Source organism: Podarcis vaucheri (assembly GCF_965113315.1).
Source record: "Podarcis vaucheri genome assembly, chromosome: 14".
Taxonomy (NCBI): domain Eukaryota; kingdom Metazoa; phylum Chordata; class Lepidosauria; order Squamata; family Lacertidae; genus Podarcis; species Podarcis vaucheri.
The window spans coordinates 12764500-12908678 of NC_138752.1; the positions used below are offsets into that span (position 1 = coordinate 12764500).

The 144179-nt window shown below is 44.6% G+C and overlaps 1 long non-coding RNA gene across 1 annotated transcript; it reads left to right on the plus strand.

The window, feature by feature from the left end:
• The first annotated feature begins 11690 nt into the window (after window positions 1-11690).
• LOC309518605 lies at window positions 11691-65415 on the plus strand. The gene is made up of 3 exons (XR_014213548.1): window positions 11691-11826; window positions 49865-49981; window positions 65064-65415. It is a non-coding gene; the product is annotated as an uncharacterized lncRNA (long non-coding RNA).
• Window positions 65416-144179: the final 78764 nt, after the last annotated feature.

The window sequence follows — 144179 nt, forward strand, 5'->3', positions numbered from 1 at the left end:
TCCTGCCTACTTCCCAAAGCTGGCCAAGTGCTTACCAGACTTTGGGGACGAGGGAGGCTGAAAAAGGTTCCCTACCTATGAGCTAAAATCACGAAGCTGTCTTCAGCCTGGCCAGCAAAAAAGCAACCGCCCCGTGGTGAAATGCCACTTCAACTGCTATTTACTACGCAGTCACCTCCATCTCTCTGGTGATGTGCACAATAGGCAGGAGCAATTAAGTGATACTTCGCTGAAATGCTCCACAGACACTGGCTGCAGCTGGTGATAACTCGTATGCAAAAGAATGGCGTTTTGAGCCACTTTCGAGAATGGTATTGCTTTACATCTTGCATTATGTATCATATTTGCGGCGCATAATTCTGTGGCAATAATGCCAGGCGCACAGAGCCTTGAATTGAATGGCACTTTGCTTTTTTGGGCGGGTGGGGAGAGGCATAGTCAAGATGGGAAGAATGCTCCATGCAGAAGATAATGGTCCTGATGATACCCTATCTTTCAACAAGCAGCTGCATCATCATGATGTTATTTAATGTCATATATATATATATATATATATATATATATATATATAATGAGCAGTGTAGCATCTGGGACTCTCCTGACTGTAAAAACATGAGGTTTTTCTCTCTTCTGTGCTTGCTGAATTTCACAACTGTTGGGGGACATGCTCCTCTTTTGTGGCAAAGTCCTTGGGGTTGAATACAGCCCCCCAACCAAGCCTCTCTTCCTGCCCTCCGGGACTCACCCCAGTGCATAGCCCCTCCTCAGCCAGTGTTAGGCTTCGGGGAATTCTATCCCTCCCTCCGGTGGCAGCAAGAAGCAAAAAACAAAAATGAAGAAGAGTTCTTGCTAATGAGTTTATTCAATCATCACAGCGAGAGACAGAGGATGCAGTATGCCTTCTGTTAATGGCGTTGTTCCAGCTGAGCTCCTTGCCCCTCCCTTCCTAGCAACAGCACTTTCCCTCACGGTAGCCGCCAGGGGTTAATTGTCTCTGAGTCCTTTGCTCTTTCTCTCTCAATAGATGTTGAATTCTGGGAGAAGGGGGGTCAGAAATACTCTCCAGTGATAATGTGTCAGCTGGCTGCTCTGTCTCTGTCTCCCCCCTCCCAACACCTCCCAACTCTTCTTCAAGAGCCAGCGTGGTGTAGTGGTTAAGAGCGGTAGACTCGTAATCTGGTGAACCAGGTTCGTTTCCTGCTCCTCCACATGCAGCTGCTGGGGTGACCTTGGGCCAGTCTCACTTCTCTGAAGTCTCTCAGCCCCACTCACCTCACAGAGTGTTTGTTGTGGGGGAGGAAGGGAAAGGAGATTGTTAGCCGCTTTGAGACTCCTTAAGGGGAGTGATAAAGCGGGATATCAAATCCAAACTCTTTGTGCTGGTCCCGGGGGGAAGGTTACCGTTGGCGTAGTCAAAGTCCGGTCCTGGGTCACTAGCCTGGAAACAGTTCACAAGGAGCGGGGTGAGGTCCGAAGCAGGAAGCCGGGCGGGGACAGGAACACTGGAGGGTCAGGTCTGGGTCCGGGCAGGAACAGGTACTCAACAACGACGTTGCTCCTGCAACCTGGGACCGGGCTGACTGGCCTTTATCTTCTCTGAGGCCAGGGGCGGCCCCGGCCCGCAGGAGACCCGCCTCTCCTGGCCTTAAGGCGAGCACTCCTCCTGGGAGAAACCAGTTCCCTTCGCCTCTCTGCCCCGAGCCTCTGCAGTTCAGGAGAGGCTGAAGGGTTACTGGGCCCAGGGGGAGACTCACCTGTAGCCACTGAGTCCTCAACCACCTCTGGAGCCAGAGTAGATTCACCTGGTGCCTGCTCCTGAGGATCCGGCACAGGTGCAGGCGCCTCAGAATCAAGGCCCTGCCCCAGTTCAGCCGGCCCTGGAGGCGGGGACTCCTGTGCAGGCTGGGATTCCTCCGGTTCAGCCTCTGAATCGGATTCCCAGGCCATCACACCCTTCTTTTTCTTCTTCTGTTCGCCTCTCTCTGAGTTGTGACCTTCCTCAGACCACTGCTGTAATTTAATACTGCCTTCCTCTTCTCTGGAAGCAATAGAAGGGCGGCCGATCTCCCTCATTCCTCCTCAATCTCATCGCCTTCAGTCCTGTCCCTGACACCCAGTGATAAAGCCAGGACGGTGTAGCAGTTAGTGCTGGTAGAGGGTTCAGGTCCCCACTCAGCAATGAAGTTCACTGGGTAACCATTGGCCAGTCACTTACTCTCAGCCTTGTGAGGATAAAATGGGCATGAGAACTATGCATGCTCCCTTGAGCTCCTAGGAGGAAAGCTGGGATTTAGATAATAGTGAATAAGCAAACAAATAAGCTACACATCCTCCTGGCTCTGCTTCATGTCCTACTTGAATTCTTTTGCCTGGCTGGAATGCAGCCTTGAATTCTGATCATGCCTCTTGCTTCCTGGGATGGAGGATAGAGAAGGGTGTGTATAATAATAATAATAATAATAATAATAATTTATTTGTACCCTGCCCATCTGGCTGGGTTTCTCCAGCCACTCTGGGCGGCTTCCAACAAAGATTAAAAACACATTAAAATGTCACAGATTACAAACTTCCCTGAACAGGGCTGCCTTCAGATGTCTTCTAAATGTCAGGTAGTGGTTTATCTCTTTGACATCTGATGGAAGGGTGTTCCACAGGGTGGGTGCCACTACTGAGAAGGCCCTCTGCCTGGTTCCCTGTAGCTATGCTTCTCGCAATGAGGGAACCGCCAGAAGGCCCTCGATGCTGGACCTCACTGTCTGGGCAGAACGATGGGGGTGAAGACACTCCTTCAGGTATACTGGGCCGAGGCCATTTAGTGTGTGTGTGTGTAGAAACCAGCCTATAGTATCAATGTAACATTTGCATGAATTGCTCCACCCACTATTGTCTCTAGCCCCACCCACCACTCTCTTGTGCAAGGCCACCCAGAGGAGTGCACAACCTTCAGCCTGAAAAAAAAGAAGAAAAAGTTTCCTATGGAGACCCAGTACCTACAATTCACAAGAAAGGGGATGCTGTAATTCAGGAAAGTCTGAGTCTGAAATCCTCCACCGTGATAGGCTCACTGCACACAATGGGCATGTCGGTAGCTAAGCAGTAGTCAGATCATGGGTGTGGCTCTTGCTGGATGACACCACTTTGCACCATGAAGAAAGAATAATCTGAGATATTATCCTATGTATTACTGTTATTATTATTACATTTATATGCCCCCTAATATTTATCACATTTATATCCCACTTCACTTTTAGAGTTGCTGCAATGGAATCCCTGATGTGAACATTGTGCAGAGTAGAAATGAATTTGCTCTTCACCACAATAATGAGTTTCAAAGCTTTGCTGGAAACAGTCTTTAAATAGTAACAAAATAAATGTTGGCAAAAATAAGAAGTGACACATTGCTCTTAAACAAACAAGCAATGTGTTCTTGTCATATTTAAGTCCATAAAACAGTTGAATGAATTTCCTCTCTCTGGTCCCAGAGAGAGATCTTAAGCAACTTGCTTCTTTATCATCTCAGAGTTTAGCTTCTGCTTCTGGCTTCATTGCTGACAAAGACTTAGGTCTCAGGTTTCATCTTCTTGCTGTGAGAGATCTGTAGCTCAGGTTATGGGCAATGAGTCATCATTTAGGCTAAAGATTGAAAGAGAAACATCCAACTTTTTCTGCCGCATTTGCCAGAATGATACCTCCTGTGCCTAATGCAAACTTTTTCAAACACAATGTGTACAAACATTACATGTTTTGTATATTAAATTTTTATCTTTAACACTTTCAAGGGGGTGTACACTTTCCCCTCCTCATTTTATCCTTACAAAAAACTTGTAGGGTACGTTAGGCAGAAAGACTTCACCTTTTCCAAGATCAACCTGTGAGCTTCATGGCTGAATGGGGATTCAGACTCCTGATCTCCCACATCCTAGTTCAACATGCTGCCAAAGCAGGCTTCTAAGAAGTTTAGAAGCATAAAAGCCCATTGCATAAACATTAAAATACCCATAATTAAAATACACAGTAGAACAATCCCATCAAAACAAGAGTTAGGGAACTTGATCTGTCAATCGCATTGATGCCATAGTCATAGTTGTTTTGCCAGCATGCTCTCCTGTATAACTTATTCTTTGGGGCACAATATGAAGTAGCCTGCAGATTTTGAGTCATTATCCTTCAGATGTTTTGCTTCTTCACATAAGGGGAAGGAGGTCTAGATTTTTGTAAACATGCCACAGTATTTAACTAGTGGTTGGTAGAGGTAAGGACACCTGCAAAATTTGATTTCTGAGAATTCCAATGGGAACTTACCTCAGCTACACTTGCTGGACCAAATTGCAGATTGGAATGCAATTTTCCTTTGGTTTTTACATGTCTCCAAATATTACGATACAGTTATTAGCACTGTCTAAAATGATAAAATCTGTTTAGAAATGCATTGAGATTAAAGATTATTTAAACACATAATTGTGATGAAATATAGATTTAAAAATAAATTCTGCTGCTGACTTTTTTTAACAAAAAAAATGCAGAATAATATAGAACCATCGCAGGAATGAAAAAGTGTAAAACAAACATAAGCTGGAAACAAACTGCTCTGTGTATCCCTAAAGCAGGAGTATTTTGAGGTGGTGTAATTTCTCAACACATTTTTTGTTTCAAATATTTCGCTTTCTCTTCCTTTGAATTGCACTCCTATTATTTTCCAACTTGTTTTCTTCCTCACAATTGATTTCGAACGTAGATCCAGGCGGCCGTCTGTTCTCGGCGCTGTCTGTGTTTTCCATCCAAATGTCATGACATTTTCAGGCGCTCTGCTACCTGCCCTACTCCTTGAGGGCATCAGATCTTGAGAAATTTCAGATCAATAGAAGAAAGGGCCCTAGTTTTGGAGGTCCTGTTTTATACATGTCAATTTCACTGCACACACACACACTCCCCTGCCTTTCTGTGACCTGTACAGGCTGTTCCAGAACTGCTTCAAATTTTCATTCCTATAAAAAAAAAGAAAAAGAAATTGAGAAGCAGTGTGGTGCCATGACTAGGGTATTAGACCAGGACTGGGAAGAACCTTCTTCAAATCCATAATGGAACTCACTGGGTGACTTTGGAGCATCATTGTTATTTCAGCCTAGTCTACCTACCTCAGAAGGTTGTTGTGTGGACAAAAGGTGGAGGCTATGTGTGGAAAATTCTGTAGCCCACCTTGAGCTTCTTGGAGGAAAGATGGCCTACAAATGTAATCAATCAGTCAGTTAATCAATCAATCAATCAATCAATCAATCAAAATGTGTTGGCATTCCCCAAAAGTGACACTGCATTTTCAGGACATGGGTCCACAATGGCCTTTGTGGTTTTTGAAACTGTGGGATTTTCCAAATGGTCAGCTTGCAGACCAGCACAGAGGTGGGCAACCTTCAGCCCTAGGAAGACAGGTGACCCTTGGCTTGAATCCACAGATCATGAGATAAAAGATAAGAGAATTGAAAGATGCTCCTCAGCAAAACTCCAGAAGCTGCCTTAAACTGAATCAGACCATTGGTTATCTAGCTTGGTATCATCTACACCAGGGTTTCCCAATGTTGGGTCGCCAGCTGTTTTTGGACTACAGTTCCCATAATCTCTGACCACTTGTCCTGCTAGCGAGGGATGATGGGAGTTGCAGTCCAACAACAGCTAGAAACCCAACTTTAGGAAACCCTCATCTACACTGATTGGCAGTGGCTCCCCAGGATTTAAGAGAGGAGACTATCACAGCCCTACCTGGAGATCTGGAGAACCTGGGACCTTCTACATGCAAATGAGATGCTCCATGCCCGGACATCTGCTTTGCCCAACCTCTTGCCCAACCAGCTGTTGGCTGAGTGATGATGCTGGACTGTTGCTCATATAATAATGGCATTTCTTTTTCTCTCTCCAGTCGGTGCAGTTCATATAATTCTGAAGACATCCTGCACACAACAAGTTGCCCCTCCTTTTCTTTCATTCCCTTCCCCACTCAGATCTGCGATCGCTGTTCAAAACAACCCTTGTTCCTTTATGTGGGACACTTATCTGTAGCTCCAAATATGTGATTTTTTAAACTTCAGAAACAGGAAACCACAGATATTCATTTCATCTCTCCGTCTCGGGGCCTTTAGAGACTTGCACAACCGGGAGCTGCATATCCAAATACATGTTAGTATTCTGCTCATGCCAGCATCTTCCCCAAGGATAAAACCACAAAAAATGAAATGTTGCAAATGGCCCATATTCTTGCTGAAGGAGCAGTGGTATAGATCCTGCGTTTGTTGATTAGATCTCTCTCTCTCTCTGTCACACACACACACACACACACACACACACACACACACACACACAGTTTTTGAGACACAACCCAGTGGCCTTTTATTTAACTGGTTGATTCTACCTCTCGTAAGAAGAGTTATTTGTCAAATGCATGCAGCTTCTTTCCAAAGACCTTTCACTTAAAGCACATGAGAAAGCTTGACAGTATTCTTCTTCTTCTTCTTTAAATTCCATCTGCTCCTTCTTCATTTAAATATGGCGGCTGTTAATGTGATTTGCCATGTATATTGTAATTGGAACGTCCAAAGTGCATCATTAAAACCATAATTTTTATAACTTTTTAATGTAGCACTTAAAGACGTAAGAAGCTTTTCACAAAATGATAAAATGAGCAAGTTCACTTCCCCGTATTACCGATGGGTTACTGAGATCCAATTTAAGCACTGCCCTTGCAGACTCCCTTTTCTCCTGTGACAGCACAGGGGTGGGGTTGTAGCTGACCTCACTTTAGAAGGAGGCAGGATAATGCACAATATCTGCAGGCACCCATCATGTCTATACCCAGGCCAGCAGTGGGCAAAGTCATGAGTGTATAAAGACAGAGTCTCAAACCTGCTTAGTTTGCACTCCCTGAAACAATACATGAAGAAGAAGAAGAAGAAGAAGAAGAAGAAGGAGGAGGAGGAGGAGGAGGAGGAGGAGGAGGAGGAGAGTAGTAGTTTGGATTTGATATCCTGCTTTATCACTACCCGAAGGAGTCTCAAAGCGGCTAACATTCTCCTTTCCCTTCCTCCCCCACAACAAACACTCTGTGAGGTGAGTGGGGCTGAGAGACTTCAGAGAAGTGTGACTGGCCCAAGGTCACCCAGCAGCTGCATGTGGAGGAGCGGAGACGCGAACCCGGTTCCCCAGATTATGAGTCCACCGCTCTTAACCACTACATCACAAGGCTCAGTTTCACCTCAAAGTTCACACTACTCCAAATGTTACAACGCAGTCTTCCAACCCTGCTGAGATATATTATGGGAAAGTGTGCATAAAAATGAAGAAATTAGTGAAAATGAAATACGAAAATGCATCATACCAGTGGAAACTTCTTGCATGGTCACCCTGGACTTGCCATGACCAAAGGGTACACCAGCTATCAGAAGGCTGGATGATACTAGCTCAGAGGCATTCAGAACACCAAACGGCCATGGAAATTCTGGAAACTGGTCAGCCGTATATGCTTTGCTGCTGGACGCCAAATGGGGGATTAGATGCGGGCAGGGAGTGAATAGCTGAGGAAATTCTATCCGCTGGGCTGTAAATAAGAAGAAATGGCTGTGGAGTATTCCAGCAGCCACCTCCTGAGCTCTTTCCTCCATTCAGACTGCTGAGAGGCTTTTAAAAGCCCACCACCATCCCGAGAAGGCATTTGGTATTTCCCTTTTTGTCTGGCATGGGGAGCAGGCGGGGAAAAGCTTTTGAAACTTCTCAGCAGCCGGAAAGATTTAAGTGGGCATCCTGGTGGCGAGAGTAATTTTAGCTCCCCTGATTATAATTGGCAGAAGGATGAAAAATGCTCTTTAAAAGACGAGGTTCAATGGCCCAAGCCTATTTGACTGATATTTAATGAGATGTCCACTGGATCTTACAATAAGTGACTAATTGTTAATTATAGACTTGCCAAAGGTGATCTTTTACTGCAGCTCTGCAAAACTGAGCTTGGAGAGTCCGGTTTAGCAGCCTTTCTAATGCCGCTGGGAAAAGAAAAGGCTGCGAGGAAGAAAGAAGCACAGAGGTTCTTATTTATTCTCAAAAATCCTCATGCCTCGGCACAAATTCAAAGGACCTTCCCTCCTCCTGGACTAGCTGGGTCCATTGAGTGACTCTGCAGTTCTGAAGCCACAAAGTGTTCAATTCCTAAAGCTGGTGGAAGGATGGGTGAAGAGTCGTGGGAAACAGGGTGTCACTTAGCTGTCACTTAGGTTAAGGACCTCGTGGTCTCTTATATCTCTGCCTAGCAGAGGGGGATGTGGGTAGTGCTGTGGTCTAAATCACAGAGCCTAGGGTTTGCCAATCGGAAGGTCAGCAGTTCGAATCCCCGTGATTGGGTGAGCTCCTGTTGTTCGGTCCCAGCTCCTGCCAGCCTAGCAGTTCGAAAGCACATCAAAGTGCAAGTAAATAAATAGGTACTGCTCCGGCAGGAAGGTAAACGGTGTTTCTGTGTGCTGCTCTGGTTCGCCAGAAGAGGCTTAGTCATGCTGGCCACATGACCTGGAAGCTGTCTGTGGACAAACGCCATCTCCCTTGGCCTATAGAGCTAGATGAGCGCGCAACCCCAGAGTCGTCCGCGACTGGACCTAATGGTCAGGGGTACCTTTACCTTTTAGCAGGAATTTTAATGCTTTTATGATGGCTTTTTATTGTTTTCATTCTCTGTATGGTATATTTTTCTGCACACCGCTTAGAAATCATTGTTATTGATTAGATTTATTAGATTTATATACCGCCCTTCATCAAGAGATCTCAGGGCAGTTCACAAAATCAATCCAGACTAAATAATCTGGAGTCCCAGATCAGATTCCCAAGCACTCTTGTAAAACTGCGCCGCACTGCTGTACGAAAAGGCAACCCACCAAGGCTCCCATTTTACAGATGACAGGCACTCTGAGGGGGGAGTTCTGAGGAGGGGGAGGAGGTCTGCCCCAGGTACCATTCCAAAGGGGTGTGTGTGACAAAATGCCAACCCCCGATCAGCTGCACCCCCTGGGACATGCGCCATGCCCCGTTATGTACACTGTGCACCACACCCCCTGGGATGCATGCCATGTCCCCTGGGACGAACGCTGCTCCGGGTACCAGAGCAGGTTGCTTCGCCTCTGCTGAGATCAATAGACCTAAGTAGTAAGGGACAACAAAACTGTTGCCTGAGCGATCACCTCAATTTATTGAGAGAGCACAGCAGCCGTATCAGAGCCCAGGAGGTCTCTGGCTGGAAGAGACAAGCCATTGCCCTGACTCAAGGCAATGCAGACAGACAGATATATTGTGCTTGTCCATATAATCCTATTTTGTAACAGTTGCTGCTTACAACAGGTACTACTATGCCATAAGATCCATTGTCTTGTAATATCACATATGGTATGTACAGTTCTTTATTGTTTGATATTATTTTTGCTGTAAAATGTGTGAGATCATGATATTGTATTTATTTGCATTACTTAGTGCTTTAACTACCAATGAAGCCCAGGACGGCGAAACAAGGCCAATATTCCGGAAATCATTGTCTAGACTCTGTGAAAGGATTTTGTGGAACTGTAACAACCTTTCATGTGGATTGTTTGGACTTTATGAACAGACAGGTGGAATAGACACCATTACACGGATGGACCTTATGCATGAAATTGACTAGAGAATGATCTGATCCACTGGGTCATCTGCTTTGTTTGTTTGTTGAACTTTATGAGTTACAGTGGTACCTCGGGTTAAGTACTTAATTCGTTCTGGAGGTCGGTACTTAACCTGAAACTGTTCTTAACCTGAAGCACCACTTTAGCTAATGGGGCCTCCAGCTGCTGCCGTGCCACCAGAGCACGATTTCTGTTCTCATCCTGAAGCAAAGTGCTTAACCTGAAGCACTATTTCTGGGTTAGCAGAGTCTGTAACCTAAAGCGTATGTAACTTGAAGCGTATGCAACCCGAGGTACCACTGTACTTCTGTTGAAATTTACAGTTTGATACAATGAATAGTATACCTTATTTATTTAAGAACACAGCCGGTTACGTCTCGTGTGTTTATTGATGATGCTTTATGTGACCATAGGTTGGTTTGTTGTTGTTCTCTTTTCCCGCAAGCACAGAGTGAAATGGCACCAGCCTACACCCATCCCAGGCACACAGTGGCGTAGCGTGGGTTGTCAGCACCCGGGGCAAGGCAAGTAATTTGTGCCCCCTAACCCGTGGATTTGCGCCCCCTAACCCTAACCCCCAGATGTTGCGCCCGGTGCGGCCGGCCCCCCCTGCACCCCCCACGCTACACCACTGCAGGCACACTCACTGTGAGAGCCAGAGAGCGTGAGAGGTTCAGCTGCATAGTCCAGTCCAGGGCCCCACATTGCATGAAACCAGCGAGCTGTGGGCATGTGCGCAATTTCAGTGAAAGAAACACATTGGCAACCTGGCACTGCTGTTTCCTCCTTGTGTATCATCAGGCGTTGGCCGTTCATCATTCATGCTAACGATTAAGCAGTATATAAATGCCTGAAATAAAGAAAATAAATAGCAATAAATTTGCAGAGGAGGCCAGCTGGCAAGGAAAGTACTCAGCACCACTGCAGCTGCCCCCCTGCCCCTTGGTATCCCAGACAAAAGCACCCCAGGGGCAGAAATCCCACTAGTGTTGTTGTATCGGTGCATGCTAGGAATGGGAACCTGTTGTGCCAGGGTCAGCTGGTGAGCTGCACATATATATTGAATTTTGCAATGTAGGAAGGCGGGTGGCGCTGTGGGTTAAACCACAGTGCCTAGGATTTGCCAATCAGAAGGTTGGCGGTTCGAATCCCCTTGACGGAGGTGAGCTCCCATTGCTTGGTCCCTGCTCCTGCTAACCTAGCAGTTCAAAAGCACGTCAAAGTGCAAGTAGATAAATAGGTGCTGCTCCGGCGGGAAGGTAAACGGCGTTTCTGTGCGCTGCTCTGGTTCGCCAGAAGCGGCTTAGTCATGCTGGCCACATGACCTGGAAGCTGTACGCCGGCTCCCTCGGCCAATAAAGCGAGATGAGCACCGCAACCCCAGAGTCAGCCACGCCTGGACCTAATGGTCAGGGGTCCCTTTACCTTTACCTTATGCAATTAGTTTGTGTAGGGTCCCACTTTTTTTAATTATACAACTCTTTGGCTGGCAAGGGCCATTGGGTAAGCAATAAAGATTTTTTTATTCAGCCTTCAGGGGATTTCAAACTGTTGCATTCTGCTAACACAGCCCTCCCCCGAGAGAATCCTCCACTCTGCAATCCCTGGGGACAGAGCTATAATCTCCAGGGTTTAACATTCAATCCCTCTTTCCCAGGGAACTCTGGGAACTGTAGTCCTATCAGGGGAATAGGGTGTCTCCTAACTGTCAGCACCCTTAATGAACTAAAATCCCCAGTATTTTGGGGGGAAGACACGCTGATTATAGTGACAGGATTCTGCTTCAAAAGTATAGTGCAGAAGGAGATCACAACTCTTCTCAGTATCTGATACAGAAAGAGGAAATCTTTGTAGAGGACTCAAGTGTTCTTCAGTCTCTTTGGTTTAACCTTCCCTCTAATACTCAGCTCTCCTTTGTCTCCTGTAGCTTTATTTAATTCTCTTTCTCCCTCTTCCCAATTCCTCGCTTCCTTTATCACTGTTCCTGTTCCCTTCCTCTAGGCCTTCGCCCCTTCAGCTCCAAAGAAAACGATGAAAGAACGAACGAGACACCAGCAAGGCAGGCGTCAAACATTGGCGTGCGGTTTTCCCATCCAGAAGAGGACACAAAGAAGATGAACTTGACTTCTTGGGCTCCCCTCACTGTGGGCTTGTATGTATTTAGAATTTAATTTCTCATTACAGAAGCAAATGCTCAGTTAATTATTCATAGGGCCACCTGCCTCCCTCCCCTCTACATTTTGCATTTGAATGTCCTTTCCAAGGATTAAAGATGCATAGCTTCCTTTAGCATCTTAATCCAGTTAAATACAATAGTCAGCAATAATTCTTTTCCAGGATATTGTTCTTGGTTTGTTCATTGGCTGGTGGTGCAGGCTTTCATGGAGGCTATATATATATTTTTCCCCTGAAGTTTGAGAGGTTCTATTTAGGAATATAGGAAGCTCCAACTGGAGCGCTCTCAGGCCAGTGTTTCCCAGTTGTCAGTGTTTATACCACATATTTTTAGATTTGCCTTGAGAGAGTCTTTATATGCTTTCCATTTCTAAGTTCGGATTAGAGTAGTTGCTTTGGAAGATGATAATCAGGCATCCACACAACATGACCAGTCCAACTAACTTGAAGGTGCCATTGGCTTTGCAGACGCTCAAACTCAGGACGAAAGTGAGAAATGAGCTAAGAGGAAGGCATTCTTGGCAAACCCTCACCATGATCAACTCCCGTCTGGAAACCTATGTCCCCACTGTGGAAGGACGTGTGGATCCAGAACTGGCCTCCAGAGTCACTTACAGACTCACTGTAAAAACCGTGTTTATGGAAGACAATCTTACTTCGCTAGTAGTGATTGCCAAAGAAGAAGAATAGGAAGCTGCCTTATACTGAGAGTCAAACCACTGACCCATCTAACTCAGTACTGTCTACACAAGACTGGCAGTGGCTTTCCAGGGTTTAAGACCGAAGTCTCTCCCAGCCCTACCTAGAGATTGAACCTGAGACCTTCGGCATCCATCTCCATTCCTACCTAATCTGATATACCATTGGACTTACTCCTAGAGGGATGCTTCAGTTAATTAAGGCTGCAACCTTATAGGGGGTGTGTGGGATGTTAGAGGAGGGGTAGTACCTCTGGTGAGGTACATGTCATTCTCTTTCTGGGATTGTTTGTCCACCCTGCCCTCATCTCCTACCTGTGGCTCCTAGAAGCTGTCAGCGTGTAACAACGGCCACCCCCCGCCCCCGCAAGAATTGGCTAAACCAGGTGAGGGTAACTGACAGGTTTGGTAAGTTTAAAATGGGTTTACTCACAAACTCTCCAAAGGTCAGATTTATGTGCTTTTCCATACAGCATTCAGAAGAAGTTGCACAGGCAGTAAAACTTTACAGTGGTGAAAGTTACTGAATTATTGGTATAGGAGCCCTAGAGGGCTTGTAAGAGTCATGTGGTCCTTCCCAAAGTGAGCTAAGCTTAGCAGGACAGCTTACTCTATGGTGTTAACCCCTTTAGACTTAAGTATGTTACTTGTATGTGGCTGGTTATCCCACAATAACTACTCCATTATTACACAACATCTCTGTCCAACCTGGAGATACTAGGGGTTGGAACTGGGACCTTCTGCACACTTATGGTATGGATGCTTGTCTGAAAACAATGCACCTTGCATAGTTGTAGATGCGATGCACAGTTGCTCAAACAGCTGCACCTCTTACAGGAGGTCATTCCAGAGACACAAGGCAACTATATAAAAAAAGCAGCTCTGCCTGTGACTTCACTACCTTCACTGAAACAGTAAGAAGCAAGACTCTTGAAGATGATCCTGAGAGGAAGACTTGTAAGCATTTCACACACCAAGGAACCCCAGCAAATGAGCCATGTGTCTCTTCTGAAACAAAGAACATTCCCTTAAAAAAATAAGGGACATCTGGCAATTTCTACTTGGCAGTAAAAGTTACCACATTGTGACAGAAGAGCATCAATCAGCGGCGACTGACTAATGATGTGATTATTCACATTCAGTTATTGATAGGCGTGCTTAGTGCACAGAAGGAAGGAGGCTTGAGGAGAATGATAAGCAGTGGCAGAGGGACATAGCACAGGAAAAGGTGCGCAGGATGAAAACTATGGAAGCTGTGGAAGATAAGGGGTGTGGAACATCAGACCACAAAGAGCAGGAGGAAGAACAAGAGTATGCCTTCCATCAGGAGTTGTGAACAGATGGCTAGGTCTAACCTGCCCTCTCCACCTCAAGCATTTTGAGGTGCTCTGCTAAGGGTTACAAGGGAAGTGGAGAAAGCAAATAAGCCACACCAGGTGAGGCAAGCAGGTGAAGTCCAGGCGAAGTCAACGCAGGCCGATTAAGCCGAGGAGGGTGGAATCTTTTCCACCCCAACAGCTGCATTCATTCATTTTAAAGCAATCTTCCAGGGACTACATGCCAGTGGTGAGGAGGGAGGGGGGCAGAGGGAAAAGTAGACAGAGCAATGAAAGCAAATCTTATCTTTGTCTCTACATATAACCCTCGCCCAGACAACCGAAAGTTCAAGGACACATTCCATCCAGACAAAAGCACTTGGATTATGAAGCAAGGCTGGTGAGGGGAGGATAAGGAAGCCTGGAGGGCCACATTTAGGTGCTGGGCCTGAGATTTCCCATCGATAATCCAGGCAGATCAGGTATGGGCCCTACAGGCTAGGGCTTGGAAAATGCAGTCTCAGTCAGGGGCTAGGCATGTCTGAGGCCTTATGTAGGCAGACAGTTCCCTTCTGCAGTATGCCCATCTCCCTGAGGAGCTGGCTGTGTTCCTTTCACAGAGTTACAATTCCCAGAGTTCCCTGAGAAGAGGGATTTGTTGTTGAAGCACTCTGGAAAATTTAGCTCTGTGAGGGGAACAGGGGTTTCCTAAGAACTCTTGGTACTAGGGGTAGTGCATTCTGGTTTGAGGCCTGAGTGTTAGGATCGTCCTGCTCACGTGTAGGACCCTGGCAGAGACACATGCCCGGCTGGCATGTTCTCTCCCTCCTGGTCGATCGTCCGGGAGCTTCAAAAGCTTTCTTCAGCCCAAACATCTCAGCGACTGATACCAAGAAGCATTAGCACGCTTAGGATCCTGCAGAGTATTAGCAGTTTGCGTAACAGAACTCAGTAGCACAGCATTTTGGCTAATCTACTTTATTTACATATAATACACTCGGAGCATTCTGACTTAGCTCCATCCTCTTTCTCATCAGACAGCAAAGAGAAAGAAACAAAGGACAAAAGTTCTACATTCCGGAACACAGTAACATAAACATCCTGTCTCCGTCACAAAATTTGAATATGCTCATTTATGTCTCAATGCAAATTGACTTCAGCTGCATCAAAGGTGCTAATTCCAATAGATAATTACAACTTGCCATCAGCCTCACAGGCCCAACTGGCTTGGGAGGCACTTGCTGCCAGATGGGAATACCGTGAACATCATCAGCTACCCATGGCATCATCACTTGCAAGGCTCTCTGTCTTCCTGTGAGACTGGTGTTCTTGGAGGTGCATTCTTCTCCAAATTGGGGTGTAGGACTTCTCCCAATGATGGAGGTGGCACCCAGTGTCAGTTTACATTTCTTAGTACAGAAAATTTTGATCTGATGTGTAGAGATCTTTCCTGTTCTGCTTAGTTCAAGAGGGTTCTGGAAGGTTTCTTTCTATGTGAAAGAAACAGGCAGAAGGTTTCTGATGCTTGGGTTATTCCTTCTGGGAAGCTGGTTTAAACTGGTTCTGTTATCTTCCTGTCAAGGTCATGCTGACTGTAATAGTCAGTCCAGGAGGAGTCTGGGTTTCACTTACTTTCTCTTTTTATCTCTTTCTTCTGGTGTGGTCTGTTCTGTATGCTTAATGTTAAGGTTTAGTCCTATTATAAATATTGTAAATTAAGCTAAGTCTGCTGCAACTGGATCTTTTATGGACTGTGCCAATCCTGAATGTATTCGATTTGTGGCCATTATGCTTATTTGCCTTCAGTAGCAGTAAAGCTCTGCTGGATGAAGAACAATTGCCTCTGGTCTATTTTTGGGAACTCTGCAACATATTTAAGTTTTTTCAGGGATAAGTCAGAGGACCCCTCCTCCTGCATTCCAGCCTCCCCTCCTGGTGTGGTGTTGACCCCTGTTGTTAAGGAATCTGTCTTCTGTGTGGATGGGGAATGCCAAAGACCTGGAAGGACCACCTCGCACTTCCTGGCCTCTTTGCGCTATGGGGCAAGGTCCTTATCCTGCCTCTCAGGTCACCCCACCAGCTGCATTCTCTGCATCCTCCTCCTTTTCCTCATCTGCCAGCAACTGCAATCTTAGCCCCGAGCCTGTGAGGCAGATTAGTGAGAATCCGGAAGCAGCTGCCAGAAAGCGTGCTTTGCTTTGACAGACCTAATTTATTTGTTGAAAATCTGAAAGTGGGAACCTGCTTTGCCAGGAAATTCCTCCAGGTGATATTTTTTAAATGCAAAACCTGCCTCTAAATGGTGCGATGACTGAATTGGTGTTAGAAACCCGAAGAACATGAACATGGTTCTCCCAGGACAACTGAAGCAAGCAAGCAAGCAAACAAATTAATTGTTTAAGTGCTTTACAAATCTCTCCATGCAAACTGTTGAGACAATGTAAACATCTACCTCCCTCTCCTTGAAGTTTTACAGGCAATTAATTTAATTGGTTATGGCTGGTCTCATAGCTTCTATTATGAACAAGAGCTATTCATTGCAAAGGTCAAGGGTAGTCTTGCAGTATATTAGCTGTAATTCTCTGAGGCATAATTTAGTTATTTATGTTGTAAGTTGATGTGCTTTGAGGTTCCTTCGCTATTGCTCTTTGCTACCCTTATGCAGGATTATAGATATGTTACAACATTGCACACTGCAATGCATTGCTTATCTAAGGTTGCTTATTCTCATATTAACCAGACCTGCTATTGAAATCTTCATTAAGAAGATCTGCTCAGAGCTCACATCACCATCTTATGAACTAAGGTGGGTGGCAATGAGAGACAAGCATCTTCTCAGTTGTGGTTCATTGTTTGTGATACTTCTAATGTCCCTCTGATTGTTTGACTAGCTCACTTTTTGATGGCTTCCAGACACCACCTGAAAATAGGGATGAGTGGATCAGGCACTTTCTGGGCCTGGTAAAATTCACATTTATTTATTTATATATAAATCAGTTAACATCCCATTCTCACTTTAAAGTGCTTTTGGGTAGGGTTTTTCTCCCCAGCTGAGAACACAGCATTGGACTTTCCTTTCACTTCCAGGCATATCTGCAACTGAGCGTCCTTTTGGCTTTGGTCCAGCTGCGTAATCAGCTCTGGAGCTACTTGTACTTGTCCTCCGCTCTTCCCCAGTAGCATGTTGGACGCCTTCTGACCTGAGGGGCTCATCTTCCAGCGTCATAACTTTTATATGCCTGTTGTCTTTGTCCATGGAGTTTTCTTAGCAGGGATACTGGAGTGGCTTGCCGGTTCCTCCTCCAGGTGGATCACGTTTGGTCAAAAGTCTCCACTATGACCTGTTCATCTTGGGTGCCCTGCTCGGCATAGTTCATAGCTTCTCTGAGTTATTCAAGCCCCTTATTGTCACAACTTTCTTAATATTGGCGGTTAGGCATTGATATTGTTTTGTAGATGGAAGAGGGAAGGAAGCACCATCACCTGCCCCATATATTGAAGGGTAGTTTGATAAAGGATTCCGGGGGGCGTGGCCCTGTCCAAAGCCTAGGGAGGTGAGGGCCTAAGGCACGCCCCCAAGCGGTGACCCTGGGGGAGTTCCTAGTTGATGTGCATCAGCAGGACTCCCCCTACTGGTGGTTAACCAGTGAACAGGCTGAAGCCGGATAGTCGGTTAGAACCAGTGCCTAAGCCAATACCGCTCATCACCTGTAACCAATGAAGTTGTGGCCATATTTAGCCCATTAACCTTAAATAATTGTGTCATGTGTCTTTATTTCCACGGGGGGGGGGGGCAGGGGACAGGAACTTGCCACGCAATCACCTTTGACTGGACTTAACCATCTAGGGGTCCTTTACCTTTTTACCTTTTGTGGTATAGATGAAGCCTTAGTCCTCTAGCACCCCTAAAACAGTAAGCCCCATTGAACAAAGTGGGACTTATTTTTGAGTAGACATGAATAGGATTGCACTGAAAGGCTGGAATGCTAAACACAGTGGAGTGTAAGCCCTATTGGATATAGTGGGGCTGCTGAGCAAATAAGCATAATATTGTAACAGTTATATCCGGCCTTGAAGAATGCTGTTGATGGCTACTAGCTATCCTGGCTATCTTCTACCACCACTGTCTGAGGCAATATGTTTTTTTTAAAAAGATATTTATTGAAAAATTTTAAGATATAACAAAAAAGGAAAAAAAAACATGCAAAATGAAAAACAGTTAAAAACACACATTAATTTTCAATAACATAACTTCCATACACTTATTTCCTCAGACCTCCTCATACCTCCCTTCTTTGTATTCCAGTTCGATTTGTTAGTTCAGCAAATCCTTACCATTAAACTTTTATCCATTTGTAAAACCTTTTCCCCCCCTTCCTTATCTCTTAAAGCATTACAGCTGGAAACCGCTTAGTTTCTATCCAACATCCTTCTAACATTCATTAATTTTACAATGTTTCTGTAAATAGTCTTTGAATTTCTTCCAGTCTTCTTTCACCGACTCTTCTCCCTGGTCTCGGATTCTGCCAGTCATTTCTGCCAATTCCATGCAGTCAATCACCTTCATCTGCCATTCTTCCAGAGTGGGTAAATCTTGTGTCTCACTGTCTGAGGCAATATGACTCTGGATACCACTTGGGTAGAGTTCTGTTGCATTAAGGACCTGCTTTGGGGCTTCTCATAGGTCTCACCGCTGTGAGAAGAGGATGTTAGATTGCATGGGCCATTGTTTTGCCCAAGCAAGCTCTTCTTATGATCAGTCTGCCCTAATGAATGCTCTCTGCAATGCACTTCCATTGAAACACTGGGTATAGGCCGCTATTAGCTGTTCAATGTCAGGTGCAGTTCTTTAATACTGCTTGACACTCCATTGAGTAATATTAACAGCGTACAACTATGAGGTTTTCAGAGTCTGCCAATATACTTCTCTTGTGCTACAACCAGCTGTTGAGGCAGGATCTGAACAATTTAGATTTTTCCTTGTTGTTCACAGACTAAGGAAGTGCATAAACCATTTTAGCAGGAGTTCTGCTAACAAGCAACAGCTGCCAAGGTAATGAGTGTGTTTAAATAACCAGATTGATGTAGGAGGGGCTCTCTGTCGACAGAGAAAGGAAATGGGGAGGGGGAAGGTAAAAAACAACAACGCCATGGAGCTTGACAGAGTTGCCGGTATGTGGTATAATGCATAGGAAAGACCACCTTATCAGCATGAAGGCTAATTTAAGAAATGTTCAGTTTGGTGGAAAACAACTTGCTTCGTTTGCCTGTTTTTGGTGAGTGCTTTTAATTGAAATGGATATAATTCGAGGTTGTGTACCAGGAGTTTTTGTGTGAAAGAAATGGATACTTATGAAAAGCTTAGGTTCTGCGTACCTAGGTTGAAGTTAAGAGTGGGGAAAATCTGTCAGTTTCAGTTACTTGTTTTTCCAAACCACAGAGCCTGGGACTTGCCGATCAGAAGGTCGGCGGTTCGAATCCCCGCGACGGGGTGAGCTCCCATTGCTCGGTCCCTGCTCCTGCCAACCTAGCAGTTCGAAAGCACATCAAAGTGCAAGTAGATAACTAGGTACCGCTCCTGCGGGAAGGTAAACGGCGTTTCTATGCGCTGCTCTGGTTCGCCAGAAGCGGCTTAGTCATGCTGGCCACATGACCTGGAAGCTGTACTCTGGCTCCCTCAGCCAATAAAGCGAGATGAGTGCCGCAACCCCAGAGGCGGCCACGACTAGACCTATTGGTCAGGTGACCTTTTACCTTTACCTTTACAACAACACTGAGAGCCAGTGTGGTGTAGTGGTTAAGAGCGGTAGTCTCGTAATCTGGGGAACCGGGTTCGCGTCTCCGCTCCTCCACATGCAGCTGCTGGGTGACCTTGAGCCAGTCACACTTCTCTGAAGTCTCTCAGCCCCACTCACCTCACAGAGTGTTTGTTGTGGGGGAGGAAGGGAAAGGAGATTGTGAGCCGCTTTGAGACTCCTTAAAAGGGAGTGAAAGGCGGGATATCAACTCCAAACTCTTCTTCTTCTTCTTCTTCTTCTTCTTCTTCTTCTTCTTCTTCTTCAGAGTGAGGCAGCTGCCTCAGCCGGCAGCTGCTGAAATATGGACAGAGTGCCCCCCCGTACCCCATGTTTGTTGGGTTCTGATAATGGTGATGATGATGAATTTCATTTCTATACCACTTTATATCTCCAAGAAAAAATCTCAACCATGTCCACAGTCCTTGTGGATCTTCACATGTAGTGGAAGATCTCTATCTATGTAGTGGAAGATCTCTATCTTCCACATGTAGTGGAAGATCTCACATGTAGTGGAAGATCTCTATTTGCCTCTTTCCATCAGAGAAATGTTGGACAACATGGAGTTATGTGACCCCCGAACCAAGGAGATAAGTAACTATACAGCTTTTAAAAGATTTTCTTTTGGTAATTATAGGGACAGAACTACCCAAACTGTACAGACATTTATTCATGTATGCCACTACAGCAGCAGGAATGTTATTTGCCCCAAAATGGAAAGAAGACGAAGTCCCAGCAAAAGATGAATGAATGCAAAAACTTGCGGAATATGCAGAAATGGCTTACCCGAAAAATAAGAAACCAACATAACAAACTTCTGATAAAAGAATGGAAATGGTTCATTGAATATTTGCAAATAAGCTGTAAACAGAAAAGAAAATTGGCAGGATTATTGTAATGACCTGCAGTTTTATAAGAGTATATATTTAAAGTAGATGAATAAATGAGCAAATTAAGTTAATTTGGATATGCAGAAAATATTACAATAAATTTAAGGAACCATAGAAAGAGGGGGAAGGAAGTCAAGTTTTGAAATGCTAAAGTGATTGTAAAATTATTGAAATGTATAAAATTGAAAATCATAAATAAAAAATAAAATAAATAAAAATAAAAGATTCTGAAGGCAGAATCTTTTTTAATGTTTTTTAATGTTTAATGTTTCATTATGTTTTTATATACCGTATTTTTTGCTCTATAAGACTCACTTTTTCCCTCCTAAAAAGTTTTTTAATGTTTAATGTTTAATGTTTCATTATGTTTTTATATACCGTATTTTTTGCTCTATAAGACTCACTTTTTCCCTCCTAAAAAGTAAGGGGAAATGTGTGTGCGTCTTATGGAGCGAATGCAGGCTGCGCAGCTATCCCAGAAGCCAGAACAGCAAGAGGGATTGCTGCTTTCACTGCGCAGCGATCCCTCTTGCTGTTCTGGCTTCTGAGATTCAGAATACTTTTTCTTGTTTTCCTCCTCCAAAAACTTGTGGTCTCGTGTGCCTTATAGAGCGAAAAATACGGTATGTTGGAAGCTGCCCAGAGTGGCTGGGGCAACCCACTGAAATGAGCAGGGTATAAATACCATTATTATTATTGAATCGGGCATCAGAGAAATGTTGGAGGTTATGGAAAAGCTTCCCCCTGCTTTAACAGGGGGTTATAACTAACAATTGGGAGTAGAATCATAGAATCATAGAATCATAGAGTTGGAAGAGACCACAAGGGCCATCGAGTCCAACCCCCTGCCAAGCAGGAAACAAGTAGTGGGGAGTAGTGGGGGGTAGTACCCCAAAGCTGCCACAGTGAGCTTTTATAGATAAAAGAAAGGAGAAAGTTTTTTTTGTTGCTGTTATTATTTTATTAGATTTATTACCTGCCCTTCATCAGCAAGTCCCAGGATGGGTTGCAACAATTTAAAATTCACATTTAAGAGCAGCTCAAACAAATGCATAAAATGCAATATAATTTTATTATACAATTTGAAAATGAGTGACTATTTGAAAATGAGCGTCTCCTACGCGTCTTTGAAAGTGAAAGAGTGAGAGAATTGTTTCAAGAAAACCTGAAATTTTGAAACGTCCCTAACACAGTGTTTGAAACTCCCATTGTTTTAGGCGCATTTCGCGACAGGGAATTTCATTATACCAGTCCAGCATACCTGAAGGAGCGTCTCCACCTCCATCGTTCTGCCCGGACACTGAGGTCCAGCGCCGAGGGCCTTCTGGAGGTTCCCTCCCTGCAAGAAGCCAAGTTACAGGGAACCAGGCAGAGGGCCTTCTTGGTAGTGGTGCCCTCCCTGTGGAACGCCCTCCCACCAGATGTCAAAAAGAAAAATAACTACCAAACTTTTAGAAGACATCTGAAGGCAGCCCTGTTTAGGGAAGCTTTTAATGTTTGATGCGTTACGGTATTTTAATATTTTGTTGGAAGCTGCCCAGAGTGGCTGGGGAAACCCAGCCAGATGGACAAGGTATTAATTAATTAATTAATTAATTTAATTAATAATAATTAGTGTGAGCCATTTCTGAGCTCTGGGCAGAACTGCGCCTAAGACGTCAGATTAAAACTGCAGAGTGGAAGGAAAGCAGGACCTTTTTTTGCCTCCCCACTTCCAGCTACTCTCTGAAGACTGGAGAAGAGACCCTCTTAAGAATATTAGAGGGGTGGGCAGGGGAAGAACTAGACCATACAAAAAATGAATACAAATTTTGCTGCAGTTCATTCATTTTCAGCTTTGTATTCTTGTTATAAAGAAGCGCACCTAGACATTCTGTTGTTGTGCCCATAATCTAGGTTTAAGGTGCTATTTAGCTCCTAGCTTTCATATCTCAGTTTCTAGCACTGCCCTAATGGGAGTAGATCCTTGCTCTGAGTCCCTGTGACTCAGGTCGTACAGCCATACCTCAGGATAAATACGCTTCAGGATAAGTATTTACGGGTTGCGCTCCGCAGCGATCCGGAAGCGACGGAGCAAGTGACTTCTGGGTTTGCCGCTCGCGCATGTGCAGACGGTCAAAATGATGTCATACGCATGCGTGGAAGCGGTGAAACGTGACCCGTGCATGCGCAGACACACAGTCGCATCTTATGTTCTGTTCAGGATGGGATCGGGGCTCCAGAATGGATCCCGTTCACATCCCGAGGTACCACTGGATTCCAAAGATGGGAAGCCTGAGGCTCTCCAAGATGTTGGTGCACTACAACTATAGCTGTCAACTTACAGATTTGAAAATAAGGGACCAGCAGCCTTGAAAATAAGGGACCAGCAGCCTTGAAAATAAGGGACCAGCAGCCAAAATAAGGGACCTGCAGCCTCACCTGTTCCAGGCACTCCAGTCTTCCTGTCCTTTCACAGTCTGGTCAAACTCATGCTGGTAGCTTCGAGAACACTGTCCAACCAACTTTGTAACCAGAGGTTCAACTGAATAGAATCTGAATCACATGCACCACAAGGCCTATGCAGCCTCAACTTAAGATGGCTCCCCGGCCTGGCTTTGCACTGCAAAGTTTGCAGCAGCACGTGCAACAAAATGGCGCCCAGCATTCAAAAAACCCCTCAGCTTGCATTAACTAGCCACACACAAGGCATGCAAGCTCCACCCCCCAGTCATTCTTAGACTTCTTATTGGGTGAGCAACACAGCCAAGCAACACAGTTGGAGCCTCCCTCCTCCCTGGCCGGCAGGGAGGGAGGGAGAGGAGCTGCTTCCTTTGAAATTTAAGGGACATAGTTTAAGGGACATTTAAGGGACATCCATCAATAAGGGACAGCAGCGGGACATGGTGCAGGAATAAGGGACTGTCCCTTCAAATAAGGGACACTTGACAGCTATGGCTACAACTCCCATCAGCCCCAACCAGCAGAGCAAATGCTCAGGAATGGTGGGAGTTGTATTCTAACAACTTTTGGAGGCCTGCAGGTTCTCAATACCTCCCTGATTCCAATCTGATTTCAAATGCATGATGACTTGGGAAGGGAGCCGAAGATGATTGTGAAGAAAAACTCAGATATGGGATAGATTACTTTTCTTCTGCTAAGGCTACTGCTACATAACTAGATTTTTTTAATATATATAAAAAAGGAGGGAGAGTTTCAGAATAATGTCTCTGTAAACTGTAATTTAGATAGTTGCAAGCTGTGTCCTGCAATCAGCAAAATTATAGGCACACAATTACTGTTTTCTTTATTAAAGTTTCAATTTTAATGTACTGTGGAAAAACTAATCATTTCCTGTGAATAGCATCACCCACTTTACCCAAAAACTATTTGTGTTGAGTCAAAATTAAAATGTGCGCTGTTCTTCAGGCTTCTGGTTTGACAGTGTTGAGGGGGGTGGGGGAAAGGGCTGATTTGTTTTATTTTTATCCTGCCTTTCCTCCAAGAGGTTGAGAGCACCATGTGTGGTCCCCTCCCTCATTTTATTCTCGCAGCAACTGTGTGAGGTAGAATAGAAATGTGAACCTTGGTCTCCAGAGTAATAGTATATCCACTACAACACGCCGACTCTCAGAATGGCAGGATCTTTTAAGGGGATCAGTATTTTGGGATCTCAGGGAGATGTAGAAGGAATGGAACAAATTAGCCAGTGTAATATTGTCCCCTGACTTTACTTGGCCTGGCACAGGTCATTTTCTTCCACTTTGTGATGGCCTGGGACTCGGGCTGGGACCCGAGGAGTCTCAGTCCGCACCGGATCCTTTGCCTCAGGCGGCATCTGAACCAAGTCTGGGGCCTGATTCTGAAGAGCCCAAGTCTGCACAGGTTCCCCTGCAACAAGCACCAGCTGGGCCGAGTCAGGGGCCTGAGCCGCCCTGGCTCCAGATGTGGGGATTACCTCATTGCCTTCAGCTGGGCAATCAATTACAGCTGCTCCGCTACCAGTTGGGTCAGGAAAGGCTGAAGCGGCCCCTGGATCTAGTATCCCACCGCCATCTCCCGAGCTGCAGAGTCTAAGGTCTGAGAGACGGAGAGACGTGAGTACTCATAGGAGGAGTGCTCACCTTTGGGCGAGACAGGGAGGTGAGTCACCGGGGGATCAGGACCGGCCGTTACCCCAACAAAGATAAAAGGCTGTCGGACCCCACCCCAGGTTGCGGGAGCAACATTGCTGTTTGCTAGAACCTGCCTGCGACCCTGTGCCTGACCTAGCTTGGTTTCCTGCCTTGGCCCTGTCAGACTGACTCCTCGTGGAATCCTTGGATTTGGGACCGGAGCGGGACCGCATTGCTTGGGTTAACCCCTGGGCCCAGCACACACTTCTTCTTTCCATTGGTTTGGGTCCTACCCTCTGGAGCCGCAGAAAACAAGCTTGCTCCATCTCCCATGTGATAGTCCTTTAAATATTTGAGGAGGCAGCCATCTTCAGATATTGGAATCTAAAAGCGTAAGAGCCTGTTGGATTAGGCTAGTGGCCCAACTATTCTGTATTCTGTTCTTCCAGGATTCGAGCACAAAAGCACTCTGGTTTCTAGTAGAGGCAGTTTTAAGGTGGCGCAGCCAATAAGGTCGCACTGGGTGCCACACTGCAGGGGCCCCCCAGAACAATGCTGTAGAATGAAGTGTGAGAGGTGAGTTTTAGCCTCACACAGGGCACCACTATTTGAAAGCCCAAAGTGCACTGCTGTTTCCAGTGACTGGTATTCAAAAGCATTACTGCTTCTGACTGTGGAGGCAGAACAGACATCATGGCTAATAGTTACAGGTAGGTAGCTGTGTTGGTCTGCCATAGTTGAAACAAAATAAAAAATTCTTTCCAGTAGCACCTTAGAGACAAACTTAGAGACCAAACTTAGTTGGTCTCTAAGGTGCTACTGGAAGGATTTTTTTCATTTTGTTTTGATCATGGCTAATAGGCACTACTAGCGCTTTCCTCCATGAATTTGTCTAGTTGTCTTTTGAGATTAACCCCACCCAATGGACCAGAATGTGGTCTAAACCTCCCTTTAAATCCATATCAGTGAAAAGAAAAGAACTCACTCTGAAACTCACTTACAGATGGTACCTAACACCACGGAAACTGACGCTAATACGTCCAGGAACCTCACCCAAATACTGGAGAGGATGCACCTCCACAGGAACATACCTCCACATGTGGTGGGAATGTCCCAAAATCCAACAATTCTGGACAGCAATCATACAAGAAATATGCAAAATAACTAAGCAAGTATTAGAAGTCGCCCCAGAACTGGCCCTACTAAACATCTTCCAAGATGATAATGCCCACTCGCATCATAAAGAGCTCACAACCCACCTGCTCTCAGCAGCCAGAAGCATCATAGCCAGACACTGGAGAGACCTGTCAGGAGAAAGCATGGACCAATAGTATCAAATAGTATGGGAAATAGCCTTATTAGAAAAACTAACCAATAAATTGAAACTGGCACGGGAACAAATAGAAGAAGACGTCTTCACCCCAATATAGTTCCCCTTTATCAGCCCAACATGATAACAACAAGAATCCGATGGCAGCATACGAATCAATATGGCTAACTTGATCCAAACACACACACACACCCCACTCTCACACAAAAACAAACCTCACTATCGCCAGCCAAATACAGTGGTACTTCGAGTTACAGACACTTCAGGTTACAGACTCTGCTAATCCTGAAATAGCACCTCGGGTTAAGAACTTTGCTTCAGGATGAGAACAGAAATTGTGGGGTGGTGGCATGGCGGCAGCAGGAGGCCCCATTAGCTAAAGTGGTACCTCAGGTTAAGAACAGTTTCAGGTTAAGAACGGACCTCCAGAATGAATTAAGTTCGTAACCAGAGGTACCACTTTACAACCAACCACACTCTAGGCTACCCCAACCTCTTTCACTACCAAGGAAATACAACAAGCAAATAGTAAGAGAACCCACACAAGTGACGCTGACACAAAACCCCACACATACACTAAGTAGAAGTATTGCCACCCCACCCCACCCCACCCTACCCCACTCACCATTCCCCCTCCCCCTCTTTACCCCTCTTTTCTTCCTAACCTAACACTGTATGCAACGCTAATGTCTCACGACAAATGAGACTGATCTGTAGAAAACGCAACTTGAACAAAGAGACAATGCACGTATTTTTGTAAACTAAGGAACCTTTAATAATAATTATTTTTAAAAATCCATCTAGATTGGTGGCCCTTACTGCCTTCTGCGAGAGCGAGTTCTGCAGTTTAACTATGCCCCCCTTGGTGAAGCACTTCCTTTTATCTGGCCTGAATCTTTCAAAGTTCACCTTCATTGGTTGAAATGCAACCCCCTTGCTGGGTTTAAAGGTAAAGGGACCCCTGACCATTAGGTCCAGTCATGACCGACTCTGGGGTTGCGGTGCTCATCTCGCTTTATTGGCCGAGGGAGCCGGCGTACAGCTTCCGGGTCATGTGGCTAGCATGACTAAGCCACTTCTGGCGAACCAGAGCAGCGCACGGAAATGCCGTTTACCTTCCCGCCGGAGTGGTACCTATTTATCTACTTGCACTGACGTGCTTTCGAACTGCTAGGTTGGCAGGAGCAGGGACCGAGCAACGGGAGCTCACCCCGTCGTGGGGATTCGAACCGCCAACCTTCTGATTGGCAAGTCCTAGGCTCTGTGGTTTAACCCACAGCGCCACCCGCATCCCTCTTGCTGGGTTTGGTCACTATTAAAATCAACGGCTTCCTTGTTCATCTACTGCAACACCTCCTTCCAAAAAAACGGATTCATGTCTTAATGCATTTCATTTTCCAAGTGGATAGAGGGGCTTTCCACTCACTTGTTTGCTTTAAAGAGAATCAACACAGTTGACAACATAATTGGTGGTAATTGTAGTACTGTGTCAGTTTTAATAAACTGCCCAACTGGAAAAAAAAATATGTTTTACAGATACAGCCATTTCCTGCATGTCGTAAATGAAGCCTTCTATATCCTTCAATACCAGCCTCTTAAGACCACTGCTTAAAAAAAGAAAACCCTACTGTGCTGCATATATGTATGTGTGTGTTCCCTGCCCCCACCTTGTTAATAATAGAGCTGTCATATCTAATAAAATATGAAACAACCATCCAGGGAAATAACACAAGTGATAGATAGCACAGGGCTGATTTGCTGGGCCAAGCGAGCACAGAAGCTCAGTGGCTCAGAATGGGATCAAAGAATTGTAAAACTGGAAGGGACCCCAAAGGCCATCTAGTCCAACCCCCTGCAATGCAGGAATCTCAGCTAAAGCATCCATGGCAGATGGCCACCCAACCTCTGCTTGAAAACCTCTAAGGAAGGAGAGACCACATTCTCCCAAATGAACAGCGGAAGAAGGTTCTTCCTGATTGGAATCTCCTTTCTTGTAACTTCAAGCCATTGGTTCAAGTCCTACCCTCCAGAGCAGGAGAAAACAAACTTGTTCCATCCTCCATGTGACACCCCTTGAGATATTTGAAGATGGCTATCATATCTCCTTTCAGTCTCTTTTCCAGGCTCAACATGCCCAGCTCCTTCAACCGTTCCTCATAAGGCTTGGCTTCTAGACCCTTGATTGTCTTAGCTGCCCTCCTTTGCACGTGTTCTAGCTTATCATTTAACTTTGGGAAGGCCTCGGTCCAGTATACCTGAAGGAGCGTCTCCACTTCCATCGTTCCGCCCGGGCACTGAGGTCCAGCGCCGAGGGCCTTTGCTGCGAGAAGTGAGGTTACAGGGAACCAGGCAGAGGGCCTTCTCGGTAGTGGCGCCCGCCCTGTGGAACGCCCTCCCACCAGATGTCAAAGAGAAAAATAACTACCAAACTTTTAGAAGACATCTAAAAGCAGCCCTGTTTAGGGAAGCTTTTAATGTTTAATAAGTTATTGTATTTTAGTGTTTTGTTGGAAGCCGCCCAGAGTGGCTGGGGAAACCCAGACAGATGGGCGGGGTATAAATAATAAATAATAAATTATTATTATTATTATTATTATTATTATTATTATTATTATCATCATCATCATCATCATCATCATCACAGGATGGAGATGCAGTGGATGAGAACAGAGAGAAAAGGCCTGCTTGGTAGTGGCACCCAGACTGTGGAAAGATTTCCCAAGAGAGACTAGCCTGGCACCTAGCATGATGCTATTTGGGTGTCAGTAAAATACCTTATTTATTTCCCCCCTTTTTGATTTTTTAAAAAAATGCTCTCATGCTGCTCTCTGCATTTTACGTGTGCATTTTATTTCTGCCGACTGCTTTCATGATGCTTTTTTATAGTGTGGTGTTTTGCTGTTTTCCTTATCTTGTTTTATTGCAATTTTAACTTTCTGTAAGCAACCCTGGGCACCAGTTAAAAGGAGAGGCATAAATCCTTAAGTAAATCAAGAGCCAAGAATTGGCTTTTTTTTTTTTTTTGCTGTGCTGCTGCTTGAGGTTCATGTTTATGGTCGGTGGCAGAAGGGGAAGGGCTGTAGCTCAGTTGTATAGCATCAGCCCTGTATGCGGGAGATTGCGAGTTCAATCCCCGGCATCTCCAGGTAAGCCTGGGAAAAGAATCCTGTCTGAAATTCTGGAGAGCTGCTGCTAATCAGGGTAGATGGCTCAATTGTCTGACCTCTATAAGGCAGCTTTCTATGTTCTTTGAAAGGAAAAGGAGGACTCAGTGTTGCTAAGGACATAAATGCCGTCAGAGCCTCTGGTGCAATGGAGGACCATCTCTACAGTATTTGTGCCATAATTGTCCATCCTATTTCTTCTTCCTTCCCAGCTCCTAGCTTTATAATTAGACTCTTGAGGAAGGATCATTACTCAGTGGCACGAGGTGTTTCTGAATGACTTCCTTTTGACTAGAGATGACAGGGACTGAACAGGGGAGGTGGATCTTCTGCATGCTATGCATTAACTCTGCCACTGAGCTTTGGTCCTGCTCAACCAGAATCAGAACATGCTTCTGAACCTACTGCCAGTCAATTTAACTGAGTGACTGAATTGCAGCATGATAAAATAAGGCATAGTGATGTATGGAAGTGAAAGCTGGACCATAAAGAAGGCTGATCGCCGAAGAGTTGATGCTTTTGAATTGTGGTGCTGAAGGAGACTCTTGAGAGTCCCATGGACTGCAAGAAGATCCAGCCTCTCCATTCTGAAGGAAATCAGCCCTGAGTGCTCACTGGAAGGACAGATCGTGAAGTTGAGGCTCCAATACTTTGGCCACCTCATGAGAAGAGAAGACTCCCTGGAAAAGACCCTGATGCTGGGAAAGATGGAGGGCACAAGGAGAAGGGGACAGCAGAGGATGAGATGGTTGGACACTGTTCTCGAAGCTACCAGCATGAGTTTGACTAAACTGCGGGAGGCAGTGGAAGACAGGAGTGCCTGGTGTGCTCTGGTCCATGGGGTCACGAAGAGTTGGACACAACTAAATGACTAAACAACAACAGCAAGCAGTCTCTCCCCACCCTAAGGTTAACAATTCCACAAACCACCATGTCCTCACTAGGGATGGAAGACCAATTTTGACGACCCAAGCTTCCCATTCCAATCTTAAATCCAGTTCTTCACATTACTGGAGCAGTTCGCATCATGAAAAAAAATCCTGCATTTCAGTGTGATTTTCTTCCAATAAACACATTTCTTTTCGTTTTGATGAATGTGTGCATTTCTGAAAGCAATTTCTCCTAATGCAGCCTTTCTGAACCTTGGGTCCCCAGATGTTTTTGGACCAGAACTCCCATTATCCCTGACCACTGGTCCTGCTAGCCAGAGATGGTGGGAGTTGTAGTCCATCTGGGGACCCAAGGTTGAGAATGGCTGTTCTAATGTGATGCATTTTTGTTGTTTATTTCCACTAATGCCTTCATTTTTATGCACACTTATTACCTAATATGTACATGTATGTGAACATTGTCTGGTTGACGAACTGTACCCCAAAATTCAGATAAGTGAGAAATTTGAAGGATTGGCTGTGTTTCAGCTAGGGTTGCCATATTTCAAAAAGTAAAAACCAGGACACCCTGAAAGTTGTGGAGCTTTTTAAATGAATAAATATTAGGACAAAGCACCACATTTTGCAAATTCCTCCCGGACGTCACTTCTGCCTTTGAAATTCCAGTAATCTCCAGGAAAATTCAGACATATGGCAGTCCTAGTTCCAGTTCTTGTATTGTTTTGGAAATGGAGAATTTGATAGATCTCCCTCATCCCTATTCCTCATTTCCTTTGCAATCCCAACAGTGCTTACTCAGAAGTAGTAAAGGTAAAGGACCCCTGGACAGCTAAGTCCAGTCAAAGGCAACTATGAGGTTGCAGTGCTCATCTCACTTTCAGGCAAGGGAGCCGGCGTTTGTCCACAGACAGCTCTCCGGGTCATGTGGCCAGCAGGACTAAACCGCTTCAAAACCCTAACCGTGATGGAAGCCAGAGCACACAGAAATGCCGTTTACCTTCCCACCGCAGCGGTATACCTATTTATCTACTTGCACTGGTGTGCTTTCGAATTGCTAGGTTGGCAGAAGCTGGGACAGAGAAATGGGAGCTCACTCCACCACGACCTTCCAATCAGCAAGCCGAAGAGGCTCAGTGGTTTAGACCACAGTGCCACCCACTCCCATACACAGAAGTAAGCCTCATTAACTAATTCCTAGGAAAGTGAGTTCATCTTGCAGAGCTCTTGTTAGGTTAAACCATTTGCAAACTGGCATTGTTTCAGTACAGAACCCCTCACACAGCTTCTACTCCGCCTGGTTCTGGGTTTACTTCAGAAATTCTTCATCTTGTGCTGGAAAGATATGAACTGCTGCATTGCAGGCTGGGCTGACTGAGGGTACTGGTAAGTGATGTCAGACCTTGTGGCTTCAGAGCTTCCACATCCAAACCCACCAGACATGGCATGCCCGTGAGTGTGCCCCACAGTGGAGCCCACAGCCATGTAGTAATGGCCATCTGCCTAGGGGCAGGAGAAACCACGGCAGAGGCAGGGGCAGGAAAGGGGGCATGAGCAGCCGACAGTGGAGCAGACCTCATAGGAGGTGCACCGCTGGCAGGGGGCACCATCTGAGACGTCCTGCTCCTGCTTCCCCTCAGCATGGAAGGTGAGTTAGGATTGCGGCTGTAGGTTACCTTGAAATGATTATATTATTGTGCAACCAATTGTCAGGCTTCAGGGAATTGGCTTCCTCCCTCCATGGCAGTAGATAAGAAGATCAAAGAAATGAACATTTTACCAGTTAGAAACTTTAAAAATCCCAGTGAGAGAACAAAGAACACTTCTCCTAGAAATGGCGATGCTCCCAATTAAGGATTACACCCCCTCCATCCCTATTAATCTACATCACTCCTATGTCTTGAAATCTTAGTTTGTACCCTCTGCGCTTATTGGGACTTTGCCTATATGCAGCCTCCCACAGAAGCAATTAAGGAGTTGGCCGAAGGCCAGGAAGACTGAGCAGAGGGAGTTATTCTGCCTAGAGATATGGAACCTTGGATACAACTCTGTTATTGGATGAGGTCACCCATATAGGCATGATGACTCACGACTTTCCTGCTTGTGTGTTGGTTGGTTGGCCAGTGGTTGTTTGAGAGTTCTTTGGATTTTGTTCAAAGAGTTACGATCCAAGTCTGTATCCTGTACAGTGGTACTTCGGGTTACATATGCTTCACGTTACAGACTCTTCAGGTTACAGACTCCGCTAACCCAGAAATAGTACTTCGGGTTAAGAACTTTGCTTCAGGATAAGAACAGAAATTGTGCAGCGGCATTGCGGCAGCAGTAGAAGGCCCCATTAGCTAAAGTGGTGCTTCAGGTTAAGAACAGTTTCAGGTTAAGAACAGACCTCTGGAACGAATTAAGTACTTAACCCAAGGTACCACTGTAGCAGCATCTTGTTCCTGCTTCATCCTGCCAGCTTGCAACCGACTGCTTCTGGACAGTCTGTGTATGCTCTGCAATATTCAACAGCATTTTCTGTTCTGAGACTTTCTGAGCTCTTCGTGACTTTAGGGAGATTGGAGGAATGCTGTCCAATGACTGCAAATCTGTTAACCCTCTCTCTTTCAGTGTTTCTTCTCCCAGCTGTTCCCCATCCAGTATTTCCCAGCTTCTGCCTTCTGAACTAGGCCCCTCTGCAAAGCACTGTTCCAAATCTATAGTGTCCTCCTGCTCCTGGGAAGATTCAGGAGCAGGGGGAGGGGTGGCCCCCACCATTCCTCCTTGGTGCAGCCCTCCTCAGCACGGTCCCTGACACCAATACAATAAAGAGTCTATCCTGGGAAGAGCTTTAAAATACATATTTTGTACCAAATTCTGCACCAACAAAACAGAAGTAATCCTTTATAAATAATGCCAGATTGCCCCGCAAGTGCATCAGTCTATTGAACAAATAAGTTCCACTTGCATTAACTTTCACCTAATAGCTGATCTATCCTCTCCACCCAAAAGTCTGGTTGGCCAGCAGATTATGACTTTTTTACTACTGACAATCTAGCAAAACTTGCCAGCTAAGAGTACATATGGTACAAGATCACAGGCTCCAAGTGCAGTTTTATCACAAATGCTAATGATCCAATTATCCAGCATATGAAAACGCCAAGATCCCATAAGCATAAAGTAAAAGGGTCCTATTGATTTGCAACTTTCCCCAAGATAATGGTCGACAGCATTTATTTACCTGCTGTGCATGGAAGTGTGAGAGGGAGAAATTAACAGGTTAACAGCCTGTTGGGTACAGTACGGCACACAATTATACAGAACATAATTGTTGCCATATATCATACAATATGCATTCAGTTCCTCTGGAGGGCATGTTTCTAAATCAGTGCTGGAATGATGCTTTCAAATCAAACTTTCAAGAGCATTGGATGAGCAGATGGCCTGTCAGATGTACGTTGGATGCAGAGCTGGGACAAATAATCTTTATTAAAACTGAGTACCTATAATAGACCGTCGGGCACTTTTTCATGTTGGGTTTTTCCTCTCTCATCCTGAAATGGTTTTTATGATTGTTAATGCACAGAACTTGCAGCGCTTGCCTGCTTGATAGCAGGAGCTAAGAGACTTGTGGGGACTGCTGGGGTTGGATGTGGGAGTGCTCAACTGTGTAGGACATGGCGGGCTCTGCTGCGGTTTGGATTTGATATCCCGCTTTATCACTACCCTAGGGAGTCTCAAAGCGGCTAACATTCTCCTTTCCCTTCCTCCCCCACAACAAACACTCTGTGAGGTGAGTGAGACTGAGAGACTTCAAAGAAGTGTGACTAGCCCAAGGTCACCCAGCAGCTGCATGTGGAGGAGCGGAGACGTGAACCCGGTTCCCCAGATTACGAGTCTATTGCTCTTAACCACTACACCACACTGGCTCAGAGGCATCCAAGCAGAGGATGGATGGCTAGCAATCAGGGATGCTGTAGCTCAGGGATGGGGAGCCTGTTACCCTGCAGATGCCTCTGTGACTCTTCTCGTCCTTGATCATTGTCCATGTTGGCTGGTGCTGATGGCATAACCTCCAACATCTTGCATCCCAAAACTAGGATGCCCGTCTTTCTGTCCATGCTCCTGTGCGAGATCACAGAGCCCCAAAGATGTGTTTTTTCAGAGCTGTGTTCACACGGTGCCCCAAAATGCATGCATTGGGGCACCATGAGAGATTGCAGCCCTGAAAAAAGCTCTTTTTTGCAGGGGGGGGGAAAGAAATGTGCTTTTATCTGGGTGAGAACTTGGCATGAAATCATGTGAGATCACAGCACCCAGAATGGCTGCCGTGCTCTCATGTGAGAAAGCAGGATGTCCTATATTTTCCAGAATACTTGCGGGGCATGTGATGGGAGATGGAGCCCAACAGCATCTAAAGGACCACAGCTTCCCCTTCTTGGCTGTAGGTGTCAGGGAACTGACATCAGAGGGAGAGGCGAAGGGGAGGCTCCCAGATAATGCTGGCGAAGGACCCAGCAGCAGGGGGAGAAACAGCTCAGTAGAGGGGGAAGCCAATCAGTGCAACACCAGGGATAAAGGGGGGCAGACGGGGGAATTGGAGAGAGGGCTCCAGGACTCTTCACTGGACATCAGTGAGGAGAGCCCAGGTCCACCGCTACCCACGCCTTCCCTGCGCAGAAGACTCCCGCGCAGTGAGAGGAGGAGGAGACTGGGTGTCAAACAACTTTTATGTTGGAAGAGGTTCAAGAAACGCCCACTGACGGATTCTGCCAGTGACTGAGGCAGCCACGATGAGAAGGGGCTGTGCAGTCAGAAAGTTTTAACAAGGCAAATTAACCGAGAAAGGCACCAGCTTACGCACGAGTAACTCATACCTATTACAGTAGGTTTCTGCTCCTTCTCCTCGATCAAACCAGTTGTCGCCACCCAAAATAGTGGAGCAAACGTCAGTTCCCACTGGGACTGATGCCAGCATCCATTTGATTTAGATCTGTCACTTGGCCATGTGTCTTGAGTATTCACCGCCATTTTAATTTACTAGTAATGCCTCTGGGAGTGGCTGCTGGTGCAGCTGTTTCATTCAGTGCTTTTCTTATGCCATGTGCCATCCTGCAGCTATTCAGGAAGCACAATCAGATCCATTGTAAAATTGCAAATTATATTGAACATGCTTCAGTTTTTTCTTTCCTTCTTAAGGTAACTGCTATGATCCACTTACCATCATAACTTTCTTTAGAAGCCAGTGCAAGGCACGTCATTCCAAAGGACAGGAATATAGTGTCCAACTGGAGGTAAAGAATGGGAGGCACCAGTGGCGATGCTCAGTGGAAGAGTAAGCATCACAGATTTGCAGGAATTTCATCTGTTTTTATTGGTGAATTGCTGGGATATGGGACCTGTAGTATGAAGTGCTGTTCCTGGTGCTGGGCCGAAGAATGGGGTTCCAGGGAGGCATGAGAGGGTAAAGAGAATTCAATTCCATTTGCATTTAAAGGTGGACATACCAAATTAAAATAAATAATAATCTTTTTTTATTTATATGCCACCCTTCCCAGTCCAGAAAACTGGGCTCAGGGCAGCTAACAACAAATTTAAAACACTTAGTTCATGCAACAAAAAACAGCATAAAATACAGTATAAAACATAAATAACAATAAATTCAGAATTCAAAAATCAATTCAGAGGGAAAATCCATCCAATAAACTTTAGATGATCACCAGGGCTAGCTGGCTAAATTAGTCCTATTTGGGCCGGTGAGGAGACCAGGGGGGAATTAGCTGTGGGATCCCAGAGCGGGTAATCTTCATAAAAAGAGGAGGGGGAGGGAAGGAAGGGGAATAAAAGATCAGGCTAAGTTCAAACTGAAAGCCAGGTGGAATAGCTCTGTCTTACAGGCCCTGTGGAAGGAAGTTAAATCCTGAAGGGCCCTAGTCTCATGGGACAGCATGAGCATGAGCATGAGTCAGAGCCATCACTGAGAAGGCCATGACCCTGGTGGAGGATAATCTGACTTCCTTAGGGCCTGGGACCTCTAAACTGTGATTATTCATTGACCCTAAGGTCCTCTGTGGGGCATACCAGGAGTGGCGGTCCTGTAAATACAAGGGCCCTAAGCTTTCTGAAACAATACGTGAACTAGGACACAGCCACCCCTGCAAATTCTCCAAATTTCACAGTGCAATTCTCCAGCCAAGTACAAAAATGCATATAATAGGATAAACTATATATTAGTGAAAATAACATTGAAATGCATTCTGCTGGGGGAAATCACTTTGCAAAAATCTGTATATTATGCAAAATTTGCTACAAACTTCTGTGTACAAGGGTACCTTGGTTCTTGAACTTAATCCTGTCTGTTTGGCTCCTGAAACCGTTCAAAAACCAAGGTGTGGCTTCTGATTGGCTGCAGGAGCTTCCTGCACCCAAGCGGAAGCTGCATCCGACGTTTGGCTCCTGAAAAAACGTTTGCAAACTGGAACACTTACTTCTGGGTTTGCGGCATTCGGGAGCCGATTTGTTCAACAGCTAAGCCTTTTGAGAACCAAGGTGCCACTGTATTAGGATGGATCCGCTGATGAAATTGCAGGAGAACTTTAATGTGTGTGTGGTGTGGGGAGCTAAGCAATGGGGAAATGTGGAGATGAGAGGGAAGAGAGAGAAAATTGACAGTTTCGCCCTCTCTTCTCTTGAACAATAGGGAGCAAGCTTCCCAAGTTGCTGGATATCCTGGACTATGGCAGAAGATTCATCCTGTCCGGTAGGCGCCTGTATTGATCCTTCTCCTCCTTCTCCTCCTCCTTCTTTGGAGGGTGAAAGGTGGTCTACCAGTGAGGGGAAGCCTCTCCCCCGGAACTGTCATGCCAACACTGCCTTGAGTTCATATCTCAGTGGAGCCCTGGCTCCACCGAGTGGACTCTTTCAACCCCTGCTGCCCAAATTGAGCTGTCAAGAAAGCGAATGAGATGAAAAGGATTATGGATGGCGAAGGTTTTGTGCATTTTCACACATAGCACTGAAAGCACCCTGAAGTGCCTCTCCCACTGTTTTCATAAATGCTGTTAATGTAGTGTGGAAAGGGGAAGGGGGAGCCATTTTGAAATTAGAAGCGCATTCTAGCCAACATAGCTTTTTAACATTCATATTACAGAGTCAGGAAAAGCAAAGAAAGCACTCTGAGTTTTATGAGTGGAGCTTTATGAGCCCAAAGGGAATGGATTTTCACTGTGAAATGAGCTTTTACTGGGATCGATCAAGAAACCCCCCATCTTGACTTACATAATCCATGTAACAAGCTTGTGTGAATAGACGGAGTCATAATCAGCGACCGTTTCCTCCAGTGCCATCATTTTAATTCTAGCAAGCAGGTGGAGGTTAAGTTCGTTCTATTGTTCTATGATACGATTAATTCCTTTCAGATTATCTTTCTGGGGCAATGCATGGAACATGCAGTTCAGCTCTATACATGACAATGAACGAAAAGCTCTTTCTAACCCATCCATAATTTCCAGAACAGAAGTCAGGGCTTAGCTCAGGAGTCACCCATCTTTGGGGGCACATTTTGGATTTTATTTATTTCATTTCATTTCATTTCATAAAATTTATATACCACTTGATCACACACACACACACACACACACACACACACTCAAAGTGGTTTACAAAAGGAATAAAACTCTAACATCATCAGTGAATTTACACTGATGTAAAATATTTAAAATATTAAAAGCTATTTAAAATATTAAAATGCTCACTGAAATAAATGATAAGCTAAAAATTGACAAAAGGCAAAGGTAAAACCAGGAGGCAAGATCGAGAAGCCAGCAAAGAGTTAGGGGCAAGGACAAAGTTTTTGAACAAGTTGGGAGGCAGGACTGAAGAAGAAGCTCAACCAAATGGCATAGCGTGGGGGAAGGCACAGGGGTGGTTGTCCCAGGTGCAAAATTCTTAAGGGTGCAAAATTCCCACCCTTGGTGCTGCCTCAGTACAGCTGTGTGGTGTAGTGGTTAAGAGCGGTGGACTCGTAATCTGGTGAACTGGGTTCGCGTCTCCGCTCCTCCACATGCAGCTGCTGGGTGACCTTGGGCCAGTCACACTTCTCTGAAGTCTCTCAGCCCCACTCACCTCACAGAGTGTTTGTTGTGGGGGAGGAAGGGAAAGGAGAATGTTAGCCACTTTGAGACTCCTTTGGGTAGTGATAAAGCGGGATATCAAATCCAAACTCCTCCTCCTCCTCCTCCTCCTCCTCCTCCTCCTCCTCCTCCTCTTCTCTTCTGTTGCTGGGCTCCACTGAAAAGGGCTTCTCCATATGAACCAGAAAGTGACCTCTCCAGACCATGGAGCAGCTCTTCTTCTCTTATCTCTGTGGTTGTGATCTCCTGAGTGGTGTGGACACTGTTAGGCAATTGAATGTGAATGTGTACTCTGTCCGTTTCCCTCCCTCTGTGCGATCCTCATATAAACAAAGCCACAGCAAAGGCGAAAGATGCAGGTTAACATGCAGGGAGGCCCTGAGTGAGGAAAAATGTATGGGGGGTCACACACATGCACTACTGTGCCTGAGAACAGCCATGAGGCCTGTTAGACAGAGCAGCCCTGCCTTGGAGCCCACTTCTTGGGTGGTGGAGAGGCACCCCTCTGGCCGCTCCTCTTTTTTTAAAATATTTTTTATTACATTTTCTATGAAAACTTCCATCATTCCATTTTCCACATCACATATTTTAGTTTGTTGAACCTCCCTCAACTCCTCTGACAGTCATCCAAAATGATTCTCCTATTTACACATTTCTTAATAGTAATATCACCTTTAAATAAAAATTTTGTATCCTTATTTACATTCTTGCGATATTCCTTAATTTTCACAAAGCTTCTTTAAAACACACTAGTGTTGTATTTTCCTCACATATAGTTTCCAAATACACTCTAAATTTTCCCCAGTCCTCCAAAAACTTATGATCTCTTTGAAGCCTAATTTTCCCCGTTAGTTTGTCCAATTCCGCATAATCGATTAATTTACTTCTCCATTCGTCTGGCCGCTCCTCTTAACACCTTCCAAGCACAGCACACAGTCCACAATCCAATTCTTGCCTTGCCCTGGCCACTGGCAACCCATGATATGCCACTGGCTCAACTTCACAGGAAGTCCTGTGTGTCCTTTTGGGCACACTGAGTCATGCTCAAGGTGTGTGGGCAGATGTGCTAGCAGTTTTACTGCAGCACCATTGCCCTGGTTACTTTTTCTCTTCTGATAAGGTCGTTGCCTAGTTACCTAATTGTAGCCTCTGCTTGTTACACGGCTTAATTTCTATGCATGTGTAAAGCTAAGACCTGTGGACTCTTATTGTTGTGGGTCCCCCGGTGCCTGCTGTTGCTGTGACCAAGTACAAGCTGCCTAAAACATCATGAGTGCTATGGCTAATTGAAGAAAATCCAGTAACAACCCCTGCCCCACATTCTTCCCTCACTGAGTGAAAAAAAAAACACGGACTTCTGCAAAAGGCTACAGTTGTAAATCTCAGCTGGGGTTTGTAACCTAAAATCTCTCCCACCCTCATTGCACCAGTCAACTCCCGAAGTTGACAAGCATTCTGAATAAAAACTTAACAGGCAAAAATGTTCATGCTGGCTAGCAACATCGACTTCTCCTGCAGCTGCAGTGTATGGTTTTCGGCTGCTGACAATTTTCTACGCTCCTTTTGTCAACAAACCCGGAAGAGATGAGTCATAAAGGAAAGGAAGCATTACACAGATAGTAACAAATGTCACATTTTCATATAGGGTTGTTCTGCACCTGCCTACCTTCAAGTCTCCGTAGTGTTTTGCAGTTTAAAATCCATATTGTAATGTAAGATTTTTATTAAGGCTCTCAAGGAAGGAGAGAAGGGAAGCAAGAACAAAATCCCGCACTGCGCCTTTAGAAAATGAATTGCCCCCTCCCCCAGGAAGTGTACAGAGACATGCAGAACTTACTTATATAATTCCTAGCTCTCCCCATCCTGCATGCACAAAATACTTATATTAATGATGACAAATCTGTCACTTTTTGCTCCTCTCTGGCCCCATCTGCCCTATATGTTAACTTTAAGGCATGTCCAACTTTCAAGAGACTAGATTCAGGTAGGTAGCCATGTTGGTCTGACGCAGTCGAAATAAAAAAAATAAAAAATAGGCCAGTAGCACCTTAGAGACCAACTAAGTTTGTTCTAGGTACAGTGGTGCCCCGCAAGACGAATGCCTCGCAAGACGGAAAACACGCTAGACGAAAGAGTTTTCCGTTTTGGAGGTGCTTCGCAAAACGAATCTCCTATGGGCTTGCTTCGCAAGACGAAAAGGTCTTGCGAGTTCCTGCGGGTTTTTTCCCCTTCCCCCCATTTTTCTAAGCCGCTAAGCCGCTTATCAGCTGATCTGATAAGCCGCTAAAAGCCGCTAATAGCGCTAATCCTCTAATTCATCAATGGGCTTGCTTCGCAAGACAAAAAAACCGCTAGACGAAGAGAATCACAGAACGGATTCTTTTCGTCTTGCGAGGCACCACTGTATAAGCTTTTGTGCGCATGCACACTTCTTCAGATACTTTAACAGACTGAGATCTGCTCCCACTATAAAACTGGCAGTGATTATGTTTCATTAGGGGTATTGGGAGCCTTCTTCAAGTTCTCTTCTGTGCAACCTTCTGAGGGCCACATGCCGGTGGTGGGAATGGCCAGAGACAAAAGTGGGTGAAGCAATAAATGTTACCTTTGTAGAGTTTGGTAATTTCTACCCAAGCAAGCAGGAGGCATGATTAGACTTCAGTGCTCCAGCATGGAAGGATATTATGATGTAGGGCTGGGGAGGGCTGTGGCCTGGTGATAGGTTGTGTGGCCTGGGAAGACCTGGAAAAAGTCAGACAGAGAAGTCTAGAGGCCCACATTTGGTGCCCACACAAGGTTCTCGACCCATTGATACAGATTCTGAAATGGGCAACAGTGATGGTCATTATTGATGCATCTTTGCATCCGTGAGCCCCACTCCACGAAGGCGTCGGCTGCATTATGGTATATTTCATCTGAATTCATCTTGTTGTCTTTGCCTAGTTCCCTGGGCAAAATGGGAACTTAAATTCTCTGGAGTCCTCTGGGCAAGCGTTGACATAAATATGCAATGGTTTCCAATTGTTTAGCACTAATTAGCTTGATTAATTTTGGAGAGGTTCTGTTTCCCATTAAAGGGTGTCTCTCTTGGTTAATTACAGCAAGAATGGACCAAAGAGGGTAAATTAATGTGATCGGCATGGAAAATAAATAAGAAATGGTGCACAGTGCATCCCTCAGCAAGGCCAGAGTTTTCTTAAGAGACCAGGAAGTTCAAGGGAGAATGGTCCACTTTGATTTGTTTATATGCAAATCTGTTTTCTTAATTGGCTCTGATTTTCAAAACACACTTTTTGCAGATTTTCACTCTTTTTTATCACACCAGGACAAGATGCTTAAACAAATCTGGATTATGCTGTGTAACATTGGGGCCAATAGGGCACTGCCCCACCAACCTCAGCCGGCCCCCATTTGCTTGCCTTCTTACAACTATCCTGGCTGCTAGTTTCCTCCTCTTCAACCTCTGTGTTGCCATTGCAGAACTCAGCTGGGAGAGAGATGGGGACAAGAGCAGAATAAGTTGCCTCTGCCTGTCATTGGCTCTGGTACTGCCTGTCATTGGTTATAGCTCCCCCTGCTGTTAACCTCCCTGCCTTCTACCCTACTGATCCCAATGAATGCCCACAATTACTGTTTGAGTTCCTCCTCCCACTTAATTTGTTGCTTCTGTTTTAAATCAGGAAAAGTCTGCTCAATATTGCGGCCAGTGATAACGCCGCAGTAAACATCAGAAATGCCTTTATAAATATGATCTAAGAATTTAATTGCCTCCTTTGTACTTTAATCTTATCTTCACACATTGAAGCCATGTGCATTGTATATTTCTGAACCCCAAAGGACAGCTTTTCATATGGCATTGTGGAGTAGGGCATTATCACTCAGAACCTGACAGGCCTGGAATGCTTTTCTGTCAGCCGATGGGCTAGGAAGTTTGTTATTAATTATGGAAAAGGCATACATACATAAAAAAGGAGGTGGTTTGCACAAGGCAGTTCTGAATCCTGAATTATAATTAAATTGGGGCTGTGTGGCAGGGGCGGGGAGAAAAAGCCTTATTTGCCATGAATCAAAAACAAAGTGTAGCTACCCTGTAAGGTAGTAATACACAATCTGCACCACACACATTTTTAAAGCTCTAAGTTCCCCCAAAAGCAAAGCCGCAAATTAGTAAAGAGGGACCATTTCTGGATTGAAGTAGATGCAATTTTAAATGTGTACATGCATTTAACGTCTCCAGGTGTCCCCTCCCCAACCAGTGATGATGGGAATCAGGGCTGCAAAAATGACACATGGGAAGGTGTGTGTGTTGAAATAAATTTTTATTTGATTTTCAAAAAACATAAACATGCAACAAAACCAATTCCAAATCTAATTATTAAGATTACTCTGAATCTCCTGACTTCCCCCTATCCCTTCCATGGATCCTATTAATCCTATTTTCAACTGCATATCAATACTTCTCCATATTTTTTTTTTATCTTCCTAGGTATCCTATACATTCTGTTACATTACAAGTGTGTTGAAATCCTGCTAATGTTTTAACCTACTTACAATAATTTTGTATATACAGTGGTACCTCGGGTTAAGAACTTAATTAATTCCGGAGGTCCGTTCTTAACCTGAAACTGTTCTTAACCTGAGGTACCACTTTAGCTAATGGGGCCTCCCACTGCTGCCACGCCGCCGCTGCGTGATTTCTGTTCTTATTAAGCAAAGTTCTTAACCCGAGGTACTATTTCTGGGTTAGCAGAGTCTGTAACCTGAAGCATCTGTAACCTGAGATACCGCTGTACATTGTAAACGTTTCCCATTCTTTTAAAAATTATTGTCTTCTTGGTTCCTGAGCTTCCCAGTTAGTTTTGCCATTTCAGCATAGTCCATCAATTTGGTTTGCCATTCTTCTTCGGCTGGGATTGTCTCTTCTTTCCATCTCTGGGCTAGTAGGGTGTGTGTGTGTGTGTGTGTGTGTGTGTGTGTGAACCCTTCCTTCTTTTGCAGTGGTCCTGATGAATACCACCCTTAAGGAAGGAAAGTTTGGAGCTCCCATGTGTGATCTGGAGCCCTGATAGTGCAGGGCTTCTGATGATTTCTTGTTTGTTGTTGTTTAGTCATTTAGTCGTGTCCGACTCTTCGTGACCCCATGGACCAGAGCACGCCAGGCACTCCTGTCTTCCACTGCCTCCCGTATTTGGTCAAACTCATGCTGGTAGCTTCGAGAACACTGTCCAACCATCTCATCCTCTGTCGTCCCCTTCTCCTTGTGCCCTCCATCTTTCCCAACATCAGGGTCTTTTCCAGGGAGTCTTCTCTTCTCATGAGGTAGCCAAAGTATTGGAGCCTCAGCTTCAGGATCTGTCCTTCCAGTGAGCACTCAGGGCTGATTTCCTTCAGAATGGAGAGGTTTGATCTTCTTGCAGTCCATGGGACTCTCAAGAGTCTCCTCCAGCACCATAATTCAAAAGCATCCATTCTTCAGTGATCAGCCTTCTTTATGGTCCAGCTCTCACTCCCATACATCACTACTGGGAAAACCATAGCTTTAACTATATGGGCCTTCCGATGATAAGAACATACAAAGAGCCTTCTGGATCTGGCCAACAGCCCATCAAACTCAGCATCCTGTTTCCACAGTGGCCAACAAGACCCCTGTGAGAAACCTTCAAGCAGGACCAAAGCATGAGAGTGCTCTGCCCTCCTGTCCTTTCCAGCAACTTGTGTTCAGAAGCATCACTGTCACCAAGAGCATTGTCATATTTGGCTAGTAGCCATTGAAAGCCTTATCCTCCATGAATTTGTCCAATCCACTTTCGAAGCCAGTTTCTAAAGCCTCTTTTAATGATGATGTGAAGAAGCCAATGCATATTCAGATGAGCACATGTAGGGTCCAACTTCAGATTTTCTACCCAATGTGCAGAAGTTGAGACAGCAGAGATAACTGGAACAGCAACACTGCACATTGCATCAAAAAGCAGGAGGGTTTCTGATGAGGCCTGATATCACCTTGGTACAAGAGGAAGAAGGTGCTAGCTGGATCTCAGTGGATTCAGGCATCATCCCTGAAAATGTCAGTATTGCAGCCACCAGAAAAATGAATGGTCAGATGATATCAGAGGCCAAAAGAGTTCTGCCTAGTACTGTGAAACTTCTGAGTATACCTGCATGCTTTCTGTTTCTTGACATTAGCAATGCTAGAAAGCACAAAGGTGGGTATCTTTCTTCCTGTGGAAGAATGACTGTCCTTTCAATCTCCTGGTATCTTTTGAAGAACCTTCTCTTAAGGAACAGGCTCGGTACAGCTCAAGATCAGGCTTGCCACTATCAATGCATGCCAGTGGCCTTTCTCGAAGATTGACAGTTGTTAACAAATCCTCCTGCTCTGAATGTCTGAGTCATGCAAGCTAGAAGGCAAACAAGGCAGATATATTGCTCTTTCCTAGGCAAAGGAGGTCAGCTAAGGTTGATATTGTGAGCTGAATATGGATGGGTTCAGTGAACCCTGAAACAAGCCTTTGAGTTGATCCTTGATCGCTGTCGAAATTTGGACTGATTACACACGAACTTTTTCTGCCTGTATACATAAAAATATAAGGTTGTTGTCACGCCACAGTTTGTGTGGCTACATCTTCCCACTCTGTTAAATGTAGCTGCAGTGAGGTTTAATGGAAGTGGGAGGTGCTTCACAGAGTGGTTTGAAAAACTGCTCTTTGAAGCACCTGTCTCCTCTGTGAAGCACCCCACCCCAGTTAACTGCAGCTGTGGGAATGTGGTGCTTCAGAAAACTGCTCTCTTAAGTGCCACCCCCTCATTTAAAAGGGGGTGGGGATTGTGGCAAGCTGGGAGGAGGTTAGGGTGAGTTGGGAGGTGATAGGTGAAATCTAAAGGGAGGAGCGTTTGGCAAAGCAGTTGGTGTATGGGGTGGGGTGTTGATGAATGGAGTAAGATGGGGCAGAAGACCCCAGTTTCCTATATGGATACAGGGAGTGAAATGTAAGGTGCTTCTAGACTGTCACTATCTTGTAGAAGAAGTTCAAGTGTACACTGGAAGTTTAGCTTTGTGCAATTAAAGTAGATTAAAGTATTCTGTTACCCTAGGGCAACAAATCCAGTTGGGTTTGTTTGTTTGTTTGTTTGTTTGTTTGTTTAAATGACATTTTGCAGTTAGGAAAGTGATGGGGAATAAATGCAGAACCACTTCTGTGCTTTTTAAATTATACACAAAGGAACAAGAGTACAAAGGAAATGCCAAACACAGATCTAGCACATAGTGACAAATTGCAAAGATACTGTATGCTAAAACATGGGGAAAGAACAGAAGACAAAAGAAGCTGAAATTAATTGGGGAAATTGGGGAAACAATTAGAGTACAGAAAGTTAACTGAGATGCTGCTTCCTTATAAGATTGCTAGAGATGAAATAAAGAAATGGATCCCAACTCTCTCTCTCTCTCTCTCTCTCTCTCTCTCTCTCTCTCTCTCTCTCTCACACACACACACACACACACACACACACACACACATTATCATAGAAAGAAGGATAGACAGTTTGCTGCCATAAATTTTATTTTTTATTTAAATTGTTTGGGGTTTAAATATCTATGGGTGGGTGGGTGTTTGCATCTGTATATATAACTCTATAATAATTCTAAACAACTACAGAAATGACATCAATAATAATATTCTTTAAAAATTGGAAAGTGCTAAAAAAAGATGGGTGCAGGTGTGTATGTATATATGAATGTATGCATCCATAACGGGGAAATGCCTTGAAAAGAGTGGGGTGAATGCAAGTTTCACAGCAAGATGTGTACATATTCTGTAAGCAGATCAGAATTAATGCTCAGCAAAGGTTGGATGTACGTAATCTAACCTCCCCTTAAGCCTTGTGCAAGCAAATCAGGAAGTGTGCTCAGTGATAAACTGGTTGCCTGGAGGAGCTCTAAAAATCATGGAAGCACATGCACATGTGCTACTCCTAGTCTGTTTTGACAAATGGGACACTGCCCCACCAACCTCCATCTGCACTCAACCAACCCCTACCTGCCTGCCTTCTTCACTCCATCCGGTCCAGGAGGTGGCATTGACTGTCAACTTCCTCCTCCTTAGTTTCAGTGTTTCCCTTGTAGTCCTTAGCAGGGAGGAGGATGGGGACAAAACTAGAATTAGTTGGTTCTGCCTATCATTGGCTCTAGCGCCACCTACTGTTGGACTCCCCATTTTCCACCCTACCAATCCCCATGGAAACCAGCCACTACCGTACAGCCTCTAAGGAGGAAACAGACACAAGGGTATTTAAAGGATTGGCAAAGAATGAACTCATATCTGCTGACTGCATATTTATTTGGGTGGGATTTTTTTTTTTAAAAAAGGTTGATGGTTAAATTAATTTTGTTGCTGGTAACTATTCTGTTTTAGAATTAGGTTGTAAGCCAAGGGACAGATAATTCTGTGAGTTTCCCCTTCTCTTAGTTTCTTATTTTTCCAAGTTTAGTTCTATACATTTTCACATCAGTTTGCTTTTTTTTTTTAAAAAAAAAAAGCCCCCTGTGAGAATTTGTTAGCCTTTAAGCATGCATTTCTTCTAATGGCCACACTTTTGCATGGGATTTTGCCTAATACACACATTATAGCAAGCAATTCCCCCATACGCAATGCCTTTGTGTGTGTACAATTTTCATTAATGTATGCATTTTTGCCCAAATATATACCTCTTTATTCACACTAGACTGGAGAACTGCAGTCCAATTTTGAAGGCTAGCTAAGTTTTGGTTCGTGTATTCTTTCAGGAAGTGTGAAGTGGTTGGGTTCCTATTGCAATGCTCTTCTGCCAAAAGGGACAGAAGTTCTTTTTGCATTCCAACAAGGCAACAAAGCACACTGGGTCCGTTCTTTACTAAACAGGTTTTATTAATAGGCTGTGTTAGTAACTGTCAAAGCAAAGGAGAGCAAAGGCAGAGGACTTATATCTCTTCCTTTGGCTGCTGGGAACTCCTCTGAATGGACATGGATATGTCTCTGTAGAGTGTGCAGCTCCATGCCAGCTACATTAAAGTTCTGACTGACAGAGGTGTTCTTGAGATTTATAGAGTTACATGTACCACACCAGTGGCCTTGACAACATTTATATTAAGACTAGCAGGTGTGTCCTATCCAATGTGCCATTGTGGGACTCTGTTAAGGCTTATCTGGAGATTAAAATTCCACACATCTCAGTGTTTAATTAACTGTGAGAGAATGATACTGCCTAGAAAAACAGAAACAGAATTAACTACTTAAAGGCTACCCGACCCACAGGAACTTGAAGCATGGTTGTGTACCTCCTAAACCCCTTCAAAAATCATGGTCTTCCACGATTTGCCGATACAAATGAGAACCCAGTCAAATTCCTCCCCCATCTCCTGAAGAGTGAAGTGGTGGGAAAGTGGGACACAAGTATTTCAAATACATAAAAAAATAACAACAGGAGCCTTGACAGAAGGCACATTCTCATGATATGTCTAAAGGAAATACCGTAGTTTTCACCCCCATAAGATGCACCTGACCATAAGACGCACCTAGTTTTTAGAGGGAGAATGCAAGGAAAAAATACAGTGGTGCCCCGCAAGACGAATGCCTCGCAAGGCGGAAAACTCGCTAGACGAAAGAGTTTTCCGTTTTGGAGGTGCTTCGCAAAACGAATCTCCTATGGGCTTGCTTCGCAAGACGACAATGTCTTGTGAGTTCCTGCTGGTTTTTTTTCCTTCCCCCCTTTTCCCCAAGCCGCTAAACCGCTTATCAGCTGATCCGATCAGCAGATAAGCCACTAAAAGCCGCTAATAGCGCTAATAGCGCTAATCCGTCAATGGGCTTGCTTTGCAAGGCGAAAAAACCGCTAGATGAAGAGAATCACAGAACGGATTCTTTTCGTCTTGCGAGCCACCACTGTATTTTTTAAACGGAGCGCTGAGCAGAGCCTGTATGCATCCCAGGCTGTGCTCAGCGCTCCCTTTCACAAGCCATGTGGAGAATGTGTGCGGCGCTTGCAGGCTTTTCCCTGAGGAGGGAGAAGGGCAGCCCGTCGCTGATGGGTTGCCCTTCTTCCTCCTCAGGGAAAAGCCCCCAAGAGCCGCACACATGCTCTGCGCTGCTCTTTAAAGGGAGCGCGGCTCTTGCGGGCTTTTCTGGGAGGTGGGGAAAGGGACAGAGCTGCGCGCTCTGTCCCTTCCCCCACCTCCCGGAAAAGCCCCCAAGAGCTGCACAGCCTCTTCAGGGCAGCGGGATGAAGGCTCCCTGCTGCCCTGAAGAGGTTGCGCCCAGCTAAGCCAGAAGCTAGAACAGCGAGAGGGAGCACTGCACAGTGATCCCTCTTGCTGTTCCGGCTTCTGGGATAGCTGCGCAGCCTGCATTCCCTCCATAAGACGCACACACATTTCCCCTTACTTTTTAGGAGGGAAAAAGTGAGTCTTATAGAGAGAAAAATACGGTAAATGCGCGTTGGGGCTGCCGTGGTTCAGTTGTATGGCAGCAGGGAATGCACCTATGTAGAGAATCATATGCGCATAGTTATAAGCACATGGATTCCACAAAGATATACACCCTATTGTGTGTAGTTCAGCTTTACTTAATCTGTTGCCCTCCATATATTTTGGATCAACTAACATCAGCCTCAGCCAGCATGGCCCAATGGTTAGGGATTATGGGAATTGTAGCCCAAAATATTTTGAGAGCAACAGGTTGGGGAAACCTGGTGCAATTCATCAAAATGCCTGAGTCGAAAGCACTGCATAGGAAACAGGTTATCCATATACAGTCTGAAACTAAGTGGCAAATTCAAAGGGTGCAGGCCTATATTCCTGGGCAAGTAAGTCCCTTCAAACAATGTTACACGGATACTGTTACCTTACTAGAGAGAAGTGTGTATTTTGTTGACTTTACAATAGTGGCTGAGGGCACTTGCTTATTGGGAATCAACACGCTTGTGCCTTCAGGTTCTAAGAATGTCAGGGCACAACCTTGATCTGTTTAAAATTAATGAGAAGCTTATTACAGTGTTGACTTTGGTAGAGTTGAGACGAACTCTATAGGACTGGAAAAGAACGGCCTCATTTCTGCAAGTTTAAGACTAGCTCCCCTGGTGTCTGTTGTGGAATTACTCTTGATTGACATAGGGAACGCTAGGTGACCTGGTAAGAAAACCTTTTATTTTCTTTTGTTAAATTTTCTGACTATGGCAGACCTCTCTCTGTCTCTCTTCCCTAGGACTGTCCACTCAGTAAATTTGCTAGCTAATGCCAAAGGTGAGCAAATGGGGGAGCGGGCAGGTGGGAGTTGGAAATGATTATTTCCCCTTCCAATCTCCAGATAGATTTTCTAATCTTACTGCTCCACTGGGGAAATCTAAGAACTTTTATCAATTACCCCAATAATCAATTCATCAAGACACTCTTGCTTGCCACCCTGTTGTTCTCGGTTTCAACTGAATTATTTTGACATTCTTAAAGCAAACCTAGAAATGTCTCCCCATCAGGGAAAACAAAAGCAAGAAAGAGCAACATAGTAAATAAGACATGGAGAGAGATTTGTGAAACGCCAAGTGGTTCAAGGGAAAGACAGGTGACACGTTTCTCATTTCCTCCTGTCCCATCTCAATATACTTTAGCAAGTGAACCATATTTTTGCCATCAGCAGTTTCCATCTAAAGGCAGCAGCATGCTCTGATCGGTGATCCTCTTTTCTGCTTTTTATTGTGTAGAGCTCAAAGAAGAAAAACAAGAGAGAGAACCAAGGATTTCTTCTAAGGAGGCATCGTCTAGAATACACTCCTCTTGGAACTGGCTTATTGGTTAAAGAAATCAACACCTTTTATCAGGTTGGTATTCTGCGAGGGAGTAGTGATGTATGGAAGTGAGAGCTGGACCATAAAGATGGCTGATCGCCGAAGAATTGATGCTTTTGAATTCTGGTGCTGGAGGTGACTCTTGAGAGTCCCATGGACTGCAAGAAGATCAAACCTATCCATTCTGAAGGAAATCAGCCCGGAGTGCTCACTGGAAGGGCAGATCGTGAAGCTGAGGTTCCAGTACTTTGGTCACCTCATGAGAAGAGAAGACTCCCTGGGAAAGACCCTGATGCTGGGAAAGATTGAGGGCACAAGGAGAAGGGGACGACAAAGGACAAGATGGTTGGATACTGTTCTTGAAGCTACCAGCATGAGTTTGACCAAATTGCTGGAGGCAGTGGAAGACAGGAGTGCCTGGCGTGCTCTGGTCTATGGGGTCACGAAGAGTCGGGCACGACTAAACAACTAAACAACAACAATAATTCTGGGAGGGATTCTATCAATGGATCTATTCACACATACACATGAACCCGTATTTTTATACCCGTGTTCACAAAAGTACAAATTTGGAAATCCTTAAACTGGAGATGGTTGCAGGTCACTGCGGTTATTGCACTGCTTTAGTGCCATTATAGAAACATCAGTGGTGACTTGCTCACTTGCTGATGTCTCTATAATTAAATATATGTTAACACAAAAGGATGGGCTTTGGGAAAATAATGGCTTGAAGCTTGAGTGCAGAAATATAGTAAGATGGTTAGTTCTTACATGTTGCATAGGCCGCTCAACTCCTCACAAGGTGGACCATAAGCTGATTCTTAAACAGCACAGAGATAAAAATAAATGGAGGCAGAAAGATTGCCCAAAGGAACTAGGGAAGATTCAGTGGAAGCCTAAACACACAAGGAGGAAGGGGGGGAAAGCTCAAATGCAAATGAAATCTGTTTGGACTACATGAGGGTTGAAAGACAGCAAGATTAGGGAGATAAGAGAGGCAAATATCAGATAAAGAAGAGAGGTGATAATAATTGCCAATCCCAAGGGAGGACAAAGAAAAGTGATTTCCTGAGTTTCCTCATGAGCTGTGGTGACCTGGTTGCATCTGTGCCTAAGGATTTCTGCTCGTGATTCAGTAGATTTGGGTGGAGATTCTTTACACTCAGTGGAGACAGTTAACTGCCTCAACTTTCTGAAAGAATACCTGATAGGCTCGGGTAAGGTTGAGATGATTGACTCCATTTTGTTTTCAGGAGTTGATTGGTCAGCATGCCAGCTCATCTAAACACATCCCCCACAAGCCTCTTTTTAGACCGAGTTTTAGCATCAGTTGCTTGCACATTACCCTGGCCTTCTGAACAACCTCTCCAAAAACATCTTTAACACTCCACTGCACTGCATATGCAAAGATTGGCCTGAGCTCAACACTTGAAACCCAACTCTTCTATCACCCCCCCCAAATGCACCATTTCAGGGGTGCTTTGGCCAGCAGTAGGAGAGGTAAACTTTGCAACCTTGGTTCGTTTTTTTTAGTTGTCCTTTTCTTATCCTTCTTTTCCTCAATGATGTGCATTCTGAGAAGCAGCCACAAAGACCAGCACACAATATTTGAAAAGGCAAGACACTGTGGGTTTATATAATAGCATGATGCTACTTGCTGTTTCATTATTTTCCTTCCTTATAATTCCTAGCATTGGCTTTGCCTTCTTTATGTTGAAAACACACCGAGTTGACATTTTAGAGGTTCTAGAAACAAAGGATGCAGAAGGCTAAATTTGGCAAGTTATTATTGCCTTACCCCCCCCCCCTTAGTTGAGGGCATGAAGATCTGTCAGTGAGGGTGTCTGTCACAGAATGTGCAAAGGAGGGGGAGCGAGAGTTGTGGCAAGGCACGGGGTGTGGCATGGTGTGGAGAGAGTACCAGGGGCCAGAGAAAGCTAGAGAGAGTGGCATAAAGGGCCACATTCAGCCTTTTAGCCTGAGGTTAAAAAGGACCCCTGACCATTAGGTCCAGTTGTGGACGACTCTGGGGTTGCGGCGCTCATCTCGCTTTATTGGCCGAGGGAGCCGGCATACAGCTTCCGGGTCATGTGGCCAGCATGACTAAGCCGCTTCTGGCAAACCAGAGCAGCGCACGGAAACGCCGTTTACCTTCCCGCCGGAGGGGTACCTATTTATCCACTTGCGCTTGGACGTGCTTTCAAACTGCTAGGCTGGCAGGAGCAGGGACCGAGCAACGGGAGCTCACCCCGTTGCAGGGATTTGAACCGCCAACCTTCTGATCGGCAAGTTCTAGGCTCTGTGGTTTAACCCACAGCGCCACCCACGTCCCCCTCTGAAAATGTGAAAGTATGAAGATGATTTCACATCCTCTTTCACCCCCGACCCCCCCTCACAATGATCAGTTTAAAGTTTGACTTTTTTCTTTAACTTTCCCACTTGTCGCTACTGTGCTATCAGTACACCATATGTGTACTGTTTTGCTCTCATAATGTCGGCCTGGTTAATGCAGGGTGTATTAAAATCAGCCGTCTCTTTCAGCTGGCAGCCTGATTGCAATCACAAAGGAGTCAAGAGTTCTCCATCCCTTCCCTCCCCACCGGCGTCCCTGCTCCCCACATCCCGTATTAGCAGTTTAAGGCAGCAATCCTCTGCTCACTTACCTGGGTGTAAGCCCCAATCAACTTAGTGGAACTTACTTCTGAGTAGACGATTGTGCTGGAAAATTTCTGGTTGAGATCTTGACCTGAAGAGCTTCGATTCACCATACACTTCTCTAAAGAGAGGTGGGTCCTGCCTCTGATCAGGGCTAGCAGTGTTCGAATGGGCACTATTAGCTCCCCCTTTTGAAGCAGTTCAATTTGTATTGTAACACATCCTCATCTCATGTTGAATGCAGGTGTAACATAGCTAAAGCGACTAGCCATGATAGCCGTATTCTGCCTCCAGGTTGCTAGACTAGATGGGCCACTTGCCTGATCCCGAATGCTCTTTTTATGTTTTTCAGGCTTACATTTGTGTGAACTTACCTGGAAGGGTGGTGCTGTGGGTTAAACCACAGAGCCTAGGGCTTGCTGATCAGAAGGTCAGCGGTTCGAATCCCCGCCACGGGGTGAGCTCCCGTTGCTCGGTCCCAGCTCCCGCCAACCTAGCAGTTCAAAAGCACGTCAAAGTGCAAGTAGATAAATAGGTACAGCTCCAGCGGGAAGGTAAACGGTGTTTCCGTGCGCTGCTCTGGCTCGCCAGAAGCAGCTTAGTCCTGCTGGCCACATGACCTAGAAGCTGTATGCCAGCTCCCTTGGCCAGTAAAGCGAGATGAGCGCCGCAACCCCAGAGTTGTCCGCAACTGTACCTTTACCTTTACCTGGAAGTAGGGATGGGGGGGTGGAATGGGGTTTGGTTTGAATTTCAGTGAGAAACTACTTAATTTGCACTTTTTGAATCATTGCATGAACCAAAGCACAGCCACCCTTTGAAACTCGTATTTCACCAAATTTTGTGACGCAGTTCTCTGGCCAAACAATGTGTACAGAAAAGTGAATATTATGGGAAACATGTGTATAAAAAAATGCATTCTTTAGTGAACATAACATACAAACATTCACTATGTTAGGGCAAATTGCTTGCATATATATATATATATATTTGAAAAACACAAATTGCTGCAGAAATGTGGAGAGCTGAACTTAAGATGGAGAAAAATAGGAAACCAACAGAAATAAAAAGTGACAGATCACAGGGAGTTGCAGTAGATGGCTTTCTGGGTCCCTTCCAACTCTACAATTTTATGTTTCTATGATTCATCCTTAAAGGTAAAGGTAAAGGGACCCCTGACCATTAGGTCCAGTCGTGACCGACTCTGGGGTTGCGGCACTCATCTCGCTTTATTGGCCGAGGGACCTGGCGTACAGCTTCCAGGTGCACTTTGATGTGCTCTTGAACTGCTAGGTTGGCAGGAGCAGGGACAGAGCAACGGGAGCTCACCCCGTCATGGGGATTCGAACCGCTGACCTTCTGATCGGCAAGTCCTAGGCTCTGTGGTTTAACCCACAGTGCCACCCACGTCCCTACAATTTTATGTTTCTATGATTCATCCTTACCTCACAGTAAACTCCACTGAATTAAGCAGGATAACCTTTCTCATAAAACATGCATGGGATTGGGCTGCATATGAACATAGGGGTATTTTTGTTTGTTTCGCTTCCCAGTGGGGAATCCTGCCCATCATAAAAACTGCCTGCAATGCTGATGGCAATATCAATTTGGCTTTGTCATCCTCTGTTTGTAAAAACAAAAGGCTAAGATGTGAGCTGCTAAGGGAGTACTATTGGATCTCGTCTTCAGACAGGTTGTCTTGATATCAGCTGGATATCAAAAGACAGCTCAAGGGAGCTTGCATTGGGATTCTGGGTATGCCACAACTGACCTATTGATAAGCAGGAAACTACAGCTATTTCTGTTTGTTTTGCTTGCTTCATAGCATGCAGACAAAAGTACAAATATTGACTCAAAAGTGAAAGGGGGGGAAGCCATCTGTGGCCATGCCTTTTCTCTCTTTTCTTTTGGGAGACTGTGCGCAATCATGAAGAGAAAAATTGAGTAAGTGCCTTTCTCCCCCTGGTAAAAGTTAGAGACATTGGACAGTAACCAGGGGACTATCTGCTTCATTTCTTCATTCATCATTAGGCAGGACTGTGAATCCAAGACCAGTAGGCAATGAGGCATGGAGAAGCCATTTGCAGTAGCCAGTTGATGGAAAGTATTTCATAGTTGGAAGAGTTGGAAGAGTTGGAAGAGACCACAAGGGCCATCGAGTCCAACCCCCTTTTTCAACTCCCTATTTCAAGGACACGGTTCTAGGAGAATACATTGGAGTCGAGTCAGACCAAAATTCTTGCGTAGCTTGCAAAGCTTGTACTATTTTATTGTTGTTAGCTGCCCAGAGCCCGGCTTCGGCTGGGGAGGGTGGGATATAAATATTATTATTATTGTTGTTGTTGTTGTTATTTCTGGATCCATAGAACCGCATTGCAGAAAAGTAAACAGGGAAGCTGAAACAAGGAAAATATTGATAGGAAGACAACTTTATCGGTTTATTTAAACATCATCATCAGCAGTGCTTTTTCTAAAAAAAATGTTTAGGGGCACTTTCATTTTGACTCAAGAAAATCAGAGCATTTTATAGTTTAAATCAGGAAAAATAGACACAGTAAATGGACAAAAGTTCAAAGATTCACAAAATGTTTAGAGGTATGTGTACCCCTGCATCCCCCCAGAAAAAAGCACTGATGATAATAATAATATAATTTATTATTTATACCCTGCCCATCTGGCTGGGTTTCCCCAGCCACTCTGGACAGCTCCCACAGAATATTAAAACCACTATAAAATGCTAAAAACTTCCCTAAACAAGACTGCCTTCAGATGCCTTCTAAAAGTCAGATAGTTGTTCATTTCCTTGACATCTGATGGGAGGGTGTTCCACAGGGCAGGCATCACCACCGAGAAGGCCCTCTGCCTGGTTCCCTGTAACCTCACTTCTCACAGTGAAGGAATGGTCAGAAGGCCCTCAGAGCTAGACCTCAGTGTTTGGGCTGCACGATGGGGGTGAAGACGCTCCTTCAGGTATACTGGGCAAAGGCAATTAAGGGCTTTCAAGGTCAGCACCAACACTTTGAATTGTGCTCGGAAACATACTGTAGGTCTTCCAGGACCAGTGTTATATGGCCTTGGCAGCCACTCTAAGCTGCCACATTCTGGATTAATTGTAATTAAATTTATATACTGCCTGAATATCATAGGGTGTTTTACAGTAGACAGGGGTCAGCAAACTTTTTCAGCTGGGGGCCAGTCCACTGTCCCTCAGGCCATGTGGGCGGCCGGACTATATTTTGAGCAGGGGGGAATGAATGAATCCCTATGCCCCACAAATAATCCAGAAATGCATTTTAAATAAAAGGACACATTCTACTTTAGAAGGCGATTGGGCCGGATCTGGCCCCCGGGCCTTTATTTGCCTAGCCATGCAGTAAAAAGGTAAAGGGGCCCCTGACCATTAGATCTAGTCGTGACCAACTCTGGGGTTGCGGCACTCATCTCGCTTTATTGGCCGAGGGTACAGCTTCCGGGTCATGTGGCCAGCATGACTAAGCCGCTTCTGGTGAACCAGAGCAGCGCATGGAAACACCGTTTACCTTCCCGCTGGAGTGGTACCTATTTATCTAATTGCACTTTGACGTGCTTTTGAACTGCTAGGTTGGCAGGAGCAGGGACCGAGCAACAGGAAGCTCACCCCGTCGCGGGGATTCAAACCGCCGACCTTCTGATCTGCAAGTCCTAGGCTCTGTGGTTTAACCCACAGCACCACCCGCATCCCATTAGCCATGCTAATGCAAAATGCATAACATAATGGTGGCAACAACAACAAGAGCAGCAACACCCCCTCACCACGGATACAATGAAAAGGTAACAGATTGTTTAATCAACCAAAGGTTTGGCTGAAGAGGAATGTCTTCACATGGCGCCTAAATATATGCAGAGGTGTTTTGAGAGTTTGTTGGAAATGTGTGTGAAGGGGCTAGGGGAGGGAAGGTTTCAGCTCAGCTCCTAGTACTGGGAATTTGAGTCTATCAGCTGCAGTTTTGCAGCTGAATCTCACTCTCCTGGTGTCTTGCAGATGACCCTGATAAGGAGCCATTTCTGAGTCTGCATTCCCCATTTATCAAACAATGGAAAGACGGACCCACCTCACTGGTCTGTTGTGAAGATTAATGAGATAACAAAATCTTCCCTTAAGTCTCAGGGATAGGCTTGCCCCATACATCTAAATAACAGACGCACTGTGTGTGGGAAAGTGACTTTCACCGTGCTTTCTCCTCCCCTCCCTCTCTTTTACCCCAAATACCAGAGAGAGAAAGTGAGCTCAAAAATCTGCTGCTTAAATCAAACAGCCCTCACACCTTTGGGTGTTTCTAATATGCATGTCGTGTTTGAAAAATGTCAGCGGTGGGGGGGGGAGGAAGGGGGGAGACGGAATAATTCTTCGCTGCACATTTGTCTGAAGTGCATAATTGCTGCATTTGACATGTATGAATGCACTTTCATTATGGTGTCAAGAGGACACTTTGTACCTGGAAAAGGAGCAAGTGATTTGAGAATGGCAAATAAAATAGTAAGCATTTTGCTTAAATAAAGTTTATTACAGCTTTGGGGAAAGAGATAATTATAAAGCATTCACTGGCTTGTTTTTCCTCTGATTGAGGCTTTAAAATGTCATTTAAGAAGATTAAGGTATTCAAGACTCGCAGTCTTGCTGAGGTGGATAACCTGGAGCAAAGTTGCGCCTGGACAGCCCTACCTCTTCCACTCACTGGCATTCATTCTTCTTCCAGGCATGTCCAAAGTCTGTTTCGGGGGCCTAATCCGACCCGCCGGTCGGTTTAATCCGGCCCCTGCGGCAGTTTATTTCCTTGGATAAAATCCTAAAAAAAAAACCCCTCAAAAAAGCTAAACAACTTCAGTCCTAAGAAAAAGCTCAACAATTTTGGTTGGGCCTTTGGTTGGCCCTCACGGCCCTTCACTTCATCAAATGTAGTCCTCTTTGAAAAAGGTTTGGACACCATCCATGCCAGTTCTGGGGATGTTGGCTTTTTGGGAGGGCAGGGGCTTTGAACAAGATGGTCTAAAAATGCCACCCCCCTCTCTGTGTGTTCCCACCTCTTCCTAACCGCTTCCTCGCTTTTCTTGCTTCTACTGCTGCGCCCAATCCCAGAACTAAAGAGCTCTTGCTACTTCTCACTTCTTTACTGCACCACTTGGTCCATCAGTTGTTGTTGTTGTCGTTAAATGAGTTTATATACCGCCCTATACCTGGAGGTCTCAGGGCAGGTCACAGAAAAGATCACAACATGTATAATCAAAATAAAAAGAACAACCCAATAACACGCCCCCAGAAAAGAGCCATATTTTAAAAGGGTATTGGATGTCAAACAGATCAACCAAAGGCCTGGTTCAAAAGGAACGTTTTTGCCTGGCTCCTAAACGTTAGGATATTTCCGTTCCACCTTAAATGGAATGTGGAAAGCTATTTCCGAGGCTTTTGTTGCTAATTGATTGATACTGCGTTTCTACGAGAGGTTGTTGGATCGCACTGGAGGCGACGTGGGGGCATGATGGCCTTTGGACTCCCTGGCAGTATCTCAACAAAGGTGTGTAATGAAGGTGCCAGGCGAACTTCCCTGGGGAGAGCATTCCACAGATGGGGAGCCACTGCAGAGAAGGCCCCATCCTCGTGTTGACAACCTTCAGACCTCTCGAGGAAGGGCACATGAAGGAGGGCCTCAGAAGATGATCTCAGGGTCTGGGGTAGGTTCATATGGAAAGAGGCGGTCCTTGAGGTATTGCAGTCCTGAGCCATTTAAGGCTTTATAAGTCAAAACCAGCACTCTGAATTGGACCCAGAAACTAATTGGTAGTTAGTGCAGTTGGACCAGGATCGGTGTAACATGCTCAAACTGTCTTGTTCAGGTGAATTCTGCACTAGCTGAAGTTTCTGAACCATCTTCAGAGGCAGCCCTACATATAACGCATTGCAGTAATCTAACCTTGAAGTTACAAGAGCATAGGCAACAGTAGTTATGCTATCCTTCGACCACCAGCCGAAGCTGATGCAATGCACCCTAGGCCACTGAGGCCACCTGAGCCTCAAGTGACAGCAAAGGATCCAGGAGTACACCCAAGCTACGAACCTGCTCCTTCAGGTCAGGAGCTTGTCCTATTCTCGAGTAGGACTGTGGTAGAGACACATGCCTGACAGGCATGTTCTCTCCCTCCTGGTTGATCGTTCGGGAGCTTCAAAAGCTTTCTTCAGCCCAAACATCACAGTGGCCAATGCCAACAAACATCGGCACACTTAGGGATCCGTAGAGTCTTTGCAGCTTGCGTAACAGACCTCAGCAACTCAGCATTTTGGCTAATCTACTTTATTTACATATAAACACACACAGAGCACAGCAACACGGCTCCCTCTCTCTCTAGCATCAGACAGCAAAGAGAAAGTACAAAGGGCAATAGTCCCACTTCACGGAACACAGTAACACATACATCCTGTCTCCGTCACGTCCCACTCTGTAAAGTCAAAACATACACCATCATATGATAGACAAAAATCCCATTACTTCAATCACGGAGCAGGAATTCTAACAGTGTAACCCCATCAAGAGCAGGCGACCTCTCAGCCATCTGGCCTGGGAACCAGAGAACAAAGGAAGAGCCCTGCTGGATCAGGCCAAAGGCCCACCCTGTCCAATATCCTATTCTCACAGTGCCCAGCCAGTTGCCCATGACAAGCCTGAAGTCAGGAGCTGAAAGCGACATCCCTCTTCTTGTCTGTGATTCCCTGCAGCTGATATTCAGAGGCACAACACCTCTGAAAGTGGAGATAGAACATAGTCATGAGGGCTAGTAGCCGATAATAGCCCTTTCCTCCATGAATTTGCCTTAGTTGATAGTTTAACTATGTGCTGTGTTGTGGAGTATTTCCTTTTGTCTGTCCTGCACCTTCCAACATTCAGCTTCATTGAATGCTCATGAGTTCTCCTATTATCAGAGAAGGAGAATAGCACCTCTCTCCCCACTTTATTCACACCTAGTTTTATACACCCCTTTTTACTTGTCTTAAAAGCTCCAAATGTGGTCATCTTTCCTCGGAGGAAAGCTGTTCCATTCCCTTGATCATTTTGGTCGCCCTGCTCCAAACAGAACAGGAGCAGAGATGGCATTGCATTTAGTTATTCCTTGATGCAGAATGCAGATCTTGGCAAGTTGTCACGCTCCCTGTAAGCTCCAAATGAGCCTTTCTTTACCGGCCATTGTATGCGCCTTTCCTTTCCCCTGCGCAGGGGACTTTTGATTCCGTCTTTTTTGCTGTTGTTGCTAGTATGAGGTTTTTCAGCACTTTTCGTCCTGCTGCTCTGCTTGAAAGAACGACTGCTCTCAGCCTACTTTACTGCCAGGACAAAAGGAACCTGGAAGGGACATCCTGCTTAAAAAAGTAGGCTGGCTATTGTCAACAGTAATTCATAATGTAATTCCAGTCATTTTGCCAAAGCTTAAAAAGTAGGGCAAACCAACATTGTCCCAGTAGGGATGCAATTTGGGGTAGGGGGATGGGGTTATCTGTGCAAAAAAAAGAGGGTGGGGGATAAAAGAGTAAAGAAAACAAGAAGCAGAGATGGGAAAGGACCTTCTAGAAACCTGAAAATGAATCCTACTCTCCTCTGGCATGGGAACTTTCCAAAACAAGTCGTGTTGCACCACTTGTTGTTTAGTCATTTAGTCGTGTCCGACTCTTCGTGACCCCATGGACCAGAGCACGCCAGGCACTCCTGTTTTCCACTGCCTCCCGCAGTTTAGTCAAACTCATGCTGGTAGCTTCAAGAACACTGTCCAACCATCTCGTCCTCTGTCGTCCCCTTCTCCTTGTGCCCTCCATTTTCCCAACATCAGGGTCTTTTCCAGGGAGTCTTCTCTTCTCATTAGGCGGCCAAAGTATTGGAGCCTCAGCTTCAGGATCTTTCCTTCCAGTGAGCACTCAGGGCTGATTTCCTTCAGAATGGATAGGTTTGATCTTCTTGCAGTCCATGGGACTCTCAAGAGTCTCCTCCAGCACCATAATTCAAAAGCATCAATTCTTCGGCGATCAGCCTTCTTTATGGTCCAGCTCTCACTTCCATACATCACTACTGGGAAAACCAGAGCTTTAACTATACGGGCCTTTGTTGGCAAGGCGATGTCTCTGCTTTTTAAGATGCTGTCTAGGTTTATCATCACTTTTCTCCCAAGAAGCAGGCGTTTTTTAATTTCATAGCTGCTGTCACCATCTGCAGTGATCATGGAGCCCAAGAAAGTAAAATCTCTCACTGCCTCCATTTCGTCCCCTTCTATTTGCCAGGAGGTGATGGGACCAGTGGCCATGATCTTAGTTTTTTTGATGTCGCACCACTAGGAATGTGAAATTTTGGGCATGCAACAGGATCTTTAATGCACACTTAACAACAACAACAACAACAGCCCCCAGCTGGGTGGGTTTCCCCAGCCACTCTTGGCACAGGTTGACCAGGCAAGCTAAAGTACAATCAAATTTGATTAAGCTAGCACAGCTTAGTGGCTAAAGAGACTGAACTACGAATCATAAGAACAAAGAAATCTGCCTTATATTGAGTCAGTCCAAAGGGTCCACTTGGCTCATTATTGAATGGTGGTTGCTCTCCAGAGATTCAGACAAGAGGACATTCCCAGTTCTACCTGGAGATGCCAGGGATTGCGCCAGGAACTGTCTGCGTGCAAAGCCGATGCTCTGCCAGTTTACCACTGAACTGTGGTCCTTCTTCACAAGACTCGAGTTATACCAAATGGTCTCCCTTATCTTAAAAGCAGAAATGCCATTTAAGTGAGACAGTGACTGGGGAGCAGGTGGAGAGTCACCTATTTCAGATAACAAATGATTGTTTCCCCAAAGCACTTGTCTCTTCAGATAATTCATTTCTTCCATCCAGTGTGACTATTGTTATCCTTCTGACAATTTTGTTTGTTTGTCTGTTTGTTTAATTTATTTTAAGGAGGCTCTCAAGGTGGCTTGCGGAAAAGGGATAAAACAGAATTCCTATACAAGATACAAAGAAAGACAAAACAGCAGGTGTAACATTTTAAAATGCAGCGCCACACTTTTATTTATTTAAACAGCGAACAGGAGCCATTTAATACCAGCAGTGATATAAAAACTGTACAAAGCTCTGCATGCGAATTTAACGCAGCATGGAATATATGAGTTTTCAAAGCCTATTTAAAATCCACTCTGGAGAGACCAAACATGTGAGGAAGTTCCACAGACAGGGGGACAGCTCTGAAAAGGCCTTGTCTCCTGTGCTGTCAATCTTATAAATTTGTATGGTGGACCCACAAGAATAGCTTCTGGGACTGATCTCAAGGACTAGGAAAATTTGTATTGGATCACCTGCCCCCAGACCATTAAGATTTTCAGCTTCAGGGGCACAGTGGTGGAATTTCTCTCCCATGAGTTAAAATGGGAGGTGTGGTTATACTCCCAAAGACATATTTTTAGGTTCTGTAAAGTAAATCATGGCCCATTCTCTGTTTTTGGATCAAATATGGATGCCTCAGCTGATCAGATAACACATATACTTCCTCAACCTTCCCAGCAAACTATAATATTGCATTATTTGAGATTTGTGGCATCACATGCTCTCATTGTGTGGGCTTTTAGTTATATGCTTCTGCCAACTGTCTTCATGGAAATTCTGACATAAGTGATATTCCTATAAGTAAAGGTTGGTAAATGAATTCTTGAACAGTGTAGCTGCCACAGACATCTATTCATCTGAGCTACTTCAGAAGAGATGCCTCCCATTGACTGAGCCACTTGGAGTCAAGGGCTCTCCTCGCCCTCCTTGCTTGCTTGCCAGAGTAGTATTATAACACTTCGCCTCCATACTTTAGTACTGGCGCTTGTTGGTGCCTCCCTCCCCTTCCTCTTGCCTTCCCCAAAGATCACTGTGGGGAATCTTTGCAGATTTGGGGGCTCCAACATAATGCTCATATTTCTCTCTCCCAACTCCCTCATTTAGCATTCAGAGTCCCTTCAGATGTCCTTCTTGTTATGTATTCCTGGTGATTTGTGCTCTTTGTGCTAGCAGGGTGGTTAGATGCAATCTTGCTTTCAATACTCTAAAGCACGGGTGTCAAACACAAGGCCCGCGGGCCGAATCCGTCCCGCCAGACCTCGTCATGTGGCCCGTGTAGCCGCCAGCCCAGCCTGCCCGCTTCCCCCTGCGAGGCGGCGCTCTGTGGGCAGGGACGGGGGGCTGGAAGGTGGGCGGTGGAGAAAGCGAAGGCGCTCTCTTCCCGCGCCGTTACTCGGCCGGCGTGAGAGAAATTTCTGAGGTGGCGGCGGCGGCCTTCATCCAGGCTCAGGGGCAGGACTTTGCCCTCCCGGCGGCCTGGAGCATCTGGAGCTGGGGCGGCTGCGGGACCCGCCAGGCAGCAGCAGCATCGGCGTCGCGCTTCTTCTCCTTCTCCTCCTTCGTCTTGCTCGCCGCCGCCGCTCTCGTCTTGCTCAAGGCAGGCCTGGAGCCAGGTCAACCCGGGCTTCGAGCCCGAGGAGGAGGCAGGCGAAGCGGCCAGGGCGGCTGGTGGGAGCGCGGCGGCGGGGCCCGTGCTGCAGATGGGCGTGGTGGAGTGGGGCCGAGGAGGGGCGCCTTTGCCCTTGGAGCCCGATGCCCGACGCCCGGGAAGGCCCGCCGAGAACGGGAGGCAGCGGGGGCGCAGGCGGCGCGGTGAAAAGGAGGAAGGTGGAGGGGAAGGCGAAGGCCAGCGGCCTTGCTCTGCCGGAGGCGCCTCGACGCCGACGCTGCATTTCCCTCACGAGGAGATGGGCGAGGAGGTCGCCTCGCAGCCGCCGCCTCCTCGCTGCCTCGCCTGGGCCAAAGGGATGGCGCACCGCTTGCGAGGTGAATCGCCTTTAGCACACCTTTGATTCCCTTGTTGTCTGTTTCGGGGGCCTAATCCAGCCCCTTCGGCAGTTTATGGGGTAAAAGCCTCAAAAAAACCCCTCAACAACTTCAACCCTAAAAAAAACCCTCAACAATTTCAATCCTAAAAAAGGCGCAACAACTTTGGTTGGCCCTCACAGCCCTTCACTTCATCAAATCTGGCCCTCCTTGAAAAAAGCTTGGGCACCACTGCTCTAAAGGTAAAGGTAAAGGTACCCCTGCCCGAACGGGCCAGTCTTGACAGACTCTGGGGTTTGTGCGCCCATCTCACTCAAGAGGCCGGGGGCCAGCGCTGTCCGGAGACACTTCCAGGTCACGTGGCCAGCGTGACAAAGCTGCATCTGGCGAGCCAGCGCAGCACACAGAACGCCGTTTACCTTCCCGCTGGTAAGCGGTCCCTATTTATCTACTTGCACCCGGGGGTGCTTTCGAACTGCTAGGTTGGCAGGCGCTGGGACCGAGCAGCGGGAGCGCACCCCGCCGCGGGGATTCGAACCGCCGACCTTTCGATCGGCAAGCCCTAGGCGCTGAGGCTTTTACCCACAGCGCCACCCGCGTCCCTGATTCAATACTCTATGTGCCTGAAAATATTTTGGGGTGGACGTGCTGCTTTGTTTCTGATCAGTGCATTTCCCATAGCTTCCTGATTGTCAGGAGTCCCGGTTCCCATCTTGATAACGCAGCAAGCGTAGTTAATTGAAAAGGAAGATTTATTGCAAAAAACAAACAGAGTTCGCCGGACGGCTCTAACAAGCTGCCAGCCTCATCAGTCATGATGACCCTTCTGAAGACTGCTTCCTGCAAGACCAGAAGCAGCTGAACTTTCGCTTCTGACGTCTCTTGTTTTGCTTCCTGTCTTGGAGCCCTCCCATTCGCCGAGACCTTGGACTGAGAGGGTCCGCTCCCACCTCTTCCCCATTCTCTGAGGGGCTGTCTCTTAGTGCTTTCCTGCCTGATGAACTGCTTCCTTCTCTGTTTGCGGCATTTTGCACTTCTCAAGAGCGTTGGCAGGGTGCTGGCTCTCTCTCAGTCACTCCCTTAGCAATCTGCATTCCAAAGGGCCGGGGAGTTGGCACTTGCCGGTGCTCATCCTGCCTGGCAGTTAAACCGCTCTGTTCCTGGCTGCTTCCTTCAACTGGCTGCAAACCTTCTCTGGGGGCAGGCTCATTCGTGACACTGATGAAATCCTGCAACTTTTTATACTGCATAGGAACATCAGATGAGCCTGCTGGATCAGACCAACCCCCTCCCCCAGACAATTCAGCATCAGGTTCTCACAGTGGCCATGCAACTGCCTGTGGAAAACCAAGCAGGGTCCTGAGCACATGAATATTCTCCTCTCCTGTTTCCAGCTACTGGCATTCAGAAGCAGCTAGTAGCTACTGAGAGCCTTACCCTCCCATGAATTTGTCCCATACACTTTTAAAGCCATCTTTGGTGGTGGCCATCACTGCCTCCTGTTGGATTGAATTATATAGTTTAATTATGCACCACCACAAATGTTCCAGGTTATTTATTTATTTTTGTCCCTTTCTGTTGTGTTGTAGTGCAAAAGTGTCCCTCCATATGGCAACAGTGTGTTACCAGTGGGAAAGCCGAAAGATTTGTGGATGCTCCAGTAACACACAAACTGTGCTGATGATGTGCTGCCGAATACATCTGCCAAAAAAAGGAAAGAGAAAAAGAAGGCATGATGGAGAACAGCAACAACCGGGAAAAGCTAGACATAACATTTTACGACAGAAAGAAACACCACGGACAGAATAATTGCAACACACAGGAAGCACAAGGATATAGTTTGAGTGCCTCACTTGTAGTTCTATAAATCACTTCATGTGTCAACACACGAACGTAAGTTATTAATATTGCAGTTGTTGTATAAGGGATTATTATTTTGATTGGAATGTAATTGAAATTAATAGGATTTTGGAATGCAGAAATAAAGAAAATAATCAAACCAGCAAATCTAGCATGGGGGGGGGCTAAATTATATCATTTGGTATTTGAATGATTGATGACCCGGAAAGCTGTCTGTGGACAAACGCCGGCTCCCTCGGCCTGAAAGCGAGATGAGCGCCGCAACCCCACAGTCACCTTTGACTGGACTTAACCGTCCAGGGATCCTTTACCTTTTACCTTACTGTCCAGCAGAATCCCTTCCCAAGAAAGCAGGTGGAGCAGGTAGCTTTGGGGAGAGAGGAGCCAGAGAGGTAGCGAGTGAAGAATGAAAACAAGGACAGAGGCAGGGATGGAAATGGGGATAGGGACAGAGACAAGAATATAGAGATGGAGACTGTAGGGAAAGGAAGCAGAAGACCAAAGACAGAGACGAAGAGGGAGACTGGGAGGAAGAGAGATTTTTAAAAAGTGCATAGTGTGAGACAGAAAATGGTGGTACAGGGAAGCTTTACTCCAGAACTGGAGGAAAAGAAATAGAAGGAATTGGTAAGGAAGGTCTGGGGTGAGGGAAACTCCCAGTAATGGGCTTAAAGAAGTTGAGGATGGATTCCATAATGCAGGGAACCTAAACTGAATTAGGGCTGCAAGAGTGTAGCAGGGAATACTTAACTGGGGAAATAAAGCACACTGACAGATGGGGTCAATGCTGATCAGAGTACCCAGGCTTGTGAGAGCAAAGGGGATCATCAGATGGTCTCTGAAAGCAAGGGACACTGAGGTTCTGACAATCCTTGGGATTCATAGAGAGGGTAGGACATGACAGAGGCTTATTCCCAAGAAACTGGCTATTGGGTTGCGGCCTAATTGCAGTATTTTAAATTTAGAATTAATTCGTATTTTGAATTCTAAAGCTTTCTGATTGTATTGAAAGGGACTACTTCAGACTTCCATTCTCCTTCTGGAGCTACACATTAGAGAATGATCAGCACCGCAATCATCTTTTTTTGGGTGTGTGTGAGACCATCATTATTAAACATAGAACATTCTGATATGGTAATACATTAAGGGTCTTTCTTGAGGAGGCTGAGCCAAGGTAATGTGAGCACTTGAACATTAACTTCCTTTGTATGCATCCTGTACATCTTACAAGGATCCTTGCGCATTATATTGCAGTATAAATTTCATTCCCGGTATAAAACACTGAAGATGGAGAGCTGGTGTTCGCCCCAACTTTCCCTGGCATTGTGAGGATTAAATTAAGCAAGCGCTGCAATGGCATTGCATTTATTGTCTGTTTACTCAGGAGGTTGCAGAGGGAGGGCAATGAAATAAAATAGCAAATGCAATGGAAGCTCATTGATATTCTAATGCTGCTGGTGGTATTGTAAATGCTAGGAAGGATATGAAAGGATTCCATTGACATCGTAATAGTGCCCATAGTTAAGAATAAAGGCCCATTTCAAGTTTCCATCTATCGACATGATAATGTGCTTTGTGGGGAAACATTTTATTGAGAAGGAACTGTAGGGCACATTACAAATGGGAACCGCAGGCACGCAGAGCTCCTATCCAGTGTTCCAGCCAGCCAGTCATCCATGCCCTTCTTCATGACGCTCCATTCCATTCCTCTTACCCTGAATTTCTGACCTGATCCCCCATCACCATTACCAGGAGATACTTAGCATCAGTGCTTTTTTCTGGGGGGAAAGGTGGGGGAACTCACCATGAAGTTTATTTATTGCAGGCCCAGTCACAGTGCCACTGCACATCCCAGGCAGTGGCTAAATGTAAAATGTGATTAATAAACTCAACTTTTTTGGCCACAACTTTTTTGATTACAGATATAGATGGATTTTTAGCTCAGTCATTGTGTGCATATCTGTTCCAGCCCCCCTAGACATAAAAAAAATCATTATTATTTAATTTTTAGAAGTTCCCTCAAGTTTCTGCTAAAAAATATACCTGCTATTTAGGCCTTCATCTGGGCCCTAGTTGGGTGTTTGGGTAGGCCATCCATCCACCTGGCATATGATAGGACTAGCTGGTCACAGATACAATGTTGCTGTCATTTTCTTTTGATTTCTTGTCTTCTTAATTGGACTAAGGTAGGAATCCATTTTTACCTATTGTGCTCTGTCCTATACAGTGGAACCTCAGTTTTTGAACTTAAACTGTTCGGCTTCTGAAAAATTTGAAAACTGAGGATCAACGGGCTGGCTGCAAAGTCAATGAAAAAAATGAAAGAAAAAACGGCTCGGAAGCTGTCTGGCTTCTGAAAAATTGTTCGAAAACCAGAGCATTTACTTCTGGGTTTCCAGCGTTTGGGAGCCAAAACATTCCAAAACAAAGGCATTCAGGAACTGAGGTTTGACTGTATGAGGAATGCAAGAATAAAGTGTTTGCCACAAGCATTCTTAGGGAGAATAAGATGAAAGGAACACACAGGACACTGGAAACCTAACAACTGTGTTACACCAAGTCAGACCATCCAGCTCAGCATTGTCTACACCGACTGGTAGAGGCTTTCCAGTATTTCAGGCAGGGTACATTCCTCACCTGGGGATTAAAACTTGGACCTTCTGCATGCAAAACAGATACTCTTCCACTTAGCTATGACCCTTCCATAATATCAAGGGAACCAGAGGCTCCCCATAGCAAATGCTTTCAACACAGCAGCTCAAAGGGAGGAAGGCAGGAAGACTACCCTGGGTCCATGAACTTTTGAAAATGGATATAGTCTACCACAGAGGGATGGAGAGCATGTTCAGATGTTCTTGGACTCCAGCTTCCATCAGCCCCAGCCAGATGGGTCAGGGATGATGGGAATTGAAGTCCAGCAACGTCTGGAGGGCTACAGGTTCCTGCCCACTGCTATAGATATTCTTCATCTGGGGACCAGACGGTGCTAAGGCTGCTTTATTAGAGATGAAATAGTCATGATGGAGGGGAAATGACTGTAACACGAGCTATTAGTTTGATGACGGCACGTGTGCCTGTCTGTGGACTGACTTAATTGTCTGTCTCCTTATTAGCCTCTACTCCTTGTTATGAATGTATGAGGAAATTGAATGCGGCAGAGTTCTACCAGTTGTTTTCTAGCTAATGAGAAAAGATGGCATCATTGCCCTTCTCTCTTCCCACCCCCCAGACATCAAGAATAGCTGCATATGAAAGAAAAGAAAAGATGGAATCCTTTGATGGTGAAAAGAGAATAAACTAGCATTATGCTGTTTGGCAACAGGAGAGGCTGGTGGATTTTCCCAGATGACATGACTCTTATTTGTTTGCTTCCTCTCAAAATAAGGAGTCGCTAAGATGCGTAGCAAAATTCAGACCGATGTGACCACAATCTGATCAGGGGTTATGGAGATGGAAGCGTGCTGTTTTGTTTTGTTTTCACTTTTGAAATGTTAATGTTGGTTCCACACACAAAGAAGAAGTCTCTTTCACGATCAAGGAAGTACAGGAATATCAGCCCAGGCTCGATCTGTGCACCTGCGAACACCGTCAGGAGATTGAAACATGAGCACAGTCCATTCCTGTTATTAATTCCTGAAGCGGGGAAGCAATGTGTCAATTAAATGCAGGGAGGCTCAAAGATGATGTGGAGCGGTTAAAGCTTAGATGGTGTACAAACAAGCACCACTCTCTGGAACAATATTAACACTTCAGACAGCAGCCAGAGGGTTTGTGCCATCTCTTTTGTCCAAAGGTTCCAGCAGATTGAAAGCAAGACTGATGAAATTATTCATCTGTGGACAGAGGAGGGGGTAAAGAAGCAAAGCACGTGTATGTTTAGTAATTACAAATATATATTCTACAGAGAGTGGTGACAGTGTGGCGAGCTGTTCTGGTGTGAACAAGCTCACTTTTCCGGGGTGAGCTTGCCCCTCCTCTCCCACTGAGCTCCCCCCATTCAGAGGAGTAGGGAAGTCAAAGCCAGATGAAGCAGAAGGTAAGCCTAGACAAGCAAGGCCAAGCAAAGCAGAGGCCACAGGCCAAAAGAAGAATGGTAAGGTGAGTTAGATTCTGAGAAGAGTCTAAGCTGGAAGACAAGGCAGGCTTGACACTTGGCCCAACAGCCAACAAACCCAGACTGAGCCTTTAGCAGGGTTGGGGTGGAAATTAAATTCAGTTCACATTTAAAAAGTGAACCTACCAAATCCACACTTTCTGAAACAATATGGAAATAGAAACACAGCGAGCCTCCACAACCAGCACTTCACTGAATTTTGCTGTGCAGTTTCCCAGCCAAGTAATGTGTATGAGAAATGCATCTATTAGGATAAAGTTTTTGTGTCCATTCCGTTTTTTTAAGCAGTTTAGTTTACTTCCTTGAATCATTGTTGGCATCTGTCTGTCTAGGGAGACAATGGAGGAGTGTGCCTTCAGGGGTAAAGTTACAGTGCCTGCTGCGGCTGTAGAGATTGATACAGGAGAGACATGTTTTGTTGCAGATGGGACACATGAAGGCATCCAGTTTTACTGCTACAGGTGCACAGTCATTTCTTCCTCCCAGCAGGCATTCCTCCTCTGGTCACTGCTGTGGATACCAGATCTGACTATCTGCATGCAATGTGGTCACCTGCAAGGGATTCCCACATGGTGAGGTTAATGTTGCCAGACATTATGTTTGCAGACATTTTTGTAATGCACAGTTGGTCTGCCAACAGGCATAGTGCCTGACATAAGCTCCCCGGAGAGCACATCCTTGGGGATTCTGCCATCCTCCATTCTCTCTACATGAAGAAGAAGAAGAGGAGTTTGGATTTGATATCCCGCTTTATCACTACCCTAAGGAGTCTCAAAGCAGCTAACAATCTCCTTTTCCCTTCCTCCCCCACAACAAACACTCTGTGAGGTGAGTGAGGCTGAGAGACTTCAAAGAAGTGTGACTGGCCCAAGGTCACCCAGCAGCTGCATGTGGAGGAGTGGGGAAGCGAACCCGGTTCACCAGATTACGAGTCCACCGCTCTTAACCACTACACCACACTGGCTCTCATGACCAAGTCAGCATAGACATTGCTGAGAAAGAAGTGCAAATATGCTGGGCAGCACATATGGAAGGCATCGAGGCCCCTTTCCTGGCGGGTGTAAGTTGCTCATGATTCATTTCCATAAAGCAGCATGTAAGCTTGGTAGACCTTCACCTTGCTATTGGTCATGAGTATCATATTCTCCCATACACTTTTGAAGAGACAAGTCATTGCCTTAGCTGCCTTGCCAACACATTTGTCCAGCTCAGCATTGATGGTTATGGTGGAGCCCAAAATCATTGACCACCTCAAGTGAGTGATCACCAGTGCTGATGTGTGGAGTGCTGATGGTGAGGCTGAGCTCCATACAGGCTTGGGCAAAATGGTTGATGAGTCTCTTTTGAGTTTCCTCAGAGTGCACTGCCAAGGCTGCATCATCTGCAAGCAACGTATCTTGGATAAGAACCCACCACGCTTTTGTCCTGGTGTGAAGAGGTTGCCCAGACCCTCACCACATCTTGAATGGAAGCACACACTGTCTTCAGTCGAGCTGAAGGCAAAGGATCATAGCACTGTAGAGCTGGAAGGGACCATGAAAGTCTTCAACACCCTGCAATGCAGCAATCTCTTGTCCAATGTAGGGCTCAAACTCACGACCCTGAGATTAAGCATCTCATGCTCCACCGACTGAGCTATCAACGTCATTCAAGACCTGCCTGCTGCTGTCTTTGGAATTTCCACCTCCCCTTTCAGAATCTCCAAGCACCGTTGCAAAATAATTGTTATTGAAGAGGATCCGTGTCACAAAAGGGACTGAAATGGCAACCTGTACTTCAAAACCAGAGGAGCTGATGTTGATATATTCTCATTGTGTTGTGGACAGCAAGATGTGTTCATTTGAATATTACTAGCGCTGTAAAGGGATTTGGGGGCTACCTTGAGCTACGATTGTCTCCTGGTTGTCAGCATCGAAAATGAATGACAGTGCTTATCTGGCTCCCTGTTAACTCCCCCCCTCCTCCATGGTTTATGGAAGTAGAATTACACAGAGGTAGCTTAAGCTAATGCTAAGAATTCTTCAATGGGATTTATATCCGCTAATTGGATGTTGAAAGTTGCTTCCATAGCAACCAAATTAAGGAGAGTAAAAGGGAAGATAAGGGAGAAAACAAAGATCCGTGTGTAAAGGCCCCCTTATGAGCAGCAAAGCTTTTGTTGTAAGCAATTGTAGATTGCCACGATAGAACTTCCAAGTTGGTGGAAAGAATTAAGAATCATACTGATATCAAGTGGCCTCTTTTGTGAGAGCATCCTTGCCTAAGTTTAAGAGCACATCTTGTCATGTCAAGCATTAAGTCATTCTGATTTTTTTTTCTATAGAAAAAGGTATTTCAATATTGAATCTATTATAATGTCCTGTTGAATAGTCACAGATATTGAAGTTCATAAATAGGAAGGCACTGAGGGGCTTTCACGTTGGTTGTTAATTAGTGGAATGCCAGTCAGTAAATTATTCTTCCCCACAAAGGATACAAAGCAATTATATTATTTTGAAAAAGAATCTATTAGCTTTGCGTTAAACTGACCACGTTGGAAAACCATTCAGAGTCAATTCTTACTAATATTTACAGTATGTGGAGACTGAGAGCAGCAACTCAGCGTGGGTTACGGCAATGGTCCACATTATGAATGTGCAGCAGTTGCAAAATATGCTCCTATCCTTCATAAATGACTTGAATCAAAGAATCATAGCATTGTAAGGGACCCCGAGGATCTAGTCCATTCTATGCAGCTGTCCCTTACCGGGATTGAACCTGCAACTTTGGCGTTATCAGCATCATGCTCTAATCGACTGTGCTATCCAGTGGACTCAACCTGTTAGTTCCTGTCAGGAGCTCATCCTACTCTCGAGTAGGACCCTGGCAGAGACACATGTCCGACTGGCATGTTCTGTCCCTCCTGGTTGATTGTTCGGGAGCCTCAGAAGCTTTCTTCAGCCTGAACATCACAGCGGCCGATGCCAACAGACATTGGCAAACTTAGGGATCCACAGAGTCTTTGCAGCTTGCGTAACAGACCTCAGCAACTCAGCATTTTGGCTAATCTACTTTATTTACATATAAACGCACATGGAGCACTGCAACATGGCTCCCTCTCTCTCTATCATCAGACAGCAAAGAGAAAGAACAAAGGGCAATAGTCCCACTTCACGGAACACAGTAACACAAACATCCTGTCTCCGTCACTTCCCACTCTGTGGAGTCAAAACATACCATGTCATGTGATAGACAACAATCCCATGACTGCAATCATGGAACAGGAATTCTAACAGTTCCTTCTCACTTTTATTCCCGAAGTGTACGTAAAGCAAGAGTGAGGAGCCTCAGGTCCGGGGGCTAAATGTGGCCCTCCAGGCCTCTCTGACTGGCCCTTGGGATCCTAACCAGGCCACATACCTCAGTGGCCTTGCTCTGCACTCTCCTCTAGTGCTTTTGTCTGGCAGAACTTCTCCTTGAACTGGGATAACACCTCTTCCTTGCTGGAATGGAGGGTGGTGGACATAGCAAGATCGCTGATGGGAATCTAATGTAGCATCATCTTCTCAGTGTTCTCAGGTCAGTGTTGATGCTGACCTTTAAAGCCCTAAATGGCTTCTGCCCAGTATTCCTGAAGGAACATCTCCATCCCCATCGTCCAGCCTGGACACTGAGTTCCAGCTCCGAGGACCTTCTGGTCGTTCCCTCACTGGGAGATGTGAGGTTACAGAGAACCAGGCAGAGGGCCTTCTCGGTAGTGGCGCCCGCCCTGTGGAACGCCCTCCCATCAGATGTCAAGGAAATAAGCAGCTATCCTATTTTTAAAAGACATCTGAAGGCAGCCCTGTTTAGGGAACTTTTTAACGTTTGATGTTTTATCATGTTTTTAATATTCTGTTGGGAGCTTCCCAGAGTGACGGGGGGAACCCAGCCAGATGGGCTGGTATAAATAATAATTGTTGTTGTTGTTTATATTTCCCTGAAGGCTTCTGGCTGCACAGATGTTCTTGTGGCAGGACCTTAACCAAACCCTGCACTATCCTATAAAGAACTGCTGGACAGCTACCTGAAGACACAATGGTAGCAGCAAAGTAAGATGCATTTTGCTGCCTCACCTCACTCTAAGACTTGCACCACCGGCACTCCAGTCATTGTCCAATATGCTTCCTCATCCCAAGCGCCACCGAAAACCAATGGACATTCTATGTTCCACAGTACTGGAGAAGGTACATGGGAGTAATTTGCTTGATGGACCTCTGCGTCTTGCTCTTCCAAAGCAAGCCTTGACAGGACCTCCAGCTATGCCAGCAAGAAAATCTCCCAGAGCATCAAACACCATTTACCAGTAACAAAAAAGCAGATTGGGATTTCTGACCGGCAACATGAACCAACCTTATGATGTACTGAGACAGCCCCAGGGTTAACATGGTGACCATGAAATCCTCATTTAGACCAGACAAGGAATGTTAGTCTGCCAGGACAATCATCCTTGAGTTTTCCAACACAACCACTGAGGCAACCTTTGCCAGCTGAGGCAGAGGAGTTGGGCGGCGGGGTGAGTGGTACATCAATAAGATCCCTTTTCTGTCTCTTGTGATCTAGCACCAGGCATGGATCCTTGCATCTGGCTCCTGGCTGGATTGGCTTCCTGGGGAGATAAATAAAACCAAGACCTAATTCATCTAAATGCAAATCACTCTTTGCAGTATCGGTTCAAATTGCTCCGCCGTCCTTTCCCTGAGAAAATGCCCAATTAATATATATCCCTATCAAAGCATGAAGGAGGAACATCCAGAGTTTTGATTCCTTATCCCACTTAAAATTCTCCAGATAATATCCGCTTATTTAATTTTAAAAGAGCTGTCGATGCAGCTTCACAGATCTCTCCCCACCCTTCAGATCTGTAAGTATCTGTGAAAGAAGACTTACGTTAATCATGCTGTTAGTGAAAAAAAAGGATTTAAATTTTAATCCTTTGCTATTACATAAGTCAAGGAACAGCCTTGAAACTCAAATCTGCTAAGTAGATTACAGAACAGACTAAGTACAGAATGTACACGGGTTGGAAACACCCTATTTGTGTGTGTGTGTGTGTGTGTGTGTGTGTGTGTGTGTCAGTGTGTGTGTGAGAGAGAGAGAGTGAGTGAGAGAGAGAGAGATCCTGTTCTTTCTTTATTATTCATTCATTTTATTAATCTGAGTCTTCACTATTTTAGGAATGAATCTGGTGCACAGTCACCCAAATATACCTCTGCTTCATTTTAATAACACTTTAAGAAGCCTGTATAAGGCTATAAGCTGCTGATTTCATGTTATGTTGTGCTGTGTCATGTTGTGGTGTTGTGCAAGAGTGTAGTAGCAGATTCAGAAGTATGGGGTCCTTTCATGATAGTCACACCTTTGACCTGAACCAGCTGAACTCTTCTTATGTTCTTAGGTCTTTCCCTAAAGCGTAACTTTGGAGACACCCACACCATACATTAAAAGCGCATTCAATGCACATTTAAAGCAAATAGAATCATAGAGAAGGAAGAGACAATAAGGGTCATTTACTTCCCTCAAGGAATCCTGGGAACTGGGGTTCCCCACCTCACCCCACCTCAGAGCTTCAATTCCCAGTACCCCCAAGAGTCTTTGGGGGAGGTCACATGCTATAAATGCACACTAAATGTGCCTTTAATGTGTGGCGTGGACCTGCCTCCAATCATTTTATGGAATATTAACTATACAATCCTAGTAGACAGGATTTGGTTGCTAGGACTCTGAAACTTTTGTATTGTATCTCATTTTAATATTATTGTGCACCACTCAAAGGGGATTAGACAAACACATGGAAGATATCAGTGGCTATATAATAATAATGATAATAATTTATTATTTATACCTCACCCATCTGGCTGGGTTTCCCCAGCCACTCTGGACAGCTTCCAACCGAATATTAAAAATACTACAGCGTCAGACATTAAAAACTTCCCTAAACAGGGCTGCCTTCAGTTGTCTTTTGAAAGTAAAATAGTTGTTTATTGCCACCACCGAGAAGGCCCTCTGCCTTGTTCCCTGAAACTTGGCTTCTCGCAGTGAGGGAACCACCAGAAGGCCCTCAGCGCTGGACCTCAGTGTCCGGGCTGGATGATGGGGGTGGAGATGCTCCTTCAGGTATACAGGACCGAGGCTGTTTAGGGCTTTAAAGGTCAGCACCAACACTTTGAATTGTGCTTGGAAACATACTGGGAGCCAATGAAGATCTTTCAGGACCAGTGTTATATAGTCTCGGCGGCCACTCCCAGTCACCAGTCTAGCTGCCGCATTCTGGATTAATTGCAGTTTCTGAGTCACATTCAAAGGAAGCCCCACGTAGAGCGCATTGCAGTAGTCCAAGCGGGAGATAACCAGAGCATGCACCACTCTGGCGAGACAGTCCGCAGGCAGGTAGGGTCTCAGCCTGCGTACCAGGTGGAACTGATAAACAGCTGCCCTGGACACAGAATTGACCTGCGCCTCCATGGACAGCTGTGAGTCCAAAATGACTCCTGGTTCTTCAGGGGCACAGTTACCCCATTCAGGATCAGTCATGTTGGCCATAACATCCAGTATTATGCCTCTGAATGTCATTTGCCAGGGATCAGGGTGGGAAAGGACGCCTGTCTTGCTTGTCAGCTTCCTTTGGGCTTGCAACTTTGAGGACAGACTGCTGGACTAGATCGGCTTCTGGCCTGAGGCATCAGGCCCCTTCTTATTTTTGGAGAATTCTTGAAAACTGCCATTGAGGGCAGTGCCTCTTGAAGTGTGAGTTACAATTTTTCAAAACAACAGAGAAACTCAAATGTGTTTAACTGAAAGGAAAGAATGAAGGGCTTCTGGTGCAGAATGTTATGGAAAACTTCTGATGTTCTCCTTGACTTGCTTCTTTGACACATGGCGAACTCTGTGACTCCCATCACACAGCCCTGTCATGTAGTCTGAGCCGATGCTTTGGGGAAATGCTTGAAATGTTTGACAGGGCCTGTCTCCCATTAGCTCCTGCACCTCTGGCGATGGAAATATTTTTGCTATTTGCAAAATTTACTTGGAAACTTGGGCTGCATTGCTCTCCAAGCAGCTCCCTAGGAAGCCAGTGCCACAATCAGGATAGGGAAGACCAGCACAGTCATGGAGCTTCTTTTCGGCAAAGCTAAGGATAGAAAATGCCACCTGAATCACCCTAGAAACAATAGATATCCTATGGGTTGTACCCAACAAAGTCACACAATAACTTCCACATATGCAACAGAACTTCCTCTTCCTCTACCCCTCCCTCCCCGCACTCTCCAAATCTGCTGCAAAGGGTCAGAGGAACCCACACAGTGGATTTGAGGCAGGGGCATGCTGCAGGTGGCCCATGGGTGGAGAGGGGGTGGATATATATTCTGTATTTGAGCAGAAGTCCAGTTGATACCAAAAGTGAACATGATTTTTGAAGCTGCTTTGAGTGTCTTTTTGGGTTATGAAGAAGAAGAAGAAGAGGAAGAAGAAGAAGAAGAAGAAGAAGAAGAAGAAGAAGAAGAAGAAGAAGAAGAAGAAGAGTAGTAGTAGTAGTAGTAGTAGTAGTAGTAGTAGTTTGGATTTGATAGCCCACTTTATCCCACACTGTGAGATGTGAGGTTGCAGGGAACCAGGCAGAGGGCCTTCCTGGTAGCAGCGCCTGCCCTGTGGAATGCCATCAGATGTCAAAGAAATAAACAACTATCTGACTTTTAGAAGACATCTGAAGGCAGACCTGTTTAGGGAAGTTTTTAATGTTTGATTCTGTTTTCAATATTCTGTTGGGAGCCGCCCAGAGTGGCTGGGGAGACCCAGCTAAATGGGTGGGGTATAATCAATCAATCAATTATTTAAAATAAATCAATAACAATATATAACCAATTCTTCACACAATTGCAGAGTGAGGAACAGCATTAAAATACAAAACAAACATTTCATTTAAATGCAAGTAAATGCATATCTATTTATATCTATATAATTCGATTCATAAAATTTATATACTGCTTGATTGTAAAAAGAAAAGCCTCAGGGTGGTTTATAAAAAGAATAAAGCAACAGCATCATTAGTAAAAAGCATTAAAGCATTCAGAAAATTGAAACCACTAAATTTTAGCAATGCAAATTTTGCTGTTTCCCTGAACAGAAAGAGAAAGGACACCCTCTGAAAGTTTTTTCTCTGAATGTTCTCCGTCATTTTTGGGTGGGGACCACTATTCCCTTGCATCACTGCTCCTCAGTTTGGGGTGCACTGCAGGAATGCAAGACTGCAGCCAGGCTGCTAACACAGCCGCTGTCACTTTCAGCAGTAGACACCCCCCAAAAAATAAATAAAGGGGTGGGGCAGAAACTGTTGAGACATTGAGTATGTGCAGCTTTTGGAATTAGTTTGCTGGCTACAAGCCAAGTTCACAACATCAAAAGCAACACGATGGCCAGAAACAATACAATTTGAAAAAAACTTCATAGGAATAATTCAAAACATCAAAACTAACAAACTGAAGTCTCTGAAAGTCTCTGAAAGTCCTTAAATAAATCACAGTGCCAGACTTTACCCAGTGGAGAACAAGCTGTGTATAATCAGCAAATGTCCAATTCTGATGTCCAACTCTGGACTCTGCTGAACAGTGTTTCCAGATAACAACTACTGTTTCACTGAATTCTTCATCAGCCAATAAGTTCAACACTCGTAAGTAGAAAGATATGTAATTTCTTCATTAACTGAAAATAAAATATTCAAACGATGACCTGCACATGTGTAACAACTTCAAATAGCGTAGAAATTATAAACTGCAACATAAAAAGTTACATACCCAATCTTTTTTCGGATAGATATAATATACACGAGCAGTGGCGTAGCGTAGGTTGTCAGCACCCGGGGCAAGGCAAGTAATTTGCACCCCCTAATCCTAACCCCAGATGTTGCGCCCGGTGCGGCCGGCCCCCCTGCACCCCCCACACTACACCACTGCACACGAGAATGAAAAATACTCTGGAAAAGTGCTCATGCGATTATGTAGTCATTGTTACTAACAACATTTTTTGAAAAATATATATAGCCAACCCCAGGTGATACTAATAACAAGGAGACCGAGTTTAAAGACACAATACAAAGTAACAGCAAAGATACAGATAATCAAATAAAACAATTGAGGTCTAATTCAGAGTTAAGTCCCCCTGGATGAATAGTTTTAAACATAAAAATAAAACGGGTTTCTTGCTGACGTAACTGTCACTCATAATCTTTTCTGATACCAATTGTCTTCTGATTCGCCCATAAAACTGTACAGTAGTTGTTGCTTTTGATATTGCTGACTCATATTTTGCAACACAGGGGTTTTTTTTGTTTGTTTACTCATTAGAAACCAAGTTAAACAGTGTACGTGAGAAGAAATTCTGCTTGGAGACAGGAAAGTCTAGCAACAGGTGGTGATTGGCTAAGTTCTCCCTTATAAGCAGTATGACACGCCAGTTTGGTTGTTAGAGTGTTGCGTTTGGAATAGGAAATAATAATAATAGTAGTAGTAGTAGTAGTAGTAATAATAATAATAATAATAATAATAATTTATTTATACCCCACGCACCTGGCTAGGCTTCCCCAGCCACCCCCAGTTTGAATCTCGTCTGTGTATATAGTAACTTGTACAAAGCTGTGCTTTATTCTGCTGTAAATAATAAAACTAAACAAAAATCAAGTTACTAGTCAGCAAATTCTGTTCCTGTTTGTCGTCCTGGAATTCACTGATTTGACAGCTGGTAGCAAGAGTTATGGGGACACGGGTGGCGCTGTGGGTTAAACCACAGAGCCTAGGACTTGCTGATCAGAAGGTCGGCAGTTCTAATCCCCGCGACAAGGTAAGCTCCCGTTGCCCGGTCCGTGCAACCTAGCAGTTTGAAAGCACATCAAAGTGCAAGTAGATAAAGAGGTACCGCTCCGGCGGGAAGGTAAACGGCGTTTCCGTGCACTGCTCTGGTTTCGCCAGAAGCGGCTTTGTCATGCTGGCCACATGACCCAGAAGCTATACGCCGGTTCCCTCGGCCAATAAAGCAAAATGAGCGCCGCAACCCCAGAGTCGGTCACGACTGGACCTAATGGTCAGGGGTCCCTTTACCTTTCCCTTTAAGCAAGAGTTATGGTTATGATCCATCAACAGAAACTAGCTTACTGTCACAGTGAATGTTGAACCACATCCCTGAGAAAACGTTGGCGGATTTTGATGAAACAGTTCCCACAATTTCTCTGCCCGCAACTAGGGTGGAGAATTTCTAGAGGACCTTTTGCACACAGCTCCAATTCCCCCTGCCTTTTGATTACCGGAGCTTTCTTTTTTTTTTTTTTTTTTTTTTTAGATTTTTAAAAAACCTTTATTGTAATTCAGCATTTAAAAAACATCCATACCTCAAATATAGAGAAAAAATTAAAATACAAAACCAATTTTGAGTTCCTTACTACTTAAGTACACAAACCTTATACAAATCCATTACATTATTGACTTCCCACCACCACGTCAAGAGCCATAACTCAGCCATATATTCAGCAGTGTCTTCATCTAGTCGTTGTTCAAACCTCGCGGTTTTTATATCATACCAACTGTAATTTTTACATTTCCCGAAGTCAACTCCATATATGAGAGAAATTTATTCCAGTCGTTGGTAAATTTATTATTTCTCTGTTGCCTGATCTTTTGAGTCATCATTGCTATGTCCATGTGTTCAATTAATTTGTTCTGCCAATCGCTGATCGTTGGGATACTAGATACTTTCCAGTTCTGTGCTAACAGTATCCTTGCGGATACTGTTGCATATTGAAAAAAGGTTTGATCGTCTTTTTTAATTTCTTCTCCTATCATTCCTAAAAGGAATGTCTCGGGCTTTTTAGGGAATGTATACCTTAATATCTTTTTTAACTCATCATACACCATCCCCCAAAACCTTTTAACTTCTTCACAGGACCACCACATATGAAAAAAATCTCCCTCTTTCTTCTTACACTTCCAGCACGTCTTGTCCCCGGTTTTATACATTTTGGCTAGTTTTTTTGGTGTGATGTACCACCTGTACATCATCTTTCCCATGTTTTCTCGGAGTCTGACGCAGGCTGAAAATTTCATATCTTTAGTCCATAATTTTGTCCATCTTTCGTATTCAATGGGGTGTCCTAAGTCTATGGCCCATTTAATCATAACATCTTTGATTTCCTCATCCATTGTATCCCAATCTAGTAACTGGTTATACATTTTAGTTAGGAGTTTAGATTTTCCTTCTATTATTTCTAATTGGAATTTAGATTTGTTATTGCTCATTCCGGCTTTTTTATGTTCCCTCCAGATAGCGTTAATTTGGTGGTATTGTAACCATCCCGCTAATTTATCTTTTAGTTCTTCGTATGGTTTAATTTCCCATCCTTTATCTGATTTTCTTAGGAGGTCAACATATGTCCACCTTTTACCTTCCATGTTTAGTTTTTTAGTTACTAGGATGTCAACAGGTGATAGCCACCAGGGGGTATCTTTTTCTACTAATCTTTTGCACCTATTCCACACCTCCAGCAGCGCTCCTCTTATAATGTGGTTGGAAAATCCTTTGTGTATTTTCCCCTTATCCTGCCACAGGTACGCATGCCACCCATGTCTGGCATTGAAACCCTCCAAGTCCAATAGATCAGTGTTGTCCAGTACTATCCATTCCTTAATCCAGCAGAGGCACGAGGCCTCGTAGTATAGTTGCAAGTTTGGGGCTGCAAACCCTCCTCTTTCCCTTTTATCAGTAAGCAGCTTATATTTAATTCTGGCCCTTTTACCCTGCCAGATGAACCTGGAGAGGGTCCTCTGCCAGTCTTTAAACATTGTTGTGCCCCTAACAACTGGTATATTTTGGAATAGGAATATCATTTTTGGAAGGATACTCATTTTGATGGCAGCCATTCTACCCTCCCAGGAAAGTTGTAATCTGCTCCAGCTATCCATGTCTCTTTTGCACTCTCTCCAAGTTCTGTTATAGTTGTCTTCCACCAGGTTTATATTTTTTGAGGTAATCCAGATACCCAGATATTTAACCTTTTTCGAAACCATTATCCCGGATTCCATCTCGATTTTATTTTTTAATTGTTCGTCTACGTTTTTTATCAACATCTTTGTTTTAGTTTTGTTCAGTTTGAAACCGGATAATTTACCGAACGTTTCCATTAACTCAAACATTGTGTTAATCCCTTTTGCGGGGTCTTCTATTGAGGCTACTAAGTCATCGGCGTAGGCCTTAACTTTATATTCTTTTGTGCCTATTCTAATACCTCTTATTTCCGATGTTTCTCTTATCCTGTTTAGTATAACTTCCAGAACCAAGATAAATAACAGGGGTGACAAAGGGCACCCCTGTCTTGTACCTTTAGTGATCTTGAATGAGTTAGTTAGGTTACTATTAATAATTACTTTCGCTCTTTGATCTGAGTAAATTGATTTTATACCTTCTAGAAAAGGCCCTCTTATTCCTACCTTCTCCATGCACTTTATAAGGAAGTGCCAGGACACATTATCGAAAGCCTTCTCGGCATCTATAAAGACTAAGGCAGCGGGGATATCAATTCTAAAATCCAAGTATTCAATTATGTTGATTATATGTCTTACGTTATCCTTAATCTGCCTGCCGGGCAGGAAACCGGCCTGGTCCTTGTGGATCGCTCTGTTCAGATATTTCTTTAATCTGCTAGCCATTATTCCTGCAAAGATCTTGTAATCATCATTGAGCAGTGATATTGGTCTAAAGTTCTTTATATCGAGCGCATCCGAATCTGCTTTCGGGATTACAGTAATGTATGCCTCTCTCCATGAATCAGGTATTTCTCCCCCTTGTAGAATATTATTCATTACATTGCACAAAACCGGGGCCAGATGTTCCTCTAGGGTTTTATAATATTTTTGAGACAGGCCATCCGGGCCTGGGGCTTTCCCCGGTTTCATTTTCTTAATTGTGTTCCTGACTTCTTCCACCGTTATTAGATCATTTAAGAGTGCCTTTTCTTCTTCTAATAATTGTTCCCCTCCACTGCTTTCCAGATACCTACTTATCTCATTTATGTCCTCATCTTCCTTTTTTTTATACAAAGTTTCATAGTATTGCTGGAACTTTCCCTTTATCTCGTTAGGGTCTTCTATTGTTTGAGTTTCAAATTTAATTTTATTAATCACTCTTTGTTTTTTCCTTTTCCTCAGTTGCCACGCTAGTAATTTACCTGTCTTATTTGCCGACTCGAAGTATTTCTGTTTCATCATTTTTATTCCCCACTCTATTTCTTGATTTATCAATGTTGAGTATTGAATTTGTAATAATTTACCGAGTTGTTTGGTCTTCTCATCTTCAGGGTTTTTTATTAATTTCCTCTCTATTTCTTTTAGCTGTTTAATTATTTCCATCTTTTTTGCCTCTCTCAAGTTCTTTTTATATTTATTCTGTTGGATCAGGAAACCTCTAAGTACCGCTTTACTTGCATCCCAGACCACATCGATTTTTGTACCTTTATTCAGGTTTTGATCAAAATATTCTTTCAAAATGTTCTTTGCCTTATCGATTATATCATCCTGTTCCAATAGGTGGTCGTTCATTCTCCATCTATAGGGTCCTGATGACTTACACTTTATTTCCAAGAATATAAGATTGTGGTCCGAGAGTGTTCTGGGATCTATTTCGCATTTCACCGATCTTGTCGAGAGCTCTCTGGAGACCCAGATCTGGTCTATTCTACCCCAACTTTGATGGACTCCCGAGAAATGTGTAAACTGTTTTCCTGTAGGGTTTTTAAACCTCCAGATGTCAATTAAATCTAGATTTTCTTGGAGGTCATCAAAAGTTTTGGGGAGTTTCCCCTGGTTCTTTTTCCTCTTTTTTCTACTTCTATCTATCTCAGGTTCTGGGACTCCATTCATATCGCCAAGTACGATTAAATTATGATTTTCCAATTCTAGTAGTACTAGTTCCAATTTTCTAAAGAATTCTGCTTGGTTTGTGTTGGGAGCGTATACCGAGACTACGTTAATTCTTTCACCTTGGTGAGTAATTTGGACTCCCAGAATCCTCCCTTCTTCATCTTTGTAAATTAATTTGGGTTCCAGTTTCTCTTTAACGTAGGTTACCAAGCCTCTCTTTTTATTCACCTCTGAGTTTATAAATTCCACTCCTAATTTTTTGTTAACCAGTATATGTTTATGTTTTTTAGCTACATGGGTCTCCTGGCAGCAAATCACATCACATTTTTTATTTCTCAGGACTTTCTCTACTTTATTTCTTTTTGATTTTTCATTTAAACCGTTAACATTCCATGTTAGAAAAGTTAAAGACATTGCTAAAATTAAATATCGAGTTTATTCCTAACTTTCAATTTCTGGCTTCTTCCTCTTCTTCTATATACTCCTCTTCTACCTCGCCTTCCTCTTCCTCCCTCCTCCCATCTCCCTCTCCCTCCCCCACTCGCAACCCCGCCCCCCCCTCCTCCTCGGCTCTCCCGTTTCCTACGTCCTTTCTGTCTATTACTCTGTTATCCTTTTTGCCCAACTCCCTTTCATATCTCCTCAAAAACTTCTCTATCTCTAATGGATTGGTCAGTTTAAATCTCTTGTCCTTGAAGAAGAAAGCGATTCCTTCGGGGAATTCCCATCTAAATTGAATATTGTTCCTTCTGAGAACACCTGTTATGTGTCTATATCCCTCCCTTTTGCGTAGCAACCTAACTGGGATCTCTTTAAGTACAATTATTGGTCTACCGCCCATTATTAATTTTTTGTGATAGCTCGTCTTAAGTATCAAATTTCTCATTCCTATTGAATTAAACACTACTAAGCAATCCCCAAGGGGTTTCTTAGTCCTGTTCTGGTATGTTCTTACTTTAATTCTAAAGGCGTTATCTATCGTAAATGCGACCTCCTCCTCCTTCACCTCTAACCACTTTGCTAATTCCGTGGTTATTTTTTCCCTAACATTTTCGTTCGTCTCCTCTTCTATACCTCTAAATTTTAAGTGCATTTGCCTTTGTCGCATTTCTGTCATTGCAATACTGTCCCATATCTGTTCCTGTGATTTGTTCAGTTCACGCATCTCCTCCTTCACCTTTTCTGTCTCCCTTTTCTGTTCTCTCATGTCTTTTTGAATTTTTTTGTTAGTTTCCTCGAATGTCTTGGTTTTGGCCGCTAACTCTTGAACTTTATTAGAGAGCTCCCCTATTGCTCCCTCTATTCTCCTATCTATCCTCTCCTGTAATTCCTCTAGTTTGTTTTCTATATGGTTTTCATTCTGCTTAAGTTCCTCCTTAATTTTTAGCCACAAAAAATCTAAATCTTTAATTTCTTCCTGTCTAGATACTTTCCTTTCGCCTGGAGTTCCCCCTCCCCTTTTCCCATTCTTCCCCTGCATTTTGTTTTTAATTGTCCACTTCAGTCTTTTAGAGTTAGTTCTCTCCCCTTAGGGGCTCACAATCTGTCTCACTGGATGCGCCAATTGTGTAGTCATAAGGTGCCACTCTCCCACAGTTCACTCTCACACGGTCCTTTTCTCCTTCTTGCCTGTCGAAGATGTCATATAAATCCACTTTTACAAATGGGCCACAAGTGCTCTTAGTTAAGGTGGTCTTAAGGGGAGGTAATGGTAGGGTAGTGGTGAGTAATTCCAAAGTCTTGTCTGAATAAGGAAAGCAATTCAAGTCCGTGGCTTAAAATGATTATCCTGAATAATAACTCCCACTACATCGAAAATCTCTTTATAGCTACGTTGGGGTTTCCGATCTATCCCGTTATCTCTGTCCAGCAGGGGGGTCTCTATCATACATTCACAATCCTATCCTTTTCTCTCTCTACAACTGGAAGCTTAGAAATGTCCAATAACAAAATTACAAAATATCAGGGTATCATAATAATTGTTAGGTTGCTTATTGTGCTATTCAGGCGGTCAGTAAGCTCTTACTAATTATTGGAGGGGGGAGGTAGGGGAGCAAGCTCTTATTAATTATTGGAGGGGGGAGGTGGGGGAGCAATGTGTAGGTTTAACAGGTTGAGTAAGGGAGATGGGGCAGAGGGTATAGCTATCTTTAAAGAAGCTGTAAAGGGGGGAAGAAGGGGGGAAGAAACAGAGGATAGGTGATATAAGGGGTGGAGAGAGAAGAAGTATTCAATATGGAATAAAAGGAGAAGAGATATTCAATATGAAATAAAACGGTACACAAACTTCAATATAAAGCCACCTGATCCAATGTGAAAATAAAGTTTCACCGCTTAGGGGGCGGATAAGTCCTTAATATGTCTATTTCCAGAGGTGGGTAACAACGAAAGCAGTCTTAATAGTTCCTTGCCTGGGCCTCCTCTGTGTTCCCTTTTCTCCTTACCCCCACAGGATGTTTCTTCAGCGGCGTTTATTACTACGTAAGTTTAATAAAATATTGCTGGAAGTCCACAAAAATCCACAAAAGTCCACAAAAAATAAATAATTGTCTCAGGTAATAAACCAAATAAGCAGCCAAACTTGTATCCTCCCCGGAGTCCAAACAAGTGAATGAGCAGCTCAGGCAATTCAAACAAACGGTTCTAAATCGATTATCTGTGTGTAATAATATAGTAATTTTTACTCCGGACTAAATATAAAGCGTTCACTTCGTTCGTCCAAGGCTTTCTCTCTTCGTTTTGTGCATGTACAGCTCGGCTGTTAAGCGTTACCTTCCTTTCTAACTACCGACGATTTCAAAGTCTGCGCCATTTTCGCCCTCCTTCGGGTGGAGACGATACAGAGGAAAAAAAAACTATTGCAACCCGGACTCACCCATCTTCTTGTCTTTTTGGCGTTATTTTAGGGTCGTCAACGATGGGGATTCCGTTTTAGGTTTGTAGAGGTTCGTCGCCTTTCTCGGTGGGAGCTAGGGGCATCATAACTCGGAGACGGAATTCTCCCTAGTTGCGCACGCGGCCCCTCCCTGTGCCTCTTCGCCGTGCGGGAAGCCACAGAAATGGAGCGCCGCAACCGCGCTGCCGGGAAAACCTTCCCCCAGGGGTACCCCCCCTGGGCTTCCGCTTTTCTGGGGAGCGCAGTGCCCTTGCGACACCCCCGAATCCCCGAGTTATTCGAAGAGCTTTTTCACGTAGCTCTCCGCGCTCCCTCTCCGTCAGCGACCGGAACCGGAAGTCGATTACCGGAGCTTTCAAATGAATGAAAGCTCAGATCCAGGGTTGGCAGCTATAGTCTAAGTGTATGTGTGCATAAAATATGAATCATGTCTGTGAAAGGGTTGTTTGCAGATGCTTATGTCGCCCAGATGCCATTTCCAAAATGTTTGTCCACAGGGGATGCATCTCCTTCTCCAGAAGGATAATTAATTCCCAGGCAGCCTGAGGGAAGGTGCTCTGAATCAGGGGCTGATTCCTCTTTAAATGTATATTAGGATAGATTTACGAGATGGAATCGGGTGTGGTGAGAATGACCCACACTCTGACTAAATGGAAAGGCTGAAGCGTCTGTCTGCCATGGATATACTAAATCAACAGACTCATCATGAACTCGCATTAGTGGCCTTAATTGCATCTTCAACTTGCATTCCAGAAAACAAAATAGAGAAGACTCCCTGACATATACAAAAAGATATACGATGTGATGCATTCAAAAAAAGCACATTATCTTAATTCTCAGCTTTAGTGCATGAATCAAGTTGCCAGAATGAGTTCTGATTGAGCTACCGCACTGGGGCGAGATTGCATATCCATCCAGCTCCCTCTTCAAACAGGGGGTGTTTAGCTGTTGTCCTTGTTGACTGGCTACACAGAGAGGGGCAATCTAGATCAGGACTGTAGGTTTTGCAGAGAATTGACTGAACCTGTTAGCCCTACCTGGGTCCTGACCATGACTGGCTCTCTTGCCACTGATATTTCCCCTTGGTGCCTTCGGTTCTATAGGCAGATTTTCCTCCCAGCAGCTACACCTGGATTGAGCCTCTGGCATGGGCAAAGAGTTCGCATGCAAAAATCTGATTTTAAAGATCAGGTGTGGGTCCTCTTCACATTAGGGACAGGAACCTGTGGTGCTCAAGATGTTGTAAGGCTACAACTCCTGTCCTCCCCAAATCATTGGGCAGGCTAGCTGGGAGTCCAGCAATATTTGGACCACACTGGTTTCCCAGTCCTGCTTAAGATCTTCCACTGCGAAAAATCCAAGCAAACATTTCATGCTTCATGCTTCAGGCTTCTTTATTATCCTTATCTTCCTTCAGTAACGCTTCAGCATCTCATGGTCCAATGACCATCCCTGGTTGATTTCCTTCTGGCAACGCATTTACATATTTTTTATTGTTAATAAAAAAATCCCCTCTGCCAAAATATTGCTATTTCTTTGGTAGCAATATTCTGAAAGATTATTATTTTTTGCTTACTTGCTTTTCTTCTTGTTAACTTTAAATTTGTTTAGCCAGTGTTTGTGCTCCTTTTTATTTCACTCATTTGAACAAAGCCTTCTTGCCTTTTAGCACTTCCTTGGCGCTGCTCATTAACCATGTTGGCGTCCTCCTGGAATGATTTGTATCTTTCCTAATCTGTGGTGTGCATTTTAAGTCCATTTGCTTTGTCAGGTTGTTTATGCCAGTCTCGGAGATATTTAAAAGCTGACAACCTAGTCTACCCATTAATCTTTTCTCAAAGCCAAGTGATATAGTCTGTAATTTTATGGATAAATGTACAATGAGTGGGAGGCAAACTTGGATGGACATATCCCCCCTCTCTTTCCCACTATATACAATCCTGGCCTATCTCTCCCTCCAGCTACCTGCACTGATTTTCTGCTTCTGGGCAAATGGTTGCCATTAGAAAATATTCTGGCCTGTGGAACTTGACAGAGGGGGCATGATGATTTATCTTTAAATAAAATTACCCGGACCTTAATGCCAGCATCTTATTTATGGGATGGTTTTTTTGGCTCTTGAATGGCTTATTTGAAATGGGTTTTTCAGTCATTTGGTCACCGAAAAGTAATTGTGCGTTACTGTAGACAGCAAGCTGTTTGCCTTAATGAGCAATCAAACCATATCGTTGAATGGGGAATAGCATGACTTTGACATCCATGCAATGCACACTGGCAGCGGGTGTAGTGCAAATGCACAGATTTCACTCTGCTGTGCATTCGTCGGCTGAACTCCCCGTCCATCTCGCCATCTGCGGAAATATCGGGCACCTGTTTGTAACGATAAAATCGGAAGCAGTAGCATGCGGATGGAACAAACAGGTCAGGCAAAGCCACCAGCCACCAAATCCAAACATAAGCTCTGTCATGCCCTTGTCCAGTTCCCTAAGATGGTGATTTACTGGGCAATTCGGCTCTATTCCCATAGTGCATAACTGTGTGACCAGACAGTAGCTTAGGGATGGCTCTCAATGCTATTTTACAGCATCATAGCTGGTTTGGCAGGGAAATCTGTGGCCCTCCAGATGTTATGGGACTCCAATGCCCATCAGGACAATCAGGCAAGCGATGGTGGGAGTTGGAGTTCAACAGCCCTAGCATATATATATATATATAGAATTTTGAATACTCATTTAAACATCTTTAAATTAAGAGGAAGGAACGGGGGAAGAACAGTTTGAACAGTGAGAAACCACAAACAGGAAAGATTAATTGACTAATTGACTAACTCTCTTTACACCTAAAAACCCTGCTTAAGAACTGATTCCTCCTGCTGGACTGAATTAAGCATTGCACTTAAATTTTGGAAAAGATTATTTGGAGACTCAGACTCTTATAGGTTAAGTGGTTGCTAAAGTGGTTGTTAAAGAGCGGGTGGAGGAGTCTGAACTGAGGCAGGAGAAGTGTAATCAGACTCTGGTTGGTGGACTTAATTAACTTCTTTAAAATCTCTGGAGGGGAGGGATAATCTTCCTTTTAGTTTTGGGGGAAACAAACGCTGTTATTTCAAGTGGCTATTCTAAGTGGCTAAATATAAGAAGGTTTATACTATCCCGAGGGACTAAGACCTCTTAGGGGTTAATTGAAAGCTGAATAGTCTAACTATAAGGAATACAGTTATATATCTTTTTTCTCGGCATAAAAGGAACTCCCAAGCTTAAGGACAATGTCACATACGCAGAAGAAAGGAGCAGAGGGAGGTATCCCAACTGATAGGAGAGCTTCAAAACAAGAAACAGAATTTAGGACAGAAATATTGAGGATGTTCGCAGAAATAAAACAAAGTGAAAAAAATCTGGAAACTAAATTGGAACAGGTGGACAATAAAATTGGGAAAATGGATAAGAAAATTGAAGAGACAGTAAGTGAGTTAAAAGGACAGATTAAAGAGGTCTCAAAAAGAGTGGATGAGGGATTAAAAAAGACAAAGCAGGAAATGAAAGAAATGAAGCGAGAGGAAGAAAGAATGAGAAATGAGATAGTAGAGTTAAATAAAATACAGGAAGAAATTAAAGATTCCATCGCAATGAATGATCTAAAACAGAGGGAGATTAACCTAAGATTGAGACAAATCCCAGAAGTACAAAACGAGAATATAAAAGAAAGATTAGTGAAGGAAATAGCACAGTGGATGGAAGTGGAGGAGGAAGATGTGGCAAGGACAATTATAAATGCGTATAGAATGAAAATTAAAACAAATAAAGCCAGGAAATATCCAGGGGATTGTCTAGTTACATTTAAAGATAGAGAGATGAGAAACTTGGTCTTGCAAAGAAATAGGGAAAAAAGATTATACATTGATGGGCATTACATTATCATATTTAAAGACATCCCCATAAGGCTGTTAAAACGGAGGGAATCATATAAACCACTAGTGCAACTACTTAAAAAGAATAGAATTGACTTCCGATGGGAATTCCCGGAAGGGGTCTCTTTCTTTTATAAAGGTGTTAAAAGAAGATTGACTAGTCACGAAGAAATAGGAAAATTCACAAGAAGATATAAAGAGCTCCAAGCGGGAGAGGAAGAGGAGAAGGGCGCAGAAGGTGGACCCAGACTGAGGGAAGATTTAGAATTAGGTGAAGAGGAAGAACAAAGCAGAGGAGAACTAGAAGAAGAAGTAGAGGAGGAAGAAGGAGAGGAAATAGAAAGGTTACAGAGCAACATCTAACTCAGAGTAGCACCTAAAACAATATGTCTTTAAAACTATGGAACTGGAATGTCAATGGAATGAATGATAAGAAAAAACGCAATGGAATTGAACGCATTCTAAAAAAGAAAAATTTAGATATTATATGTCTTCAAGAAACCCACGTGGCCAATAAACATAAGAAAGTCCTTATTAATAAAAGGTTAGGAAACGAGTTTATCTCTTCCGATAAAAAGAAAAAAAGAGGAGTAGTACTATACATTAAAAATAACATTGAAACACACCAACTATTTAAGGATGAGGAAGGGAGAATGATTGCAGTCCGTATTAAATGGCAAGGGGAAACGATGATAATAGTGGGAGTTTATGCACCAAATGGCAATAAAACAGAATTTTTCAGATCATTGGAAGAGAGATTATTTGATTATATAGACCAAAAAATCATAATAATGGGAGATATGAACGGGGTGGTCTCAACAGAAATAGATAGATTAAGGAAAACTAAGACAGAAGGAGGGAAACTACCTAAGACATTTTTTGAAATGGTGAAGAACTATAATTTGGTAGATATATGGAGATTGAGACACCCCCTGGAGAAACAATTTACTTTTTATTCAGGATCGAATCAATCACTGTCAAGATTAGATCAAATTTGGATATCAAACGAACTAACAGTAAGAACTACAAAAATTGAAATACAGGCCAAAATTATCTCAGACCATAACCCTATCATAATGGAGATGAAGGGGGTTGAAAGACGAACTTTCAGATGGAGACTTAATGATAACCTATGGGATGATCAAAAATTTGTGGAAAAGAGTCGGACGAAACTATTGGAGTACTTCTCAGATAACTTAGACAAAGGGGTTAAAATAAACGTGGTATGGGACGCGAGCAAGGCAGTTATGAGGGGCCTGTTCATTCAACAAAATGTATGGAAAAGAAATAATAAAGAAAAAAGAACTAAGGAGATTTTGAGACAGATTATGGATTGTGAACAAAAACTAATTAAAAAACCAAATAATGAAAGGATACTGCAGGAAATAAAATCTCTCCAAACCCAATTTGCAATGTTGATAAATAAGGAGGTTGAGTGGAACATCAAAAGATTAAGACAGAGAAATTTCGAATTTGCTAATAAGCCAGGAAAATGGCTTGCATGGCAAGTCAAAAAAAGAAAGGAACAAAACACAATAAATAAAATACAAATAAACGGAGAAGAGATAACTGAACCAAAAGGGATTAGAAAAGGATTTGTGGAGTTTTACGAGCAACTATACAGAAATAAGGATAGAAACAACAATAGGAAAATAGAGAGATATTTAAAAGAGAAAATGGTAAGGAAGATTTCGACAGAGCAAAGAGAAATGTTAAATGCCCCCATTTCCAGAGACGAAGTAGAGGAAGTGATAAAGGAACTGAAAAGAGGTAAAGCACCGGGCCCAGATGGGTTTACTGCGAGCTACTATAAAGAAATGAAAGATATATTGACGGTTCCGCTAGCTGAGGTGATGAATAAGACCCTAAAGGAAAAAGAGATCCCAAGTACCTGGAAGGAGGCATTTATTACAATAATCCCAAAACAAGATACTGACCTAACCCAAGTAAAAAACTATAGACCCATTTCCTTATTAAATACAGATTATAAGATCTTTGCGGGAATTCTAGCAAAAAGGTTCAAAAAGATACTAGTGAAGATAATGCATGAAGACCAAGCGGGGTTTCTACCGGGAAGGCAAATAAAAAACAACACAAGAGGCATAATCAATATAATAGAATATCTATCGGACAGAATTGATAAGCCAGCTAGTCTGATTTTTATTGACGCGGAGAAAGCCTTCGATAATGTCACCTGGGATTTCATGCTGAAGAATTTAGAAATTATGGAAGTGGGTCAAGAATTTTGGAATGGGATAAAAGCAATATATACCGAACAGAAAGCAAAGCTGATAATAAATAATGCTATAACAGAAGACATAAAAATATCTAAAGGGACAAGACAGGGTTGCCCGCTTTCTCCGCTGCTCTTTATAGTAGTGCTGGAGGTTCTGCTAAACGCAATAAGGCAAAACAAACAAATTAAGGGAATATCATTAGGTTTAAACGAATACAAAGTTAAAGCATACGCTGATGACGTGGTATTAACGGTAGAAGACCCTATAAATAGCATAAAGGGAATTCTGGAGGAGATGGAGGAATTCGGGAAATTAGCTGGATTCAAACTAAATAAGAATAAGACAAAGATGATCGTTAAAAACTTAGACCAAGATAAGATAGAATCATTACAGGAACAAACGGGAATTGAAGCAGTTAAAAAAGTTAAATATTTAGGACTCTGGCTTACTGAAAAAAATATTGACCTATACCAAAATAATTACATCCCGGTGTGGAATGAAATTAAGAAAAATCTGGAGATTTGGGCAAGAATGAAATTATCACTCTGGGGAAGAGTGTCCATGGTCAAGATGATGGTACTCCCCAAAATGCTTTTTCTATTCCAAACGATTCCGATAATAAAGGGCATAAAAAACTTTAAAGAATGGCAAAGGGTGATTTCTAAATTTGTCTGGGAAGGAAAGAAGCCCAGAATTAAGTTTAAGACATTAACAGATATTACTGAAAGAGGGGGCTTCGCCCTACCAGACATGAGACTGTATTACGAAGCGGCATGCCTATGCTGGATTAAAGAATGGATAAAGTTGGAGGATACAGAGCTATTGGATTTAGAAGGGTATAAGAACAAATTCGGATGGCATGCCTACTTGTGGAAAGATAAGATAAAAGTACATAAGGGATTTTGCAGCCATATCTTTAAGGGACCTCTGATAGAAGTTTGGAACAGATATAAGAACATACTAGAACCAAAAACCCCACACTGGTTATCACCAGTGGAGTTAATAAGTGTAAAGAAAGTCAATATGGGGAAAAAATGGGGTAGGTACGAAGAATTGGTATTGAAGGAAGGAGGGAAGTGGAAAATTAAACCATACGACCAGGTAAAAAGATATACATACGATTGGCTGAGTTACTATCAAATAAATGAAATATTTAAAAAAGAAGTGAAGGAGAGGGGCTATGATGAAAAGACATCGAAATTTCAGAAAGAGATAATAAATTGTGATCGGAAAAATCTGTCAAGTATGTATAAAATATTGTTAGAATGGAATATGAAAGATGAGAAAGTTAAAAAAGTGATGACTCAATGGACAAAGGACCTCGGATATGATATTCAATTGGAAAAGTGGGAGAAATTGTGGAGAGTGAATATAAAATTTACAGCATGTGTACTGCTAAGGGAGAATATGTTAAAAATGTTATATAGGTGGTATATAACACCCGTTAAACTAGCCAAGATGTATAAAACAGATAACAAATGTTGGAAATGTAGACAAAAAGAAGGGACGTTCTATCACCAATGGTGGGAATGTGGGAAGATTAAAAGCTTTTGGGACGAAGTCTATAATGAAATCAAAAAGATTTTAAGCTATACATTTGTAAAGAAACCCGAAGCTTTTCTACTAGGTATGGTTGGAAAAGATATCAAAAGAAAGGATTGTAAAATCTTCCAATATGCGGTAACAGCAGCTAGAATGGTGATAGCGCAGAAGTGGAAGCAGGAAGAAAGCCCAACGTTAACAGAGTGGAGATTAAAATTGACGGAATATGCGGAGTTAGATAAATTAACAGGGAAAATTAGATATATGAAGGATCAAAAATTTATAGATGACTGGGGAAAATTTGCGGACTATCTGGAGAACAAATGTTTAGTAAACACAACACTAGCAGGATTTAAAGAGGCACTGTAAAACACTAAGAAGTATTGCTTATGGAAAACAATGTTTGAAAGATGGTACTAATGGCAGTACGAAAGACTGGAATGCGTTATTAAGAGATAAATACGAATGAATGTCAAGGACGTTGAAGGAAGTCCAAAAGAATGAGATGTATGAAACAAGGATTTAATGTATATACATGGAAAGATTAATAAAAAATTTTTAAAATGCAAAAAAAAAAAAAAAAACATCTTTAAATTATCAGTGACTTCCCTTCTTCTCTTTGTTGTTGTTTAGTCATGTCCGACTCTTCGTGACCCCCTGGACCAGAGCACGCCAGGCACTCCTGTCTTCCACTGCCTCCCGCAGTTTAGTCAAACTCATGCTGGTAGCTTCGAGAACACTGTCCAACCATCTCGTCCTCTGTCGTCCCCTGCTCCTTGTGCCCTCCATCTTTCCCAACATCAGGGTCTTTTCCAGGGAGTCTTCTCTTCTCATGAGGTGGCTGAAGTATTGGAGCCTCAGCTTCAGGATCTGTCCTTCCAGTGAGCACTCAGGGCTGATTTCCTTCAGAATGGATAGGTTTGATCATCTTGCAGTCCATGGGACTCTCAAGAGTCTCCTCCAGCACCATAGTTCAAAACCATCAATTCTTTGGCGATCAGCCTTCTTTATGGTCCAGCTTTTACTTCCATACATCACTACTGGTTATTTATTTATTTATTTATTTATTTATTTATTTATCTACATAGCTGAATTTATCTTTATGCTTCCAACATTTTCAAGTGCACAAGTGTTGGGAAAAAGCAGCAAGGCAAAAGCCAGCTCCAGATGGCTGGAATGCAAAACAGGATGTTATGTTTTGCAGATGTACTGTTGGGGAAAAGGTGGAGCCTATTCTCTGTACTCAGCACCGGATGTTAGCTCAGTGTGTCATGTGACCTGTGCTGGAAGTACAGGGGAGGAGCGTGTGTCTCTTCTGATGGAGTCTGAAGGGAACAGTCGCATTTCTATGTATTGCTGAGTGACAGGAATAAAACATGTAAAAAGGTCTCCTGTCTGTCTAATTTCCCCTCCCTGGGAGAATGCAGGGAGGGAGAGAGAAGAAGAGGAAAGCAGAGGGTGTGTTCTTTCTCACGTCTAATGAAAAGAATCGCCGGGTTTGTTTACCTAGCCTGCCGGGGGTCGCAGACGGAAGGTAAACACAGTATCTCGCTCAATTGCCTCGGGGGAGGCCAGGTACCTCTGCCTGTGAGCCAAGATACTAACACAATTCCCCCCAATATATTCAACAAACATTTTCCAGTCATCTTTAAACAAATGTTCTTCTTGTTCTCTTATTCTATATGTTAGGCCCACAAGCTGCACATATTCCATCAGTTGAAGTTGCCATTCTTCTTTGGTTGGGACCTTGCTCATTTTCCATTTTTGGGCTAACAAAACACGGCCTGCCATGGTGTCATACATAAATAACCCTTTTTGATACCATGGGGAATTTCAATCTGAATTATCCCCAACAAAAAAGGACTCTGTTTTTTTTTAAAAAAAGCACTTTTAAACATTTATTTTCCAATTCATTATGGTTTATTTCCCAATATTCTTTTACCCTTTTACAGGTCCTACCAACAGCCCTACTTTAATGGCACAGGAACTGGGGCAGAACATTGGAAGCTGCCTGAAACCAGGCCAGAGTGTGGGTTGCATCCAATGCAATGCTAAGTTATGTAGCAGTATATTTTGCACTAGCAAGTTCTATAACTTAGCAGAGTTTTAACGTTCCCCTTTTTAAACGCAGAGCAGATAGCTGGTTGCAGGCTTGTTTAAGCTTCTCAGATTCCTGGTAAGATCCCTTTATTTTCCTCTTAAAAGAATAAATATGCCACAATCGTATTTAAGATATATAAAAGTAGTTTACTCACATCATCAGTTCACAGTTGGATCCCTGAAGGCAGACTTAGTTACAAATAGAGATACATGTGAGCCTGCCCCATATGGAGATAGTCCCTTTGTCCTCTGTTGGCTGAAAGCGGAAAGCCAGCAGAGCATCTCTAGCTGAAAAGCTGCTCCAACAAAGAGAGGAAGTCAAAGAGAGAGATGGCTGCATGCCTTGTACTTTTGTTACCTGCACAGGTAAGGTCACGCCCACCTCTAGTCACATGCCAGAGGAAGTATGTCCCAGCCCAGGAAGAAACAGGAAGTTTTCCACTAGCTGGTCCAAACATCCCCTTGCATGTCTACTCTAGGAAAACAAGGATTGTTATACTTGACTGCTACTTATGTATCACATCCCACAGTTTGTTGGCTAAGGGGTTTCTGCTAGAGCAACTGTTGTATCAAATTCCGCTGCAGTGCAACATTAAATCCCACCCATTCCCTAGCATCAACAGACAGAGTACAGTGGAACCTCGGGTTAAGTACTTAATTTGTCCTGGAGGTCCGTTCTTAACCTGAAACTGTTCTTAACCTGAAGCACCACTTTAGCTAATGGGGCCTCCTGCTGCCGCCGTGCCGCCAGAGCACGATTTCTGTTCTCATCCTGAAGCAAAGTTCTTAACCTGAGGTACTATTTCTGGGTTAGCGGAGTCTGTAACCTGAAGCGCATGTAACCTGAAGCGTATGTAACCTGAGGTACCACTGTACATTAAATACAGCCCTACGTATGCATCTAGCTCAGGGCTGCTTACTGTGACTGGCAGTGATTCCTCAGTATTTCAGAGGCTGCATCTGCACTATACATTTAAAGCAGTATCATAGCATTTTAAGCAGTCCAGACTTCCCACTAAGAATCCTGGAAACTGCAGCTAAGGGTGTTGAGAACTGTCAGGAGACCCCTATTCCCGCTACAATTTCCAGAGCTCTAACTATTCCAAGAAGTGTAGCTCTGTAAGGGGAATCAGGCTTTCCTAACAACTCTCAGCACCCTTAACAAACTACAGTTCCCAGAATTTGTTGGGCGGGGGGAAGAGGAAGCTTTGTCTGTTAAAGTGGTGTCACTGTGCTTTAAATACACAGCACAGATGGCACCTTTGGCTTCCCTGTGCCTTGCGATTTCAGGATTCGTATACGAGACGTTGCGTGCAGCCTCTGTCCTTGATGCAAATTCTCTAGTCAATTATTGCAAAAAAAAGAGTAAAAAAAAGTGTCAGTTTAGTTTATGAAATTTTAAACCACTCTTTGATTTATGCACTCTCAGTGGTGATCATCCCTGCGGAATTTCAATAGTAAGTTTGTCGACAAATTTCTGTCTTGATGCTCAAAGGGAAGGACTGAAAATGACAACTTGATTTTCACTTCTTGGGCTGGCCTGCTCCGTCGAAGGGACCAAATGAATTGCTTCCACTGCAGCTAAACAAAAGTGACAAGGAGAGGGGTGTGTGTCAATGGGATCATTCCTAGCTGTATTACTAGGCATCCCTTTTATGAAATTAGATGGGGGGGGGATTGAAATCTCCAGAGGACAATGGCAATGTAACATCCATTTATGTTTGAGCAAGGCAGTGGTGCCGTAAGAGAAGGGAAGGTCTTCAGGCAAGTAGGGAGCAACTATCAGAATCAGAGAACTGTAGAGTTAGAAGGGATCCAAAAGATGATCTAGCCCACAACCTGCAATGCAGGAATCACAGATGATGATGATGATGAGGATGATTTTATTATTTATATGCTGCCCATCTGATTGGGTTCCCCAGCCACTCTGGGCAGCTCCCAACAGAATATTAAAAACATAATAAAACACCAAACATTAAAACCTTTCCAATACAGGGCTGTCTTCAAAAAGTCAGATAGTTGTTCATTTCCATGACATCTGATAGGAGGGCATTCCACAAGCTGGGTGCCACTACTGAGAAGGCCCTTTGCCTGGGTCCCTGTAACTTTGCTTCTTGAAGTGAGGGAACTGTCAGAAGGCCCTCGGAGCTGGACCTCAGTATCTGGGCTGAACAATGGGGGCACTCCTTCAGGTATATAGGGCTGAGGTTGTTTACAGCTTTAATGGTCAACACCAACACTTTGAATTGTGCTTGGAAATGTACTCAGAGTCAGTGTAGATTCTTTAGAACCAGTGCTACTATATATGGTTCCAGCAGCTGTTCCCAGTAACCGGTATAACTGCTGCATTCTGGATTAGGTGTAGTTTTCAAATCACCTTCAAAGGTAGCCCCATGTAGAGCGCATTGTGGTGGTCCAAGCAGAATTACTAAGAAGTACATTGGCACCTCAGATTACATATGCTTCAGGTTACAGACTCCGCTAACCCAGAAATATTATCTCAGGTTAAGAACTTTGCTTCAGGATGAGAACAGAAATCGTGCAGCGGCGGGGCAGCGGCAGCGGGAGGCCCCAATAACTAAAGTGGTGCTTCAGGTTAAGAACAGATCTCCAGAACTAATTAAGTTCTTAACCCGAGGTACCACTGTACAAATAGAAAATGAAGGCTCCTTAAGCAAGGGAGCTGTAGAAAGTTACCTTTTGACAAAATCAAAACATTCACCCATCTATTTCAATATTGCCTACACTAGGTGTCTTCATCCTTTCCAGACCCAAGGCAGCTTCAAGGTTCCTACTCTCCCTACTTAGGGTTTTTGAACTTTAGCAACTGTCCTTCAGGTGGGCAGCCCTTCAGGTAGAGCACAACTTGGGTTGTTCTCTGAAAAGTTCACTCACCCTCCTTGGTGGGCACTGTTGCAGGTGAGCTCTCCCTCTGCTCTCCACAATACATTGAGGGAAGACCCTTTGGCTGCTTCCAGGGCAGCAAAAGAGGTCCTTGGGCCAAGCTTGCTGCCTGGAAAGCACATCCTACAACTAATCCAGAAAGCGGCAGCTAGACTGGTGACTGGGTGTGGCTGCCGAGACCATATAACATCAGTCCTGAAAGACCTACATTGCCTCTCAGTACATTTCCGAGCACAGTTCAAAGTGTTGGTGCTGACCTTGAAAGCCCTAAACGGCCTCAGCCCAGTATACCTGAAGAAGTGTCTCCACCCCCATCATTCACACTGAGATCCAGCTCCAAGGGCCTTCTGGTGGTTCCCTCACTGCGAGAAGTGATGTTACAGGGAACCAGGCAGAGGGCCTTCTCGGTGGTGGCGCCTGCCCTGTGGAACGCCCTCCCATCAGATGTCAAGGAAATGAACAACTATCTGACTTTTAGAAGACATCTGAAGTCAGCCCTGTTTAGGGAAGTTTTTAATGTTTGATGTTTTATTGTGTTTTTAATATTCTGTTGGGAACTGCCCAGAGTGGCTGGGGAGACTCAGACAGATGGGTGGGGTATAAATAATAAACTATATTATTATTATATTATTATCCTGCCCACTCACTCAATTGGTCAATCATGAGTGGGCAAGAGGGTGGGCCATTCTTTTAAGGTCTTGGGCTGGTTACAACAATTTTAAAACACACACATTCACTATTACACAATATGAAAAACAGTTTTAAACAACATAAAACCGCAAAGGTAAGATGGGTAATATACACCTCTTCTGCCTTTGACAGAAGCTTCATGCTTTCGAGCGTACCTGCTGCTCCAGAATGGAGGATCATGGGACAAAGCACCCTTAGCTTACCTCATGGGATAGTTGGATGACTAGTGAGAACAGTTTACAGCAAAGCACTACAGAAAGGATTTGACAGTTCGGTGGTTTGTTTATTTGCTTTTTGCTGCGTGTGAGCCAATTCACTAGGCATAGCCTCCACCCCCCTGGAGATTTTGAAGAAGTAGGGGTTCTCCGGCAAGGGGATGCTTCTCAGTTTAAAGCCAAAAGGTAACCACTTAGTTCCCACTATTGATTTTTATTTAAAGGGAAGGCTGGCGGGTAATGCAAGGTTAAGTAGATAAAGACATGGGCAGCTGGCCTTGTATATTTCCTACTGCCCAAGGTTAACTCAGGAGGCAGCAAGGAGGCTCAAAATAGGAACATGAAGAGAATCCCACACACACTGGTGTATTATGGGGATGCCTATGTGTAGGCTGCCCTCTCTCCTGACCGACGTGGGATTTTTTTCACTTGCCCACCCAGTCCATTAGGGGCAGATCCACTGGGGGAGCAGGTGAGTTTGCGTATCGACCTTGCTATGGTTTACTCACTCACTGTAATTGGGGCCAGGGAAGAATTTTCTCCAGCAAGCAAATTGGCTGGCTTGCAGGTTTTCGCCTACCTCATAGCAACAGTCACAACTTTGGCAGATAAGGCATTGGGTTGGATCCTTAGTCACAGCAGTACCCCATTAGAGGCATCTAGGAGGCGTGGCTCTGTCTACATGGGGACCGATGGGCCAATACACTTCTCCCAATGGCAGCCTGTGCAGCAAGGGGTCGGCCCCACTGGGTTTCTATCAAACAGCATGTGGGTTGCCTGATGCTGGATACTTTGTTGTTGCTGTTTTGTCGTTTAGTCGTGTCCGACTCTTCGTGACCCCATGGACCAGAGAACGCCAGGCACTCCTGTTTTCCACTGCCTCCCGCAGTTTGGTCAAACTCATACTGGTAGCTTTGAGGACACTGTCCAACCATCTCATTCTCTGTCGTCCCCTTCTCCTTGTGCACTCCATCCTTCCCAACATCAGGGTCTTTTCCAGGGAGTCTTCTCTTCTCATGAGGTGGCCAAAGTATTGGAGCCTCAGCTTCAGGATCTGTCCTTCCAGTGAGCACTCAGGGCTGATTCCCTTCAGAATGGAGAGGTTTGATCTTATTGCAGTCCATGGGATTCTCAAGAGTCTCCTCCAGCGCCATAATTCAAAAGCATCAATTCTTCGGCGATCAGCCTTCTTTATGGTCCAGCTCTCACTTCCATACATCACTACTGGGAAAACCATAGCTTTAACTATATGGACCTTTGTTGGCAAGGGGATGTCTCTGCTTTTTAGGATGCTGTCTAGGTTTGTCATCGCTTTTCTCCCAAGAAGTAGGCGTCTTTTAATTTCGTGGCTGCTGTCACCATCTGCAGTGATCATGGAGCCCAAGATGGTTAAGTCCAGTCAAAGGCAACTATAGGGTTGGGGCACACATCTCACTTTCAGTCTGAGGGAGCTGGCGTTTGTCCACAGACAGCTTTCCGGGTCATGTGGCCAGCATGACTAAACCGCTTCTGGCACAACGGAACACCGTGACAGAAACCAGAGTGCATGGAAATGTTGTTTATCTTCCCACCGCAGTGGTACCTATTTATCTACTTGAACTGGCATGCTTTTGAATTGCTAGGTCGGCAGGAACTGGGACAGAGCAATGGGAGCTCACTCCTTCACATGGATTCAAACTGCTGACCTTCTGATCTGCAAGCCCAAGAAACTCCTTGGTTTAGACCACAGAGCCACCCACGTCCCTTAAACTGTAGTACACACAGGTGTGTGTCTGTGTCATGAGCAAGCTGTTCTGGTGACCACTGACCTCAGCTGCTGTGAGGAACTACTGTGGCTCAAACTTGGAGCCTTTAGGTTTGGACATGCCTGCCCCATGTGGTGAACCATGGAACTGCACATTGCAGCCTTTGTCTTCAGGCCCTAGAGACTGACCCTTCCCACCCCAGTTGACCATGGAGATCTTTTGGCCTTGCACAGGGATCCATAGTACCCAAGTCCACTACTGTGTCTGGAAGCTCTGGTAGCTACACCCATCTGGTTTGCCATGACCAGAGTGTCCAATCAGAAAGAGGGTTTCCTGTTGCACTTTAGCCTTGATTTGAGTGACAAGACCTTCCAGATCTCTGGAAGGGTGGGGTAGGACTACGATGTCACACAGTGCATCTGCACATGAAATAATCCCACAGTTGCTGTGATGATTTACATGCATCAAGTTGACTACCCAATTTGCAATCTGTTCTCTACTGATGTAATTTGGGTCATTAAAAACACAAACACACACACACCAAGCCGAATTCTAAGATGCTGAGGGGGCAGAGTCTTGTATAATGTAATAATTGTCATTCCGCTCCCGTAAAGAAACACCCGATATTTGGGGAGGATTGCTTAATAAAACCAATGCAATTATAAGTTATTGTCTACTGGAACTAAGACTGTTTTGCATTACATTAATTTATTGTATTTGCTAATGTATTTCTTTCTTTGCTGCCTCTGCAGGCATAGATCACATTCTGGTTATTTTATGCAAGGGGTTCATTATCCTCTGCTTAATAACTCAAGGAGCCTGGGCACATTAGTAGCAAATATTTGTAATTCTCCAGCATAGCAAATGAAAATGTTTTCTTCCTAATAAACACGTTGCATTGTAAAAGTCGAAATGGAGAACATTGACAGGCCCAGGAATTCACAGCCAGAATTTATTAGTGCCTTCTTCCCTAGTCCATTGGAAAATTACTGAGTAGCTTGTGGTTGATCTGATGACTGAAAAGGGGGGAAATTTCACCCTACTTTTTGCCCTGTCTGGCACTGTGTTTCTTTCTTGGTGGGGTCTGGGGAGGGGAAGAAAAGTTTGCCTCGAGGGACAGATGAGACCCCTGGGCCGAGAGCAGTCGCTTCTGTTATAAAGAAGTCACTTGGGTTGATTCCCAATTGATTTTGGTGTTGACCTGATCATTACAAATTTGTACTGGGCAGTAGTGGCTGCTGTCCTTAGGGAATGATAGGTCGTAAGACTGGGAGAGCAATGCCCTATTCTCCTTAATGGACCAGCTGAAGGTGGTCTCGAGGCTTGAGTCATTTAAAGTAAGAGAATCACAGAATCAGAGAATGAGAGTTGGAAGGGGCCCTGAGTATCATCTAGTCCAACCCCTTCCACGCAGGAATATGGAGCTGTCCCATATGGGGCTTGAACCTGCGACCTTGGCATTATCAGCACCATGCCCTAACCAGCTGAGCTGAGAATGGGTGGGTGGATTTCTGACTGACATGGCTAGTGCTCCTGTTGAGATCCTGATCTCCCTATGAAATGGGTAGATAAAAATGGCTGATAAGACAATCGCTTCTAAGTGCCCTTTCTGGCAGGGTGGGGCCTGCTTTCCAGAGGACTGTAGACCATGAAATAGACTGGATGATAGCCAAAGCGTGAGTGGCACAAGTCTCATGAGAAACACAAGGAACAGCACATTATTACATCTGCTTTGTAGCAGTGATAGTGGCACAGAAGACTCACTTTCCCACACGCAAGACAACCTTGAGTCACCATCTAATGTAGTTGTCCAGGATGGTGAATGGGCTTTTAAAAGAGGATGTTGGGAGTGGGTTTAATGGAATGTCTGTTGTGACAAGTTTGCTAGGCACTTTGTGGGTCAATTGTATTTTTGCTAGGCTTGACGCTGCTATTGGCACAGGTATTGATGAGGTGCCCAGAGCACCATCTTGTCAGGTTGTGTGGGATAGTAATGGGTTGTTGGACTTGCCAACCTTGCCCTATAAGTAAACCCCAACCTGCAACTTCAAGTAGCCTTAAGGTATCTTGGACTCAAGTTGTTAAGGGCTTTGTAAATTAATACAAATACTTTGAACTTGACAGCCAGTGTAAGTTTTTAAGCTGCCATTCAGGCAATGGGGAAGATTAGATGTCTAACGTGCCACAGAAAAAAATATTCAGCAAATCATTTCTGGAAGGCATGTGTAAAGAAGTTTTCGCTGAAATCAGTGAGCTACTGGCAAGCCGGCCATATGGTGCAACAGTGTACCAGAATATAAACTTAATTTATATTCATAATGTATGTTCCATTCTATCCACAGATCACCACCATAAGCTTTAAAACCATTCAAATGCAGTGCACTGCTCTTTGAAATCGGATGATGGGTGACAAATTAATATAGATATCAAAAGTCAAATTATTTTACTTACTTTTGAAACTTGCCAGCCGCATTTTGATGGCTCCCCAAAATTTGTGGCTATAGGCACCAGAGCATGAGAGTCATGCACAAAACAAATTAAAATAAATATTGCAAAATGGACTTGGCTGTAATTTTTGCATGCACGTGCAGGGTATGTTATTAGCGGAATATTAAATGTTATTTGAAAACATTTTTCAGAATTGTCACCTTCCTTTCTTTCCTTTTCAGTGAAGGAAATGATGAAAACTATTCATGACACAATGAAGGAAGCTGCAGACCTCGCCAGGAACACGGCAACTGGCAACAGAGTCTAGTCACACACCCACGGCAAAAGATTTATGAATCCGGGGCTCGTCAACTGAGCGATGAAACAGGAAGCATTGTGGCGACATGACAGCTAGGGTCCTGTTGCATTCACAACGATGACTGGAACTTGTTTAAATGCAGCTAGCAAATGAGGTGTGAACGTGAGTGCTTCGGTCTGCTGTTTAGATGATGGAGATACCGGTAGGAGATGGTGTGTCTTTAAGGTTCCAGGGAGCGCCTCCGCCAGCCCTTTCTGATAATACTGTTTAGGAAGGTAGACATGTTTTGAATAGATGTAAGAACCAGTCTTGTACAGTGGTCCAAATGATGGACTAGGGATAGGGCAAGGGTGGAGAAACATTTCCAGCCCAAGTGCTGGGGGCCACATGCCCATTTGGGGGCCCCATCTAGGGGCCACATGTCTGGCAGGGCCAGAGGGGCAAAAGTGGGTGGAGAAAAGAACGTGTTTGTTTGCTTATTAAATTCATATACTGCCCTATACCTTCAGGGCAGTTACAACATAAAATCACAGTATAAAAACATAGGATTGCCATACATCTGGAATTTCCTGGACAAACCCAGGATTTGGCCATCGGGAACAGCATCCAGGTGGAAATCACCAAAATGTTTGGGAAAATCCAGCCATATGGCAAGTCATGTCAGCTTTGGCAAATTCCAGAGAAAATGGCACAAATGAGATTTTGAAACAACAACATCAGCAGCAAGAACAACTTTTGTGTCCAGATTTTCGCTTTCTGAAATGGCATCCCTGAAAAAACATGAAATTAACAACAACAACAACAACAACAACAACAATAATTTATTTTTATATATCCTGCCCTCCCCAGCCAAAGCCGGGCTCAGAGCGGCTAACAACAACAAAAGTAACACAGTTACATAAAATCACAAACAATTAATTAATAGATACAAAAACAAAAAACAACCAGTAATCCCCCTCCCCAACACATTTTAAAAGGGCATGGGATGTCAATCAGCCACAGGCCTGGTTTAAGAGGAACATTTCTGCCTGGCACCTAAAGGTGTATAATGAAGGCGCCAGTTGGACCTCCTTGGGGAGAGCATTCCACAAATGGGGAGCCACTGCAGAGAAGGCCCCGTTCTCATGTTGCCACCCTCCGGACTTCTTGAGGAGGAGGCACACGAAGAAGGGCCTCAGAAGATGATCACAGGGTCTGGGTAGGTTCATATGGAAAGAGGCAGTCCTTGAGGCATGGCGGTCCTGCAATTCTTACCTTTGTACACTAGGTGAGTTTTTTTGCACTCACGGATCCCTCTCTGTTGCCCACCCAGGCAAGCAAGAAACTTGAGCAGAGCTTAAGGACACATTCCGGCCAGTATAAAAAAGAGTCAAGAAAGGTACAAAGCAGGGCTGGTGAAGGTTGCGTCTCATGGCAGGGGGTAGACAAGTTCTGATAGAGATGCCTGAAGGGTACATTTGGTCCCTTGGCCTGAGGCTCCCTATCCCTGGGAATTTTGCTGCAACTGCAAAATTCAGAGAAGTGCGAATTCTACAAGATTCCTGAGTTCACGTATTGATTTGGAAACTGAGAATCAGGTAGATTCACCTTTAAATGCAAACAGAATCAAATTTCTCTTCCATATGTAATGACAACGACCCTTTCTGGGGACCTGTCAGTTAGAAAGTCAAATAAAATTCACTGGTGTAGTCTTGGCAACAGGTTTTGTCATTATTTGCTGGTCTTGTTTGCATTCCTACTACAGTGGTATCACAGGTTAAGAATTTAATTCGTTCCGGAGGTCTGTTCTTAACCTGAAACTGTTCTCAACCTGAGGTACCACTTTAGCTAATGGGGCATCCCACTGCTGCCGTGCTGCTGGAGCACGATTTCTGTTCTTATCCTGAAGCAAAGTTCTTAACCCGAGGTACTATTTCTGGGATAGCGGAGTCTGTAACCTGAAGCATCTGTAACCCGAGGTACCACTGTACCTGGTCAGTTTAATTTCCCCTAAACCTCAATGGTGTTTAGTGTGCTTATTTGATGTGTAGGTTTAAACAAAGATGCACCTGTGAATTGTAGGGTTTTTGGCATAAGAAACGACTGCTGTGTCCAGGAGTAGAAGACAACTGTCGGGGAAAGATGCCCACCCAGCCCTCATTTATTAGCTTTGATGGAGACTTACCTTGGGATAAAGTCGGAAGAGCAGATGATAACAGCAGGGAAGACAGTTAAGTCCATAACAGCAAAAGGTAGCAATTTCAAAGTTTCCCTTTGGCCGTGTAACAGAAACATTTATAACCCTGGCATTGTTTAAATGCGAAAACGGAATCATTAAGCTTTTGTTTATTGTTCACTCTCTTTTAATAGGGTGCACCTGAAGGGCAATGGAGGCATTTAAAAGCATAATGTTGAGACCCACCAAGACAGCTTGTCTCCTCTTTTTGCATTCCCTGTGAATCATTGTTCCACGATGCCCATTCCTGTGTGTTGTTGCACTTAGGGGGCAAAAAAAACAGAGAGGTTAATGTAGGGGCTTTATCCACTTCAATATGTGGGACTGGTGCTGTTATAGGTTGTAAGCAATTTGGTCGTTGGAACTCCCTGCCTATTGACAACTTCCACCCATCCCACGCAGCATGGCCAATGACCAGGAAGGAGGAAGGACACTGACTCCCCAGCCCTGCTCTCGAGGGAGCCTAGGCTGTCTCACCATGAGCGAATAAACTGGTGCGCCGTCATATTATTTCCTGTCTTCCATCAACTTTTGACAACTACCAGTTTGCATACAGGGCAAATAGATCCACAGAAGACGCTATCACCACCACTCTCCATGCTGCTCTGTCCCATCTGGAGCGGCCGGGGAATTATGTGAGGCTGCTGTTTGTGGATTTTAGCTCTGCTTTTAACACTATCCTCCCCCATAGACTGGTGTCCAAGCTAGAGGCGATTGGACTCCCCAACTCCACCTGTCTCTGGGTTTTGGATTTTTTGTCAGAACGTTCTCAGAGGGTGAGAGTAGGGTCACATGTGTCCACAGCCCTTAGCCTTAACACCGGCTCACCACAGGGTTGCGTGTTGAGTCCCCTGCTCTATGCTCTCTATACATATGACTGTACAGCCATCTACTCCAGCAACAAAATCATCAAGTTTGCTGATGATACTACGGTGGTGGGGCTCATTTCAGGAGGGGATGAGTCCGCCTATCGGGACGAGGTGGAGCGGCTCTGTGTTTGGTGTGGAGAGAACAATCTGGCTCTCAATATGGCTAAGACCAAGGAATTGGTGGTGGATTACAGGAAAAAAAGGCGGACATTCAGCCCTTGTATATCAACGGGGAACGGGTGGAGAGGGTGGCGGAATTCAGGTTTTTGGGAGTGACTATGGATCAGGGCATGACTTGGAGCGCAAATACCACTGCTCTGGTGAAGAAGGCCCAGCAGAGAATTTATTTCCTCAGACTTTTAAAAAAGAACAATCTGAGTGAGAGACTGCTGGTGTCCTTCTACCGAGGCTCCATAGAGAGCATACTTACATACTGTATTTGTGCTTGGTTCTCCAGTTGTACAGCTAGGGAGAGGAAGGTGCTCCAGAAGGTCATAACCACAGCCCAAAGGATTATTGGTCACCCTCTCCCACCTTTGGAAGAACTGTACGGTTCCCGTTGCCTTAGGAAAGCAAACAACATCCTGCAGGATCCATCTCACCCGGGATACAGTCTGTTTGCACTACTGCCTTCTGGCAGGAGGTATAGAAACATCAAGTCTAGGACAAATAGACTGAAAAACAGTTTCTATCCAAGAGCTGTGGCCTTTTTGAATGCTGTAACTCGATAGTGAGACCTGGGAGTTTGATGGGTGTGGGGGGTGGGTGTGGTTGGAAGGTGGTTTGTTTGGTTGTTGCTGTTGTTTTGCTTTTGTTGTTTTTAAGGGTTGGCATCCAATTTCGTTGCACTTGTGCAATGTTGCACTAGTGTAATGACAATAAAGAATCTATCTATCTATCTATAAACAAAGCTGGGTTTTTCATTGACTTTCTGGTGCCATTCTTGGTAAGAATTGGAACTCTGGCCTGGCTTGCTTGCAGCAAATTAATTAATTAATTAATTAATAATTGTTTATTATTATTAATTAAGAATAATTTATTCATACCCTGCCCATACCCAGCCACTCTGGGCGGCTCCCAATATTAAAAACACGGTAAAAGATCAAACATTAAAAACTTCCCCCTAAACAGGGCTGCCTTCAGATGTCTTCTAAAAGTCAGATAGTGGTTTATTTCCTTGACATCTGATGGGAGGGCGTTCCACGGGGTGGGCGCCACTACTGAGAAGGCCCTCTGCCTGGTTTTCCTGTAACCTAAGGTTACCAGATTTTTTTTCTCAATGAATCCGGGGACATTTTTCAACTTCCTACTAAATAGATGGATTTTGTCAGGGGACTGATTTGTAAATCCGGGGACTGTCCCCCAGAAATGGGGACGCCTGGTAACCTTACTGTAACCTCACTTTTCGCAGGGAGGGAACCGCCAGAAGGCCCTTGGAGCTGGACCTCAGTGCCTGGGCTGAATAATGGGGGTGGAGGTGCTCCTTCAGGTATACTGGGCCAAGGTCGTTTAGGGCTTTAAAGGTCAGCACCAGCACTTTGAATTGTGCCAGGAAATGTACTGGGAACCAGTGTAGGTCTTTGTCAAACAAGTTCTTAGCTTTCTGGGTCAGCATTGGGTCATGGATCCTGGACAGGTGGATTCTTGGCCAAACTCCAAATGCAATTGGGGTTACTTTAACCCCCACACCCCAGAACTCAGTGGGAGCAATCTTTTAAAAGAAGAAAGAAATCACTCCCCACACTGCTGCCTTTGGGATAAAAATGATATTGCGGAGAGTGTGGTGTTTCCATGAGACATCTAATTGCTTAATTATATTACAACATTTCTGGAAAATATATACTTTCACAGACAGTAATTAACATGGACAGCCAAGTCACTGCAGTCATTGGCAAACTGTGAGCTTCCTATATTCATTTTATCTAATTTTAATGGATCTGCGCTATCTAAAACTCCATGGAGAGGGCTTAAGTATCTTCTGCTTAAATCTTTCCTTTGCAGTATCGCCCCGTGCAACACAATCCTGATTATTTTCTGAAATTCAGACACCACTTGAATCAATCAAATAATTCAGGTGTCAGTTCAGAAAATGAATGCTGTATAAACATCTGGTGCCTGAAGTCAGTGCGCTTATGGAATGAAACAGGTGCAGTCGTGCGGCAGATCACTAATACTGCCTCTGATGTAGATTTCAGTAGATGCTACAGAAAGTGTGTAGATGTGCTGCTAAAGGGTTAGGATACCAGCACGTGAAGACTGCAGTTCCATACATATGGACATCACCCCTATTATTGTTGTTGTTGTTTAGTCGTGTCCGACTCTTCGTGATCCCATGGACCAGAGCACGCCAGGCCCTCCTGTCTTCCACAGCTTGGTCAAACTTATGCTGGTAGCTTCGAGGACACTATCCAACCATCTCATCCTCTGTCGTCCCCTTCTCCTTGTGCCCTCCATCTTTCCCAACATCAGGGTCCTTTCCAGAGAGTCTTCTCTTCTCATGAGGTGGCCAAAGTATTGGAGCCTCAGCTTCACGATCTGTCCTTCCAGTGAGCACTCAGGGCTGATTTCCTTCAGAATGGAGAGGTTTGATCTTCTTGCAGTCCATGGGACTCTCAAGAGTCTCCTCCAGCATCATAATTCAAAAGCATCAATTCTTCGGTGATCAGCCTTCTTTATGGTCCAGCTCTCACTTCCATACATCACTACTGGGAAAACCATGGCTTTTACTATACGGACCTTTGTTGGCAAAGTGATGTCTCTACTTTTTAAGATGCTGTCTAGGTTTGTCATTGCTTTCCTCCCAAGAAGCAGGGGTCTTTTAATTTCGTGTGAGCTTAAGAGGGGTTTTCAGCAGGTGCTGAGGCTCAAGCAGGACCTTGGACAGCTCCAAGTGGAGATCTGGCTGGCGACTTGCAGACAATCAGGAAAGGCTCAAATGTTGCCAAACAGCACCCTGGAACTTACCACTGATGCTTTAAATCCGGGGGGGCTAGCTGCGCCTCTCAAATGAAGGTCTTCTGGATTGAATGAGGCCTTGCTCAATTTAGTATGTATTGGTTCTGGGTGCTGGCGATGACAAGGGGGAGAGAGAAACTGACTCTATTTCAGTTTTCATTCTGCATTCCTTTGGCTCCAAGGATGAGTGTAATACAGGCATAGGCAAACTCAGCCCTCCAGATATTTTGAGACTAAAATTCCCATCATCCCTGACCACTGGTCCTGTTAGCTAAGGATGGTGGGAGTTGTAGTCCCAAAACATCTGGAGGGCCTATGCCTATACCTGGTGTAATAATACCACCTCAGAGGTGATAAGTCAGAATGGTTGCTTGTGGTTCTATATGGTCTAGAGGTGTCTGAGGAGCTGTCTGGGCCTGTGCTGAAAGCTTCTCCCACTTTGTCTTCTCCTTAGAGATCATTTCCTGAAAGCATGGAATCCAACCTATGGTTCACCTCACAATTTTGGAAAGAGTTCATCATTACTTTCCAATGGAAAATTCTTTGACGCAGTTCAGGACTCGAAGAGTAGCTATGGCACGCTTCCCATAAATGTATTCGGCAATTTCTGAATTCTAGAAATTCTCCAGGGAAAGTGGACTGGGGATTGAATAATATGATTTCCTGCTCTGGCTGACTGCACAACACTTTCAAGGTTTCTGACACGCTGCTTACATGAGGATCACATTAGAAGTTTATCTACTTGCATAAAAGTTTAATTACTTAGCATTTGAATGAATTATCATTGGTGAGTGTCAAGCATGCCCAGCTTAAAGAAATGTAATCAATCACATCAGCATGTTATTTTCTCAGCCACATGTGCAACAATACTTTGTTCTTAATTACACCCAGAACTGTAGCATGGAAAATTAATGACTAAGGGATTAGAATGGCTATAAATACACAGAAAATCTGATTGGCATACAGGGTTGATGATCTTCCTACTTGAACATAATTTAAGATTTATTATAGCGATGTCGCGATAATGTGTTTAACATTAATTCACATAGTTGGTAATGCTAATTGTAAATACAGTGGTACCTCGAGTTACAAACGCCTCAGGATACAAACTCCACTAACCTGGAAGCTTTACCTCAAGTTGAGAACTTTGCCCCAGGGTGAGAATGGAAATCAAACCAACTCTCACCTTCTTTCCAGGGGAGGAAGGTGGGGTAAATTCACCCCCACCTTCGAGGGAGAGGGAACGGCATTCTGTGAAAATGAGACCGTGACTGTAGAAACACACAAACACACACACACCCTGGCCAATATATGGAGCACCTGTTCCCATGCCAAAAACATAAAATGATTATCTTGGTCTTTGTGAGCAGATTGTGATTGATATGACCGCTGAACAACCTCGCAACTCGTACTCCTGCTTATTTTAGAAATGCACAAAATAACAGAGTGGTTGGAAATTAATTTTTGCTGGCTTAAGGCAATCATTGGTAAGTGTGGTGGCAGGAGTGAGAAAGGTTACAAGTGGAGAAGATGAGATGAGAATATATGTGTAATTCTAGGTGGATTTCATTCCCAAACAAAACAGAGTGCCTAGCATTTACAGATCTTTGCTTGTACATTTTATTTCTGAACATGTATTTTTTAGTAAAGGCTATGCATATTCCCTGTGTTGCTTGAAGCATGTTGCAATGATGAGAGTGTTGAAAAGACTAGGAATCAGGTGGCGGCATTATGGGTTAAGACTGTGACATAATTGCATTGAAACAGATCCTTACTTACAAAGGAACATAGGCAGAAGCCTTATATGGAGTCAGGCCATTGTTCCTTCCAACTCAGTATTACCTACACGGACTGGCAGAGATTCTCTGGGGTTTCACACAAGGAGCATTCCCAGATGTACTGAGAAATGTCAGAAATTGAAGCTGGGATCTTCTGCATGCATGGCAGATGCTATACCATGGAGTGATGGCCATTCCTCTAAGATCCACAAAGGTTCAGACACTGGTCCTGAGTCCATGCAGTCTAGCATTTGAGAATCTAGAAGAGATTCTGGAACATGTTTCTGGAGATTGGCAGAATCAGGACAGGTAGCCTGGTTCCAGACCCAGCGTCTCCACCTCTTGTCTCATTTGCATGCAGCATCCTACAAGGTCAACAGCTTCTGGCCACATTATAGAAGAGTTTGGATTTGATATCCCGCTTTATCACTACCCGAAGGAGTCACAAAGCGGCTAACATTCTCCTTTCCCTTCCTCCCCCACAACAAACACTCTGTGAGGTGAGTGCGGCTGAGAGACTTCAGAGAAGTGAGACTGGCCCAAGGTCACCCAGCAGCTGCATGTGGAGGAGTGGAGGCGCGAACCCGGTTCCCCAGATTATGAGACTACCGCTCTTAACCACTACACCACACTGGCCTCTAGACCCTCCCAGTGTTTTTCACAGGGGCTGCCAGAGATTCTTATTTCAACTGTGAGTAACCTGCTTCCACCCAAGGAAGGCTAAGCTTGTAACATCAAGCATGTTGTGCTTGAATTTGTTTGCTTCTTCTCCCTCTACCCCGCCATCGCAGTTTCCTTTTGTGTCATGACTTTTTAGATTTGTAAGCCTATAACCAGGGACTATTTTCTGTTGGTTTTTTTTAAAGCCATTCTGGGAGCCTCTCCAATTGGAAAGCAAAGCACAAATGCTCTGAATGAATGCATCAAGAAAACTATTAATATGCCAGCTATTACTTTTTAAATTTGCCTCAAATGGAGGCACCTGTTCCTCATGTAGCATAGAAAGTTGCATAAAACCCTGAGTTGCATAAAACCCTAGCATTCCTACTAGGAGGGGAACATATTTTCGCAGGTCTCCCTTGCTCTTCTATAAATGTCAAGCATTATTATTCTCACCCATAACTACTACACACGGCAGATCAATACGTGATCAGACCATGTCTCTGTGTGTTGTATCAAACTGCTCAGGACTTGCACATATGAAAAAAATATATATTTTTCAAACTGAGCTTATTGGTGTCACCCATGGCTATGAAAAGAGTGAGACAGAAATTTCCATTACTATTAGAAATTCATAAGGGAACATGGACTGTGCTCAGTGTTTGCAATTTCATGTCTGTCTGTCTGCCTGCTTGTTTTTAGTTTGTTAAACTAGACCAGTTGAACTAGCTAAACTATGGCACTTGCTACCACAGTAGTGTGGTTCACCTTAATGTCTTTAAAAGGGGATTAGACAAATTCATGCAGGAGAGGGCTATCAATGGCTACTCATATTCCCCTTAGAGAGCTACAACTAGCTGAGGGAATCCCTATGAAGAAGGACAGGTTGTTAAACCACTTTGGTATCAGATTTCTTCAAAAGTATGGTGTGAATGTGGCCTTAGACTGATCTAGCTGTGCATATTTAAGCTCCATACTTTATTATTGTATTACATGTATAGGTAAGGTAAAGGTAAAGGATCCCTGGACAGTTAAGCCCAGTCAAAGGTGACTATGGGGTTGTGGCACTCATCTCGCTTTCAGGCTGAAGGAGCTGGCGTTTGTCCACAGACAGCTTTCCAGGTCATGTGGCCAGCAGGACTAAACCTCTTCTGGCGCAATGGAACACTGTGATGGAAGCCAGAGTGCATGGAAATGCCGTTTACCTCCCCGCCCCAGCAGTACCTATTTATCTACTTGCACTGGTGTGCTTTTGAACTGCTAGATTGGCAGGAGCTGGAACAGAGCAATGGGAGCTCACTCCATCGCAGGGATTCGAACCGCCGACCTTCTGATTGGCAAGCCCAAGAGGCCCAGTGGTTTAGACCACAACACCAATCAAGTCCCTTCCCTTTACCTTAGTACATGTATACCCTGTGTTCAACATACATGGGGGGCAGAGGTGGGCTGGCCCCTTTACCTTTTGTACTGGCCCTCTTAACAGTGCAATCCTATTACAGATAGCGCTAACCAGGTTAAGACCTGCTTAGGTCTAGGAAGATGAGTTCACCATGTGCATCTCTTCCCTGACTAGCAACTTCTGGATTCCCTGACTATACCCTGAGTATATTGCATTTCTTATATATACCAGGATGGCTCACTACTGGAGTATTCCTGTATCTTTAAATGGTGGGGTGGTGAACCTCAGCCTTGGGGGCTGAATGCAGCCACACAGGCAGTGGCGCATGGTGAAATTATCCATAGGAGAACAATTATGGCCAGAGGAACCAGCGTCCAACAGGAATGGGGGATGAGGTCACATTTGTGAGCATTGCATCTCCTTCCCTAAGCCAGGCAGAAGCTCACTGGGTTTCAGGAAGGAGACACCAGGTTTTAATACTTTAATACTCTAATTAACCAGGAACATTTAGGAGATTAGTCTGGTCTCCCTAGTCCACTGACCACACACCACTGCTCACAGAACTCTCCATTTGGCTCTCAAGACTCTAATCAGGCCATATGGCCTCTCCAGCCGAACCCCTCACCAACCCTGCCTCATAGCTTCCTTGTGTGCTTTTGCCTGGCTGGAATGGGTCCTTGAACTCTGCTTATGCTTAGGTTATCTTGGTTGCATTGATTTTCATGCCTGGATGGAGGCTGGAGAGGGGTGTGTGATGAAACTAGCCTAATATTCAAAGGGGTGTGTGGAATGCTGCATTAATTGCTCAAGCCATTTTTGCCTCAGGCTCCACTTGCCACCGGTGTGTGCAGCCCATCAAAGGTTTCCCTCAAAACTGCAAAAGTTTTCCCACTCTGGTTGAATGTTTTCATAATTGATCCCTTCATTATGGACTACTTCTTATTACTAAGTAGGTTTCCTTCAGTTGCTCTGTGTTGGCCAACTGGGAACCTACAGAACACCAGCCCAACAGCAATTTTCCATTGTCTGAGCTCCAAGTCTGTAGAACTCTGCATGACATATTGGAAGACCGTGTGATTTTTCCATCCCTCAGGGAGGCTTGACCACGATGGATTATTATTTCCTTCTCTGCAGCACAGCGCAGTGATAGACCTTGCCTCGAATGATGAAACGCTGGGGGCTTGCCAAAATTTTTAAAGCAACATATGTGCATTTTCCACCAGGAAAGTTGATATTAGCTCATTAGCATCCTTCACAGCTGAAATAACACTGTGAGCCTCCATGAAGCGAACCATCCCAGGGGGCTAATTTTCTCCCACTGATTGGAGAGTGATGAAAATAAACAAGAAGAGGGTCAGCCCATTTTTAATTATAAATACAGCCCCATAGGTAGGAAGAAAGCTATCGTGGAGCAAATAACCATCATCCGAGTGCAATTCATAAGGCTTTGATGCATGATGATAAACAGTCATTGCCAGGGATGATCAGGCTATGCCAGTCCTTCCAGAGTCCTTGATGGAGCAATCTGCATGGATACCCATCCTAGGAATCATTCATTTTTTCCCTTTCCAAACAATGATTCAGCTTGCCTTGGGGGAAAAGCTAATCATTGTTGCTCATCCTCTTTCCCCCTGTTGTTGGAGAATATGTCTTAATTGAACATTGTGCATGGTCCTGGTGGCCACATCTCAAGATGTTATATTATTACTTCGTAGCCAAGACTGTTTTACATCAAACAAGCTTGCATGTAAAGAGAAATGAAGATACAGTACTAGATTTTCCCTGTTTAGGGAAGTTTTTAATGTGTGACATTTTAATGTATTTTAGTCTTTGTTGGAAGCCGCCCAGAGTGGCTGGGGAAACCCAGCCAGATGGGCGGGGTACAAATAAATAATAATAATAATAATAATAATAATAATAATAATAATAAGTATATTATAGAAAAACGATCTGGGGGCTGGAGCAACTCCCTTATGAAGAAAGGAGTATTAAGGGGGGGGGAGCAACTAGTGGATAACATGGTAAAAGTAAAGGGACCCCTGACCATTAGGTCCAGTCGTGACCGACTCTGGGGTTGTGGCGCTCATCTCGCTTTATTGGCCGAGGGAGCCAGCATTCAGCTTCTGGGTCATGTGGCCAGCATGACTAAGCTGCTTCTGGTGAACCAGAGCAGTGCACGGAAATACCATTTTCCTTCCTGCTGGAGCGGTACCTATTTATCTTCTTGCAGTTTTTGATGTGCTTTCGAACTGCTAGGTGGACAGGAGCAGGGACCTAGCAATGAGAGCTCACTCTGTCGTGGGGATTCGAACCGCTGACCTTCTGATCGGCAAGTCCCAGGCTCTGTGGTTTAACCCACAGTGCCACCCACGTCCCTTTTTGGATAACATGGCAGAGGTGTATAAAATAGGGGCATACAATGGATCTGAACAGATCCTAGACCCCCACCAAAGTTGGGTTCACCTACCACTCAGATGGATTGGGTTGATACAGCCCCAGATTGCCGTGAATCAGGCTGGGTCCACCTTGAATGGGGCTCTCACAATGGGTGGCAGGTGGTTTGGCAACAAGCAGAGGGTGGAGGCAAGCAGATTGCATGCACCGCAGCCTGTTTTCTCCCATAACTGCATGTTTAATTAGGGTTTAAAACTCTGATTAAGCATACGGCCAGGAGGAGAAGGAGAGGCACGTCTTCTTCTCCCCACTGCCAGACAGTGCAAGGTCCCCAAATAAGTTTGGAGCCTGGATCACGGTCTGGTCAGCCTCAAGTCATCCTACATCACTTTGGAGTTGCTCTGAAGCACTCAGTCAGGCCCCAAATCGGACCAGGGGCCCATGCACAGCCCTGGTATAAAATGACTCAAGATGTAGAGCAGGCATGCAGAACCCTTTTCAGCCTGGGGCCACTTTACCTTCAAGATCCCTTTCTGAGGGCCACTTGCCAGTGGTGGGATCAGAGGCAAAAGTGGGCAGAGTGACAGATGTAAAATCTACCTTGGTACAGAGGGGCCTTTGCCCCCCAATAAAAATATTTGAGGGGGCTGCTCTCCCAAAGTTGGTGGGCATTGCCATTCAAATGGTGTCTGTGCTCCGTGTCTTGTGATCAGTTATGGAGGGCAGATGTCAGGGACTGTGCTGAGGAGGGCTGCACTGAGGAAGATGTTGACATTTCCATTCCACCTTAAAGAGTAGATGTGTGGAACTGTTACGTGTCACATGTCTGTTTACATTCCAGCACAGCTTGCTGGGAACTTTGGTTGTGTATTGCTTTTGCTTTTAGCTGTTCTCTCCGAGACGACATGAGAGATATGACATGTTTCTTTGTCCTGATTTATGATTAATAAATCTGTAGTTGTAGTATGCTTCCACAAGCCTCATGCCTATTCAGTGTGCGCAGTTCAGTCTGCTGATAGTGTGCCCTGGCTGAGTAAGCCCGGGTCTCTGATTTACATTGGAGCAGTGTTGATGGTCTTTGCCATGGGCTGGTGGATGGAAACGGCCTAGCTGGGGCTTGCCAGCTGGCCTCCCAGCCCTCCGCATGTCGACAGAAGAATGGTGGGAGCCACCCCTCCCCCTCCCTCTGATCCGGATCCTGAATCTTCCCAGGAGCAGGAGGACAGCATAGATTTGGAACAGTGGTTTGCAGAGGGGCATAGTTCAGAAGGCAGAAGCTGGGAAAGACTGGATGGAGAGCAGCTCGGAGAAGAAACACTGGGAGAGAGAGGATTAACAGATTCACAGTCTCTGGATAGCATCCACCCCCCCTTCTCCAAAGTCACAAAGAGCTCAGAAAGTGTCAGAACAGAAAGCACAGAGGGTATAAACTCAGATTACAAGAAGTAGGAGAGACGTAGATTAATAGGGATGGTGGCGGGAGTGAGCCTTAGTTGGGAGCACTGCCATTCTAGGGAGACACTTTCTTTTGTCTCTTGCTGTGTTTATTAAAGAAACTAACTGGTAAGACTTTCCTTTCATTTGATCTGCTTATTTACTGCCATGGGGGAAGCTGATTTACCGAAGCCTGCCGGCAGGGCTTACTCCCCCCCCCCATGTTTTATTCAAGTTGTCACCCCTGCAGTCATATGCTCCTCTCTTTCCTCCATCCAGACTTATTCCAGTCAGGCAAAAACATTGGAGGGGCAACACTCGGCTAGTGAGGGGGTACGGCCTGGAGACAGAGCCAAACAGTGAGGTCCAGAAAGCTGCATTTGACCCCCAGGCCTATAGATGAATTGGAGATAGAGTGGTTTCACTCTCTCACAATCCAAGAATCCATTCTCACCCTGATAGGAAGTTCAGGGTAGACGAAGGAAGCGCTGCTTCACACGGCCCAGAGCTGAAGGGTGGCATTTGCTACCAAACGATGCAGTGATGGAGACCAAGGAAGACTGCTTTAAAAGGGACAAATAAGGAGAATAAGGCAAAATGGCTGCAACCAGACCTGATGATCTGCTTCTCAGAGTGTATTCTATGCCCCCCTTTAAAAAAAAAACAGTTTAATTCCCAGTCTATAAGAAATGCATTTGCTGGGTGCTGTATAACTATCAGTGAATACATTTGTTTTTTAGGAGGCACAAAATAAATAAGCTTGCGGTTGGAGTTGTGGAGGAAAGCTCACCTGAACTAAACAGGTGCATGGAAGAGTGTTGAGATGAAGATCACACAGGCTCTGAAATAGATTGCCATTATTGCTCCCCGCTGTCTTTTTCATCTGGGCTCTTTTTTTAATGATCTGCACCTGTGGCCTGTAGACAATGGGTTTGATGGCATTGTGGAGGAAATGGCTTTCCAAGATCAAAGCTGTTGCTGATAGGAGTGGTTTGCCTTTGTTCTCTCCTGTGAACCCACATTTCATGTTGCTGTTGTTGTTTTTGCTTCAGAACATCACCTCTCTGTGTTTGTTGGGCTGGATTATTGGTGATCTTTCAACGTCCCTTTGATGCGCCTTTCCGAGTTGTATTCAGCAAGGGAGAGAAACATATAAAAGCTCAGCTAGATAATGTTTGCTACTGCTAGACAGAAGATAAGGAGGAAAAGCCAGGTTTTGTGCTGGGGCTGTGATGGTGATGTTCACCAACATCTGGTCTCTTATGCAAAATTTTCCCTCTCTCCAAGGTATACCCCAAGATATATCCTGAAGGAAATGATGGTTAGACTGACCTAAGAACAAACTGAGAGGTGGGAGAAACAGGGGAAATGTACCACAATAAAATGAGATACTTAATGTGTTTGTTTCCTCTCGCTAGGGATGATCTGTAATTTTTTTATTAATTTTTTTTTTAATTTTAACATATAAATTATAAAATGTACCACAAAGCTTATCACTTATACAATATTTTTAGACTTCCATCAGCACCTCTGATGATCCACCATGTAGCAGGAACCCCCCCCCCACCCTAACCATTCTGTTTGTACAAACTTCACACACACTCACACACTACATACGCCACATTTCTGTTATAAATTCATTGAAAAATCAACCATACATCAGATTTGCACTGTTCCATTTTATTTTACTCCATGTGACAAGGACTATCAAAGGGGGGTGGCTTGGTTCTGGTCAGCCATAATCCCTTCACCATCCCAGCACATCCACAGGAGCCCTGCCCAGTTGCTATGTCAACCCTGATGATCCCAGACAGAAGACAATCAGGATCACAAAGAACTTGCATATGGGAGTGGATTCAGCATGGACTGAAACAAAGGACAATGATCAGATCTTCCCTCTGGGGGCAGGAAACTGCAAACTCCCCTTTGTCTCCTGGAAGTGACTCATGGGCAGGGGGAAAGGAAGAACCAGCCAGGTTACCACCACAACTCCTCCCTCAACCCCTCCTTTCTGTAATGTATGCATGATGTCAACCCCTTCTGTAATGTATGCATGATGTTTCTGGGGGTGGGCTTGACCTAGAGGATGGGAATTTCAAAAGTTTTTATAAGGTCTTGTACACCATCTTTCTGGGTCTTTCCTCTCTCCTGCAAGTGAGGGGAACACCCTGTTGCAACAGTTCAATAAAGGCCAAGCCTACAGGCTGCTCTTTTGCTCCAAGTTATCCTGGTTGGTGTCTTTGTTTTTGTCCAAGGGAGCCCTCGGATTTTTCCGGTAACAACCATTTTAACCACTTCTTATGCGCTTCTTAACTTTATATTGCCTTTACATCTCTTAACAAATCATCCTTCTCCTTCTCCATTTTTGCAATACTTCCAATCATACTCCTCACAAAACTTCTTGCAAACCTACAAACGTCGTCTGATCTTCACAAATACTTTTCAAGTAGTCCGTAAATTTACTCCAGTCTTCTGTGAATTTCTGGTCCCACCGGTTTCGAATCCTTCCTGTTAGTTTATCTAGTTCTGCATAGTCCATTAACTTCATCCTCCATTCTTGATCTGTAATTTTCAGTGCTTTCCATTTCTCATTTTTCCTTTCAGTTCTCCACATTTTTGCAGCAATTTGTGGGCAGCAGGGGAGGCTGCAGAGCACTGGAAAAATGCTTAATGTAAAGAAAAATGTAGGGTTGCATCAAATGTAGCACTAAGTTAAAGTTGAGATACTTGGTGTGCCGGCAGAACATCGTTGCACAAGGGTAAATGCAGACACGCTGCCAAAGATTGTTGTGCAACAGCTTGCCCAACAATAATCAGCTGTCGTGCAAGAAATTCTGCTACTGCAATTAGTTTTTCTAATTTGCTTTTGCATGCAAAGCAGCTAGCGCACTCTGCTACCCACTATTGCAAGGACTAGTGTGCTAGTGGACAGAGAAAGGATAAGGGCTGCAAACCTTAACTGTAGTTGCATTGCAATGGTAAGGTAAACTCAAATTCCCAAACCCACAGGAATTCTAAATTGCCCTGAGATTGAGGTGTTTTTAAAAAATGCAATCAGTTTTTGCAGGGCAAGAAAAATGTCTGAGAACTTGGAGTACAGATTTTGGCACAGCACTACATCAGTTTCTAAGAAAATATATCTGTAAAAAACAACAACAACAACTGAGTGTGATTTCTGACTTCTTCGTAACTGCTTGCCATAAATATTGCAACAAACAACAAAAACCAGGTGAACACATCTATTTCCACATCCACATCTATTTCCATTCTGATGTGAAAACCTACCCCTAGCAGAGCAAGGCTTCAAAATGCCTGAAGCGCAAGGGATGGAGGGGAGAGTGAAGCTGCCTGTAATGGCAAGGAAGAACAACACAAGGGAAAAAACAGAAGAGGAAAAGGAGAGAGATGTTGGTAGAGCAACCGCTGTGCGTGCAGAAAGTGCCATGTTCCATCTCTGGTGTCTCCAGGCAGGACGGAAAGAGGTCTCTTCCTGAAAATTTAGAGAGTCACTGTTAGTCACTGTAGGCAATACTATAGGGACGCGGGTGGCACTGTGGTCTGAACCACTGACCCTCTTGGACTTGCTGATCAGAAGGTTGGCTGTTTGAATCCCTGCGATGGGCTGAGCTCCTGTTGCTCTGTCCCAGCTCCTGTCAACCGAGCAGTTCGAAAGTATGCCAGTGCAAGTAGATAAATAGGTACCACTGCGGTGGGAAGGTAAATGGTGTTTCCATGTGCTCTGGTTTCTGTTATGGTGTCCCATTGCACCAGAAGCGGTTTAGTCATGCTAGCCACATGACCCGGGAAGCTGTCTATGGACAATCACCAGCTCCCTCAGCCTGAAGCGAGATGAGCGCTGCACCCCATAGTCATCTTTGACTGGACTTCACCGTCCAGGGGGTCCTTTACTTTACCTTACCTAGACAATACCGAGTTCAAGTATTGTTTGTTTATTTGTTGGTGCCATTACAAAGCAAGATACATGAAAACAAAACAAAATGCATTGCATGGTTAAAATAATGATTAAAAACACATATTCTGTTAAATAGAAAATTGCTACAATGAAGAATTTAACTTATCACCCCCACTAACTGTTCTCATTAAAATTGCTGTCTTGAAGTTGACACTGGTCACCTTTTCAGAAATGTAAGGGGAACTGTCCCCTAATAAAGATAGATTTGAATCTTAGAACAAGACTCCATAAATTAGGCAAACAAGTAAGTAGTGGAGTAAATCTTCTGGCCCATAACTGCCACATGGATAGACTCTCTCTTCATATGGAATCTGGTGATATTCAGTAGAGCACATAGACTAGAATCTCAGAGCTGTAAAACCTTTTCTCTATTTAACATTTGTACTGCTGGTTACATCGTGAGGGTGAAGAGCTTGACTGAGTAAGTTGACATACAAGAGAGCGCATTTGGACAGGTGAACACGGGTGCAATCAGCACAGAAATCACTTTTTAAGATGCACACCCTCCAACATTTCTCCAATGAAAATAGGGACGTCCTATTCCATTATATTATTATTATTATTATTATTATTATTATTATTATTATTATTATTACAGTGGTACCTCTGGTTGTGAACAGGATCCCTTCCAGAGGCCTGTTCGCAACATGAAACGCACGCAACCTGAAGTGCTGTATTTGCGCGGGTGCGCATCACGATTTGGCGCTTGGGCGCATGTGTAAGTGGCGAAACCCAGAAGTAACCCTTTCTGGTACTTCCGGGTCATTGTGAGATGCAACCTGAAAAAACGTAACATGAAGCAAACGTAACATGAGGTATGACTGTATTATTATTATTATTATTATTATTATTATTATTATTATTATTACCTCGTTCATCTGACTAGATTGCCCCGGCCAACATATATAAAAACAGAATTAAACATTAAAAAAACTTCCCTATACAGGGCTGCCTTCAGATGTCTTCTAAAGGTTGTATAGTTACTTATCTCCTTGACTTGGGGGTTGCATAACTCCATACCCTCCAACATTTCTCCAAGGAAAATAAGGATTCCAAAGGAAAAGTGGGACATTCTGGGATCAAATCAGAAACCACAATGGCTTCTGTAAATCCCTGGGAAATAGGGACACATGGAGGGTCTGAAGATGTGAGATTTCCACATAGCAAGATGTCATCCCAAAGTTTGATGAACTCAGAATGTCCAAAGAGAGTCCATACATAACAATAGCCTGTAGTATTTCCTGATGGACCAATGTCCTGGCTGAGAATAAGGCCGCTTCTTATGTTCCAATAGTTATAGCTATATTTTCTGTTTCCCAATGGCGGGGGTATCTGCTGCCTCACATGATGGGTAGGCTGGGACCTGCTCTGGGACTGTGGTAAGTCGACTTGGAGAGATTAACCTCTGACTAAATCCACCCTCTCTCAAAATTCAAAATTGCTTCTATAGGACCAACTCGATATATCTTGTGGTGGAAAAGTCAAACAGTCCTTCTCTCATATATATAGCATTTAATTAAATCACAGACAACTGGGTGTTCTGCAATGGTACCTAACATATGGGTTTCTGATTCAGCCTGCCCAAGGCTAGGGCTGGCCTTGTTTTCCATCCAATCTGTCCCTATAAACTCTTGGCCAAGGGCATCTGCATGTTGATTCCGCTTGCCAGCTCTGGCTGAAGGTATCTGTACAGAATCCAAAAAGAGGGACACTCGCCGAAGCTCTCCGATCTAAGCATCTGTCAGCTCTCACCAAAGGTGGGAGAAGATAAGATTTAAATGATTTCTCGTGGCTTTGGGGTGTCTCCTTGCTGAGCGTGGAGAAGAGCGAACAGGACTGAAGCTTTGTGCTCTGCATTCTGCAGCTGAGTCGGTTTTAATTTCTGGACAAATCATATGTGTGTTTGTTTTTAATTGGAAGCATTTGTCCGTCCTTAATTATGAATGATGCAATTTCCCAGGCTTTAATGGGCACATTCTCCAGCTGTGTGTGGGTTTGTTTTGCGGCACCGAGCGTTCCGTACAGCGCTAGCTCAGGCGAGAAATTCTGCCTGATGGGCCTGCTCCTCGCTGGCGCAGTGAGGAAATTGGGGTCTCTCTCAAATGGAACAATATGAGGTTTGCAGACCTTGCGCGACACCTTGGAAGGACTGCGTTAATTTGTGTGCACTTTTATTTGTGTCAGCTTTAGAGGTCAACCATACAGCTTGAAGCCATTTTGCATGAATGATGTCGCATTATTTTTCAGGGATGTTAGAAGACCCTGTTTCCCATTCTGCTTTCTATATTCATCACATACAACTGTCGTCCTTGGGCAGCCACTCCAGCAGTAGGAAAGCTGAGAAGCAGAGCTCACCCCATTGGCTCTACTGTAACAGGACTGCCCCATCAGACCTCCTCTCCCCTCAACTGGCAAGGGGGCAGCCATTGCATCCGACTGGGTCAGTGGGAGAGATAGGAAGTAGGCAGGGCCGGATATAGGTCTGATGAGGCCCTCGGCTACTGAAGGTCATGGGGCCCTTTACATGTCCCATGGACCAGAGCAAGCCAGACACTCCTGTCCTTTGTCAACAACAAATTGTAGCTGTTTTTTGTGTTGAATAATAATAATAATAATAATAATAATAATAATTTATTATTTATACCCCGCCCATCTGGCTGGGTTTCCCCAGCCACTCTGGGCGGCTTCCACAGAAACCAAAAAACACTAAAATATCATACATTAAAAGCTTCCCTGAATAGGGCCGCCTTAAGATGTTTTCTGAATGTCAGGTAGTTTTCCATCACCTTGACATCCGATGGGAGGGCATTCCACAGGGCGGGCGCCACCACCGAAAAGGCCCTCTGCCTGGTTCCCTGTAGCTTCGCTTCTCGCAATGAGGGAACCGCCAGAAGGCCCTCGGCGCTGGACCTCAGTGTCCGGGCAGAACGATGGGGGTGGAGACGCTCCTTCAGGTATACTGGGCCGAAGCCGTTTAGGGCTTTAAAGGTCAACACCAACACTTTGAATTGTGCTCGGAAACGTACTGGGAGCCAATGTAGGTCTTTCAAGACCGGTGTTATGTGGTCTCGGCGGCCGCCCCCAGCCACCAGTCTAGCTGCCGCATTCTGGATTAGTTGTAGTTTCCGAGTCACCTTCAAAGGTAGCCCCACGTAGAGCGCATTGCAGTAGTCCAAGCGGGAGATAACTAGAGCATGCACCACTCTGGCCAGACAGTCAGCGGGCAAGTAGGGTCTCAGCCTGCGTACCAGGTGGAGTTGGTAGACAGCTGCCCTGGATACAGAATTGACCTGTGCCTCCATGGACAGCTGTGAGTCCAAAATGACTCCCAGGCTACGCACCTGGTCCTTCAGGGGCACAGTTACCCCATTCAGGACCAGGGAGTCCTCCACACCAGCCCGCCCCCTGTCCCCCAAAAACAGTACTTCTGTCTTGTCAGGATTCAACTTCAATCCATTAGCCGCCATCCATCCTCCAACCGCCTCCAGGCACTCACACAGGACCTTCACCGCCTTCACTGGTTCTGATTTGAAAGAAAGGTAGAGCTGGGTATCATCTGCATATTGATGGACACCCAGTCCAAACCCCCTGATGATCTCTCCCAGCGGCTTCATATAGATGTTAAAAAGCATGGGGGAGAGGACGGAACCCTGAGGCACCCCACAAGTGAGGGCCCAAGGGTCTGAACACTCATCCCCCACCACCACTTTCTGAACACGGCCCAGGAGAAAGGAGCGAAACCACTGTATAACAGTGCCCCCAGCTCCCAACCCCTCTAGACGGTCCAGAAGGATGTTATGGTCGATTGTATCAAAGGCCGCTGAGAGATCCAGCAGAACTAGGAAACAACTCTCACCTTTGTCCCTAGCTCGCCGGAGATCATCAGCCAGTGCGACCAAGGCAGTTTCAGTCCCATGATGAGGCCTGAACCCTGATTGGAAGGGATCCAAATGGTCCGCATCCTCCAGGCGTGCCTGGAGTTGTTCAGCAACCACACGCTCAATCACCTTGCCCAAGAATGGAAGATTTGAGACTGGGCGATAGTTGGCCATACTGGCCGGGTCTAAAGATGGTTTTTTAAGAAGCGGTTTAATGACCGCCTCTTTCAGCGGATCTGGGAATGTTCCCTCACAGAGGGAAGCATTCACCACCCCGCAGAGCCCATCGCCCAGCCCTTCCCGGCTAGCTTTTATAAGCCAGGATGGGCAAGGATCAAGGAGACAGGTGGTTGGTTTCACTCGTCCAAGCAGCCTGTCCACATCCTCGGGGGTAACGGATTGAAATTGATTCCATGCAACTTGACCAGACAGGGCTCTAGCACTCTCCCGCCCCAGCCCTGCTCCCACGGTGGTGTCTAGCTCCTTCCGAATATGAGTGATTTTATCTGCAAAAAACTTTGCAAAATCGTTGCAGGAGATCTTGGGGTCTTTACAAGGCCCCGATGGTAAAGGTGGTTCCGTTAAATTGCGGACCACCTGAAAGAGTCTCCTGCTACTATTTTCTGCAGATGCAATAGAGGCGGTGAAGAAAGTCTTCTTCGCCGTCGCTATCACCACTTGGTAGGCTCGACGTTGAGCTCTAACCTGTGTCCGGTCAGATTCGGAGTGAGTTTTCTGCCACCGACGCTCTAGCCGTCTCAGCGATTGTTTCATCGCCCTCAGCTCCGAAGAAAACCACGGGGCTGTCCTGGCTCCATGCAATCGGAGAGGGCGCTTCGGAGCCAGACAGTCGATAGCCCTGGTTAACTCCGCATTCCAGCGGGCCACCAGGGAATCAGCTGAAAGGCCATCAACATGGGATAAAGCATCCCCTACCACTCTCTGGAAACCATTTGGATCCATTAAGTGGCGGGGGCGGACCATCCGAATTGGTCCCACCTCCCTGCAGAGGGGAAGGGTCGCGGAGAAGTCCAGTTGCACCAGGAAGTGATCTGACCATGGCACTTCTTTGGTTTCATTTTTACTTAGTGTCAGATCACCCACGTCGCTAGAGGTGAATACCAGGTCTAAGGCATGTCCATGACTATGAGTTGGGCCCAACTTATTCAGGGACAGCCCCATGGAGGCCATGCTTTCCACGAAGTCCCGAGCGGCCCCTTGTAAGGTCGTGTCGGCGTGGATGTTAAAATCCCCTAGGACAACCAAACTAGGTGTCTCCAGGAGAACATCCGCCACGACCTGAAGCAGCTCGGACAGGGAATCCTTGGTGCAGCGGGGAGGTCGGTACACCAAAAGGAATCCTGTACTGCCCCTATTGCCCAACTTCCAGAACATGCACTCAGAAAACTGGGTCTTCCCAGTAGGACGCCTGGTGCAGACTAATGACTTCCTAAAGCCATTTGCACCTGCAGAATGGAGGCACCCTATATATAGAAATGAGCAAACCAGTGATATTTTAGGGAGCAGGCAGGGCCCATTACTTACATCATAGGAGCCTACATGTCAGGTGGTGAGGTGGTTGCTCACGAGTAACCAGGCAGGACTCCGACCTGTCTTTTGCAGGTTTTTATTTGTGCAAACTATTTACAGTGCAGAACCACAGAGTTCATGTCCGTCTTAGTCACTTGCAGATTCCGGGAGTGTCCCCTTCCAGTTTCTTCCCCAACGTAAGAACTTAGACACCCCAAATCTCCGCCTCCCCTCCTTACGTTTCATCCCTCTGCGCAAGCTGGGTGACAGAAACGGCGTGTCTGTCTCCTGGCCAGCCGGGCTGGGTAAGGCGCTTGGGCTCTCAGTAGCATCTTCAAGCCCTCCCCTCCCCTGGCTACCCCCTTCCCCCTCCGCTCCACTGGAGGTGTGGCTTTCCCCACCGCTCGAGGAGGGGCTGCTCCTCAGAAGCGTCGGAGGCTCTCTGTACCCCCCTGCCTCATCCCCCATTGCAATGGCAGTCCCCTGACACTACATAACACAAAACACTGTTGCTGTATGTAGCTTTCATTTTACAGTGGTGCCTCGCAAGACGAAAAGAATCCGTTCTGTGATTCTCTTCGTCTAGCGGTTTTTTTGTCTTGCGAAGCAAGCCCATTGACGGATTAGAGGATTAGCGCTTTTAGCGGCTTTTAGCGGCTTTTAGCAGCTTATCAGCTTATCGGATCAGCTGATAAGCGGCTTAGCGGCTTAGAAAAAGGGGGGGAGGAGAAAAAACCCCGCAGGAACTCGCAAGACCTTTTCGTCTTGTGAAGCAAGCCCATAGGAAATTCGTTTTGCGAAGCACCTCCAAAACGGAAAACTCTTTCGTCTAGCGAGTTTTTCGTCTTGCGAGGCATTCATCTTGCGGGGCACCACTGTATTTGTTTTTTATGTTACATTTTGGAAATGTACATCCAGGTTTTTCCCCCTTTAAATTTTTTGGGGCCCCCAAGAGAGTGGGGCCATAAGCTATCGCTTGTTTAGCTTATACGTTAATCCAGCACTGGAAGTAGGGCTCGTCACAACTGGAGAGAGACCTGTTGGAATGTAATGTAAAAGTGTTGTCTAAAATGTCTAAAATATTATTGGAATGGGAGACAAAGGCTGAACAAGTAAAATCCTCAGTGATACAGTGGGCAAGAGACACTGGTTGTAATATAGACATGGAAGCATGGGAACTATTGTGGAATATAAAATTTGCAGCATGTTATGGTGTAAGAGAAAATTATATGAAAATGATATATCTTTGGTATCTAACACCGAGTAAACTGGCAAAAATGTATAAATCTAAATCAAACAAGTGTTGGAAATGTAAAGAGAAAGAAGTTTCTTTTTATCATATGTGGTGGTCTTGTAGTAAGGTTAAAGCTTACTGGGAAATGATATATAATGAATTGAAAAGGATGTTCAAAATAACCTTTGTAAACAAACCAGAAGCTTTTTTGGGGAGAATAATAGGGGCAGAACTACCTAAATTGTGTAGAAATTTATTTATGTATGCTACTACAGTGGCAAGAATGTTACTCACCCCAAAATGAAAAGAAGCAGAAGTCCCAGCAAAAGAAAAATGAATACAAAAAGTTATAGAATAAGCACTCCTGTCTTCCACTGCCTCCCGCAGTTTGTTCAAACTCATGTTGGTAGCTTTGACAACACTGTCCAACCATCTCGTCCTCTGTTGTCCCCTTCTCCTTGTGTCCTCCATCTTTCCCAACATCAGGGTCTTTTCCAGGGAGTCTTCTCTTCTCATGAGGTGGCCAAAGTATTGGAGCCTCAGCTTCAGGATCTGTCCTTCCAGTGAGCACTCAGGGCTGATTTCCTTCAGAATGGATACGTTTTATCTTCTTGCAGTCCATGGGACTCTCAAGAGTCTCCTCCAGCACCATAATTCAAAAGCATCAATTCTTCACTGATTAGCCTTCTTTATGGTCCAGCTCTCACTTCCATACATCACTATTGGGAAAACCATAGCTTTTACTATACGGACCTTTGTCGGCAAGGTGATGTCTCTGCTTTTTTGGTGACATTAGTGAGTGGGATAACCAGGGGCAGCAGTCCCTATGTTGTTGTTTTTTAAAAAAATCTTTTAATTTCAACATTATGTTGCTTTTCAAATGCTATTTTTGAAATGTTCTTCTTCTAACAGAAGGCTTGCATGCCTTTCGAATCTCATCTTTCAACAGGAAATTGATGTATTTTAAGTTACTCAAAATTACACATTACTTTGGAAAACTGAATTTCAGGCGTATCTTAAAAATAAATATTCCCTGACTAGAGAAAAGGGGTAAGCAAGGGATCTTAAAATGCTTTCTTTCCATATATTTTTTGTATCCTGGTGGTCCCAGGTTTGAGCCCCAATGGCACCTTCAGGTAGGGCTCAGAATGCCCCCTGGCTGAATCCTGGAGAGTTGCTGCCAGTGTGGTGTAGTGGTTAAGAGCGGTGGACTCGTAATCTGGTGAATCGGGTTCGCTTCTCCGCTCCTCCACATGCAGCTGCTGGGTGACCTTGGGCCAGTCACGCTTCTCTGAAGTCTCTCAGCCCCACTCACCTCGCAGAGTGTTTGTTGTGGGGGAGTTGGTTACAGATAGGTAGCCGTGTTGGTCTGCCATAGTCAAAATAAAAAAATTCCTTCCAGTAGCACCTTAAAGACCAACTAAGTTAGTTCTTGGTATGAGCTTTCGTGTGCATGCACACTTCTTCAGATACACTGAAACAGAAGTTGCCAGATCCTTCTATATAGTGAGAAGGTGGGGAGGGGTATTACTCAGAAGGGTGGTGGGAATGGGAGATTGGCAGATAGCTGAGATGAGCCTATTTGATGGCATACACAATGTTAGACGATGAGCAATTAAATAGTCCCGAGATGGTATGTGTGATGTTGTTGGGGCCAGTAATGGTGTTGTCCAGGTGTATGTGGCAGCAAAGTTGGCATCTGGGTTTATTGCAGGCTCTGGTGCCAGTGTCCGTGTTAAGTCTGGTTGTAGTATTATTGTGGGTTAGGAGTTGTTTAAGATTGGGTGGCTGTCTGTAGGCAATGAAAGGTCTTCCTCCCAGAGCTTGAGAAAGAGAACTGTCATTGTCCAGGAGAGGTTGTAGATCTCTGATGATGTGTTGTACTGTTTTAACTTGGGAGCTGTAAGCTATATAGAAGGATCTGGCAACTTCTGTTTCAGTGTATCTGAAGAGGTGTGCATGCACACGAAAGCTCATACCAAGAACTAACATAGCTGGTCTTTAAGGTGCTACTGGAAGGAATTTTTTTATTTTGTTGTGGGGGAGAAAGGGAAAGGAGATTGTTAGCCGCTTTGAGATTCCTTTGGGTAGTGATAAAGTCTGATATCAAATCCAAACTCTTCTTCTGCTTCTGTGTAGGCAACATTGAGCTAGAGGCACCAATGGAATGACATAATATAAGGAGCTTCCTATACTCCTACGTAGTCTAGCTATGGACTCAGTTGAAAAGAAGCAGACACCTAATGTCACATGTCAAGAAGGCTTTTAGGCTTTCTTTGCATAATTTCATTTCGAATTCAGTACCTGAGGTTTGGATTCTTGAACACTTAAAGAGTGAGAGACAGTGGTTGGGGTAAGAGAGAATAAACTTTGATGGCCCATCTTGAAGTTGATTTCTTTCCCTGGGGGTCTAACTAGCCTCTCTATCTGAGTCTGACTCTATAACATCATGACCTTGTTCTTCTTACTCTGAATCTGAATTCCACAGTGGCCAAACATGACCTGAGTCCTGATTGGCTAATGTGCTTATTTCTAGGCTTTGCCAGTCCAATAAATCACCAGCTGATCTTGATAGTTGGAGCCCTGGGTGTATCACAGCCTTTGCTTCCTGCTTTGCCACTGCCTTCCCAGACCCAGATAACTGCCATTTTTATTTCCTGGCTCCTGTATTACCAACATTCAAACTGTACATTATTGATTTTTGCTGTGCTTAGGGTGGCCATATCCAGAAATTAAGAACCCTTTAGGGGCATATCCTGCCAACGCAATTACTGCTTGCTTCAGCTGGGATTAGGGATGCCGGCCAATTTTCTTATTTTATTGCATTTTAATTTTTTGCTGGTCCACTCTGCTCTGCATGCAAACACTTTATGGGCTCCAGTTTAAAAGCAGAATTTTTGGAATAAAAAGTTCTGCTTTTAACATTGGAACATGCCCATTTTGTGGCACCTCTCTTGAAATCCTGCTCATTATAGCAGGTGATGGAGGTGACAAATCACAGCTGAGGAACCTGCAAGAGAAGTCACAGTGATGGTCTTTCCTTCTGCGGCACTGGGAAATTTACGTAAATCTTTATGCAGGTTGTTCTTCAGACAGTGACCCCAGTGATCTTGTGATGGCTGATGGAGTGACTTGCCATTTCCCTCCTAATTCAGATTTTGTTTCATGGTAGAGGTAAGTGATGATTAGGTAATTGAAAAGACTACACAGGAGCCTATTAAGTTAGAACAATTTCATCTCAGATGGCTTTTTTTAAAAAAAATGCACTAGTGTCCCCTTTTCTCTGGCGATTCTGTTTTTTTGTTTAGGCTGTAAATTAGTTTCTCTGCATTATTTTTAATACATACAGCTAGAAGGCAAAATTGTGTTTCTGTATACATTTTATTGCAAAGTGGAGAGCAAATGATTTCTGCTAAGGTACCCAACTTCTTTTCTGGAGTGGTTACCCCATAGCTGGAATTCTGTGTCCACCGGTTGAGGTGCCACATTTTAAGGAGGACGTTGAAAAACCTGATGAGTGACCAGGATTGCGAGGGATCTGGAAACAGAGCTGTGTATATGTAGCCTGGATAAAAGAATAGTAAGGGGAAAACATTTTTCTTCTTCTTCTTCTTCTTCTTCTTCTTCTTCTTCTTCTTCAGCAATCATTCGTAGCTGAGTAAAATTGTCGGCCATAAACATGGTCTGCTTCCCAAGCATATGTTAACCATCCTGATCTCTGGAGCGACAGAGAATGAGTCCATCCCATATTCTGCAATATGAATATACAGTGCTACCTTGGGTTAAATACTTAATTCATTCTGGAGGTCCGTTCTTAACCTGAAACTGTTCTTAACCTGAAGCACCACTTTAGCTAATGGGGCCTCCTGCTGCTGCCGCACCGCCGGAGCATGATTTCTGTTCTTATCCTGAAGCAAAGTTCTTAACCTGAAGCACTATTTCTGGGTTAGCGGACTGTGTAACCTGAAGCCTATGTAACCTGAAGCATATGTAACCTGAAGTATGTAACCCGAGGTACCACTGTATTTTAATAGAGCTACGTGTTTATTATATATTGCATTTATATCCCACCTTTGCTCCAAGGAGCTCAAGGTGGTGTACATGGTTCTCCACTCCTCCCCATTTTATCCTTACAACAACCCATAGAATCATAGAGTTGGAAGAGACCACAAGGGCCATCGAGTCCAACCCCCTGCCAAGCAGGAAACACCATCAGAGCACTCCTGACATATGGTTGTCAAGCCTCTGCTTAAAGACCTCCAAAGAAGGAGACTACACCACACTCCTTGGCAGCAAATCCCACTGTCGAACAGCTCTTACTGTCAGGAAGTTCTTCCTAATGTTTAGGTGGAATCTTCTTTCTTGTAGTTTGGATCCATTGCTCCGTGTCTGCTTCTCTGGAGCAGCAGAAAACAACCTTTCTCCCTCCTCTATGTGACATCCTTTTATATATTTGAACATGGCTATCATATCACCCCTTAACCTCCTCTTCTCCAGGCTAAACATGCCCAGCTCCCTTAGCCGTTCCTCATAAGGCATCGTTTCCAGGCCTTTGACCATTTTGGTTGCCCTCCTCTGGACACGTTGCAGTTTGTCAGTGTCCTTCTTGAACTGTGGTGCCCAGAACTGGACACAGTACTCCAGGTGAGGTCTGACCAGAGCAGAATGAAGTAGCTTAAGCTGAGAGTGAGTGACTGGCCTAAGTGGCAGAGTGGGGATTTGAACTCTGGTCCCCCAAGTCCCAGCCCAGTGCTATAACCACTACTACTCTATTCCAAACTTAAAAATGGAAAGCGTAATGCTGGTGGTCACCAAAAGAAGTTCAAAGACTCTCTCAAGGGACGCGGATGGCGCTGTGGGTTAAACCATAGAGCCTAGAACTTGCCGATCAGAAGGTCGGCAGTTCAAATCCCCATGACAGGGGTGAGCTCCCATTGTTCGGTCCCTGCTCCTGCCAACCTAGCAGTTTGAAAGCACGTCAAAGTGCAAGCAGATAAATAGGTACCACTCTGGCGGGAAGGTAAATGGCGTTTCTGTGTGCTGCTCTGGTTCGCCAGAAGCGGCTTAGTCATGCTGGCCACATGACCCGGAAGCTGTACGCCCACTCCCTCGGCCAATAAAGTGAGATGAGCGCCACAACCCCAGAGTCGGCTGCGACTGGACCTAAAAGGACCTTTACCTTTTACAAGGCAAAAAGGGGGGGGGAGTACTATAAACACTGACAACTGGGAAACACTGTCCTGCGAGTGCTTCAATTGGAGAACAGCCTTTACCAAAGGTATCATGGGCTAAGAGACAGGTGAGTTTTTTTTAATGTTGCAGAACAGAGGAATCGCATGCAACAGTTGCCCTAGTGGAAACCTGTTGCGCAACAGGTTGTGTAATAATTCAGGACCAATTCAGCCAGCTAGCCCTGGGGATTATCTAATGCTTATTTCCCCTAAATTGATTTTTAGTGTTATTTATGTTTTTATACTGTATTTTATGCTACTTTTATAATTAAGTGTTTTAAATTTGTTGTTAGCTGCCCTGAGCCTGGTTTTTGAACCGGGAAGGGCAGGGTATAAATAAATTATTATTATTATTATTATTATTATTATTATTATTATTATTATTATTATTTAATACATCAAAGAGAAGAGAGAATCCAGATCATCAGCGGTGGAGGAAGCTGCTTGGGCGCCTGGGGTGGCACTCCCATAGGGGCAGGGCACACTGTGGGGCCTCCAGAGTCTGCCTGCCTCCTCCCACTCAGCCACCCTAGAGTTGGGGGGGGGAGGCATCGGGCAGACCGTTTCGGCAGCACGGGGCCTGCACGTGCACAAGCCACCGTGTCTCTGCCAGGAGAGACGCGTGGCCCTGGCACGCTGCAGGCGCCATGATGAGTGCTGCCTGGCATTTTGTCACCCCCCTCAGTGGTGACACCTGGGGCGACCCACACCCACCACACACCCCTTCCTCCGCCCCTGCAGATCATACACTACAATGCAATATAAATGGTCCAATATCAGAAATCAAACAAGTCAAAAGGTTCTACAGTGGTACCACTGGGTTACAGACGCTTCAGGCTACAGACCCTTCAGGTTACAGACTCTGCTAACCCAGAAATAGTACCTCGGGTTAAGAACTTTGCTTCAGGATGAGAACAGAAACCATGCTACGGTGGCAGCAGGAGGCCCCAGCAGGAGCCAGTGTGGTGTAGTGGTTAAGAGTGGTAGACTCGTAATCTGGTGAACCTGGTTCGCGTCTCCGCTCCTCCACATGCAGCTGCTGGGTGACCTTGGGCTAGTCACACTTCTCTGAAGTCTCTCAGCCCCACTCACCTCACAGAGTGTTTGTTGTGGGGGAGGAAGGGAAAGGAGAATGTTAGCCGCTTTGAGACTCCTTAGGGTAGTGATAAAGTGGGATATCAAATCCAAACTCTTCTTCAAACTCTTCTTCTTCCCCATTAGCTAAAGTGGTACCTCAGGTTAAGAACAGTTCCAGGTTAAGAACGGACCTCCAGAACAATTTAAGTTCTTAACCCGAGGTACCACTGTATATGCTGGAGGAAGACAAGAGTCACTCATTTTGGGCAGGGTGGGCAGGGAGAATCTTGAGTTGTCTGATCAGGAGAGATGAACAAACTTCCAACGAATCTAGAAGAAGAAAAATGTGGTCCTTGAGATGTTTGCGAAATGGAATGGATCAAAATGAAACTTTGCCGTCAAAGGAGGCTGCCATGAGAGTGTAATGAACTGTATGCTTCTCTGCAGTCTTAAAAAAAAAAAAAGTTCGCTCAATACTTTCCACAACATCGCTGACAGTTTCATCTGTCATTGGGCCTTCCTTCCTTCACTATATTGTTTGTAGAACCAAAGTGGAAAGAGGTGACTGTCTGTCTTTGAAATTTACGGAGTAAAGACAAGTACCTTGTAACAGTTCCCCCCAATTCCTCACTCTTATGTTCAAACGTTTTCCTTCCCCCCCTCCCCCAGACTGTTCAATTCAATTTCAATGTCTTATTTCAGAATGCACAGATGGTTTAGGAATATTGCAGGCTCACCTGTTTACCTAATGCTAAACAAACACGTTTGAAAAATTCATTTGCCCAAACTAATAGAATATAATCCCAAGAATATAAATATTGTTCTAGTTACCAAGCTGGGCATGCTTTGTTTTTAAACTAGTTTAAAGGCACAGAATACAGCAACCTTTGCCACGAAGCCTGCTGTCTAAAAATTGGAACTGCCAAACCAAATGGAAATCTGCATATTTACGCACATTGTGTTTTACTTAATCATGTAAGTTTCAAATATGCATTGATGAGAGAGAGAGAGAGAAACTCAAGCCAGGAGTAATGTTTATTTTTCAATTTCTTCATTACTATCAGATTCTGATAGCATTAGACAATTATTTGCAGCGCTACTGGCATATTTTTTTTGGGGGGGGAAGTCATTATACTTGCCAATTACAGAATAGATTGCATTGCAGATCGAAGTGGCTTCTTCTTTGCATCATTTAGAAGAAAGGGAGGGAGGGGGAGCTTTTAATCAATCCACACAACCATCTCTTGTAAAATAATGCAAAATTAACAGCCATTTTATTCATTAGTTACACTAACTTTAAGAAACGCCGCGTGAGCCACCAAGCCTATCTATTGTGACAACGAGCAGCTGCTAATTATAAACAAGGTTATTTGTTCTCATGAATCATAGCTAAGTACAAAAGAAAGGTCTGCGGAATTTTCTAAGCATATGGAGAACACTTGTGGACTGAAAATTGCATCAATATGTGTGAAGAAACCAGGGCAGCTCAGGGATCTATCCAGTAGCAGTTGGTGGGGTGGAGCATGTTGGGGCAACACTGCTCACCTGGCCTCCCAAGGTCAAGGTAGATGCTGGCAGCCAAGAAGCAGGAGGTGGCGGGAACCTCTGCAAGCTGAAGGCTGAGTGATGGAGCCAATCAGATTCTGCTGCTGCACCAGCACCGCACTGACCTCCCTGGCACCTTTCCCTCTCAGGTACTGTCAAGAACCTTTATATTGGGCAGACAGTTGAGCAAGGCCATCCCACTCCATTCACTGCTCCTTGATCCATATATCTCACTCTTAACGGGTCAGGGGGAGCAATTGACAGCCTAGAGGAACGGGGAAGTCCATCCCATGACAGCCCAATCACTAATGATAAAGGCAGCTATGCCAAAGCAAGGGCAGCTGCTTAAACACACCCCTCCCAAAGGAAAATGCATCATCCAGAAAGAGGACAAAAAGGGTGCAAATCTGCATAACACATGTGCATTCTAATTTATAAGTATGAATGTACATTTAGAAATAATAACTCCCTTCTTAATGTTGTGGGGAAGATTACAGCAACAGCTAAGGCAACATTTTTCCATCTTCGCCGCATTAAGCAGTTGGTCCCTTACTTTTCCTGCCCCGATCTGGCCACAGTGATCCATGTGATGGTCACCTCCAGGCTTAACTACTGTAATTCGCTCTACGTGGGGCTGCCCTTGAAATTGTCCCACAAACTCCAGCGGGTGGAGAATGCTGCAGCGAGGTTCCTTACGGAGTCCCTGCCATGGGAGCATATTCACCCAGTGCTTTACCAGTTGCACTGGCTCCCGGTGGAGTATAGGGTCAGGTTCAAGGTGCTGGTTTTGACTTTTAAAGCCCTTTGTGGCTTAGGGCCCTCGTATTTACGGGACCGCCTTTCCTGGTATGCCCCGCAGAGGACCTTAAGGTCCATGAATAACCATAGTTTAGAGGTCCTGGGCCCTAAGGAAGTCAGAGTATCCTCCACCAGGGCCAGATTCTTTTCAGTGATGGCTCCGACCTGGTGGAATGCTCTGTCCCATGAAACTAGGGCCCTTCAGGATTTAACCTCCTTCTGCAGGGCCTGTAAGACAGAGCTATTCCGCCTGGTCTTTAATTTTAATTCAGTGTGATCTTTTATTTCCCTTCTCTTCCCTCCCCCTCCCCTTTTATGAAGATTACCCGCTCTGAGACCCCACACCTAATTCTCCCCTGGCCTCCTTGCTGGACCAAGTAGGACTAATTCAGCCAGCTAGCCCTGGTGACTACCTAATGCTTATGTTTTTATACTGTATTTTATGCTGCTTCTACAATTAAGTTTTTTAAATTTGTTGTTAGCTGCCCTGAGCCCAGTTTTCTGAACCAGGAAGGGCAGGGTATAAATAAAAAATGATGATGATGATGATGACCAGGTGATCTGCTCCGTCTGCTGCAAAGTAGGACAAAAGACAGTTCTCCATTTGAAAGGCTGTCGGGGGAGAGGACTGTCCTTGAAAGAGTGTATTTGACTGTCTCGTCCAGGTGTTGTTGAAGAAGGAAGAGGCCTTGCAGTGCTGACCAGCATTTAGCAAACCAGCCTGGACAGCAGACTGAGAAAGCACACAAATCTTAGTAATGATTTGTAAGTTTGCACTGATAAACCAAAGTTAGCTATTGGATATCCAGCTTTCAGATTGGGAAAGGTTATGGAAAACTGACTTGAAATTTTTGGCGTGCCGTACTATATGAAAATGATGTGCCGATGGTATCTGACTCCTAGTAAATTAGCAAAAATGCATAAGACAGGCACAAATATCTGCTGGAAATGTAAAGAAAAAGAAGGGACCTTTTGTCATATGTGGTGGTCTTGTAGTGTAACAGGAGCATTCTGGGAAATTATATTCTTGTACTTGTAAAATCAAATTAAAAATTATTTCAAAAAAGAAAGATAAACATAAGTGAGCATATGCAAATATTATGCAGGTCTGTGCCCTCTTTCCTTCTCTCTCTTTGTCTTGAGTTTTCACCTTTTTGACCATGCATGTGGCCACTGAAAGCCTAAGCCTTGCTAAGGGCTGTCACTGTGTGAGTCAGTCTTTAAAACATCACTTTCATCTGGGGAAGGGCCATAGTTCCATGGCAGAACATCTTCTTGGCATAAGGTCCTAGGTTCAACATCCAGCATCTCCAGGGCTGGGCGTGTCCCCTGGCTGATACTCTGGAGAGCCTCTGCCAGTTGCTAGTTGGATCAGCCATCTGACTCAGAATAAGTTGGCTTCCTATGTACCCAAATGGATGGAAGTTGGAGCGTGGAAGTGCTTAAGTGCCGGAGTGTCTACTTTAGGGAATTGTGGATCTCAGCCTCCCTTCCATATTGAAGGAAAACAGCCAACATGACAGGTGAATTGTGAAAAGCACCCCAGAATAATTGCTGTAGATGACATGAGCTACAAGTCTTTGAACCATGGATTCGCTAAAGGGCCCTTATGTGTTCAGGTGCACGCTACCAAGCATCAAGCCCAACCTGTAGTTTTTCAGCTTTATAGCCTTGGGAACAAGGATCCTATAATGTTTCTCTTAGTGCTGCATTAGAACAAAGTGTAATAACGTGGCGGCTCACTTGTGACGAGGATGGCAAGGCATCAGTGCCCGCAGCCTTAGTCATCTCACAAACTCATTCTGTCTCCCTTTATGATCTTATCGGTCTTAGAGCGGTGGGCACTCTATCAAGAGCCTGACAGTGCACTTTCCTTGACAGAATTGATCTGAAGCAATTGCTGAAGCAGAAAGTCCCACAAATTTGAGTGCAAGAGACAAAAAGGGCCCTGCGAGGGGTTGGGGGCAGCCTTCAGGCGGTGTAAATCTGGCTCCTGGGGGCTGTGGCCAAGAGTTCTGTGTTGTTTTGACATCTTTAGAAATGACTTGGACAGAGGAATAGCAGGGAACCCCTAGAAAATATTTAGGGGACATGGGGCGAATGAGTGGAGGAGAAGTCCCATTGCACAAGCAGAAATCCTTGCATTGATGGAACACCTTACTTAGGGCTACTTTGCATAGAACCCTGTGGATATTTGGGCTTCCTCCTGTGACGCCAACAACCCAATTCAGAGCCAAGTTGGGTCTCCTCTCGATAGCAGCCAGAATCAGTCTAGCCTATCTCAGATACTGGCACAGACTCAATGCCTTTGAGGACCATATTCTAATCAAGCTCTGCTGGTTAGAGGAACTAAGGACAGGTGGCTGGGTGCAAAAAGCTTATCGGGTGCAATAAGCTTAGGGCTTAAAAGCTCCAAATGGATAACTATTTATTTCTTAGTTCACTCAAAGTCAGAAATTTGGTTCTCCGACCAGGACGCCATCAAGAAAAAGCATTCATTATCACTGCCCATTACAGTGGTACCTCGGGTTACATGCACTTCAGGTTACATACGCTTCAGGTTACAGACTCCGCTAACCCAGAAATATTACCTCGGGTTAAGAACTTTGCTACAGGATGAGAACAGAAATCAGGTGGCGGCAGTGCAGCAGCAGTGGGAGGCCCCATTAGGTAAAGTGGTGCTTCAGGTTAAGAACAGTTTCAGGTTAAGAATGGACCTCCGGAATGAATTAAGTATATAACCAGAGGTACCACTGTATTCTAGCTGGCACCCTCAAATTAAGGTCAACCATTCAAGGCCCCATTACCTTGAGACACTGGCTTTCCCGTAGGACCTTTGTTGAACTAAAGTTCCAACAGATGCCCTTGGCATACTTAAGACTGGAAACACCTGGGAATTCCCCATATGGAATGCAAATGCATTTATGGATGCAATGAGGTCGATGATATCATGCACTACCTGTTGATTTGCCCCTTATATACAATGCTCAGATAAAATTTCCCTCCTCCATCTATTCTTAACTGGTTCTCGGGCTGATCCCCCCAGGAAGTGACAGTCAAACTCTTGTCTGATAATGAGCCACAAATTACACCCCTGGTAGCCAAATTTGCTCTGGCCGCTAAGAAACTCCATTCCAGCTATGTTAATGCTTTCTATAGCTTAAACTTAATGCTGTACATTTTTATGCTGTAATCTTTTATAGGTTATGTTGTGCAATTACATAGGAATCCTTGCTCTTGTCCTCTGCTGTTCATTGTAATGTAAAAGGTAAAGGTAAAGGATCCCTGGACAGTTAAGTCCAGTCAAAGGCAACTATGGGGTTGCAGTGCTCATCTCGCTTTCACGCCGAGGGAGCCAGTGTTTGTCCACAGACAGCTTTCCAGGTCATGTGGCCAGCATGACTAAACTGCTTCTGGTGCAATGGAACACCGTGACAGAAACCAGAGCTCGTGGAAATGCCGCTTACCTTCCCACCACAGTGGTGCCTATTTATCTACTTGCACTGGTGTGCTTTCAAACTGCTAGGTTGGCAGGAGCTGGGACAGAGCAACGGGAGCTCACTCTGTCACGGGGATTCGAACCGCTGACCTTATGATTGGCAAGCCCAAGAGGCTCAGTGGTTTAGACCACAGCGCCACCCGTGTCCCTCTTATTCATTGTAAAGGTCTTTGGATATACACCATAAATGGATTGATTGATATAACCCTGTGCCTTTCCTCCTTGCCCACTGGAGGCTGCTGAGTAAGGGTCATAGCTCAGGGGCAGAGAACCTGTTCGAATCTAAAAAGTTCCAGATTCAATCCCTGGTATCTCCTGGCAGGGTTGGGAGAGACTCCTGCCTGACATCCTGGAAAGTCTCTGACAGACAGTGTATACAACACCAAGATGGACCAATCATCTGATTCAGTTTAAGGCATTTCCCTATATAGCTATGTACCTAACCTGCTTACATTTTATCTAACTTCTGCCCCAGTCCCACAAATGTCGAGGCTCGTGTGAGGTGTAGCTGCCAGTGGTCGTAGAAATCTTCCATAAAATGATGAAAGTACATATCCCAAAGGATACGATTTCTAATTTTGTTCAGTGGACTTCCCTAAGGTGCAATTGCCTCTGTGTTGGCATCTTTGAAGTCCCAAGCTCTCCATCAATGGCCAGCTGATTTATTTTTGAGTGAAAGCCACCACATTAGAGGCAAAGACTAGCAGAGGTATAGTAAACCACCTTCAAAGCACGCTTCATGTGCCTGGACTACAAAGTAAGTAAGGGAAGCAATGCTCAACACTAGAGAGAAACCATATTTCTCTGTAGACACTTCCCAATGGATTCTGCCTTACTTCTTCCAGGTCTTTACTTTACAGCAATGTCTTATTTGCGCACACTGCCCTAACAACAATATTTTCAGATCAGATCTCATATGTTTAACAAGATCTAAGAATTGCAATTGGAATAATTTAATTGTTGGACTCATGGAGAATGTTTCACACGTTTTTCCTTCCTTTGGGAAGGAATGTACAAAGTTTAGCGCAGATTCTAGGGCAATCTGAAACGTTATGAGGCCCCACAGAGCCATTGATTCAGAAGCCAACATTCCCACTGAGCCCAGAGGTCTGAAATCAATGGCACAATAGGAGAAACCCCTTGGGTGAAATTGACAAGTCAGAGGAATTTGGCCTGATGGATACTAGTGTGTTGGTGTGTGTCAATTTTGTAGGTTTGCACCTGCAAAAAGAATGCCAGGGTTGCTTTAAAATATTGCGTGAAATTTTCAGGAAAACGCTCACTTGAGGCAGTAGTGAGGAGCACGAATCATAGTATCATAGAACTGTAGAGTTGGGACTTGGGAGGTACCTAAAGTCTAACCTCCTGCAATGAAGCAGTGAGAGGCCACAAGCAAGGCAGCTTGGTGAAGTCACTGGAGAGAAGCAAAGGTTGCTCACTGTTGAAATGAAACAGAAGAAAATCTGATAGCTGGTGTCAGGGACAGGACTGGGGAGGAATGGTGGGGACTGCCCCACCTCCTGAACCTTCCCAAGAAGAGGAGGACAGTATAGATTTAGAACAGTGGTTTGCAGAGGGGAGAAGTTGGGAAATATTGGAAGAGGAGCAGCAGGAAGAAAAAGCACCAGGGGAGAAACAGCTGACAGACTCAGTGTCTCCGGAAAGTATTCCTGACCACCCCCACCCCCAGGACCCGGCGGGCATTGAGAGTAGGACAACAGAAAGCTCAGAGGCAGAAAGCACAGATCAGCCAATGCATGGATGATGTAGAACAGGAGAGATGGAGGGGATGGGACTGTACTCGGAGCAACACCAGTATCTGAGAGTTGCCATCATCTGTCTCTCCGTGTGAATTATTGAATAAAACACCATGGTAAGAACTTTTTGTTTCCCCATTTCTGGCTGCCAGTCATAAAGTAAGCTGGACAGAATCTGGCTATGTTTTGGGGACAGAGGCAGAGCGTGAGGGGATCCTGGTGGACACAGACCATCTCTGTGCAGCTCTTTGACTGGTCTGACACACACACAAAAGACATGTCAGGACCAGACGTAGAGATGGAGATGGATGATGCACCTTGGAAAGGCACAGGAAGTGGTCAGCAGCAATTGCAAATGTTGGCGTGCCTGGCACCAGTCCTAATGTGAAGGGAAAGAAGGGGAAGGGAGCAGCAGCAGCAGAGGAGAAGCACAGTGACTACAAGGAAGACAACAAGGTGTAGAGGAGAGGGAGGAGAGAGACACGGAGGGAGAAGACTGGGGAGGTATAAGGAAAGGAGTGAGCGACAGATGGATGTGCAGAATGGACGGAAAGAGGAAGAGAGCAGAAGAATGTATGAGATTGTTAAACCTGGTGGTGAGCTAGGAAGACAAATATAAGACAAATAATAAATGTTGGAAATGTAAAGAAAAATAAGGAAGATTTTATCATATGTGATGGGAATGTAAGAAAGTAAAGAACTTCTAGGAAATGATTTATAATGAGATGAAAAAGATGTTGAAATATACATTAAAAAAAACAACAGAAGAATTTTTACTTCGTATTATAGGTCAGGACATGAATAGGCAAGATGTTAAATTGTTTTTATATGCAACAACTACGGCAAGAGTATTGTTAGCCCAGAAATGGAAACAAGAAGAAATTCTGATGAAAGAAGAATGGCAGACGAAAATAATGGACTATGCAGAATTGGACAAAATGACAGGAAGGATTTGAAACCTGTGGACCAGAGATTTACAGAAGACTGGAAGAAGTATATGAACTATTTGAAAAGCAATTGTAACCAGCAAATTACGCTAGTAGGACTACAAGAAGTTTTGTAAGGAGGAATATGCTACAAAGTAGATAAAGAATTGAGATATTGGTTATGAGTTTTAAATGTAACAGGGAAAATAAGAAATGTATATTAAGAGATTAGATTGGAACATTTTCAGACAGGACTGATGGAAGTCAAAAAAATTGAATAAGATGTAAAAATATGTTTAATTACTGTTGAAAATGGTATGTTTTAAAAAAAACTAATAAAAATTTATTTTAAAAAAAATGGAAGAGGAGAAGAAGATTGGCAGAAGACTGTGACCAGGTGGCAGGTGTGCCTGCTGAACCTGCCATCCAGGTACAGTTGTACCTCGGGTTAAGTACTTAATTCATTCCAGAGGTCCATTCTTAACCTGTTCTTAACCTGAGGTACCACTTTAGCTAATGGGGCCTCCTGCTGCCACTGCGCCGCAGGAGCACGATTTCTATTCTCATTCTGAAGCAAAGTTCTTAACCCGAGGTACTATTTCTGGGTTAGCGGAGTCTGTAACCTGAAGCATATGTAACTTGAAGCATATGTAACCCGAGGTACCACTGTACAGCTAACTG